The sequence below is a fragment of the Oncorhynchus mykiss genome, chromosome 28 (genome assembly GCF_013265735.2).
Source record: "Oncorhynchus mykiss isolate Arlee chromosome 28, USDA_OmykA_1.1, whole genome shotgun sequence".
NCBI classification, from domain to species: domain Eukaryota; kingdom Metazoa; phylum Chordata; class Actinopteri; order Salmoniformes; family Salmonidae; genus Oncorhynchus; species Oncorhynchus mykiss.
In genome coordinates, this window is record NC_048592.1 from 30,273,005 (window position 1) to 30,384,276 (window position 111,272).

Genomic DNA, 111,272 nt, shown 5'->3' on the forward strand with positions numbered 1-111,272 from the left:
TAATAATAATAATAATAATAATAATATTTTCAATGATGTTCTGATTTAATCTCTTCAGTTTTTGTTGGAAATGAAAGGGTTAACACTGAAGCTTCTGCTGGTCTCTGGGGAGATAAATCGAGTTAGCTAATTCAGCCATTGGCTAGGCCATCAGAAGCTAAATAAAGGCATCTGCCATTCAACTGTATAAGGGCAACATTTTGGCGTGACAGTGGAATCATCCAATCATATTTTGACTTAAATGGAAGGGACCATTTTTACAAAAACGTATGGGAACTTCTGCCTTCTTGATTTAACTAGCTGGCGGTTTGTAGGCTAGATTGCAGCGGCTGCAGCAGGTGTTATCAAAGAGGATATTGGTTCTAATTTGTTAGCTTCTCCCTTTTCAAGAATAACTTTCAACAAGAAGTTCAGTTTCAAGTTATCGTCATCTGGTGAATGGAACTGTTTTTTTTATTTCAGCACGCTAGCTGTTGTTAACCATCTCTTCGAAAATAACTTGTATGTGAAATATTGTTGCATTTAAAGTGGAACTGACAGCATTTTAGCAACATTAAATCTTATTAAAATCTGTTCATTTCCACCCCCAGGAGGAATATGGCACTTTAAAAAAAATATATTCTGACAAGCGACCACTTAGATACAGTGGTGGAAAAAATACCCAATTGTCATACTTGATTAAAAGTACAGATACCTTAATAGAAAAGGACTCAAGTAAAAGTGAAAGTCAACCAGTAGTACTTGTGTAAAAGTCTAAAAGTATTTGGTTTTAAAATATACTTACGTATGAAAATAACATTTTAATTGCTAAAATGTACTTAAGTATCAAAAGTAAAATTAAAAGTATAAATCATTTCAAATTCCTTATATTAAGCAAACCAGACGTCACAATTCTCTTGTTTTTTATTGACAGATAGCCAGGGGCACACTCCAACAGACATAATTTACAAACAAAGCATTTGTGTTTAGTGAATCCGCCAGATCAGGTAGTTGTGAAGACCAGGGATGTTCTCTTGATAAGTGCGTCAATTGGACAATTTCCCTGTCCTGCTAAGCATTCAAAATATAACAAGTACTTTTGGGTGTCAGGGAAACTGTATGGAGTAAAAAGTACAACCTTTTCTTTAGGAATGTAGTGAAGTAAAAGTTGTCAAAAATATAAATAGCAAAGTAAAGTAAAGAAACTACTTCAGTAGTACATTAAAGTATTTTTACTTTAGTACTTTACACCACTGCTTAGATATGGTCATTTCCACTTTTTACATTTTTTTTAGAACGTTTGGGAATTACGTATACTAAGCCATTTGTGAAAATTCTCTAGCAATATAGAGTGGGAAAACGTCCGTGCGAAAGTGGCCGTTACACTACAGTAAATAAAACAGAATAAAACATCTGTCTTGTCCAGGACCGGAGTCTTCACAGACCGGTGTGCTATAGCCGAACAGAGCTACAGTAGGCCTTTATACAAACAAGCCATTTGCCACATGGGCCTGCCATCATTCACTTTGAACTGGACTGTGTGTTTACAGGCAGTAGGGCCTGCCATCACTCACTTTGAACTGGACTGTGTGTTTACAGGCAGTTGCAACAGCGTGACTTTAGATCATTAGAATGCATTCCCCAAAAGCCACAAAATAGACCAGAATGGATTTCTGATAATATGTAAACACCACAGAAGTTCTCTTACAAATGGGAACTTTACAGTCTTATTGATGTAACAACCATGAAAAGGTAGACTCTCTCCCTCAGTTATGCACATCAACAAGATGGGGAATTGTAGGCTCCTCGTCCTTTCAGTTTTCCTATAGATTTTCCTATAGATTTAGATTTTCACTCTCAAAATATCACTTTTTTTTTTATAAAAAAAATACACATATTTGATGTGTCCACAACAATGCCACATCCACAAACCACATCAATCTGATTGGGTGGGCCTGTCAGGGCCCGGCTCCCCAGTGGGTGGGCCTCTGTCCACCCAGGCCCATCCATGTCTACGCCCCTGATGCAAACAGTACATGATGTTAATTGAGCATCAAAAACAGCCAACTGACCAACACTTTGGACTAAACTTTTTCAATACATGGTTTGCATATCCATTGTTGCCCTAGTTAGCATTTACTGGCTGATATCATAAGTTGAAACGTTTTTCCTACCCTACCGGCTACCGATGTCATTCTTCTGTGAGCTGCTCTATGCCAAAACCAGCTGAGAGCTGCACACTCTTGCTGCCTGCAGATGATATTCAGCTGAAACCTAGGTTGTTTGTGGCGAGCATTTTCACATGCTTTGCGATTGTGTAGCCTACTTTGTGCATGGTTTCCCTATTGTACTACATAATTGATAAGTCGTATACCTCCACTACACTACTTCGATACACATCAGTAGGGATTAAGAAGTGAGTATACTGTACGCCACTGAAAAAACACAATCAAATACCTTCATTGATACCACAAAACAAAAACAGACAAATAAAGCTTTATACTCCAATTTGGCGACCCTCATAAAATCCGACATAGCACAAGTATTCCAAAGTATTATGTGAAAACAAGCATAGAAAACAGCATTGGCATTAATTTAACAAATTTAAAAAACAAGGCTAGTATTATATTGCAATTATTTAGGTGACAACCTGGTTGATTAAAAAGATTGGGTTGTTAACACATTTGTTTTTTATATTAATAAATGTGGGACACAAAAAAAAGGCAGTGTAGAACAACACAATCATGCACCAACACCATCATGCACCAACACCATCATGCACCAACACCATCATGCACCAACACCATCATGCACCAACACCATCATGCACCAACACCATCATGCACCAACACCATCATGCATTGCTCTAATAAGTCACACAAAAATGTGTGTCTTTTCACACAAATTAAGCCACACAATAACACACAAAATCTGCTGAAATTCTATTTGTACATATTTGCATGAATTGAGTGTGAGATTGTGTTGGGTTTATACCTGCATATACCCTCCACTACACCACTGAATCACAAACCTGTCACACACTGAAGGCCTATAGGTTCACCAGTGTGCAAACATGTCTATAATAGATAAGGATGTTAAGATATTAATGTTCTGAGAAAGGAGTGTATATATTTGGCCAAGCGAAGTGGTTTTATGCCCTGACTGAATCAGGGTTGCCAGGTCTGGCTAAAATTTCTCGCCCAATGACCTCGGAAAACCTGGCCAAATAATTTTTTGCAGCAAAAGAGGACTTGCCACATTTATCCAATAAACACTTTTTCCATAATGTTATCGATTGAATTAAGAAGGAATATTGACTTTATTTTTTACGACGAAAAAGCTCAATTAGTTTTTCCATCAAAATAATAATTATTGCGAGTTTAAGAATATATCACAAGAGAAAAGATAAATCTCCCTTATTAAACTCTCCAGATAATTTTCCCTCAATAGATGTCGATTGTTTTGATTATGATTATGATTAAGCAAGAAAGCCCAAGGAGGTGTGGTACAATTTACCATGACTAATGACTGTTCTTAGGACATATCCCTTAGTCGATTGACTTGTTATTTCAATAGGCATAGGCTACTGACTAAAATCTGGGTTTATAACTGCAATTAAACTTTGCCATGGTTTACTGAGATAGATGCAGGTAGTCTATAGCCCATGATAGGCCAACATGCCAACATATCATTTCAGGGAAAAGTCCACAATGAAACTGACATTAAAGAATGCAGTTTACTTTAAACCACCTCTGAGCAAACTTATCTAAACAGCTCTAGTGCCCCTAAAGTCGTTTTCCAATGCTTTGTTGCGGTTCTAGCGTGTTAATATATGTTTTATGGAAAAGGTGTGCCTCCATAATGACCAACCTAAATAGCCTACCTACAACTGGTAAACAGTGGTCACAAAGTGCACTGGTGCTGCTCTGTCTCCGTGACTCAGCTTACTCTGCTGCAGCACTCTCTCAAAGCACACACGCACCCCTTTGGCCCTCTCCCTCTCCCCCATTCACATGCTCACTCACTGACTCACTCACTCAGTTACAGCCTGCTCACTGCCTGATAGTCAGAGGCAGCAGGTCACAGTGAAATATATGTATATATTTTTAAGAGAAATGCCATGGCGGTCGCGGTGCAATTTAGAAGTACCGCCAAAAATCTGGCACCCGCGACCAATACATTTTCACCCGCAACATCGTTTTTAAAGTTGACTAATTTTGGCAAAAAAAAAACACAATCGCAACACTGGACTGAATGGAAGCTGGTAATTAGGAGTTTTTTTTACTCCATTGGTCTAGGCAACTATTTATGAGTCCTCACTGTCCGAGACCGAGTCAAGACCGAGTCCAAATGTATTATACACCGAGACAACACCGAGACACTCAATATGTGGGCTCCAGACCGTTCTCGAGACCTGTCAACAAGACTGCTATACAGTGCCTTCAGAAAGTCTTCACACCCCTTGACTTTTCCACATTGTGTTGTGTTACAGCCTGAATTTAAAATGGAGAAGACTTTTTGTCATTGTCCTACACACAATACCCCATAATGGGCCCCATAATGGGGGGGAAGAATTCTTTGACTCGCCTCCTGAAGTGGCAGTGTACACAGCACAGCCAATCTTTTAGGCAACACGCCCCTCTGGGTAACAATTGGGTAAATTTCGACTTCTCCCTAACTACAGAGTGAAAAAGTTCACTGTAAAAATGTTTTACATTTTGGGCTAAACTGCTACTTATATTTAAATTTGCCCCAAAACGTTGTTGCACTGTGCTGAACCTAGCAGGCACTTACTAAAATATGTACAATAACATAATAACATACTTTTTAGTCTGTAAAACAAAGCAAAATATTCTAATTAAGACAACTGTTTTTGTCAATATGGCCAAGTTTCCTTCAGAGGTGGATAAAACATAAAACCACCAGAACATATTGGCTCCTTTGATTCCTCTTCCTGTCCTACAAAAATATGACTGTTTGGATTTGAATAGGGTCATCTTTATGGCTGTAACTATAGAACATCTGGCATTATATAAATATCTTCCTCCTCAGTGTCAGGAGGCAGTATGGCCAGGCTACAGGACATGTCGTTGCTGTAAATTGCATCATCGGATAAATCACACTGCAGATATACGTCCTCAGGTTGAACGGGTGACCTGGAGAGACAGGTAGACAGATGGGCCAACATCAGAACATGCTTTCCCGCACAGTTACGCCACAACAAACATGGCCTATGTGTGCTCACTGTTGTGTGGTCAACATTTGTCAACTCTGTTAAAAGTCCATTATTGAGTCATTGACACACAGTAGGATTAATACAATTCAAACGTGAAAATAAAAGAGGCATGAAATCTTGGAAATGAACAGTTTGCAAAAGGCAAAGACAAACTCTGATTTTCCTCAGTATAATGACCTAATCAACTTTCAACTTCCAGTGTACTTTGTTTGAACATTTCAACCCAAACTAATCATCATCATGTAACCTACCTGTTCATGTTGATGATTGTCTTGTTGGAGTCAGTGAAGTTCTCGTAGATAGGGCTATGATCAGCGGGTGGTGGTCTGACCATGGCCGTGTATTGGGAACCCTCAAGCTGACGTGTGTTGACCTCTGTGCTCTTGAGTTGATCTAACTGCCACATATTCCTAAATTTACTGCGCTTGGTATAGATCAGCGCAATCACTACTCCCAGAACTATGAAGAACAGAGGAAGACCCACAGCATATCTCACAGAAAAACCAAAAGAAGCTGGGTCTAGGCAGTCTGTGGTAGAGTTTGCATAGAGACAAGTTGTATTAGACATCATGACCTGTGAATGAAAAAATGCATTATTGGATGACAGCAGTTTGGGATGTTGAAATGAAGGGTAGCCTACTATGCATTAACAGTCTGGTATTTAAGGCATTCAATAAATGATGTCATTAACTAAACCTAACTAACCAAACCCAGGTCACCATTGCAAAATAATGCAATAACCTATGAGCTAAATAAACGATTCATTAAAATTGAAAATCAACAACATATTAATTCATAAGAAATATGTTAATACAATGCATATCCTAAGAACATTTTCCAGATTCCAGTATTGTTTGAATAGCCCCCAGATAGCACCCATGAAATACAGAAGATCAGTAGGTCAGAACCAATAAAAATGTGTTTTACCAGGCCTTGGTGAGACGAACAGAGTGGTCCAGTTGGTCTATGAGTGAGAGACGATGAAGTTGTTGACTGAACTTCCAAGTTCCCTTTTTTCTATGTTGAAAAAGTGGAACTAAGCAAAAATGAAAGTCACATCAAGATTTCCTGTAAAAGCCTCATTACCTCATAGAGAAAATAGAACACACTGCACGGAAGACACAAGTTTGGGACTTTCATTTCTTTACTGTACATGATTGCTGAATTGTTCACTGTTCAAACAGCAATTGTTTTATAGTATAGTTTAACTCACTCATATGAACTGATAAGCAGTGAGTCAGTGTGCAATTATGTTTTGAATCACTCCTATCCAGAACACATTTGGCATATCCTCTCTTTCCAGTTCTCTGCTGCCAATGACTGGAACGAACTACAAAAATCTCTGAAACTGGAAACACTTATCTCCCTCACTAGCTTTAAGCACCAACTGTCAGAGCAGCTCACAGATTACTGCACCTGTACATAGCCCACATATAATTTAGCCCTATCAACTACCTCTTTCCCAACTGTATTTAATTTATTTATTTATTTTGCTCCTTTGCACCCCATTATTTTTATTTCTACTTTGCACATTCTTCCATTGCAAAACTACCATTCCAGTGTTTTACTTGCTATATTGTATTTACCTTGCCACCAAGGCCTTTTTTTGCCTTTACCTCCCTTCTCACCTCATTTGCTCACATTGTATATAGACTTGTTTATACTTTATTATTGACTGTATGTTTGTTTTACTCCATGTGTAACTCTGTGTTGTTGTATCTGTCGAACTGCTTTGCTTTATCTTGGCCAGGTCGCAATTGTAAATGAGAACTTGTTCTCAACTTGCCTACCTGGTTAAATAAAGGTAAAATAAAATAAATAAATAAATATGTTTTTATGTCCATAGCCTACAAAATTTGATGTCATTTCCACCAGCAAATTATTTCTGTGAAATTATATTATAGCTGCTAGGTGTTTGTGATAAAATATTGTTTATCACGAAAACAAAGTTTTTTTTCCTGCTAAAAACCTATTTTTGCTTTGTCATTATGGGTTATTGTGTGTTGATTTATGAGTTTATCAATTTTAGAATAAGGCTGTAACATAACAAAATGTGGAAAAAGTCAAGGGGTCTGAATACTTTCCAAATGCACTGTATTTCCTGCTGACCATGACAAGGGGCATTGGAGAAGCCTTGCAAAGGAAGTATAGACCACAAACACAGCTTCATCAGTTTTCAGAACCATGTTTCCAGTAAGGCTGTGTGACATGCAAATTCAGTATCTTAGCAGGTGTCTGTCATACACAAAACAGAAATGACAGAAATATCAATCTGGAAGAACAAACTGGTCTCTCGCCAGATTCATAACAATAGAAGACACCAGGGTTTTCTACCACATGCTGTTATCTGTTCCCAATTTAACATGTTTACCACAGAAATCATTAAATAGCAACAATGTGAAATCAAATCTGGGCCCCACATTAGACGGACTGTCCATACAATTAAGACAACAGAATCAAATCAAAGTTTATTTGTCACGTGCGTCAAATACCACAGGTGTAGACCTTACAGTGAAATGCTTTACTTACAGGCTCTAACCAATGGTGCGAGAAAAAAAAGGTATGTGTGTGTGTGTGTGTGTGTGTGTGTGTGTAGGTAGGTAAGTAAAGAAATAAAACAACAGTAAAAAGAGTAGCAAGGCTATATACAGACACTGGTTAGTCAGGCTTATTGAGGTAGTATGTACATGTAGCTATATACAGACACCTGTTAGTCAGGCTTATTGAGGTAGTATGTACATGTAGCTATATACAGACACCTGTTAGTCAGGCTTATTGAGGTAGTATGTACATGTAGGTATCGTTAAAGTGACGATGCATATATATATGATGAACAGAGAGTAGCAGTAGCGTAAAAAGAGGGGTTGGCGGGTGGTGGGACACAATGCAGATAGCCCGGTTAGCCAATGTGCGGGAGCACTGGTTGGTAGGGCCAATTTAGGTAGTATGTACATTAATGTATAGTTAAAGTGACTATGCATATAAGATAAACAGAGAGTAGCAGCAGCGTAAAAGAGGGGTTGGGGAGGGGGGCACACAATGCAAATAGTCCGGATAACCATTTGGTTATCTGTTCAGGAGTCTTCTGGCTTGGGGGTAAAAACTGTTGAGAAGCCTTTTTGCACAACAGAGTAGTGAAAACAATTAGCTCTTTAGATATACCTCCCCCTGCTGTCAGTTACTGCCTTGAGCATGAGTTACCATGAATATCTCAATCCCACAAAACGTTAAATACCTTATCTATCCACCATCAATATATCCATCTACCTATCTAAAGATATTACACTTTTTATCACATATTTATACATCCATTTTACAGATGTTTCTCTTTTTTGGGGCATAGCATTGGCACAGGTTTGTGTTTTAGCTGGATATTCATTTTCACAGCAAATATTGGCTGCCATCACCAATGTTTTGGGGGAAGGGGCTGTGGATCTAAAGTGAAGTGGAGATGAAGTCGGGGTCAGGGACAAAGTTATCTCTATTTAAATCAAATTGAAAAGCTACAGAACCATTTGAGTTATTTTTGTGATTACATGTCTCTATGTACAGGGAAGCCTGTGATTACATGTCTCTATGTACAGGGAAGCCTGTGATTACATGTCTCTATGTACAGGGAAGCCTGTGATTACATGTCTCTATGTACAGGGAAGCCTGTGATTACATGTCTCTATGTACAGGGAAGCCTGTGATTACATGTCTCTATGTACAGGGAAGCCTGTGATTACATGTCTCTATGTACAGGGAAGCCTGTGATTACATGTCTCTATGTACAGGGAAGCCTGTGATTACATGTCTCTATGTACAGGGAAGCCTGTGATTACATGTCTCTATGTACAGGGAAGCCTGTGATTACATGTCTCTATGTACAGGGAAGCCTGTGATTACATGTCTCTATGTACAGGGAAGCCTGTGATTACATGTCTCTATGTACAGGGAAGCCTGTGATTACATGTCTCTATGTACAGGGAAGCCTGTGATTACATGTCTCTATGTACAGGGAAGCCTGTGATTACATGTATCTATGTACAGGGAAGCCTGTGATTACATGTCTCTATGTACAGGGAAGCCTGTGATTACATGTCTCTATGTACAGGGAAGCCTGTGATTACATGTCTCTATGTACAGGGAAGCCTGTGATTACATGTCTCTATGTACAGGGAAGCCTGTGATTACATGTCTCTATGTACAGGGAAGCCTGTGATTACATGTCTCTATGTACAGGGAAGCCTGTGATTACATGTCTCTATGTACAGGGAAGCCTGTGATTACATGTCTCTATGTACAGGGAAGCCTGTGATTACATGTCTCTATGTACAGGGAAGCCTGTGATTACATGTCTCTATGTACAGGGAAGCCTGTGATTACATGTCTCTATGTACAGGGAAGCCTGTGATTACATGTCTCTATGTACAGGGAAGCCTGTGATTACATGTCTCTATGTACAGGGAAGCCTGTGATTACATGTCTCTATGTACAGGGAAGCCTGTGATTACATGTCTCTATGTACAGGGAAGCCTGTGATTACATGTCTCTATGTACAGGGAAGCCTGTGATTACATGTCTCTATGTACAGGGAAGCCTGTGATTACATGTCTCTATGTACAGGGAAGCCTGTGATTACATGTCTCTATGTACAGGGAAGCCTGTGATTACATGTATCTATGTACAGGGAAGCCTGTGATTACATGTCTCTATGTACAGGGAAGCCTGTGATTACATGTCTCTATGTACAGGGAAGCCTGTGATTACATGTCTCTATGTACAGGGAAGCCTGTGATTACATGTCTCTATGTACAGGGAAGCCTGTGATTACATGTCTCTATGTACAGGGAAGCCTGTGATTACATGTATCTATGCACAGGGAAGCCTGTGATTACATGTCTCTATGTACAGGGAAGCCTGTTGTAGCTGATGTATTTATGTAACTCGATTAATGTAAACAATATCTGAGGAGCAGGACACAGAAATCTGCCACGATGTCATTTAATCCATGCTACCTATAGCCTTTTCACTGAGGCTCAACTTCAAGGTATTTTTTCAGGGTTTAGCTGGCAATAACAACATATTCCCACACACCCATAGCCCTGGTATACCCTCTTCAATGGTTTCCTTGGTTACTTTACAGCCAATTTATTTCCACTACTCTGAATAGTGGGTGAAACAGCATATTGTTTCATTGTGCATGGACTGCGCCTGTAGCTCTTTAGCCTTGTGTGTCTGTGGGAAAAATAAAAACCATTAGATTTTTTTTGCCAGTATTGGTACTTTTAGCATGTTAGTGACTGATGTGGTTGACAGTGGTTTATGCATTTAATTCCCAGTGAGAATTCTAAAAGCACACTCATTTGAGTAGGGACATCTGGCCAGTGGCTACTAAAGACTACAAAAACTGGAAAGTAACAGACACACAACTGCTTTTCTCTGTAGGCTATAGCTTTCATCAGAGGAAAATAATGGGAACAGGATAGAGTATTGTTATGCTATGTACAGTACAGTGGGTTTAGCGGCTAAACAAGGCATTCAAAATAAGAAGAACCGTACCAACATGTTCAATAGGGGATCATTTATTTAAAAATATATAATTGATTTTAGATTATCCGCAAGTGGACAGTGGATAAAACGTTTAAGCAACAATGAGGGGGGAAATTACATATCCCTTTTTGCATTTTACCCATCCCTGGTGAAAAATGTGGGAAACGCGGGCGTTCCAGATGTGCGCCTTAACTACGCCCACGCGCAAGGACGTGGGCACGCAACGTCTCTGGAGGGAGAGCGGAGCAGAAGAGCGAAACATGGCGACATCGAATAATCCGCGGAAATTTAGCGAGAAAATCGCTTTGCATAATCAGAAACAGGCAGAAGAGACAGCAGCATTCGAGGAAGTAATGAAAGATTTGAGTATTACTCGAGCAGCGAGGGTAAGCGTGTCTGTTTTTAGCTATTTGCTGTGAATGCTCGCGACCTGTCAAATGCAGTAATATGTGCGGCGGCACGTAGTTTGGCCAGGGAGGTAAACAATAACAAACAGCCCCATATGCCAGCAAATATGATTTGCATGAATGGAAACCAGTCTCCTTACTATCACATTCGTGTAGTTAGTTATTCTCAAATGGAGAGGAATCCCGAGGCCAATCGTCTTCAAAAGTTGCACAGTATTATAGCTGCTCCAGTGCAAATATGGGGCGTACATGCGTGTTTGACAGCGCGCATCAAAATAGAGCTTTCTTTTTTCTGCATGCACTCTAGGCTAGGAAGAAGCGTGAGATGAACAGCAATTTTTATGCATTGAAGCATTTGGGACAGCAGTATATAGATCAATCAACAAAGACATATAGCCTAATAATCAGGTGGAAAACCCAGTCGTGAGACTGAGCAGACAAGTAGAGTAAATTTGATTGACAGCGTCATATTAAAGACGAGTCAACCCCGCACAGATTATGTTGACCGTAAAGCGCATGCCGCAGCAAAATATTGGGATCTGCATCAATGTCATGTCAGTGGTCTCAACTGTAGTTAAATTTCCCGAAAAAATAGCATGGGTGTATTTTAAATAGTTTTAAATGGACTGGTATGGGAAAATAATGACAGAAGTTAGTATTTTGAATTTCGTGGTTGCACATTGAGATTCGTGGTTGCAAGTACGATTTTAAAATGTGTAATTTAATTAGGCAAGCTTGTATCATCATGATGTGTGATTTATTTATTTTTTAACAAATGGTTGCAAATTTGTAATTTGAATACATTCAATAAGATTTGCAAGAAATATTTATTTTCTGGGACAAGTATGAAGAATGATGATGCCAGTGATCTTCAGGTCATAGCTCTAGAAAGAGGCCAGAGTTCCCCACTTACAATTCTAAGTTGGATGACCGTTCAAAACGTATTTTACCAGTCTGAGCTCGTGTTTTCCCAAGTTCCCAATTGTCTTGAACTCACTGAAGTCAGATTTCTCAGTTCCGAGTTAATTTCTGGCACGCTCAAAACAATTTATGCTGGATTGACAGCATGGCCAATGTTGAATGTTTATCATTTGAAGCTTGGAAAAGAAATTAGCGATTTCCAACTTGTGTAATGTTTATGGCCGATGAGCACCGATACGTTTTATCTGTCATTTCTCTTCAATGAAATGCTGCTACAAAGAGTAGCAGCAGCTCTACCCTTAGATTTGGCTCTTCCGTTGCGACGTTCCCCTGAGGCCCATCTGCCAGCCTGCTGCTAGCCCCGGCCTGCTAGCTGTCTGAATTGCCGTGCCTCCAGCTCGCCTAGCTACTCACTGGACCCTATGATCACTCAGCTACACATGCCTCTCTCTAATTTCAATATGCCTTGTCTATTGCAGTTTTGGTTAGTAGTTTTTGTCTTAATTCACTGTAGAGCCTCCAGCCCTGCTCAATATTCCTTAGCTAGCCCTTATGTTCCACCCCCCACACATGCAGTGACCGCACCTGGCTTAAATGGTGCCTCTAGAGACAAAACCTCTCTCTTCGTCACTCAATGCCTAGGCTTACCTCCACTGTACTCACATCCAACCATACCCTTGTCTGTACATTGCCTTGAATCTATTATTCAGTCCAGAAACCTGCTCCTTTTACTCTCTGTTCCAAACGCATTAGACAACCAGTTCTTATAGCCTTTAGCTGTACCCTTATCCTACTCCTCCTCTGTTCCTCTGGTGATGTAGAGGTTAACCCAGGCCCTGCAGCCCCCAGCATCATTCCCATTCCCCAGGCGCTCTTATTTGTTGACTTCTGTAACTGTAAAAGCATTGGTTTCATGCATGTTAACATTAGAAGCCTCCTCCCTAAGTTTGTTTTATTCACTGCTTTAGCACACTCCGCCAACCCGGATGTCCTAGCCGTGTCTGAATCCTGGCTTAGGAAGGCCACCAAAAATCCAGAAATTTCCATCCCTAACTATAACATTTTCCGCCAGATAGAACTGCCAAAAGGAGCGGAGTTGCAAGCTACTGAAGAGAGGGCCTGCAGACTTCTGTCTTACTATCCAGGTCTGTGCCCAAACAATTCAAGCTTCTACTTTTAAAAATCCATCTTACCAGAAACAAGTCTCTCACCATTGCCGCTTGATATAGACCCCCCTCAGCCCCCAGTTATGCCCTGGACGCCATATGTTAATTGATCGCCCCCCATCTATCTTCATGCTTAACATCCCGGCCGTCCTACAATCTAAGCTTAATGCCCTCAATCTCACACAAATCATCAAGGAACCTACCAGATATAACCCTAAATCTGTAACCATGGTCACCCTCTTAGATATCCTGACCAACCTGCCCTCTAAATACACCTCTGCTGTCTTCAACCAGGATCTCAGTGTTCACTGCCTCATTGTCTGCGTGCATACTGGGTCCTCTGTCAAACGACTACCCCTCATCACTGTCAAACGCTCCCTAAAACGCTTCAGCGAGCAGGCCTTTCTTACCGACCTGGCCCGGGTATCTTGGAAGGATATTGACCTCATCTCGTCAGTAGAGGATGCCTGGTTGCTCTTCAAAAGTGCTTTCCTCTCCATCTTAAATAAGCATGCCCCATTCAAAAAATGTAGAACTAAGATCACCCCAGACTTGACTGCCCTTGACCAGCACAAAAACATCCTGTGGCGTTCTGCATTAGCATCGAATAGCCCCCACGATATGCAACTTTTCAGGGAAGTCAGGATGTTTACACAGGCAGTTAGAAAAGCTAAGGCTAGCTTTTTCAAACAGATATTTGCATCCTGTAGCATTAATTCCAAAAGGTTTTGGGACACTGTAAAGTCCATGTAGAATAAGAGCACCTCCTCCCAGCTGCCCAGTGCACTGAGGATAGGAAACACTGTCACCACCGATAAATCTACAATAATCGATCATTTCAATAAGCATTTTTCCATGGCTGGCCAAGCTTTCCACCTGGCTACCCCTACCCTGGCCAACATCTCAGCACCCCCTGCAGTAACTTGCCCAAACCCCTCCCCCCACTTCTCCTTCACCCAAATACAGACAGCTGATGTTCTGAAAGAGCTGCAAAATCTGGACCCCTACAAATCAGCTGGGCTAGACAATCTGGACCCTCCCTTTCTAAAATTATCCGCCGAAATTGTTGCAACCCCTATTGCTAGCCAATTCAACCTCTTTCGTATCGTCTGAGATCCTCAAAGATTGGAAGGCTGCTGTGGTCATCCCCCTCTTCAAAGGGGGAGACACTCTAGACCCAAACTGTTATAGACCTATATCCATTCTGCCCTGCCTTGTGGCAAGAAGAAAGCCATTTCTTAAAGATATCCATAAAAAGTGTCGTTTAAAGTTTGCCACAAGCCACCTGGAAAACACACCAAACATGTGGAAGAAGGTGCTCTGGTCAGATGAAACCAAAATTGAACTTTTTGGCAACAATGCAAAACGTTATGTTTGGCGTAAAAGCAACACAGCTGAACACACCATCCCCACTGTCAAACATGGTGGTGGCAGCATCATGGTTTGGGCCTGCTTTTCCAAATACAGGACCATTCTGGAAGAAAACCTGATGGAGTCTGCAAAAGACCTGAGACTGGGACGGAGATTTGTCTTCCAACAAGACAATGATCCAAAACATAAAGCAAAATCTACAATGGAATGGTTCAAAAATAAACATATCCAGGTGTTAGAATGGCCAAGTCAAAGTCCAGACCTGAATCCAATCGAGAATCTGTGGAAAGAACTGAAAACTGCTGTTCACAAATGCTCTCCATCCAACCTCACTGAGCTCGAGCTGTTTTGCAAGAAGAAATGGGAAAAAATGTCAGTCTCTTGATGTGCAAAACTGATAGAGACATACCCCAAGCGACTTACAGCTGTAATCGCAGCAAAAGGTGGCGCTACAAAGTATTAACTTAAGGGGGCTGAACAGGCCAACATACGCCCAATTTTTCAGTTTTTGATTTGTTAAAAAAGTTTGAAATATCCAATAAATGTCGTTCCACTTCATGATTGTGTCCCACTTGTTGTTGATTCTTCACAAAAAAATAGTTTTATATCTTTATGTTTGAAGCCTGAAATGTGGCAAAAGGTCGCAGAGTTCAAGGGGGCCGAATACTTTCGCAAGGCACTGTATATATTTGTATTTTTGGACCCCATTTTCTCTCCAATTTCGTCCTATTGTTAGTTACAGTCTTGTTCCATCGCTGCAACTCCCATACAGACTCGGGAGAGGCGAAGTTTGAGAGCCATGCGTCCTCCGAAACATGACCCCGCCAAGCCGCGCTGTTTCTTGACTCACTGCTCGCTTAACCCGGAAGCTAGACGCACCAACGTGTCAGAGGAAAAACTGTACCGCATGTCGACATGAGTCAGCGTGCATGTGCCCTGCCCACCACAAGGAGTTGCTAGAGCGCGATGGGAGAAGGATATCCCGGACGGCCAAACCCTCCCCTAACCTGGACGACGCTGGGCCAATTGTACGCTGCCTTATGGGTCTCCCAATCGCGGCCGGCTGCGACACATCCTGGGATCGAACCCGTGTCTGTAGTGGCGCCTTAGAGCGCTATACCACTAGGGAGGCCGGTCATAGCTGCTATTTGAAAAAAGAAATAGGAATCCTATATCCCACCTCTTGCAGAAACACTGCCTGGCATGGGAGCTGTGCGCAATGAGTGAAGTGCTGATCGATTCATTTTTGGAGGCACTGTACACAGGCATAAAAGCTGGTCTAATTTACTCGATGGTCAACAAAGTGAGACATTGTCCTGTGTTTTTTGGCTGTTTACATTGTTTTGTTCACAAGTTTGGTTGTTTTTCAACTTGAGTCTGCTGCTTCAACTAATAGCAAAGAGATGTCCTTGTCGTATCCCAAATATGACACGTGAAAGGACTCAAGTGGCCCAAATACTATGTTAACCTCCCACCCTTAAAGGGGCAGCTGAACATTTTCTCTGATATTTTGATTATTACAAAAAATGAAAAGAAATTTAGCGTTATACCACATTACTTCTTACTAATACATTTATTTTTTTAGAAACAGTACAAAGCATGTAATCCGTTTGTTTTTTGACTTAATTATGCAAAAATATTTTGTCTAGTACAAAATCTGAGTGGCGGGGCCTCCCGAGTGGCGCAGCGGTCTAAGGCGTTACTACAACAATCCCATAAGTATAGAAGGTAGTGTGATGTTACAGCTATCTTTAGACATACAGTGTCAGGATGGATGGGCAGGAGATCACCGGAGCTGAGTACCGGCACCTAACATGTTCTACTGCTTGAGCTCCTGTTCCTTTTTTTTTTTATAGAATATTAGCTCAAAAGTATAGTGGAGCTCCTGTACCTAAATATAAACAGTACCGGCACCTATTTCAGCTCAAGTCAAGCACTGCAGGTATTGTGGCAAAGATGTGTCCGTAGCAGATTGCTAAAACGTTAGCCAGCTTAATATTAATGCAGGTAGGCTACTCTGTTTTTGTCAGGCAAAACCAGAGAAAATTAAACAAGCGCTTTCTGGTCACTGATGTGGATATGTGCACCCGCCTTTGCGTGCTAATGCTGATGATTGGTCAACAGTCAAGACGGGAAACGTTCTGTTTCTGAAGCACCGATTAGATGTTTTTAAAATAAGAATTTTGTGCAATGCCCTAGACCTACGTTAGTATCCACATTTTATAACCAAATCTACAAATCTAAAATACAAATGGTAGCCTAGTGTATACTGTATGTAGCCTATTCAAATATGTATCAAAATAATTATAGGCCAACTCGCAACCACCCCAAAACCTTCACTGCTCTAGTTCTCAACCTGTGTTGATTGACAGTTTGCTGGTCCAATCAGAGGGTTGAGTGTGTGTTTCACTAGCCAGTCTGTTTTGTTTGCAAGTGCGATACTGTCTCTGGGTGCCAGTAGAGTAATCCACAGAGACTCCGTGCCACAAAATGATTGACAAAACGTTACAAAATCTGGCCAGATAATTTCAAGTCAGTGGAGTCTTGAGGCGTCAAGTCTCAAGTTATTTTATTTTCTATCAAGTCGAGTCTCAAATCATCAGATTTGTGACTTCAGTCAGACTCCAGTCCATGTCATGTGACTAGAGTCCACATCTGATTATTACAAGTCCATTTACCACTATGAATATTCTGATGTGAATCAAAAATATGCATTCTCAGAGTTCTGTCACATTACCAAGTGATTCGTACATTTGTAGATAGACATTCACAAGTCAAATGGTTTGAGCAGACCTGGAGGACCTTTTTTACTCCTGGCCAATCAGCTAAAACCACAGCCGCCTATTGCTCCAACCATTGGCTGGATTGTTCCATCAGTCAAATCTCAGGAATTAGCTTGAAGAGGAAAAGAGAAGTCATTTCTACAAAGTAACAACGTTACTTAATCCTCGGCCTGAAGTACTAGAATAAAATCTACTTGAAGGTAATAATCTATTTCATATGTGTACATCGATTGATTTTTTTTTTGTGAAAAGGTGTGTTTAACGTGAAATATAATGGTACATGTCAGACAATTGACAGCAGCTAACGTTAGCTAGCTAGCTAAATTTAAACTTGTTCTTGGAGGTTATTCACAAGGTTAGACAGAGAATAACATTTGTGGATATATTTATATCATGCAGAATTGTAAGCTTGTAACTTGAAGTTCATTCAATAATACAGACGTGGGTGATTTCTGTCCCAGCGGACTGAACTGCTTGCAAGTTTTTGTAAAATTTTGATCAGTTAGTTGAATGAGGTGTTGGTGAAGTGCTGGAACAAAAACCTATACACTCCAATGTAAATTTTTTAAATTTTATTTGGTTAATCTATGCAGGTTTCTCGTCTGATTTCCAGGAGCCTGGTGGAGATACAGTAGATACAACCATACTCCGAGTCCTGCAGGCCATTTCCCTGCATCCAGGTTGAGACCTACCAGCAGGAACATGGAGCACTCCATGTCAGTAAGTAATACATTTTTTTGAAAATATACAGTTCCTATGGAAAGTATTCAGACCTTGACTTTCCACATTTTGTTACATTACAGCCTCAGTAATACACACACACAGTACCCCATAATCACAAAGCGAAAACAGGTTTAGACATTTTAGCAAGCGCATTAATAAAAAAGATACCTTATTTCTCAATTCTGTATACTTCTGGCCCTTCTTTGGACACTGTGTTAACTAACCTCCAGGTGAGCTTCAATGCCATTACAACTCTCCTTCTGTGGCCTCCAACTGCTCTTAAATGCAAGTAAAACTAAACACATGCTCTTCAACCGATCACTACCAGCACCTATATTTCACTGGTCACCCCCAAAGCCAATTCCTCCTTTGGCCGCCTTTCCTTACAGTTCTCTGCTGCCAATGACTGGAACGAATTGCAAAAATCACTGAAGCTGGAGACTCATATCTCCCTCACAAACTTTAAGCACCAGCTGTCAGAGCAGCTCACAGATCAATGCACCTGTACATAGCCCATCTGTAAATAGCCCATCCAACTACCTCATCCCCATACTGTTTTTCTTTTGCTCCTTTGCATCCCAGTATCTCTACTTGCACATTCATCTTCTGCACATCCATCACTCCAGTGTTTTAATTGCTAAATTGTAATTATTTCGCCACTATGGCCTATTTATTGCCTTACCTCCCTTGTCCTACCTCATTTGCACACATTGTATATAGACTTTTTTCTATTGTGTTATTGACTGTGTTTTGTTTATTCCATGTGTAACTCCGTGTTGTGGTTTGTGTCGCACTGCTTTGCTTTATCTTGGCCAGGTCGCAGTTAAATAAAGGTGAAATGAAAAAATGTACATTAGTATTCAGACCCTTTGCTATGAGACATAAAATCGAGGTCAGGTGCATCCTGTTTCCATCTACAACTTGATTGCAGTCCACCTGTGGTAAATTCAATTCATTGGACATGATTTAGAAAGGCACACGCCTGTCTATATAAGGTCCCACTGTTGACATTGCATGTCAGAGCAAAAACAAGGCCATGAGGTTGAAATAATTTTCCGTAGAGCTCCGAGACAGAATTGTGTCGAGGCACAGATCTTGGGAAGGGTACCAAATAAATGTATGCTGGATTGAAGGTCCCCAAGAACACAGTGGCCTCCATCATTCTTAAATGGAAGAAGTTTGGAACCACCAAGACTCTTCCTAGAGTTGGCCTCCCGGCCAAACTGAGCGATCGGGGGAGAATGGCCTTGGTCAGGGAGGTGACCAAGAACCCGATGGTCACTTTGACAGAGCTCTAGAGATCCTCTGTGGAGATGGGAGAACCTTCCAGAAGGACAACCATCTCTGCAGCACTCCACCAATCAGGCCTTTATGGTGGAGTGGCTATACAGAAGCCACTCCTGAGTTTGCCAAAAGGCAAAATACTCTCAGACCATGAGAAACAAGATTCTCTGGTCTGATGAAACCAAGATTGAATCTTTGGCCTGAATGCAAAGTGTCACGTCTGGAAGAAACCTGGCACCATCCCTATGGTGAAGCATGGTGGTGGCAGCATCCATGCTGTGGGGATATTTTTCAGCGGCAGGGACTGGGAGAGTCAGACTAGTCAGGATAGAGGGAAAGATGAACGGAGCAAAGTACAGCGATATCCTTGATGAAAACCTGCTTCAGACTGATCAGGACCTCCGACTGGGGTGAAGGTTCACCTTCCAACAGGACAACGACCCTAAGCACACTGCCAAGACAACGCAGGAGTGGCTTCGGGACAAATCTCTGAATGTTCGAGTGTCCCAGCCAAAGCCCAGACTTGGACCCGATCTAACATCTCTGGAGAGACCTGAAAATAGCTGTACAGCAACGCTCCCCATCCATCCTGACAGAGCTTGAGAGGATGTGCAGAGAAGAAAGGGAGAAACTCCACAAATACAGGTGTGCCAGGCTTGTAGCGTCATATCCAAGAAACTCAAGTCTATAATTGCTGCCAAAGGTGCTTCAACAAACTACTGAGTAAAGGGTCTGAATACTTTGGTAAGTGTTACTTCAGTTTTTGTGTGTAAATAGCAAAAATGGGGTATTGTGTGTGTATATTGATGGTTTAAAAAAATAATAATTTAGAATAAGGTTGTAACCTAACAATGTGGAAAAAACTCAAAGGGTCTGAATATTTTCAGAAGGCATTGTATATAATACTCTACTCATGAGGAGTCTAGAAGCCCTATGCACCATAAACCTGTCTACTTCTGGAGTAACTCCATGTCAAAGAGACTCCGAGGGTTTGGCAGGAGGCCTTGGACTAATGGGGGAGTCAAGGGTGAGGGCTTAGGGGCAGGATTCGTACGGTCATGAAAATGCTGGAAAAGTTATGGAATTTTGAAATTGTGTTTTCCAGGCCTAGAAAAGCAATGGAAATTACCATAATAATATGTTAATATAATTTATTTAGAGGCGAAAGAAACGCACACCTATTTAGGCGAGGTGCTGGCTAGCGCAGTGGAACACTTAAAAAAATAATAAAGAGTGCCACACACTCGGAGCTCAGATGCAAAAATATTTGTCCCAAAAGTTTGAAAGACAAGCTTGTCTTCTTCACCCTGATGAAGACCGCTTGTCTGTCGAAACGTTGGACATAAATATTTTTTGCATCTGAGCTCCTAGTGTGTGGCACTCCTTTAATTTTTTTAAATATAATTTATTTAGGCACATTCTTTAAATATTTTATCAGTCCAATAAAAATAAACTTATCAGTATCACCTGCATTTGTGCGAGATGAGTGGGTTGTTGCTCAAGGAGAGAGAGACTGTCAGACACTGCAGCAGCAGGTAGGCCTAGCCCAGGCCTGGGCAATTATTTTCCATGGAGGGACACATTAGAATATATTTTTTCCATCGTGGGCCAGAATCATATTACAGGATTATACATTGTGTATGACTGTGTTGACATCTACTGTAACTCACATCCAGATATGCTACTTATTTAACTTTTTTTAACATGCACAGAAATAAACCACATCCATTTTCTCCTTTTGGTAGGTATTTTCATTATTAAACATGCAATGAACTACATGGAGGGAAAAGTACATTCAGCACCACGAACAGAACTCTTTTTAACGGGTATGCACAAAAACACAAGAGAGCTCAACATTACATTTAAACTACTCAATCAGTGTGAGGAGTTAAGTCTCTGATGAGTGTTGACTAGAGCAGTGAAGTCGATTTATAGTTTCTGATGTCGCTATGCACAGGATTGCTTACGAGGTGAGAGTCGGTAAGAGATGATCTGACTTGTTATATTTCATCACTGAAAATATCTGTTCACATACATAGGTTGACCCAAACAGTATAAACATCTTCTGAGCATGCATGCATCTTTGGAAAGTTTTGTTCAAGAGATGCATAGAACCTCATCAGTGACATTGTTTTGAATAGTTTTCCAATCACTGCACCAGACTGAAGATCGATAAGCTCAAGTTGCAGGTCAGTGGGAGCGTTATCCACATTGAAGGTGAAAGGAGAGGAAACCAACAGAATGTCATTTTCCAACACTTTGAAATCCTCAAAACGACGAGAGAACTCACTGTTCAAAGCACGCAGCAATCGATTGTATACTTATCCCGCTGGTCATCTAATAGGGAACATACTAGTAGTGTCAGAAGGTGGGTGAGATTGTTGGCTTCTAGCTGGCGGGTCAGGAGGAGTAATTTTCCCTGTATATCTGATGTGCAAAAAAGGCCCTTCCCTTCTAGTTTGGAATTCAGTTCATTCATGAGGGCCATGATGTCCACTGTGAAGGCAAAAACAGCCAACCACTATCTTGCAGTTGAGGGAAATACACATTTTCCTTTCATTTGCAAAAACTCTGCAATCTCCAACTTCAGGTCCCACACCCTTTTTAAGCACATTCCCCAATCTCAGCCATCTCACCTTTGTGTGGTAGGGGAGATCTGCATGACAAGACTCTCTTCCAACAGTTAGACAAACTGCCTGTGGTTTAAAGATTTTGCTCTTATGAAGTTTACCACTATCCACAACATGGCTAAGTGACTATCCACAACATGGCTAATTTTCAGAACACATTTACAGAGCACCTCCTGATGAATAATGCAATGCAGGAAAATACTTTTCTGATCTGGGTTCTCAGCTCAGCTACTTGATCTTGTATCCTTTACAAAAGGCCAATGTTTTTTCCTGTCAAGTTTGGGCACACATCAGTGGTCACACTGGATAACTTTTCAAAACTCAGTCCCAGCTTTGCCACACACTTATTAACAGACTCCAACACATCTTTCCCTGTGGTTGTGCTCTTCATTGAAGCAAACTCCTCTGTAATTTCAAAGTATGGGGTTATGCCTCGTAAGAATATCAACAACACGCCGTGTCACTGTTCGTTTTGACAGGTAAACATTTTTAAACAGCTCTTTCTTGTCGGGGAAAAGTTGCTGCAGAGTCAATATTTTTTTTTTAATGAATTCGCCCTCAGCGAATGACTTACTATGTTTAGCAATTTCGTGGGACAGTACATAGCTAGCTCTCGCAATTTCGTTGTTTGCTGAATGCAATTTTGTGAAAAGTCCTTGCTGCTTTTGTAACTGAGAAAGCAACTCTTTCGATGCAGTTCTGCTAAGAAAATATATTCCTATATTTCTCTGCATGCTTTGTCTGGAAGTGTCGGGACAAGTTGTAGTCTTTAAGACAGCGATGCTCTCTTTGCACACTAAGCACACAGCTTTCCCTGATTCTTCAATAAAGAAATATTTCGATGTCCTCTCTTGCTTTAACACCCCACATAGGTCTACTTTCCTTTTCTTTGAAAAACTCATTTTTGCGCAATTTCTAGCGAGTGACTCGAATCTTGTGAATTACATTTTATTTTTAAAAAATTTGATGTATCTGATTGTGGCTTCAACTTGTTTTGTAGATCCTTCCAGTTGATTTGGGCATCCAATGTATGGGACATTGCAACTCGCTAGTCAGCCTGCAAAGTAACCACTACATTAATAAACGCTAATAGCTAAACTAGAAAAGGTACATTTCCTGAATAAAACGTGTAGGCTTGTTCAGCTGAATAAAAATATTTGTATCCTACCAAAGCTATTTGATCTGATTATATTTACTGAGTGAATTATTTCAAAAGGCATAAAACATACTTGGTTAAATGTTGCAATGTTATACAGGACCAGTCAAAAGTTTGGACACCTACTCATTCCCAGGTTTTTCTTTATTTTGACAATTTTCTACATTGTAGAATAATAGTGAAGACAAACTATGAAATAATACATATGGAATCATGTAGTAACCAAAAGTGTTAAACAAATCAAAATATATTTGAGATTCTTTAAATTATCCACCCTTTGCCTTGGTGACAGCTTTGCACACTCTAGGCATGCTCTCAACCAGCTTCATGAGGTAGTGAGTGACCTGTAATGCATTTCAATTAACAGGTGTGCCTTGATAAAGTTAATTTGTGGAATTTCTTTCCTTAATGTGTTTGAGCCAGTCAGTTGTGTTGTGACAAGGTAGGGTTGGTATACAGAAGATAGCCCTATTTGGTAAAAAACAAGTCCATTCAAAGGCAAGAACAGCTCAAATAATCAAACAGAAATGACAGTCCATCATTACTTTAAGACATGACATTGTCAATGCTGAAATGTAAGAACTTTGACAATTTTTTGAAGTGCAGTCACAAAAACCATCAAGCGCTATGATGAAACTGGCTCTCATGAGGACCGCCACAGGAAAGGAAGACCCAGAGTTACCTCTGCTGGAGAGGATAAGTTCATTAGATTTACCAGCCTCAGAAATTGAAGCATAAATAAATGCTTCAGAGTTCAAGTCACAGACACATCTCAACATCAACTGTTCAGAGGAGACTGCGTGAATCAGGCCTTCATGGTCAAATTGTTGCAAAGAAACCACTACTAAAGGACACCAATAAAGACCTACTTCCAAGAAACCGGAGAAATGGACATTAGACCGGTGGAAATCTGTCCTTTTGTCTGATGAGTACGAATTAGATTTTTGGTTTCAACCGCCATGTCTTTGTGAGACAGAGTAGGTGAACTTCGTGAGCTCTGCATGTGTGGTTCCCAATGTGAAGCATGGAAGAAGTGTGATGGTGCTTTGCTGGTGAGACTGATTTATTTAGAATTCAAGGCACACTTAACCAGCATGGCTACCACAGCCTTCTGCAGCAATACGCCATCACGTCTGGTTTTCACTTAGGGAGACTATCATTTGTTTCTCAACAGGACAATGACTCAACACACCTCCAGGCTGTGTAAGGGCTAATTGACCAGGACGGAGAGTGATGGAGTGCTGCATCAGAGGACCTGGCCTCCACAATCACCTGACCTCAACCCAATTGAGATGATTTGGGATGAGTTGGACTGCAGAGTGAAGGAAAAGCAGACAAGTGCTCAGCATATGTGGGAACTCCTTCAAGACTGCTGGAAAAACATTCCAGGTGAAGCTGGTTGAGAGAACGCCAAGAGTGTGCAAAGCTGTCAAAGGCAGCTTCATTAAATAGTACCCACAAAACACCAATCTCAAAGTCAACAGTGAAGAGGCAACTCTGGGATGCTGGCCTTCTAAGCAGATTTGCAAAGAAAAAGCCATATCTCAGACTGGCCAATAAAAATAAAATATTAAGATGGGCAAAAGAACAGACACTGGACAGAGATGACCAGCATCCCGGAGTCACGTCTTCACTGTTGACGTTGAGACTGGTGGGTACTATTTAATGAAGCTGCCAGTTGAGAACTTGTGAGGCGTCTGTTTCTCAAACTAGACACTAATGTACTTGTCTTCTTGCTCAGTTGTGCACCGGGGCCTCCCACTCTTTCTATTCTGGTTAGAGACAGTTTGCACTGTTCTGTGAAGGGAGTAGTACACAGTGTTGTATGAGATCTTCAGTTTCTTGGCAATTTCTCACATGGTTTAGCCTTCATTTCTCAGATCAAGAATAGACTGACGAGTTTCAGAAGAAAGGTCTTTGTTCCTGGCCATTTTGAGCCTGTAATCGAACCCACAAATGCTGATGCTCCAGATACTCAACTAGTCTAAAGAAGGCTAGTTTTATTGCTTCTTCAATCAGGACAACAGTTTTCAGCTGTGCTAACATAATTGCAAAAGTGTTTTCTAATGATCAATTAGCCTGAAATTCATGAAATTCTACCTAAAATGTGTATTAACCCTGTAGGGGGAGTGAGAGTGGAGTTATAGACATGATACCACTTCAACCACAGAGTAAGGCTGCCTTCAAAACAAAATGCATTAAACGCATGTCCAACACAGCTGTTTGGTCAGGAAAAATGCTGTTATGTTTTTAATTAGTTGAAGGATAGTCTTTGCTACTTTTCTGACGGACAACACAAGCCTCTCCCCGAACACACTCCTTCATTGGAAAACCATTGAGTTGCTGTGTTTCATGCATCCATTTGTCTGATTGGAAGGCACCCTTTATATTCCTCAATATTTAACAATGTAAATGTTAACGCTCTTGCTCTCTCATTCAATTGCATTCTGTTCCTCTATCCATTTCTCTACAGGTGCTACAGAGAGAATATTCCAAGGACCACCAAAGCCTTCTGGCCAACAACCTGCAATCTCTCCAGAGTAGAGAAGTAAGCTCTGCTGGTGGTAATATACTATACGCACTATGTAAACCTCCTTCACTATGGCTGTCTGTGTGATGACATATAGCATATTATCCATGGTCACTGGTTGGAATGACTGTACTCACTCCAATTCATGCTCTCTCCTCCCTCTAAAAGTATCCCAGACAAACTAACGTGTCCTTCCCCCTATCCCTAGGTGAGTCTGCTGGGCCTTGGAACTCTAGAGCAGCACGTGTAAAAACCTGCCACCCTGTTGTCAGCCATCAGCAGACAGTTAGTTCCCTGAGGAAGGATGCAACTGTGAAGGCTTTTCAATTGCCAAATGTAGGGGGGAGGGGGTTGATCCCCAAACGCAATAAAGTTTTGTAGTTTTGTCTACTCATGTTCTTTAAAAAAACAAAAACTGTTTAATCCATATAATTGTATTTGTAAAATGTTGCGATATGCCTGGCTGGGCCTCTCTTGCTTGCAGCGCACGCTGCCCAAATTGCAGGCCCTTCCGACTGTAGGCTATTTTTAAAAAAATTTTTTTTTTTTTAAAGAAGCAATTGATCCTCTGTGGTTAAATCATCCTTTCTTGTGTAGAAGCCTATTTTTAATGATTATGTATTTCTGTATAGACAGGAGTAAACTAATTAGGCTATATAATTCAATTTACTTCAGGGAAAGCTTAGCTTCCCCTAGCAATATGGACATGCACCCTGTTCCTTTTTAATGTGGCATGAACACAACCAGTCATGATGTTTTCATCTGATTGTCAAACAAAGGTGCTCCTGTAGGCTATCCGTACACATTTGTCCACTCACAAAATCATTTCAGCATCCAAACCCCAACGGTGCACTATGCATCTGAAATCATTCTGCGATTGTCATTAGGCTTACACTTGTAACCTGAATTGATGCATCCACTGTTGTCCACACGTGCCTCTGTCTCAGCCACTCATCTCTACCTTGACAAAATGTAAGTGTTCTCCTCAAACCACAATGCAATTTGGCTCATAAACCACCCGGTTTCCAGTCAATTCGCAAATGTTAGGGCATGTTGTATTAATTGTGATAGGCTCATGTTTTACCGGTACGGCGTACCCACACAATCTTTGCGTACTGGACCATGCCACCTTACTTTCACCCCCTGTGTATATAAGACATCACAGGTGTGCCTACTACATACCTAGCCCAGACAAGCCTGAAGAATAGGACAAATAGACAAGTGAATGTCAGTTCTTTCAGTCGACTGGGTTTGACATTTCACTACTGGACACACCCTTTTTTGCGGTCATAGTTTGGCCAATAAGAGCTTTGTGGATGTATGCCCCACATGTCTATATAACACCCTGCACCGCTCTGGTTTCCTCATTCTTAGCCTCTTCACAAGTCTATTGGGTTACTTGCCTGTTAAGCAGCTTTCTTCAGAAAACTAGCTCTCAATTTAACTGTTTCTTTTAGTGGGGATTAACACCCCAGCACAAAGCATTCAGTGGCTAATTTTCAGGAATTCTGCAGCTTGTAAGAAGTGCTTTTTTTTGTCGGCTAGCTACAGTACACCTGTTGCCTGGCCTACACACAATTGGCATTGTTACCTAGCTAGATCCACTGCTTTCACATCCCGCTAATAGCAGTTTCTCACAAATTGTAGCTTCTTCTACCAGGGATCTCTAGCTCTCAGTCGGTTCCCACCGCTCGGAGTTAGCTAGCTAAACTTTAAGTGTCTTGGCTAGTTGGTGGGCTAACTGGTGTTTTAGCTAGCAACCTCTGGGCTAAACCGCCATTCGATTTGTTTGGCTAGCATGAGCGGTGTTGTTTCTTCAGTGTGTTACCCAGTATTGAAGCACCACCCCTTTCACATTCCCCTGTGAAAGATAACCCACCCATTTGTTCTACCTCGAGTTACTTAGTGCCAACACTTGGCGCTACAGAGGGTAGTGCGAACGGCCCAGTACATCACTGAGGCCAAGCATCCTGCCATCCAGGACCTATATAATAGTCAGAGGAAAACCCATAAAATTGTCAGACTCCAGTCACCCACCCAAGTTATAGACTTTTCTCTTCCACCGCACGGCAAGCAGTACCAGAGTGCCAAGTCTAGGACTAAAATGCTTCTACTCCAAGCCATAAGACTGCTGAACAGTTCATAAAATTGTCACTGGACAATCTACATCGATTTCCCCCCCCCCCTCCCCCTTTGTACATTGCTGCTACTCACTGTTTGTTTGTTACCTATGCATAGTCACTTCGCTCCCACCTACATGTACAGATTACCTCAACCTGTACCCCCACACACTGCCTCGGTAGCCCCTGTATATAGCCTTATGTTATTCTTATTGTGTTACTTTTTATTTTAGTCTACTTGGTAAATATTTTCTTATTGATCTGCACTGTTGGTTAAGGGCTTGTAAGTAAGCATTTCAAGGTAAAGTCCACACTTGTTGTATTCGGTGCATGTGACAAAGTTTGATTTGATCTCTCACGCAATGGCTCGGCTAGCTGGCTATCATCACTCAGGTGCAGTTCTTGTGTCTGTAGCAGTTTTCATGAATGAGTGGATACATAATACATGTTTAAATGACTATGAGACAGAGATAAGGAGACTCTTGCTGTGATGTAAGGTACAACTGAAGGCCCCAATATTCAGTCAGGCAGCTGGAAGCAGATGTTTCACCATCCAGGCCCATGTCACAGCATGCAGAGGTCTGATGGGGAGATGACAAATACATTATCTACCTTGCTAACACATCAAAGCCGTGTTAGCATTTACTGCACATGTTGCTAAACAATCCAACCATTTTGTAAGTGTCAATGATATGAATGGGCAATTCACATACAATATCCACTTCATAAGCATTGACTGTAATACCTCTAGGGTCCTTTGGTTGTCTTGCAGTTTTCTGCTTTCTAGGGATCTTACTCCCTCCACCTGAAATGCAATAACAAAAACATGAATAACAATAATCCTAGTCAGTCAGTTTGGCAAAATGTGCTAATTAAAAACACTCAAGTAAATGTGTACAAGCCTATACAGCCAAATTATACAAAAACAATAGCCGGTTTACAGAAGGGGCATATCTTTCAGTCCCCAATTAATCAACAGGCAGTGTAACATAGTAGTTTGACAGTGTTCAAAAGTCAGTAACAAGTCTAAAATATAGCTAGCAAATATCGTTTTTATTTTCTAGAAACCTAACATTTAGGTAGTGACGATTGTGGGAGTTTTTCCCCCAGCAGTTCTAATTTGGCTAACGTAGTTTATGGCAAACTTTATCAGATGGTTAACTAGCAAATATATTTGTTTTCCCCTCGCATCTAAAGCTGCCTGCTAAAGCTACCGTTAGCCAGTTGATAGTAAAACTAGGATGAACGTCAGAAGCCAGCTTGCTAAAGTTAATTTAGCTGCTGTCAATGGAGTTCGTCTGAAACATCAACTGCCTCCACGTAGAACATCAACTGCCTCCACATAGAACATCAACTGCCTCCACGTAGAACATCAACTGCCTCCACATAGAACATCAACTGCCTCCACGTAGAACATCAACTGCCTCCACATAGAACATCAACTGCCTCCACGTAGAACATCAACTGCCTCCACGTAGAACATCAACTGCCTCCACGTAGAACATCAACTGCCTCCACCTAGAACATCAACTGCCTCCACGTAGAACATCAACTGCCTCCACGTAGAACATCAACTGCCTCCACGTAGAACATCAACTGCCTCCACGTAGAACATCAACTGCCTCCACTTAGAACATCAACTGCCTCCACATAGAACATCAACTGCCTCCACGTAGAACATCAACTGCCTCCACGTAGAACATCAACTGCCTCCACGTAGAACATCAACTGCCTCCACGTAGAACATCAACTGCCTCCACATAGAACATCAACTGCCTCCACGTAGAACATCAACTGCCTCCACGTAGAACATCAACTGCCTCCACATAGAACATCAACTGCCTCCACATAGAACATCTTATCTCTCTGTAACTGTAACATGAATGGTTCCTTAAGGAGAATATGTTCCTCTTCATCCAGGCCATTATACAACTGTAGTTCTTTAAGGGTTGTAATGCGGTCTTCCCCGTCCATCCCAATTACACTAGGGAGGTAAACGGTGCCTTTAAATGTTTGGAGTTCACACCACCTTGCTGCCTCTAGGGTGTCCCTTTTTCTTGAAGAAAAGGGAAGAATAAATATTAAGAGTAGTGCCTCATTGGGTCATCAAGTCAAATTACACCCCACTTTCACAATATCACCATGCAAACAAAAGCCACAATTATTAAAGGGGTTTTCTGTGATATCTATAACTACTCAACAAGTCATCACAACTATTATATTTTGCCATGCATCAAGCCTTCAGCATTACACACAGAGTACATACCCAGTTCACAGCTCTCAGTTCGCTGTGCATTTTGTTTTCAGTATCGTCTAGAAAGAAGACATATTGTGGTCATTAAGTAATGTAGGGAACCTCTAAGGATGTGTGTACAAGAATGAGCTGGATGCTGATGTGCGGTCTTCTTCATCATCCTGAAATATATTGGAGAGGAGCGGGGTAAATACTATACCACTCGTCATATGAGAAAGGGGGGTTTAAAGACTATTTTCACCTCCTTTTTCAATCATTCAACCTCTCTTCTTCAGACCTTAGTAAGTGAATGACGCATTCAATATGAAAATATATTCAGGTCAGTCTGTCTACAGTGAAACAAGTGATTTTAAGGATGCAAATGAAAGGTTTTTATAATGTTCAATACTGACGGCATGGGAAAGTTCTGCAGGAGAACTAGGCACCACCATCGCTTCATTTGCTGCATGTTTTCCTTTGAAAAAGAAAATCGGCCAATCGGATGGGGGTCCCAACTACAACAATAATGATAATAGTTAATACTTTTTTTGAACACAGTTGGAACTGAATTAGTATTTTTCACAACATGTATGAATTTTGCTGGACCAGAAAATGTATTTTCGACTGCAAACACCGTTTCGCACATCAATGTACTCACATGCCAAAAATCTTTCATTGGACACTGTTTCAAAGCAATGTGTATGCTTTCTTCATAAATGTGTTTACGTTTTTCTTATTTAACTTCAGTTTGCAGTGTGGACAAGTTACAATGACTTTTCTTGACTTGCCGTGTATGTTGGAACCTGGTGATTTCATTATTGTATATACTATGGGTAGGCTGTGTAGGCTCGCTCGCACATTTAGAGCCAGCCAAACACATCAAGGCATACATTGAAGAAACACAGAAAATCAACAATCAAATTGATTACATAACTGTACATATAAACCTAGGCTTATTGCTCAAGTAGGCAAATTTGTCCAAATAACATTCCCTCATTGTGAGCAATTAGCTAGCTCACGTGCAAATTAACAGTATGCTAACATCGGTGCAGTAGTTGGTCATATAAACACATACCACTGCACTGGTATAACATTAATATTACAAAGTACATTATGCATAATGACAGTCTCACTCACTTCCATGGTTTATATTTTTATTCATGTAGGTTAGGTTCGATTAAGTTTCGCTTTAGTTGATGTTAATACCGTCCACGTTTACCTCAACTTGGATGACCTTGAAGGAGCCGGGAAGGGTTCGGTTAAACGCGTTTGACCCTGCCCACATTGATCCCTGCCCCGAACTGCACACTGCAGTCAGGGGCTTCTCTAATGGAATGGTGTAGTATTGGCTATGGGCTGGGTCGACTCAGGCTGGGCCTGCCCACCACACATTTTCATTGGTTGAGACCCATTTGCATTCCACCACGTAGCCTGGGTAGTGAAATGTCAGCACGTACATGCAACAGATAAGCTAGCTAGCCACTCTAGCTAGCTAGTTAGCTGGATAACATTCTAGCAAATATGGTCCAATATGTAATGGACAGAAACTGCTTCTCCAATAGAAATTCCAAATCACGCTTGTAAGCATTGTCATGGCAACTTTGGCAAGCTACGCTCATGCGCAGAGACACGTCATCGGGTCTAATGGTCGTCTCGCACTAAACTGCGCATGTACAGGCCGTCAAATCAAAGGCACTCTTTATATATAAAGTTGTTTTTGACACTTTAAAACGTGCCAGTTTGTCACATGGTTTGAGTAATAACAAGTTCAACTACTTAATATATTGTCTCGAATCTAGGTTGTGCCATTAGATTTCGAGAACATTTTGGAACTAAGTAAGAATTGTTCACTTCTCTCATTGACGTCTCAAGCTCCAAACCCCGGCCTGGTCTGCTTCGCAAGTGTTTCCAGAAGTCTTGCGATGTTGCGCCTCTGGGTTTAAAAACTCTGATTTTGACCAATGGGTAAAATGTTAATTCTATAGATAATCATATTAAGAAAACCAATGGTCCAAACCTCATGTCTCTATCATAATCCACTCAAAAGCATGGCCGGTACTACAGTACATATGAGACAGTACATATGAGGACACCAAGGTCCAGACCTATATAATTTTTTCTAATTTGAAATATATATTTTTGTACACAAAAAATCTACATATAAAGTATTTTGTACACAATAAAGAAAATAAATTATGGGTCAACATGTAAATATTGCTTCCAACGTTGATCAAAGATTTGGCTCCCGGAGTTGCGTTTTTAGCAGCACATTCACCACTCTCTCAAACGGCTAACTCCGCCCTCTCACCAGGGCCCGCCCTACCTTACCTCCTTGTCCCTCCAAATAAAATATTGAAATATGGATCATTTGTTTGACCGAGATGCGGCCCGACAGAAAGATACATCAATCTCAGTGAAAGCATCCGTGTGAGCAACACAGTACCCCTCTGTCTTAGTATGTGGAGACCAGAGGTCACCAAAGTATTCCTAGTCAATCACCAATTATTTATGTACAAAAGCCAACAAAAAAGGCTTTGATAAAGGCTTGCGCTTTTTTGTTTTTGTGTTCCGCTGTTGGCGGTATGTGCACTTGATTCAGAAGCCCTGCGCACCGGGTAAAGTGTTCCCATAATGAACCATTTCATTTGTCTGAAAAGACAAACTCTGTGTACTCTGCGGAAGGGAACTCTTAGGCTAAATTAGTGCAGCTACTGAGATGGTCAATCAGATAGCTCAAATCACAGTGCCTACTGTGCTTCCACATCCCCGGCCACAGCGAAGTTCGATACTAGCCTACATAAGATTTAATCACTTTTAAAACCATGACCACAGAGAGACTGTCAAAGAATACAGCAAAGAGCTTCTGTTCTTAGGAATGATTTCATGTTGAATTTGTCATTCATCACTGTCAACACTGTTTTTATTCAACACTACTAGAAAACATAAAATGCACTTCTCCCTACTTTCACTCACTCTGCAACTGCCATGAATGAGTAGCCTAGTGTATCGATAGCCCTGCGTTTTAATTATTATTAGCAGCTCGTACACCCACTATTTTAATATTGAAGAATATTTCACTTTCTCTGCTCATAGGAACAACATACATTTCTACATGAGGCAGATGTGGTGCGACTTGAGATTTGCAGTCAGGTGGAAGACTGTGTCACCTCTCTCTAGTCAGTTCCACCGGAGGAAAGGAAGGACCCTCTGCTGCTCTCTCCGGCTGCTGAGACTAATGCTGTGTTAAAAACAACTGGGAACTCAGGAAAAAAATGAGATCCGACTGGGAAAAATATTTTTAAACGGTCATCCAACTCGGAATTCCAAGTCAGAAACTATTTCACTGACTTCATGATTTGACCTAATTTTTTCCCCCAGAGTTCCCAGTTGTTTTGAAAGCACCATTTACCATCAGATGCAGGCAACATCAGTCCAGTAAAATAAAAAAAGTGAATAATTTGCAAATTATTTACATTTATGCTCAGCTGTGCCTTGCAAGTGCTACACCAACTGATGATCTATTTTGTAATCAAATCTAGAGTTTTGGAATATAATATGTCGGAGAATAACAATATCGGCAGGACAGGCATATAGCCAAACTGCTGTGATAATGTATTAGGTCTACTGCACAAACCTTATTCTTACAGAACTGTTTTTATTAGGTCAATGTTAAAACATTTTAAGTCATGTTTTGAAAAAATCTGAGCGGTAGATCTCAACTTGCTCTTTGACCGCGAAAGTGATCACTGGTGTACACCATGTATCTGATGCTGTCTGGACCAAAAGAGAATGGCATGTCATACTATTTCTGTCAAGACAGCATCAGATACAGTGGGGAGAACAAATATTTGATACACTGCCGATTTTGCAGGTTTTCCTACTTACAAAGCATGTAGAGGTCTGTAATTTTTATCATAAGTACACTTCTACTGTGAGAGATGGAATCTAAAACAAAAATCCCCAAAATCACATTGTATGATTTTTAAATAATTAATTTGCATTTTATTGCATGACATAAGTATTTGATCACCTACAAACCAGTAAGAATTCCTTCTCTCACAGACCTGTTAGTTTTTCTTTAAGAATCCCTCCTGTTCTCCACTCATTACCTGTATTAACTGCACCTGTTTGAACTCGTTACCTGTATAAAAGACACCTGTCCACACACATGTGGCTTTTCAAGAAGCTGATTAAACAGCATGATCATTACACAGGTGCCAATAGGCTACTCTAAAATGTGACATTTTGTCACACAACACAATGCCACAGATGTCTCAAGTTTTGAGGGAGTGTGCAATTGGCATGCTGACTGCAAGAATGTCCACCAGAGCTGTGGCCATAGAATTAAAAGTAATTTCTCTACCAGAAAAACTTAGTTTTAGAGAATTTGGCAGTACGTCCAACAAGCTTCAACCGCAGACCAAGTGTATGGCATCGTGTGGGAGAGCAGTTTGCCGATGTCAACATCTTGTGAACAGAATGCCCCATGGTGTTGCGGTTATGGTATGGGAAGGGTATGGGAAGGCATAAGCTACTGTCCTCGAACACAATTGCATTTTATCGATGGCAATTTGAATGCACACAGATACCGTGACAATGAGACAGCCTATAGGGAGGAGGTCAGAGACCTGGCCGTGTGGTGCCAGGACAACATCCTCTCCCTCAACGTGATCAAGACAAAGGAGATGATGTGGACTACAGGAAAAGAAGGACCGAGCACTCCCCCCTTCTCATCGACAGGGCTGTAGTGGAGCAGGTTGAGAGATTCAAGTTCCTTGGTGTCCACATCACCAACAATCTGTCATGGTCCAAACACACCAAGACAGTCGTGAAGAGGGCACGACAACTCCTATACCACGCGGTGTCAGAGGAAGGCCCAAAGAATTGCCAAAGACTCCTTGCCCATTTGGCAATGTCTGATTTCTGATTGTCTTAACACACCACGTGGTACACCACCAATAGGCTGAGCTTCTCAGTCACTTTTTCTTCACCTCACACAAGGCAACAAAGTATTTTTTTAAATTTTAATATTAAAATTTTACATCAAATGATAGTTCCTCTGGATTTGAAAAATCTTTCCAAAACTCCCAGCCTCGATGTGAAAGAGCAAAATATCATGATCTGATGATCCCATATATCCAGTGGAAGCATTATAAAAATCAGCTGTCTGTCCCGAGCTCACTGGCGCAGGAAACTCTGAGGGCTTGGAATAGGCTTGTTCAGTGGAGACCAACCCTTTCTGAGTGAAGATCACTTCCTGAGTCAAAATGCAAGCCAAAATCTACGGCTCAGATTTGTTTTATTTTTACATTACTTAAAAAATGTAAGCCTATGCAACATTAACCTTTTAAAAACAGTACTGTAGCAATGAGGTTTGTGCAGTAGGCTATATGCCAAATACATTATCACCGCATATTGGCTTTGCTTGAATTGTCGTGCCATTGCATTATGGTTCTGACCATTTAAAAAATATATATATTTCAAAATTTGAGGTAGGCTATATGACACATATATATCACACTCGTAATAGATCAGTTGTTGTATTACTCGTGAGGCACAGCTGAGCGAGCATACATTTAAATATTTTACTGGGCTGATGGGGCCTACATCTGATGATCAGTCTTAGTGCAACCTGGTCTCATAGCATAACCTTAACCCTTTTAGCTAACTCTTCCCCTAACCCAAACCTTAACCCTTTAACCTAACTCCTAAACTTAACTCGAACCTTAACCCTAACCCCTAGTAAACGTTACCGAGCGAGCGAACATTAGACATCTAGTTAGAATTTGTAATATATCATACATTTTGCAAATTTGTAATATATTGTCCATTTAGAAAATTCGTAACATTGTACATTTTGCAAATCGGAACATACCATAGGATACATACCACGGAACATACCATACGATACATTCTACGGAACATACCATACGATACATACCACGGAACATACCATACGATACATACCACGGAACATACCATACGATACATACCACGGAACATACCATACGATACATACCACGGAACATACCATACGATACATACCATGGAACATACCATACGATACATACCACGGAACATACCATACGATACATTCTACGGAACATACCATACGATACATACCACGGAACATACCATACGATACATACCACGGAACATACCATACGATACATACCATACGATACATACCACGGAACATACCATACGATACATACCACGGAACATACCATACGATACATACCACGGAACATACCATACGATACATACCACGGAACATACCATACGATACATACCATACGATACATACCACGGAACATACCATACGATACATACCACGGAACATACCATACGATACATACCATACGATACATACCACGGAACATACCATACGATACATACCACGGAACATACCATACGAAATTAATACATAACATATCATCTTAAATAATGTTGTAGATTTACATACAGAATTATACGAAATGCTCAGAGACCAGGTTGCTCAGCAGAGGGAGAGAGCAAGAGGAGACAGGGGTCCGCCTCTCAACGTCCCTCCGCTCTCCCTTTCCTCTGTTGACACTGACCAAAAAGGGACACCGTCTTCCAGCTGATGGTGAAACTCGAGTAGTACAGCATTATTCCTGCATAATGCACAAATTCATGTTGTTACTCCTATGAAAAGAGAAAGTGAAATATTTCTCGATATTAAAAAAGACCCAATCTGCTAATAATAATGCAAGCCTATCAATACACTTTCCTACTCATTACAGCTGCAGTGTTGGTTGTAGCGTGAGTGGAAGTTTGAAGACTGCACATTTTAATAGCCTCAAAGTGTTGAATAAAAAGTGTTGACAGTGCTGAGTAAGTACATCTCTTTGCTGTATTCTTTGACATTCTCTCTCTGGTCATGATTTGAAACATTTTGAGATATCACAGTATCAACAATGCTGTGGACTTTTTTTTAAGCCTGCTGCTTTACTGTAGACACGGTAATCTGACCCATCCGATTGGCCAGGGCTAGGCCTATAGTGCACTTAATTTGCTTTCCGGGAAGGCAGAGTTTGTTGCTTCAGACACATGAAATGGTTCAAAATGAGAACACTTCAAGGAATTTAGCTCTCTTCTTGGTGACACTCGAGCTGAGGTCAGGAAAGATGAACACCTTGCATCCGCAGAAATGTAGCTGGTCTCTCTCTGCCCTGCCTCTTGAGGATGCGCTCCGTGTCACAGTAATAATGAAAACGGATGATAAACACTCTAGGCTTGGAGTTGTCGTCTCCGCCCGCTGGGGAAGGGACAATGCGGTGGGCTCTGTCCAGCTTCGGGGTAGATGGAACGATGGCCGGACCTAGCACCTCCGCAAAGAAGTCTGACATGAACTTAACTGAGTTCCCTCCAAGTTTCTCTGGTATACCAACAACCTGAAGATTGCAACGATGAGAATGGGATTCCAGGTCATCGGTCTTGTTAATCAGTTTTTGGTTTTCGGAGCTCAGACTGGCAACCATTTTCTCATTCTCATTTTCTCACTATGCGGTTACTGCCATCACACAGGTCATGTTCAAAGCCGTTAAGTTGGTGGCCTTGTTCATCCACAGTGGCTCGGACACCATCCAGGGCGGCGGAGAAGGTGGCCAGAGCAGCATCGATGACAGTTTTGAGCTGAGTGGCAATGGTAGCTGTAAAATCCGATATCAGAACCATACAGAAGTTCTGGAGATCTGTGGGGAGTGTGACCGCATGACTGCGTAACGGTTGGACTGGAGTCTGCGCCAGTACCATTCACGTTTGCCATCGCGGTTGAAACGTTAGTTACAGGTCTTCTGCTCCTCAGATTGTGTGACATTTGAATCAAAAAGGTAATTAACAAACTCATCAATCAAATCTGCTATGTAAGAAAGTGGAATGCAAAGTGAAAATTTGCCAAAATGAACTAATGCGTAAGAGCCTCATCCACAAGCCTCTTCTCCATTCACATGCTCAATTGGAAGCCCCTCCATTTTGTTTTTGATTTATTTGTTCTATTGCCTTTTGAATATTTCATACCTAACATTATCTGACTCCATGTTTGCTTATTGTTTTGTTTCTTCACTCTCTTTATTCAGTTACAGAAGACCCAGTATTTACAGTTGGGACAAAACCGTGGGCAGTATTATGGCGGATCATTGCCAAATGTCAATCAGATTGGAAATGGCACCATTGACATGCCTTTTCAGGTAAGTGTGTTTGTAGGACTCTGATTTGAAATATTTGTGGTCTTACCCTAAATTGAACACGTTTACTCTTTTGTTGACATATATATTGGCTATCATTTACAGTTGAAGTTTACATACACCTTAGCCAAATACATTTAAACTCAGTTTTTCACAATTCCTGACATTTATTCCTAGTAAAAATCCCCTGTCTTAGGTCAGTTAGGATCACCACTTTATTTTAAGAATGTGAAATGTCAGAATAATAGTAGAGTGAATGATTTATTTCAGCTTTTATTTCTTTCATCACATTCCCAGTGGGTCAGAAGTTTACATACACTCAATTCGTATTTGGTAGCATTGCCTTTAAATTGTTCAACTTGGATCAAACGTTTCGGGTAGCCTTCCACAAGCTTCCCACAATAAGTTGGGTGAATTTCGGCCCATTTCTTCTGACAGAGCTGGAGTCAGGTTTGTAGGCCTCCTTGCTCGCACATGCTTTTTCAGTTCTGCCTACAAATTTTCTATAGGATTTAGGTCAGGGCTTTGTGATGGCCACTCCAATACCTTGACTTTGTTGTCCTTAAGCCATTTTGCCACAACTTTGGAAGTATGCTTGTGGTCATTGTCCATTTGGAAGACCCAGCCTAGTGGTTAGAGCGTTGGACTAGTAACCGAAAGGTTGCAAGTTTGAATCCCCGAACAAGGTACAAATCTGTCGTTCTGCCCCTGAACAAGGCAGTTAACCCACTGTTCCTAGGCTTACCTAGTTAAATAAAGGTAAAATAAAACAAATAAAAATGTGACCAAGCTTTAACTTCCTGACTGATGTCTTGAGATGTTGCTTCAATACAGTGCCTTGCGAAAGTATTCTTGAACTTTGCGACCTTTTGCCACATTTCAGGCTTCAAACATAAAGATATAAAACTGTATTTTTTTGTGAAGAATCAACAACAAGTGGGACACAATCATGAAGTGGAACGACATTTATTGGATATTTCAAACTTTTTTAACAAATCAAAAACTGAAAAATTGGGCGTGCAAAATTATTCAGCCCCTTTACTTTCAGTGCAGCAAACTCTCTCCAGAAGTTCAGTCAGGATCTCTGAATGATCCAATGTTGACCTAAATGACTAATGATGATAAATACAATCCACCTGTGTGTAATCAAGTCTCCGTATAAATGCACCTGCACTGTGATAGTCTCAGAGGTCCGTTAAAAGCGCAGAGAGCATCATGAAGAACAAGGAACACACCAGGCAGGTCCGAGATACTGTTGTGAAGACGTTTTAAGCCGGATTTGGATACAAAAAGATTTCCCAAGCTTTAAACATCCCAAGGAGCACTGTGCAAGCGATAATATTGAAATGGAAGGAGTATCAGACCACTGCAAATCTACCAAGACCTGGCCGTCCCTCTAAACTTTCAGCTCATACAAGGAGAAGACTAATCAGAGATGCAGCCAAGAGGCCCATGATCACTCTGGATGAACTGCAGAGATCTACAGCTGAGGTGGGAGACTCTGTCCATAGGACAACAATCAGTCGTATATTGCACAAAGCTGGCCTTTATGGAAGAGTGGCAAGAAGAAAGCCATTTCTTAAAGATATCCATAAGAAGTGTTGTTTAAAGTTTGCCACAAGCCACCTGGGAGACACACCAAACATGTGGAAGAAGGTGCTCTGGTCAGATGAAACCAAAATTTAACTTTTTGGCAACAATGCAAAACGTTATGTTTGGCATAAAAGCAACACAGCTCATCACCCTAAACACACCATCCCCACTGTCAAACATGGTGGTGGCAGCATCATGGTTTGGGCCTGCTTTTCTTCAGCAGGGACAGGGAAGATGGTTAAAATTGATGGGAAGATGGATGGAGCCAAATACAGGACCATTCTGGAAGAAAACCTGATGGAGTCTGCAAAAGACCTGAGACTGGGACGGAGATTTGTCTTCCAACAAGACAATGATGCAAAACATAAAGCAAAATCTACAATGGAATGGTTCAAAAATAAACATATCCAGGTGTTAGAATGGCCAAGTCAAAGTCCAGACCTGAATCCAATCGAGAATCTGTGGAAAGAACTGAAAACTGCTGTTCACAAATGCTCTCCATCCAACCTCACTGAGCTCAAGCTGTTTTGCAAGGAGGAATGGGAAAAAATGTCAGTCTCTCGATGTGCAAAACTGATAGAGACATACCCCAAGCGACTTACAGCTGTAATCGCAGCAAAAGGTGGCGCTACAAAGTATTAACTTAAGGGGGCTGAATAATTTTGCACGCCCTATTTTTCGGTTTTTGATTTGTTAAAAAAGTTTGAAATATCCAATGTCGTTCCACTTCATGATTGTGTCCCACTTGTTGTTGATTCTTCACAAAAAAATACAGTTTTATATCTTTATGTTTGAAGCCTGAAATGTGGCAAAGGGTCGCAAAGTTCAAGGGGGCCGAATACTTTCGCAAGGCACTGTATATCCACATAATTTTCCTCCCTCGTGGTGCCATATATTTTGTGACGTGCACCAGTCCCTCCTACAGCAAAGCACCCCCACAACATGTTGCTGCCACCCCCGTCTTTCACGGTTGGGATGGTGTTCTTCGGCTTGCAAGCCTCCCCCTTTTTTCTCCAAACATAACGATGGTCATTATGGCCAAACAGTTCTATTTTTGTTTCATCAGACCAGAGGACATTTCTCCAAAAAGTACAATCTTTGTCCCCATGCGCAATTGCAAACCGTAGTCTGACTTTTTTAAAGGCGGTTTTGGAGCAGTGGCTTCTTCCTTGCTGAACGGCCTTTCAGGTTATATTGATGTAGGACTTGTTTTACATTGGATACAGATACTTTTGTACCTGTTTCCTCCAGCATCTTCACAAGGTCCTTTGCTGTTGTTCTGGGATTGATTTTCACTTTTTGCACCAAAGTACATTCGTCTCTAGGAGACAGAATGTGTCTCCTTCCTCAGCGGTTTGACGGCTGCGTGGTCCCATGGTGTTTATGCTTGCATACTATTGTTTGTACAGATGAACATGGTACCTTCAGGCGTTTGGAAATTGCTGCCAAGGATGAACCAGACTTGTGGAGGTCTACAATTGTTTTTCTGAAGTCTTGACTGATTTCTTTTGATTTTCCAATGATGTCAAGCAAAGAGGTACTGAGTTTGAAGGTAGGCCTTGAAATACATCCACAGGTACACCTCCAATTGACTCAAATTATGTCAATTAGCCTATCAGAAGCTTCTAAAGCCATGACATCATTTTCTGGAATTTTTCAAGCTGTCTAAAGGCACAGTCAACTTAGTGTATGTAAACTTCTGACCCACTGGAATTGTGATACAGTGAATTAATTATAAGTGAAATATTCTGTCTGTAAATAATTGTTGGAAAAATGACTTGTGTAATCACAAAGTAGATGTCCTAACCGACTTGCCAAAACTCTAGTTTTTTAACAAGAAATTTGTGGAGTGGTTGAAAAACGAGTTTTAATGACTCCAACCTAAGTGTAGGTAAACTTCCGACTTCAACTGTATCTATGTAGCTTGTGACTGGTTTGTTTTGTTGGGGTCTGCAGACTCCCTTTCAAGGTTCAGGTGACACCAGCAGGACAACACGGCATCATGGATTGGTTGACAGAGTTTACCGGGACAGAAACCGCATCACATCCCCACACGGAAGGCCCCTCGACAAACATGGACGCCAAATATCCTTTACTGTCCATTTACGTGACTGTATTTTTATTACACTTAATTTTACAGTCTCTTATGCAACGGAAATTTGATTACGAATGGTAATGGTAATATGGTAATTACACTAATAATATAGTAATTATATGGTAATTACACTAATAATATAGTAATTATATGTAAGTACACTAATAATATAGTAATTATATGGTAATTACACTAATAATATAGTAATTATATGTAATTACACTAATAATATAGTAATTATATGGTAATTACACTAATAATATAGTAATTATATGTAATTACACTAATAATATAGTAATTATATGGTAATTACACTAATAATATATTAATTATATGGTAATTACACTAATAATATAGTAATTATATGTAATTACACTAATAATATAGTAATTATATGGTAATTACCTATTAATTTTATTTATTGAAGCAAGTTCCACTTTGTAACATCTTTAACCAATGTACTTCAATAGCATAGACTGTACTCTATGGCGCCATGGTGTTTTACATCGTTGACTTCAGTTATGCGATGCTACAGATTTGTATTGCCCTTAACCAGGGGTCTCACATTGATAGCTGTCCGTATGGCTCGGTGTATCTGTCACCCCCACCCGACACCAGCTGGAGGAGGTAAGATAATCCAACTATGTTGTGGCATGTGATACTGTTTTGATTTCTTTGTGAAATGTCCCTTGACTTTTCACAACTGAAACATTTAGTCACTCCTAACAACAAACTAGGTGGTGTATGTCTCTTTCTCTGTGCTATAGGACAGACTAGGTGGTGTAAGTCTCTTTCCCTGTGCTATAGGACAGACTAGGTGGTGTAAGTCTCTTTCCCTGTGCTATAGGACAGACTAGGTGGTGTAAGTCTCTTTCCCTGTGCTATAGGACAAACTAGGTGGTGTATGTCTCTTTCCCTGTGCTATAGGACAGACTATGTGGTGTAAGTCTCTTTCCCTGTGCTATAGGACAGACTAGGTGGTGTATGTCTCTTTCCCTGTGCTATAGGACAGACTAGGTGGTGTAAGTCTCTTTCCCTGTGCTATAGGACAAACTAGGTGGTGTATGTCTCTTTCCCTGTGCTATAGGACAGACTATGTGGTGTATGTATCTTTCCCTGTGCTATAGGACAGACTAGGTGGTGTAAGTCTCTTTCCCTGTGCTATAGGACAAACTAGGTGGTGTATGTCTCTTTCCCTGTGCTATAGGACAAACTAGGTGGTGTAAGTCTCTTTCCCTGTGCTATAGGACAGACTAGGTGGTGTAAGTCTCTTTCCCTGTGCTATAGGACAGACTATGTGGTGTATGTCTCTTTCCCTGTGCTATAGGACAGACTATGTGGTGTAAGTCTCTTTCCCTGTGCTATAGGACAGACTATGTGGTGTATGTATCTTTCCCTGTGCTATAGGACAAACTAGGTGGTGTAAGTCTCTTTCCCTGTGCTATAGGACAGACTATGTGGTGTATGTATCTTTCCCTGTGCTATAGGACAAACTAGGTGGTGTATGTCTCTTTCCCTGTGCTATAGGACAAACTCGGACTCTGCATTGCATCAGAGCACTTTGAACCCACAGGATATTTTTGCAGGAGGCTCACAGGACTTGCAGCTTAAACGAGGTGCGTCGGAATTGAACTTGATATACTTTATATGAGTTTTATAAACTGAACAAAAATATAAAACGCAACATGCAACAATTTCAAATATTTTACTGAGTTCGTGGAAGGAAATCAGTCGATTCAAATAAATTAAATCAAATCAAATCAAATTTTATTTGTCACATACCCATGGTTAGCAGATGTTAATGCGAGTGTAGCGAAATGCTTGTGCTTCTAGTTCCGACAATGCAGTAATAACCAACAAGTAATCTAGCTAACAATTCCAAAACTACTACCTTATAGACACAAGTGTAAGGGGATAAAGAATATGTACATAAAGATATATGAATGAGTGATGGTACAGAGCGGCATAGGCAAGATACAGTAGATGGTATTGAGTACAGTATATACATATGAGATGAGTATGTAAACAAAGTGGCATAGTTAAAGTGGCTAGTGATACATGTATTACATAAAGATGCAGTAGATGATATAGAGTACAGTATATACGTATACATACAGTGCCTTGCGAAAGTATTCGGCCCCCTTGAACTTTGCGACCTTTTGCCACATTTCAGGCTTCAAACATAAAGATATAAAACTGTATTTTTTTGTGAAGAATCAACAACAAGTGGGACACAATCATGAAGTGGAACGACATTTATTGGATATTTCAAACTTTTTTAACAAATCAAAAACTGAAGAATTGGGCGTGCAAAATTATTCAGCCCCCTTAAGTTAATACTTTGTAGCGCCACCTTTTGCTGCGACTACAGCTGTAAGTCGCTTGGGGTATGTCTCTATCAGTTTTGCACATCGAGAGACTGAAATATTTTCCCATTCCTCCTTGCAAAACAGCTCGAGCTCAGTGAGGATGGATGGAGAGCATTTGTGAACAGCAGTTTTCAGTTCTTTCCACAGATTCTCGATTGGATTCAGGTCTGGACTTTGACTTGGCCATTCTAACACCTGGATATGTTTATTTTTGAACCATTCCATTGTAGATTTTGCTTTATGTTTTGCATCATTGTCTTGTTGGAAGACAAATCTCCGTCCCAGTCTCAGGTCTTTTGCAGACTCCATCAGGTTTTCTTCCAGAATGGTCCTGTATTTGGCTCCATCCATCTTCCCATCAATTTTAACCATCTTCCCTGTCCCTGCTGAAGAAAAGCAGGCCCAAACCATGATGCTGCCACCACCATGTTTGACAGTGGGGATGGTGTACTCAGGGTGATGAGCTGTGTTGCTTTTGCGCCAAACATAACGTTTTGCATTGTTGCCAAAAAGTTCAATTTTGGTTTCATCTGACCAGAGCACCTTCTTCCACATGTTTGGTGTGTCTCCCCGGTGGCTTGTGGCAAACTTTAAACAACACTTTTATGGATATCTTTAAGATATGTCTTTCTTCTTGCCACTCTTCCATAAAGGCCAGATTTGTGCAATATACAACTGATTGTTGTCCTATGGACAGAGTCTCCCACCTCAGCTGTAAATCTCTGCAGTTCATCCAGAGTGATCATGGGCCTCTTGGCTGCATCTCTGATCAGTCTTCTCCTTGTATGAGCTGAAAGTTTAGAGGGACGGCCAGGTCTTGGTAGATTTGCAGTGGTCTGATACTCCTTCCATTTCAATATTATCGCTTGCACAGTGCTCCTTGGGATGTTTAAAGCTTGGGAAATCTTTTTGTATCCAAATCCGGCTTTAAACTTCTTCACAACAGTATCTCGGACCTGCCTGGTGTGTTCCTTGTTCTTCATGATGCTCTCTGCGCTTTTGACGGACCTCTGAGACCATCACAGTGCAGGTGCATTTATACGGAGACTTGATTACACACAGGTGGATTGTATTTATCATCATTAGTCATTTAGGTCAACATTGGATCATTCAGAGATCCTCACTGAACTTATGGAGAGAGTTTGCTGCACTGAAAGTAAAGGGGCTGAATAATTTTGTTAAAAAAGTTTGAAATATCCAATAAATGTTGTTCCACTTCATGATTGTGTCCCACTTGTTGTTGATTCTTCACAAAAAATACAGTTTTATATCTTTATGTTTGAAGCCTGAAATGTGGCAAAAGGTCGCAAAGTTCAAGGGGGCCGAAAACTTTCGCAAGGCACTGTATGAGATGAATAATGTAGGGTATGTAAACATTATATTAGGTAGCATTGTTTAAAGTGGCTGGTGATATATTTTACATCATTTCCCATCAATTCCCATTATTAAAGTGACTGGAGTTGAGTCAGTGTGTTGGCAGCAGCCACTCAATGTTAGTGGTGGCTGTTTAACAGTCTGATGGCCTTGAGATAGAAGCTGTTTTTCAGTCTCTCGGTCCCAGCTTTGATGCACCTGTACTGACCTCGCCTTCTGGATGATAGCGGGGTGAACAGGCAGTGGCTCGGGTGGTTGTTGTCCTTGATGATCTTTATGGCCTTCCTGTGACATCGGGTGGTGTAGGTGTCCTGGAGGGCAGGTAGTTTGCCCCCGGTGATGCGTTGTGCAGACCTCACTACCCTCTGGAGAGCCTTACGGTTGTGGGCGGAGCAGTTGCCGTACCAGGCGGTGATACAGCCCGACAGGATGCTCTCGATTGTGCATCTGTAGAAGTTTGTGAGTGCTTTTGGTGACAAGCCGAATTTCTTCAGCCTCCTGAGGTTGAAGAGGCGCTGCTGCGCCTTCTTCACAATGCTGTCTGTGTGGGTGGACCAATTCAATTTGTCTGTGATGTGTACGCCGAGGAACTTAAAACTTACTACCCTCTCCACTACTGTTCCATCGATGTGGATAGGGGGGTGTTCCCTCTGCTGTTTCCTGAAGTCCACAATCATCTCCTTAGTTTTGTTGACGTTGAGTGTGAGGTTATTTTCCTGACACCACACTCCGAGGGCCCTCACCTCCTCCCTGTAGGCCGTCTCGTCGTTGTTGGTAATCAAGCCTACCACTGTTGTGTCGTCCGCAAACTTGATGATTGAGTTGGAGGCGTGCGTGGCCACGCAGTCGTGGGTGAACAGGGAGTACAGGAGAGGGCTCAGAACGCACCCTTGTGGGGCCCCAGTGTTGAGGATCAACGGGGTGGAGATGTTGTTGCCTACCCTCACCACCTGGGGGCGGCCCGTCAGGAAGTTCAGTACCCAGTTGCACAGGGCGGGGTCGAGACCCAGGGTCTCGAGCTTGATGACGAGCTTGGAGGGCACTATTGTGTTAAATGCCGAGCTGTAGTCGATGAACAGCATTCTCACATAGGTATTCCTCTTGTCCAGATGGGTTAGGGCCGTGTGCAGTGTGGTTGAGATTGCATCGTCTGTGGACCTATTTGGGCGGTAAGCAAATTGGAGTGGGTCTAGGGTGTCAGGTAGGGTGGAGGTGATATGGTCCTTGACTAGTCTCTCAAAGCACTTCATGATGACGGAAGTGAGTGCTACGGGGCGGTAGTCGTTTAGCTCAGTTACCTTAGCTTTCTTGGGAACAGGAACAATGGTGGCCCTCTTGAAGCATGTGGGAACAACAGACTGGGATAGGGATTGATTGAATATGTCCGTAAACACACCAGCCAGCTGGTCTGCGCATGCTCTGAGGGCGTGGCTGGGGATGCCGTCTGGGCCTGCAGCCTTGCGAGGGTTGACACGTTTAAATGTTTTCCTCACGTCGGCTGCAGTGAAGGAGAGTCCACATGTTTTGGTTGCGGGCCGTGTCAGTGGCACTGTATTGTCCTCAAAGCGGGCAAAAAAGTTATTTAGTCTGCCTGGGAGCAAAACATCCTGGTCCGTGACGGGGCTGGTTTTCATTTTGTAATCCGAGATTGACTGTAGACCCTGACACATACCTCTTGTGTCTGAGCCGTTGAATTGATATTCTACTTTGTCTCTATACTGACGCTTAGCTTGTTTGATTGCCTTGCGGAGGGAATAGCTACACTGTTTGTATTTGGTCATGTTTCCGGTCACCTTGCCCTGATTAAAAGCAGTGGTTCGCGCTTTCAGTTTCATGCGAATGCTGCCATCAATCCACGGTTTCTGGTTTGGGAATGTTTTAATCGTTGCTATGGGAACGACATCTTCAACGCACGTTCTAATGAACTCGCTCACCGAATCAGCGTATTCGTCAATGTTGTTGTCTGACGCAATACAAAACATATCCCAGTCCACGTGATGGAAGCAGTCTTGGTTTTTCCAGCCCTGGTTGCACAATCGATATGCTGATACAATTTAGGGAGTCTTGTTTTCAGATTAGCCTTGTTAAAATCCCCAGCTACAATGAATGCAGCCTCCGGATATATGGATTCCAGTTTGCAAAGAGTCAAAGTTCGTTCAGAGCCATCAATGTGTCTGCTTGGGGGGGAATATATACGGCTGTGATTATAATCGAAGAGAATTCCCTTGGTAGATAATGCGGTCAACATTTGATTGTGAGGAATTCTAAATCAGGTGAACAGAAGGACTTGAGTTCCTGTATGTTGTTGTGGCCAGACCACGTCTCGTTAAGCATGAAGCATACGCCCCCGCCCCTGTTCTTACCAGAAAGATGTTTGTTTCTGTCGGCGCGATGCGTGGAGAAACCAGCTGGCTGCACCGGCTCCGATAGCGTCTCTCCAGTGAGCCATGTTTCTGTGAAGCAAAGAACGTTACAGTCTCTGATGTCCCTCTGGAATGCTACCCTTGCTCGGATTTCATCAACCTTGTTGTCAAGAGACTGGACATTGGCGAGAAGAATGCTAGGGAGTGGTGCACGATGTGCCCGTCTCCGGAGTCTGACCAGAAGACCGCTTCGTTTCCCCCTTTTACGAAGTCGTTTTTTTGGGTCGCCGGCTGGGATCCATTCCGTTGTCCTGGGTGAAAGGCAGAACACAGGATCCGCTTCGCGAAAGTCATATTCTTGGTCGTACTGATGGTGAGTTGACGCTGCTCTTATATTCAGTAGTTCTTCTCAACTGTATGTAATGAAACCTAAGATGACCTGGGGTACCAATGTAAGAAATAACACGTAAAAAAACAAAAAACTGCATAGTTTCCTAGGAACGCGAGGAACGGGAAGCGAGGCGGCCATCTCTGTCGGCGCCGGAAGCCCTAATCTATGGATTTCACATGACTGGGAATACAAATATGCATCCGTTGGTCACAGATACCTTTAAAAAATAAAGTAGGTGCTTGGATCAGAAAACCAGTTGGTATCTGGTGTGACCACCATTTGCCTTATGCAGTGTGACATCTCCTTCACATATAATTGATCAGGCTGTTGATTGTGGCCTGTGGAATGTTGTCACACTCCTCTTCAATGGCTGTGCGAAGTTGCTGGATATTAGCGGGAACCGGAACATGTCGATCAAGGGCATCCCAAACATACTCAATCAGTGACATGTCTAGTGAGTGTGCAGGCCATGGAAGATCTGGGACTTTTTTTAGCTTCCAGGAATTGTGTACAGATCCTTGCGACATGGGGCCGTGCATTATCATGCTGAAACATGAGGTGATGGCGGTGGATGATTGGCACGACAATGGGCCTCAGGATCTCATCACGGTATCTCTGTGCATTCAAATTGCCATCATTAAAATGCAATTGTGTTCGTTGTCTGTAGTTTATGCCAGCCCATACCATGACCCCACCGCCACCATGGGGCGCTCTGTTCACAATGTTGACATCAGCAAACCGCTTGCCCACACAACGCCATACATGAGGTCTGCAGATGTGAGGCCTGTTGGACGTACTGCCAAACTCTCTAAGAAATGAACATTCAATTCTCAGGCAACAGCTCTGGTGGACATTCCTGCAGTCAGCATGCCAATTGCACACTCCTTCAAAACTTGAGACACCTGTGGCATTGTGTGACAAAACTGCACATTTTTTAGTGGCCTTTTATTGTCCCCAGAACAAGATGCACCTGTGTAATTATCATGCTGTTTAATCAGCTCATTGATATGCCTAAAGACAGATCTGTCAGGAGGATGGATTATCTTAGCAAAGGAGAAATGCTCACTAACAGGGATGTAAACAAATTTGTGCACCACATTTTTGAGAAATAAGCTTTCTGTGCGTATGGAACATTTCTGGGATCTTTTATTTCAGCTCATGAAAGATTGGACCAACACTGTACATGTTGCCTTTGTAGTTTTGTTCAGTGTAACATTACCATTAGTTCATCATTAGATTTGGGTCTTCTTTCTGGTCAGGTGGTTAACAAAAACTCTTGGCCCTACAATGCCCCATTGCTCTGTTTCCAGTTTGTAGGTTTAATAATGATTTTTTAATCCAGCGCAAATTTAATTAACTCTGTCATTATGAGGAAGGTGATATACAATGTATTGATGTTGAAATATTTCTTCATGGCTTTGCCGGCTACCTTTTATTGTACTATTGAATACTTCAGCCTTTGTCTTTAAAGGCTGTAGACATTACTCATAGGATGAATATGAATATCCAAGTGATTCTCAATGTGACATACTAATGGCTGTCTGACGCGTATTCCTTTTATTGAGAAACTCGTTTGAAAAATAATATCAAATTCCTTCATGTATTGATTTAATTTTCCTTTCACTGTTATGGCAAGATGAAAAATAAGGGTATTTCAATATGTATTTTTTTTTTTTTTTTTAATTCTAGATAATTAGATGAATTAAACTCCCTCTCATTTTCTCTCTCTTTCTCCCTCTCGTCCTTTCTTTTCCTCTCCAGTGCTTCTGCTTCATGTACCAGGGCCAGAAGACACAGAATCAGATATGGACAAAGACGAACAAAAACAGAACTGGGATGGCAAAAAGGTAAAGTGCACTCAGATCTGGTGATATATCTTAACTCCATTGTTCTACAGCTCTGAGTTCTACTGTATTGTTCTACAGCTCTGAGTTCTATTGTATTGTTCTACATCTCTGAGTTATATTGTATTGTTCTACATCTCTGAGTTCTATTGTATTGTTCTACATCTCTGAGTTCTATTGTATTGTTCTACAGCTCTGAGTTCTATTGTATTGTTCTACAGCTCTGAGTTCTATTGTATTGTTCTACAGCTCTGAGTTCTATTGTATTGTTCTACAGCTCTGAGTTCTATTGTATTGTTCTACAGCTCTGAGTTCTATTGTATTGTTCTACATCTCTGAGTTCTATTGTTTTGTTATACAGCTCAGGGTTCTATTGTATTGTTATACAGCTCTGGGTTCTATTGTATTGTTATACAGCTCAGGGTTCTATTGTATTGTTATACAGCTCAGGGTTCTATTGTATTGTTATACAGTTCAGGGTTCTATTGTATTGTTATACAGCTCAGGGTTCTATTGTATTGTTATACAGTTCAGGGTTATATTGTATTGTTATACAGCTCAGGGTTCTATTGTATTGTTATACAGCTCAGGGTTCTATTGTATTGTTATACAGTTCAGGGTTCTATTGTATTGTTATACAGCTCAGGGTTCTATTGTATTGTTATACAGTTCAGGGTTCTATTGTATTGTTATACAGCTCAGGGTTCTATTGTATTGTTATACAGCTCAGGGTTCTATTGTATTGTTATACAGCTCAGGGTTCTATTGTATTGTTATACAGCTCAGGGTTCTATTGTATTGTTATACAGCTCAGGGTTCTATTGTATTGTTATACAGCTCAGGGTTCTATTGTATTGTTATACAGTTCAGGGTTCTATTGTATTGTTATACAGCACTGAGTTATATTGTATTGTTATACAGCACTGAGTTATATTGTATTGTTATACAGCCCTGGATTATATTGTATTGTTATACCGCACTGGATTCTATTGTATTGTTATACAGCACTGAGTTATATTGTATTGTTATACAGCCCTGGATTATATTGTATTGTTATACCGCACTGGATTCTATTGTATTGTTATACAGCACTGAGTTATATTGTATTGTTATACAGCCCTGGATTCTATTGTATTGTTATACAGCACTGGATTCTATTGTATTGTTATACAGCTCAGGGTTCTATTGTATTGTTATACAGCACTGGATTATATTGTATTGTTATACAGCACTGGATTATATTGTATTGTTATACAGCACTGGATTATATTGTATTGTTATACCGCACTGGATTCTATTGTATTGTTATACAGCACTGGATTATATTGTATTGTTATACAGTTTAGGGTTCTATTGTATTGTTATACAGCACTGGATTCTATTGTATTGTTATACAGCACTGGATTGTATTGTTATACAGCACTGGATTATATTGTATTGTTATACCGCACTGGATTATATTGTATTGTTATACAGCACTGGATTATATTGTATTGTTATACAGCACTTGATTCTATTGTATTGTTATACAGTTTAGGGTTATATTGTATTGTTATACCGCACTGGATTATATTGTATTGTTATACAGCCCTGGATTATATTGTATTGTTATACCGCACTGGATTATATTGTATTGTTATACAGCACTGGATTCTATTGTATTGTTATACAGTTTAGGGTTCTATTGTATTGTTATACAGCACTGGATTATATTGTATTGTTATACAGCACTGGATTATATTGTATTGTTATACCGCACTGGATTATATTGTATTGTTATACAGCACTGGATTCTATTGTATTGTTATACAGTTTAGGGTTCTATTGTATTGTTATACAGCACTGGATTCTATTGTATTGTTATACAGCACTGGATTATATTGTATTGTTATACAGCACTGGATTATATTGTATTGTTATACAGCTCAGGGTTCTATTGTATTGTTATACAGCTTAGGGTTCTATTGTATTGTTATACAGCACTGGATTATATTGTATTGTTATACAGCACTGGATTATATTGTATTGTTATACAGCACTGGATTATATTGTATTGTTATACAGTTTAGGGTTCTATTGTATTGTTATACAGCTCAGGGTTCTATTGTATTGTTATACAGCTCAGGGTTCTATTGTATTGTTATACAGCTCTGAGTTCTATTGTATTGTTACTGAGTTGTCATTTTTATTTTGCCCTCAGAATGTCTCATCAAGGTCCAAGGTCCCAGGAATCAAGTGAGTACTTCCACAGACTAAAATCGAACCATCCTGACTTCAGTATAGCTTTGTGAAAGGCTGATTACGACAGCCCACGACAGTTTGCAGTTTAGTGATGATTATATTTTTTTCCAACTGATGTTTTGGGACATCATTGACATACTTCAAGAAGTGTTGTGGAGCCAGTGAGTTCTGGCTGTCTAGGATGTTATTGTTACTGTTATTTTGAGAATGTGAACAGGGTCCCTTGCAGAAATGTTAGTACTGGGCTTATTAGAAAACAATTGGAGGCAATTTCCCTTCATTTCCTTTGGGGTCATGTTGAAAACATGAAGAGAAGTGTATATCTGGAAAACATTTGCTGGTAACGCTTTATGCACAACTTCCTGTCCAGCTCGAAGGACCATGTGAAAACCCACAGTGGAAATATTGCTGAAGTCGGGGAGGGGGGTATTCTCATTTATCTTCCTATGTTATTTTACATACACTGCAGCAGCCTGTGAAATCTGCTGACTGTGCATATAATACCGCTACTGTCATTATGGGGATACCAATCATATGTTTTTTATATTTTCAGCATATTCCCGTCTCCAGATCAGGAGCTGACTGTGTCACTGATGCCTTCAGCCCAAAACACGGGCGGCGGCTCCCTGCCTGATCTGACCAACATCCAGTTCCCCCCTCCGCTGCCCACCCCCCTGGACCCCGAGGACTCTACCCTCAGCGCCTACAATAGCACGGGAAACCTGGCCACCAGCCACTCATACAGCTTCAGTTCCACCAGCCAAGGTGACCTCTCAGTCCTCCACCTTGCAGAACCATAGATGTATAGAGTTTGGAAACACAGTTAGAAATTCTGAATTTTCATGTTGGCACCAGAAGTTGGGAGATGATGTCACCACATGGCAAACAGTTGGCTTATATCTTATATACGTCTCTTAGTCACTAGCTTTCTATGACAGTTGGGATTTTGAAAGATATGTTTGCTGTTTTGTGTCCCAGCAGGACAGACCACAGCCCAGCAGGGCAGGCAGGACAACAACATGGTCAACCAGGACTCCCAACAGCACCAGTCCCTACAGCTCTCCCCCACCCTGTCGCCACCCCTCACCCTCGCCCAGGTAGTCAGTACCGTACTCTTCCCTTCTAGCATTGCGATTGTTACATTTCTGAATTACTTTTCTAGTATATTTACAATGATTGTACTCTGTAGTGGTTTCCCCCCCTCTTTGAATGTATTTAAAGTAAGTTGCTATGGATAATTGGAGCACCAGTCAAATGATTAGAAGGTAATATACCAGGAGCCTTCAGAGATTCTGAACATCCAAGAGTGTTTCTAAAATTGGGGATTGTACTAAGTTTAGCCATCGCTCTACTTTCGATCACATTTCTGTGGACATCATTTTCAGGTTTTCCCCACTGACTCATTTAGAACTCCTATGTCCATCTGTCTCAGGCGGAGACCATAGACACCATGACACTGGAGGCACAGTTGTCCCAGTACACGTTCTTCAGCCAGCCCTCTTCTCAACAACAACAACAGCAGCAGCAGATCACTCAAGGACTGACCAGGCTGGTCCAGCTACCCTCCCCTCTGAACACCTCTTCCAGCCAGACACAGAACTCCATGGATATGAACTCGGTAAGCTTACCTTCTCAAACCCTTCCCTCTTCAAAACTTTCCTTATCCTACACTCCTGTCCATAGGAAAAGATAGTGCTGAAACCGACTTAGTGTTCCTACACTATTTAACAAAATGTAGTTTTTCCTGTTAAGCTATCTTTGGTTTGATCTTGAAGTCAATGGGACTAGTCTTCTATAAGCAAGATGGCTCTGTGCAGACCAGTCAAGTTCTTCCACACCGATCTCGACAAACCATTTCTGTATGGACCTCGCATTGTAATGCTGAAACAGGAAACTGTTGCAAAAAAATTGGAAGCACAGAATTATCTGGAATGTCATTAAACGCTGTAACGTTAAGATTTCCCTTCACTGGAACTAAGAGGCATGGACCATGGAAAAACAGCCCCAAATCATTATTCCTCCTCCAACAAACTTTAGTTGGCACTATACATTGGGGCAGGTAGCGTTCTCCTGGCATCCACCAAACCAAGAGTCGTCCGTCGGACTGCCAGATGTTGAAGCGTGATTCATCACAGAGAACGTTTCCACTGCTCCAGAGTCCAATGGTGTCAAGTTTTACAACACTCCAGCCGATGCTTGGCATTGCGAATGGTGATCGTAGGCTTGTGTGCGGCTGCTCGGCCATGGAAACCCATTTTATGAAGCTCCCGACGAACAGTTCTTGTGCCGACATTGCTTCCAGAGGCAGGTTGGAGCTCAGTAGTGAGTGTTGCAACCGAGGACAGACGATTTTTACGCGATTACACTCTTCATCACTCGGCGGTCCCGTTCTGTGTGCTTGTGTGGCCTACCACTTCGCGGCTGAGACATTGTTGCTCCAAGATGTTTCCACTTCACAATAACCACACTTACAGTTGACCGGGGCAGCTCTAGCAGGGCAGAAATTTTACGAACTGACTTGTTGGAAAGGTGGCATGCTATGACAGTGCCACTTTGAAAGCTCTTCAGCACTTCAGTACAGGCCATTCTGCTGCCAATGCTTGTGTATTGAGATTGCATGGCTGTGTGCTCGATTTTATACACCTGTCAGTGACGGGTGTGGCTGCAATAGCCGAATCAACTATAATCAACAATATAGTGGAGCATACATTTTCAGAAAGGAGCCAGTCAGTCAGCTAACCAGTAACCCAGCCAGAAACCCAGCCAGTAACCCAGCACATCAGCCAGCCAGTAACCCAGCAGGTCAGCCAGCCAGTAACCCAGCAGGTCAGTCAGCCAGTAACCCAGCAGGTCAGCCAGCCAGAAACCCAGCAGGTCAGTCAGCCAGTCAGCCAGTAACCCAGCAGGTCAGCCAGGCAGTAACCCAGCAGGTCAGCCAGCCAGTAACCCAGCAGGTCAGTCAGTCAGTAACCCAGCAGATCAGCCAGCCAGTAACCCAGCAGGTCAGCCAGGCAGTCAGTCAGCTAGTCAGTAACCCAGCCAGTAACCCAGCAGGTCAGCCAGCCAGTAGCCCAGCAGGTCAGTCAGCCAGTAACCCAGCAGGTCAGCCAGCCAGTCAGTCAGCTAGTCAGTAACCCAGCCAGTAACCCAGCAGGTCAGCCAGTCAGTCAGTTACTCAGCAGGTCAGCCAGCCAGTCAGTCAGCTAGTCAGTAACCCAGCCAGTAACCCAGCAGGTCAGCCAGTCAGTCAGTTACCCAGCAGGTCAGCCAGTCAGTCAGTTACTCAGCAGGTCAGCCAGCCAGTCAGTCAGCCAGCCAGTAACCTAGCCAGTAACCCAGCAGGTCAGCCAGCCAGTCAGACAATTTGCCAGTCAGTGAGTCTAACTAAAATATGATCCTGTATTAGGGCTCTTTCCCCCAACAGTACCGCAGTAGGGCTGGGTCTTCGGCCAATCAGTCTCCAACATCTCCAGTCTCCAATCAAGGCTTCTCACCTGGAGGCTCGCCTCAAGTAAGGGCGTGAGAGCAAAACCCACTGACTGTATACACTGTTTTTCCATCGTGGTTCTGTTTTCGTCGCCGGCTGGGCCCTTTGGCTGCCCCTTTCGGCTGCTCTTGTGCCACCAACCCCCTGCCACCCCCATCGTCGTGTCTCGCAGTGTCACTGATCCCGTTCTCCTTGCTGCTTCTCTGTGTCTGCATCCTAAGTGGCCTCGTAGCATAGGCACCAAAATGACACACGTTAGCCAGTTGGTTGAGTTAGGAAAATGTACTTGGTAGTTAACATTTAGCAACCAGAGATAGCCTTGAGTTTTAAATCCCTTTTAGCCTAGAGTTTTGAATCCCTTTTAGCCTAGAGTTTTGAATCCCTTTTAGCCTAGAGTTTTGAATCCCTTTTAGCCTAGAGTTTTGAATCCCTTGTGTATTGTGAAAAAACAAGAAGGAACAGGTTCCCTCCACAAGGCCCTATAGGCTAGATGTACGCTGTAAGTTCTATATAAGTTTATAATATAAACAAACGAATCGAACTGAACATAACATTGAACAACTAAGTCATCTCTTGTTAGAGGAATCATAAAAGCTTTCACTCAGTATCTAGGCTACTAGCTAAATGCTTCGGTTGGCTTTGCCCATCGCTTCTTTCTGTCACCTAGACGGCTCACCTACAGTGTTGTGGGTTACATGGGGTGCAACAGACAGTCCATGTGCCGTTATCATGCCCTTGCCCGCTGTTCTTTTGGCAGGGCACAGATAATGTGGTTCTGAACTGAAAGGGGCATGGCGAAGGCTGCCTTACTGAGTCTGCCTGTGAATATAATCCAATTATTTATACATTAAGGCAGATGATGAAAGCGGAAACATTTTCAGCTTTTATAAGAACATGAAATTATAACATCAAGAGGATTACTGGATGATTTGAATGTTTTTGAAATTCTAGCTTTACCCACAAAAGGGATTTCCATATGATTTCATTCTATTTCATGATTTTATTTGATCTAAGTTATTAAGAATTCTTAGTACAAGACATGCATGGTAACCAACTCCATACAACATTGTTGGTTGTGGGTTGATGACATTTATGAAGTTCTTTTGAGTAGTATTCAGTGCATGTTAACATTGGCTGGTTGGGCACATAACAGCAACATCTGTCGAATCATCTTTAAAGGTGAGATGGGCAGGCTACTATGATGACTTAATTAATCAACTAATGGATGAGATTGAGGTTGATTGCACAGCCAATGAATTGATGGGCTTGCGAAACATGATTCCTGCTGTGTTTGTACTGTGTCATGCTTTATCTATTGTCTAGGCAGCAGTATGTTATTGTTTGTTTTCAGGATTGCAGATGTGTGCGGTGATTTTGGTGTTGCCTGAACCCAATGGTTTGATGTGAATGTCTTGTGAATTGTGACAATTCAGTTACAGTTGTGGTGTGATTGTGCTCTCTATCTGCTCTTCCTTTCCTGTGTTTTGTCCCTGTACATTACTATCATGGGATTGTTTTTAACAAGGGGATATGCTTGTGTTCTAGCACCACTCCATATTGGGTAGTGTATTTGCTGACTTCTATGACCAGCAACTCACATCCAGACAGACCAGTGCTCTCTCCCAACAGGTAAGGCTTAACATCCTACCTCAGAACTAATTATGCAAGCTAATATTAGTTACTTTTGATATGGCATTATATGCCAATATCTTAGTATCAAAGCACAGTATATTAATACAGGGTTTCCCAAACTCAGTCCTCAGGACCCCAGGGGGGGCATGTTTTGGTTTTTGCCCTAACACTACACAGCTGATTTAAATAATAAACTAATCATCAAGCTTTGATCATTTGAACAAGCTGTGTAATGATAGGGCAAAAACCAAAAGGTGCACCCTTGGGGTCCCCAGGGCCAAGTTTAGGAAATGCTGGATTAATAGGTTTCCATTTTTACCCGTTGTACTGAATCTTTATATTGACCATTTGGCACCTGTTAATAGTAGAGAAATGAGCCCTTGTCATTGAGTGTTGGCTAACCTCATGTACTGTGTTGGCTAGCCTCGTACTGTGTTGGCTAGCCTCATGTACTGTGTTGGCTAGCCTCATGTACTGTGTTGGCTAGCCTCATGTACTGTGTTGGCTAACCTCATGTACTGTGTTGGCTAGCCTCGTACTGTGTTGGCTAGCCTCATGTACTGTGTTGGCTAGCCTCATGTACTGTGTTGGCTAGCATCATGTACTGTGTTGGCTAGCCTCATGTACTGTGTTGGCTAGCCTCATGTACTGTGTTGGCTAGCCTCATGTACTGTGTTGGCTAGCCTCATGTACTGTGTTGGCTAGCCTCATGTACTGTGTTGGCTAACCTCATGTACTGTGTTGGCTAACCTCATGTACTGTGTTGGCTAACCTCATGTACTGTGTTGGCTAGCCTCATGTACTGTGTTGGCTAGCCTCATGTTCTGTGTTGGCTAACCTCATGTACTGTGTTGGCTAACCTCATGTTCTGTGTTGGCTAGCCTCATGTACTGTGTTGGCTAACCTCATGTACTGTGTTGACTAACCTCATGTTCTGTGTTGGCTAGCCTCATGTACTGTGTTGACTAACCTCATGTACGGTTTTGACTAACCCCATGTTCTGTGTTGGCTAGCTTCATGTACTGTTTTCTTTGTTCCTCGAACAGCTGGAGCAGTTCAACATGACAGACAACAACAGTCTGTACGGCCAGGGCTCCACCCTCGACTACTCCCAAGCAGCCATGATAGGTTTGATGGGTAGCCACGGCAACCTGCAAGACTCCCAGCAGCTGGGCTACAGTAGCCATGGCAACATCCCCAACATCATTCTCACAGGTACTATTCTGCCACACCAGGTAGCTCACTCAAGCCTCTGCAAAGCTAGGCAGTAGAATAGAGCTCACTTAATGTAAACACTCTCTCAATACAAATATCTAACTTTTGTTATGTCTAGGGGTCCAATGCATGCCTTGCTCTACCATAAGCTGTCTGAATGTTTGCATTTAGCATGAAAGTGAGTGTAAGCAGACTGGCTCTAACCAGAATAGAAAGAGGAGTGTGGGGCCCCAGTGCACAACTGAGCAAGAGGACAAGTACATTAAGAGTGTCTAGTTTCCTCAAAGGGAAGCTTTATTAAATAGTCCTGGCAAAACGCCCGTCTCAACGTCAACAGTGAAGAGGCGACTCAGGGATGCTGGCCTTCTAGGCAGAGTTCCTCTCTCCAGTGTCTGCGTTCTTTTGCCAATCTTAATCTTTTCTTTTTATTGGTCAGTCTGAGATATGGCTTTATCTTTGCAAATCTGCCTAGAAGGCCAGGATCCCAGAGTCGCCTCTTCACTGTTGACGTTGAGACTGGTGTTTTGTGGCTACTATTTAATGAAGCTGCCAGTTGACGACTTGTCTGTTTCTCAAACTAGACACTCTAATGTACTTGTCCTCTTGCTCAGTTGTGCACTGGGGCCTCCCACTCCTCTTTCTATTCTGGTTGGAGACCAGCACTGTTCTGTGGAGGGAGTAGTACACAGCTTTGTACGAGATCTTCAGTTTCTTGGCAATTTCTCGCATGGAATAGCCTTCATTTTTCAGAACAAGAATAGACTGACGAGTTTCAGAAGAAAGTACTTTGTTTCTGGCCATTTTGAGCCTGTAATCTAACCCACAAATGCTAATGCTCCAGATCCTCAACTAGTCTAAATAAGGTCTGTTGTATTGCTTCTTTAATCAGAACAACAGTTTTCAGCTGTGCTAAAAATAATTGCAAAAGGATTTTCTAATGATCAATTAGCCTTTTAAAATGATAAACTTGGATTAGCTAACACCACGTGCCATTGGAAAACAGGAGTGGTGGTTGTGATAATGGGCCTCTCTACACCTTTGTATGTTATTTTAATGGACAAAAAAAAATGTGCTTTTCTTTTAAAAAACAAGAACATTAATAAGTGACCCCAAACTTTTGAACGGTAGTGTATGTATGTACAGTACCAGTCAAAGGTTTGGACACACCTACTCATCAGTCTTTTGGTGCTTTTTGGCAAACTCCAAGCGGGCTGTCGTGTGCCTTTTACTGAGGAGTGGCTTCTGCCTGGCCACTCTACCATAAAGGCCTGATTGGTGGGGAGATGGTTGTCCTTCTGGAAGGTTATCCCATCACTACAGAGGATCTCTGGAGCTCTATCAGAGTGACCATTGGGTTCTTGGTCAACTCCCTGTCTAAGGCTGTTCTCCCCTGATTGCTCAGTTTGGCCGGAAGGCCAGCTCTAGGAAGGGTCTTGGTGGTTCCAATGTTCCTCCATTTAAGAATGACCTTGGGGACCTTCAATGCTGCAGACATTTTTCGTTACCCTTTTCCAGATCTGTGCCTCGACACAATCCTGTCCCGGAGCGCTACAGACAATTCCTTCGACCTCGTTTTTGCTCTGACATACACTGTCAACTGTGGGACCTTATATAGACAGGTGTGTGCCTTTCCAAATCATGTCCAATCAATTGAATTTACCACAGTTTGTAGAAACAATTTGTAGAAACATCTCAAGGATGATCAATGGAAACAGGATGCACCTGAGCTCAATTTCGAGTCTCATAGCAAAGGGTCTGAATAAGGTATTTCTGTTTTTTATATTTTATACATTTGCAAACATTTCTTTAAACCTGTTTTCACTTTGGCATTATGGGGTATTGATGAGGGGCAACAATTTTATAACAAAATGTCAAAAAAGTCAAGGGGTTTGAATGCACTGTATGTGCGGTGTGTTCTTTGATATTATCGCGGTCCACAAACAAACGCTATATGTGCATACTGCCAACGCCCATCCCTACAGGCTCTGGAGCCTGAGAAGGAGGAGCATCTTCAGACAGTATTCTTTACAATGTCCTGGAAACCCAAAAACCTTTCAGCAGCAGATAAATTAAATAAAATTGATGTATTTATAAAGCCCTTCTTACATCAGCTGATGTCACAAAGTGCTGTACAGATATACTATAATGTCCAGTTTCTTTGACTTTTCATTCCTATGTGCATTACAATTAATCACATGTACAATAAACACCATAAAATTCACCTTCACAATTAGCATTTCAGTTTCCCTCAACTGTTTAGCAACACTCTGAATCTAAAGATTCAGTGGAGCATCCACCGCCATATCTTCAGCTCCCCTCTCTCCTTCAACTATTTCACTTGCCTCCGTGTAGGAGACCTGCTGCATAGCCCTGACCCTCCGTGTAGGAGACCTGCTGTATAGCCCTGACCCTCCGTGTAGGAGACCTGCTGTATAGCCCTGACCCTCCGTGTAGGAGACCTGCTGTATAGCCCTGACCCTCCGTGTAGGAGACCTGCTGTATAGCCCTGACCCGCCGTGTAGGAGACCTGCTGTATAGCCCTGACCCTCCGTGTAGGAGACCTGCTGTATAGCCCTGACCCTCCGTGTAGGAGACCTGCTGTATAGCCCTGACCCTCCGTGTAGGAGACCTGCTGTATAGCCCTGACCCTCCGTGTAGAAGACCTGCTGTATAGCCCTGACCCTCCTTGTAGGAGACGTGCTGTATATACTCCTTTACCCTAACTGGGCACTCCGGGGAATTGGGAACGTGGTTGCCGGGCTGACAGGCTATTCAATCCATGATACCTCTCTTCTCACTGATCACCTGCCTATCACTTGCACCTGTGAGCAATTACTTATCAATCCACCTGCTCTCTCAGCACCTGGCCTGGTTTCTGATGCCCCCTAGAGGTGGGAAGTGGAAGTGGAATGTTTACCTGTGCGCCTAAGCAGTTCATTCCTAACACTAGCTAAATTAATTAAGTTGAGGTTTTCTGTATTTATTTTCATTTTACTTTACTTGACACTCAATTGTAGTTTAATCTAGTACAGGCTTAACTGAATGAACAACAAAGACGGAATGCAATATGACATTTTATTAAATAGTTTGGGGAATGGCCCTGTCACCGAGGGAAGATCCTCGGAGCCAGATGATGTGATGGCAGGTAGCCCAATGCGGGACTGCTGGCATCGAAACCCCCCGCTGGGGGGAAAGGAGTTCCATGGACAGGGCTTCAGGTTATTATAGCTGGTGGTGTTGGGGAGGTGGATGATTGTCGAAAACTGTTGCTGAGAAACAGCAAGTGAGAGTGCATGGGTAAATTGACATACATCCCAAGATTTATGCCCATTGGTTGAGAGAGAGGAAGGTGATAATTGCAAGAATGAGCCCATAGATTGAACAGCAAATGTGAGGAATGTGCATTATTGTGTCATGCTGATGATAATGCGTTTGTATTCATTCCCACAATGCCCGTAGAATAGGAAACTAAGTGAATTATGTTATGCTTAATGGATAAAGTTAAACAAGCATTCAGACCAGCCTTCCTGATTTGAACATTCGTAAACTACATTTATTGGCTGTTCCTTGAAATATTTAATGAGATGCTATTCTTTGGGGTAAACACAACAGGAAGACCCTGACCTCTCCTCTCATCTCTCTTTACTCATGTATGTTTTAGCCACCGGAGAGTCACCACCCAGACTGTCGAAGGGGTTGTCTTACAGCTCTCTGTCTGCTGACATCAGCTTCGACGCGGACTCTCAGTTTCCCTTGGATGAGCTGAAGATCGACCCTCTGACCCTGGATGGGCTGTACATGCTCAACGATCCTGACATGGTCCTCACTGACCCCGCCACGGAAGACGCCTTTCGGATGGACCGGCTTTAGAACCGCTGCCAAGTTGACTGACTGTCTCGGAGGAACCCGGCCTGAGGGGAGAGGGATATTTTGGGAGTGTGGTAGCTCGTGGCTAGGCCCCAGCTGTGCAGTGTATTCATCCCACACTCCCACCTCCCTTCACCAGCCACCCCTTTCTAAGAGCCATGGTAAGATGAGCTAGTAGGGAAATGGTCGACAGAGTATGCTTTCTCCCTTCCTGATGGAAAAGATGGAAGGGCGACATTGTCATGTTTGGTGGATATTGCGCTTAAGGTTCTGCCTGTGACCAGTCTGTGCTAACCACATACATCCCTTAACTTGTTTATTTATTTATTTTATTGTATGCCTCCTGCCAGCCTTTCTGTTGGATGCTTTGGTTTTTGTAAAGGAAAACAAAATAGGATACAAACTACATTGGTCTTGACTTCCATTTGAAGACATTCAATTGATTTAAAATCATGTCTGCAGTGGAAACTGCTTATCGTTCTCTCACCTGCCATACTAGATTAGCATGTCTCATTATCACCCATCTGCTTTTTCACAACCGCCCCTCTATTGGCTAATCTTGCCAGTCTCACATTTTCATCAGTGCACTTAATTTAACCGCGCTGTCATTAATTCACACTATACGGTGCCTTCAGAAAGAATTCACACCTCTTTACTTTTTCCACATTTTGTTCTGTTGCGAGATGGGATTAAAATGTCATTTTTTGTCAATGATATACACCAAATGCTCTAATGTCAAAGTGGAAGAAAAATTCTAACATTTTTTTAAAAACTTTATGGAAAATGAAACACTATCTTGATTAGATTAATATTCAACCCCCTGAGTCAATACAGGTTAGAATCACCTTTGGCAGCGATTACAGCTGTGAGTTTTTCTGGGTAAGTCTATGCGATTTGCACACCTGGATTGTACAATATTTGCCCATTATTCTTGAAAAAAGTATTCATATTCTGTCAAGTTGGGTGTTGATCATTGCTATACAGCCATTTTCAAGTCTTGCCGTAGATTTTCAAGCCAATTTCAAGTAAAAACTATAACTAAGCCATTCTATGTCATCATTGTAAGCAACTCCAGTGTATATGGCCTTGTGTTTCAGGTTATTGTCCTGCTGAAAGCTGAATTTGTCTGCCAGTGTCTGTTGGAAAGCAGACTGAACCAAGTTTTCATCAAGGATTTTGCCTGTGCTTAGCTCTATTACATTTTATTTATTTATTTTTTTTAAAGCTCCCTAGTCCTTGCTTATGATGAACATACCCATAACATGATGCAACCACCACCATGCTTGAGTGGTACACAGTGATGTGTTGTGTTGGATTTGCCCCAAACATAACGCTTTGTATTTAGGACTAAAAGTTCATTGTTTACAGTATTACTTTAGTTTCTTATTGGAAACAGGATGCATGTTTTGGAATATTTTTATTCTGTACAGGCTTCCTTCTTTTCACTCTGTCATTTAGGTTAGTATTGTGGAGCAACTACAATGTTGTTGATCCATCTTCACTTTTCTCCTATCACAGCCATTAAACTCTGTAACTGTTTTAAAGTCACCATTGGCCTCATGGGGAAATCTGAGCGGTTTCCTTCCTCTCTGGCAACTGAGTTAGGAAGGACGCCTGTATCTTTTTAGTGACTGGGACTATTGACACACCATCCAAAGTGTAAATAATAACTACACCATACTCAAAGGGATATTCAATGGCTCCTTTTCTTTTTTTTAACCATCTATCAATAGGTGACCTTATTTGGGAACCATTGGAAAAAAAACCTGATCTTTGTGGTTGAATCTGTGCTTGAAATTCACTGCTTGACAGAGGGACCTTACAGATAAACTACAGCGGCTTGCGAAAGTATTCACCCCCACTCGGCATTTTTCCTATTTTGTTGCCTTAAAACCTGGAATTTAAATTGATTTTGGGGGTGCTTGTATATTATGATTTACACAACATACCTACCACTTTGAAGATGCAAAATATTTTTTATTGTGAAACAAACAAGAAATAACTTTGTAGAGCCACCTTTAGCAGCAATTACAGCTGCAAGTCTCTTGGGGTATGTCTCTATAAGCTTGGCACATCTAGCCACTGGGATTTTGCCCATTCTTCAAGGCAAAACTGCTCCAGCTCCAAGTTGGATAGGTTCCACTGGTGTACAGCAATCTTTAAGTCATACCACAGATTCTCAATTGGATTGAGGTCTGGGCTTTGAGTAGGCCATTCCAAGACATTTAAATGTTTCCACTTAAACCACTGAAATGTTGCTTTAGCAGTATGCGTATGGTCATTGTCCTGCTGGAAGGTTAATCTCTGTCCCAGTCTCAAATCTCTGGAAGACTGAAACAGGTTTCCCTCAAGAATTTCCCTAAATTTAGCACCAGCCATCATTCGTTCAATTCTGACCAGTTTCGCAGTTCCTGCCGATTAAAAACATCCCCACAGCATGATGCTGCCACCACCATGCTTCACTGTGGGGATGGTCATCTCGGGGTGATGAGGTGTTGGGTTTGTGCCAGACACAACGCTTTCCTTGATGGCCAAAAAGCTACATTTTAGTCTCATCTGACCAGATCTCTGCTGTGGAGCAGCTGCTTTGCAGCTCCTTCAGGGTTATCTTTGGTCTCTTGGTTGCCTCTCTGATTAATGCCCTCCTTGCCTGGTCTGTGAATTTTGGTGGGCGGCCCTCTCTTGGCAGATTTGTTGTGGTGCCATATTCTTTCCTATTTATTTATAATGGATTTAATGGTGTTCCGTGGGGTGTTCAAAGTTTCAGATATTTTTGTTATAACCCAACCCTGATCTAAACTTCTCCACAACTTTGTCATTGACCTGTTTGGAGAGCTCCTTGGTCTTTATGGTGCCCCTTGATTGGTGGTGCCCCTTGCTTGGGCGGTGTTGCAGACTCTGAGGCCTTTCAGAACAGGTGTGTATATATACTGAGATCATGTGACAGATCATGTGACACTTAAATAAAGTCCACCTGTGTGTGATTGAACTAATAAAATTACTTCTCAAGGTAATTGGTTGCACCAGATCTTATTTAGGGGCTTCATAGCAAAGGGGTGAATGCATATGTTGTTGTTTTTTAAACAAGTTATTTTTTTCATTTCACTTCACCAATTTGGACTATTTTGTCTATTTCCATTACATGAAATTCAAATAATAATCCATTTAAATTACAGGTTGTAATGCAACAAAATAGGAAAAACGCCAAGGGGGATGAATACTTTTGCAAGGCACTGTACATGACCAAAAGTATGTAGACACCTGCTCGTCGAACATCTCATTCCAAAATCATGGGCATTAATATGGAGTTGGTCCCCCCTTTGCTGCTATAATAGCCTCCACTCTTCTGGGAAGGCTTTCCACTAGATGTTGGAACATTGCTGCCGGGACTTGCTTCCATTCAGCCACAAGAGCATTAGTGATGTCGGGCATTGATGTTGGGCGATTAGGCCTGGCTCGCAGTCGGCGTTTCAATTCATGCACGGGGGAATTTTCATGCGGAAACAAGAAAGGGCCTTCCCCAAACTGTTGCCACAAAGTTGGAAGCACAGAATCGTCTTGCATGTCATTGTATGCTGTAGCATTAAGATCTCCCTTAACTGAAACTAAGGGGCCTAGCCCGAACCATGAAAAACAGACCCAGACCATTATTCCTCTTCTACCAAACTTTACAGTTGGTCCTATGCATTGGGGCAGGTAGCGTCTCCTGGCATCTGCCAAACCCAGATTCATCCATCGGCCTGCCAGATAGTGAAGCTTAATTCATCACTCCAGAGAACGTGTTTCCACGGCTCCAGAGGCCAATGGCGGTGAGCTTTACACCACTCCAGCTGACACTTGGTATTGCGCATGCTGATCTTAGGCTTGTGTGAGGCTGCTCAGCCATGGAAACCCATTTCATGAAGCTCCCAACAAACAGTTCATGTGCTGTCGTTGCTTCCAGAGGCAGTTTGAAACTCTGTAGTGAGTGTTGCAACCTAGGACAGACGATTTCTACACGCTGTGCGCTTCAACAGTCGGTGGTCCTGTCTGCGAGCTTGTGTGGCCTACCACTTCGCGGGGGAGCCGTTGCTGCTCCTAGACATTTTCACTTCACAATAACAGCATTTACAGTTGACCAGGGCAGCTCTAGCAAGGCAGAAATTTGACAAATGTACTTGTTGGAAAGGTGCCATCCTATGACGGTACCACATTGAAAGTTACTGAGCTCTTCAGTACAGGCCATTCTACTGCCAATGGTTGTCTATGGATTTTGCATGGCTGTGTGCTCGATTTTATACACCTGTCAGTGACGGGTGTGGCTGAAATACCTGAATCCACTCATTTGATGGTGTGTCCACATCCTTTTGTATATATAGTGCAATTGTATGTTTGGGGTACAGAGATGAGGTAGTCATTTAAAAATCGTGTTAAACACTACTATTGCTCACAGAGTGAGTCCATGCAGCTTATTATGTGACTTTTTATGTGACTGTTTACTCCTGAACTTATTTAGGCTTGTCCATAACAAAAGAGTTAAATACTTATTGACTCAAGACATTTCAGCTTTACCTTTTTAATTCATTTGTAAGCATTTCTAAAAACATAATTCCACTTTGACATTATGAGGTATTGTGTGTAGGTTAGTGACACAAAATCTAAATGTAATCCATTTTAAATTGAGGCTGTAACACAACAAAATGTGGAAAAAGTCAAGGGGTGTGAATACTTTCTGAAGGCACGGTAGTTGTATTTATTGGTGCAGTTTTTTTGACCAGTATTTTACTTTTGGTTTCTTTCCAAACTTGACGTTGCACTTTCAGTCCATAAATTCTGTCAGCGTTTTAGGGTTGCACAACATGTTTTAGTGCTGAAGGGTATACTACAAAGCGGGTTCAATGAGTTAGCCAGCTAACTTGCCTAAATATTCAGAAGTAACTTGTAATTTTTTGTGAAGATAAACTTGAAATGGGCAAGGTCTAATTGACTCAACGACCAAAAATGTATATCTAAGTATAACTTTCTTCATGACCCAGAAAATAAATAGTTATTTCTGGTTGTTTATCAAAGTTACCTGGCTAACTCATTTATGCTGCTTCGTAGTATACCCGTCAGGTAAACAGTTAAGCGGTTTCCTTTGTTGAACAACTAGGAGTGCTAACCCTCATCTTTAGCTTGTGATTGGCCACGGCAACCAAAGTAAGGCCTAAATTCAAGTTAAACAATCCTTGAAAAATCACTTACAACTCTGTTTGTAGAGTTTTCAAAAAAAGGGCTGTCATAGGGTCATTTTTGCACTTTATTCCTGAAATTACATTTAATATTTACTATGGTAGCTGGTTTGGAGATGCAAACAAGATAGACATGAAATCTGAATGAATCACTGTGATAACCAGATTCTGCCTTATAAGATTACATGATATGGAAAGCTAAGATCGCCAATCTCTCCATTATTTTTTTTTTGTAATTGTGCAACTTGTTGAGACAAGCAGTGAAGTGCAAACCTTTATCAAGCATCCCCCATTGTTTTCCAATGCCTAGGCCTGACTTAGATTGGCACTAGTATGAGAATATGAGGTAGGCCTCATTCAAAATGCCGCTAGTGTGAAAATATGACCAACACCGGCCTGAAATTTGCTCTAGGGAGAAAATGACCAAGTTGAACAGGGAGGTGTATCACTGCTTAAGTTGTTATCCACTGCTTTTCACTAGTTACCATTTTGCTTTTCATATTTATATTCACACATTTTGTGAAGTGGTACTGTATTTCCCATGTCAGCCTAATTGTCCAGATTTGTCCCATGTCAGCTTAATTGTCCAGATTTGTCCCATGTCAGCCTAATTGTCCAGATTTGTCCCATGTCAGCCTAAATGTCCACATTTGTCCCATGTCAGCCTAATTGTCCACATTTGTCCCATGTCGGCCTAATTGTCCAGATTTGTCCCATGTCAGCCTAATTGTCCAGATTTGTCCCATGTCAGCCTAATTGTCCAGATTTGTCCCATGTCAGCCTAATTGTCCAGATTTGTCCCATGTCAGCCTAATTGTCCAGATTTGTCCCATGTCAGCCTAATTGTCCAGATTTGGCCAATGTCAGCCTAATTGTCCAGATTTGGCCCATGTCAGCCTAATTTGCTTAATTGGCCCATGTCAGTCTAATTGGTCTAATTGGCCCATGTCAGCCTAATTGGTCTAATTGACCCATGTCAGCCTAATTGGTCTAATTGACCCATGTCAGCCTAATTGAGCCGAGGTATCACATTTCTGGTGCCCTTAAAGTTGTTACTTGTGAATTAGATGCTTTGCTTCCATTAGTTGTCATTTCTAAATTGGATCTTGCTTATGATATCTATGCAAAACAAATTAAATTGATTGATTGAGGACTGAGCGTTATTAGCGATCTAATAGACATAACAAAGTACCTAAACTAAATGACCTTGTTGAATTGTACAGTACCATTTTGATTGCTTTTTCTCAGCAAAGAAATTAGCATGTTGGCATGTTTCATTTGCTACATTTTAATTGACATTTTACTTTGTTTTTACACTTCACGGAGGAGAATTCAAATGATATATTCTGCACGTTGGCTTTGGAAGAAAAAGTAAAAAAGCATGACAAAAGACAAATGCTGCATATATTAGAAAATTGACCCCTTCGTGTGATTCTCATGGATGTGTCGGAGGTAGATTTTACTGCTAAAATGTGATTAATTTCTGACAAGAAGATTTAACTGCCTCTATATTAGAACAGCATTGCTGCAACCAGAATGTATTTAATCACATCTTCCTTCATACAGTATTATCATAATCTTGACACCTTAATTTGCCTCGTGTGTGTGTGTGTGTGTGTGTGTGTCTGTCACATGTTCTCCCCTCATTGTCATTAGCTCTTCAGGCTTTTGTGGATGCATAGTGTCAGAATTTCAGTATTGTTGCAGCTGTAGGCTTTACAGTTTACCTGTTAATAGTTCATGTCAAGTGAGCTTGCTTTTTGTGAGTAATTTCATTGGATGTACCCATGACATTATCCTGCATTTTACTTTGCACTTTCCTCACAACATTAAAGCATTGAGCCCTGGGAATTTTTCACCCCTCTCTCTGAGCGACTGTTATGTGCACTGGACCTGTTTCCCCATGTGTTTGGTCAAACTTGACTTCTTGTTAAAAAAAGAAAGTGTATTTTTTAAAAGCATATGTTTATAGTCTGTATAAACTTAATCAGCTAGTATTTTTTGTGAGGCATCTAATATTGTGACTTTGAAATGCTCCAATTTTGGAAGCCGATATTATAAACTTTGTATTTTTGGATAGATTTCTCACTGCAGAACAGATACGGCTGGTCATGCTCCTGTTGTGCTTCAAGCGTAGCTACAAGTACAATACAAGCAGGGTGAAGTAATCATGTAATTGGGACACAATTAGATGTAACAATTGATGCATCAAAGAGTGCTGTGAGAAACCACTTTAATGGTTAATATTAAAATATGTACTAAAATGTCATAGACAGGAGTGAGAACAGTCATCTTGTTGTGCATAAAGTCTATAAACAAAACCCACTACTATCATATAATATGCACTATTTAACTGTGTCATTCGCTATCTATACTTCAGTACTGTGTGAGTAAATTCACCTTGAAGAAATACCACTAGTTATGTGATTTATATCAGGTATGTGCTCAAATCAGAATTTTAGAATTGACTCCCAATCAATTCATGAGTTCAAATTTGAATTGAATTGGCCACACCCCACAGGATGTAGAATTTGAGTTTGATTGACAGAAAGTAGAATTAAATTCTGTGCAATTCAAAGAAATTCCACTCAGATATAGAACAGTTTTTCACTGAATCTGACAGGTCACACTTCCAGATACCAAAGACTTTTCTCTGGAATCAATGTTCATATTCTATTTTAGTGCATAGAATAGCCAATTATATTTCCACCAACTATTTAATTTGTTTGGCTTATTGGCTTTAGGGCCAACACTAATGCATTCTGGGAAATGTAGTATTTTCCCTATATTTACCTAAATTTAAGAGATTAATGAAATATAATATCTTAGAATATTCGCATTCAGGTTTTGTTGTTTTCCTCGATCATTGATTTTAAGAGTTTCTCCTGAAAACCAATATTTTATATGCATGTATATTATTGGTTACAGATCTGAATGTCAGAACCGTTTTGGCTGCCAGAGTGGTTCTGAATCAGAAGCAGTCCGGATTTCTAATCTTTAGCGCTTGATTTTTACTTTTTGTGGAAATGTTTTCTTTTCCTTTTTCTGATTACTTTGCATGAGTTTCAAGATGAGCTTTTTTCTTATTTTTAGCTTGGTTTTATTTTGTATGTTCTTTTTTTCTATCAAGCACAATGTCATGCAAAAGATTATATTGGAAGAAAGGTGGAATAGATTTTGTTTAAATGTCATTTAATGTTCTGTTACGTTTTTCTTGTATGGTCAATTGTCCATCTTCGATTCGAACAGTGGCAAGGCCTCACACAAACTGAACTGCTATGTCCAAAAGCAACAAAAATACATGTTTTATCAGCCTTTTATTCACATGGAGATGCAATTATCTGGTGTTTGTACTTATACATTTGATCTTCTATGTGTTTATGCGCTAGATGCCCACTGAAGTGTATTCTGTTTGCCGAGTGTATAGATTAACTGTGTATATTGCTTTTCGGTATAAATGTTTTTGTGCTTTATGTGATATGTCAATAGTGAAAATGTGTGTTACATGCACTGAGAATTAATGTGCTGCAGTTTGTCATTGTTCTTCTGTTCTGTTTTTCTGACTTAGTATCGGTTTACCAAATGTTTTTAGACTGATCCAAACTCCGTGTTGCTTAACTGTGTTTTTACAATCAGTTGTCTTTTCTTTAAAAAAGAAATCTGTATTTATGTAGTAAATCTGACTGATTTGAAAGATCTATTATTACTGCCACAATAAGGGGAAAGATGTTGTTTTAATATGAAATGGACCCTTGCCATCCACACAGGATACTGTAAACCAGGGGTCTTCAACCTTTTCATGCCCAGAGACTAGCTTCCAGACAAATCGGCGACCCAGGGACCCCCATCATATGTTAGCAAAAATAAATGTTTTCACGTATTGTCTTATCATTAGGTGACTGATAAGAGCAAGAAGTAATCAACAATTTAAAATAAATAGATTTGGTAGATGCTTTCCACCACCCCACATTCTAATTAGAAGAGGAAGTATAAACTCCTAATATAGCCTATTAGCTAGAAACCCATTTTCGCTAAGGGCAGCTGGTTAAACAAAGTTTAGTTGTGTTTTGGCAAAAATGTATGTCCAAGTCAAGAAAGCTAACCATTTTTATACTGTAGGTATGTCATTTAAAATCAGTTTATTCTGTTGCTTAGTGATATAAATAAATATTTTCGGTGACCCCCTGCAGTACCTTCACGGACCCCCGGTTGAATAACCTTGCTGTAAACCCATCAACTTCCCCGTGACACCAGACAGGTAATCTGGGCAATATTTAAGTATTACATAGCCAAACATGGCCATCTCAACGTTTTAACATACTAGCCTGGCTGCCTGGCTGAATCAGCAGTTGACAGCTTCCCTTAATGTCATGACTGTGACAATGGAGCTGTCCAATGCTGAAACCAACAGATCCAGGCTGTATAGCTGCTAAATAAATAACTGTATTTCCAAGTATTACGTTCATAAATTGTCCCTTTAACTCTTATTTATAGTTCCAGTAATGCACTTATTTGGGAGCACATTGTTATCTGTCCTTCACTAAAATGTGTTTCTGTCAATGTTGAAATAGTCTTCAAATACTCTAATTTCCCACTGCATCTCAAAAGTTACGTTTTCGTTTTGTCTGACTGAGAATTACATGAACTTAAAACTATACACTCGTCTATGAATTGTTTACATTTAGAAAAGGAAAATATTTGAGGAAAATATAAATCGGCTTTATCTTAAGTTTATTTCTCACTGCATAACCTACTGCATTAAGACTGACATGTGACTGACATTTTCAGCTTGATACCTTGAGGTAACTCTTTCTACATGGTACCAAATTTGTAAATATCTCCTTATGATGTAAAAAAAAAAAAAGTATTGATGTGATTTTTTTGCTTTTAGCAAGTATTTAGCTCTGACTAGGTTAGGTTAACCATGTGCAAACACTCTGTGTGACTTAAACCTGCTCACCCAAAGCATCTCCAGTAGGATAAAATGCAGATCTCAATATAATTCTGTAAATGTTTTTATTTATTATAGTGGCAATACATGTAAAAAGGGAAAATCAACCAGACAGATGAAATGGAGAAATCATTGTTTGATCATTCAGGATAGTTACCACAACAACAAAAAAACTAGAAATCCTCTGATATGTGCATTTAATGGGGAATGGCCCACTCTAGTGGTCCCTTTCTCATACAACGGCAGCTAAATTGTAATATAATGTATTTTCTTTTCAGTACTATTACTCAAATGTTGCAACTGTATTTAACTGCAATGTCTGGATACTACACCTACTGTACTCACAGCAACAGGACAGTTATGCTCATCGAATATGCAAATCCTAGCATTCAGCAGAACAGCTTGGCAATCCTGTACTTTTGTTGAGCTGACCCTTTAAAATGAATGGATCAAATCTTGTTCTTTTTAAATTGTGCTTTTATATAAAACGGGAAAAAACAGACCAAAAAATCCATGTGGGCTGTATTAAATGTGTGCTAAATAACTGAAAACGGATGTTAAGCTTCTATTCGAATCATACCTAATGTATTTTTCTTGTCTGAAGGCTTCAGTCTTTGTATCTTTGCATTACTATTTGTAAATGAAATTAGATTAAATAAAATCTAAATAAGCATATTAATGTGACTGACCCCACTGAATGTTGTTGACCCATGGTTTTATTGTTGTACAATGTCTCCATCTGGTGATCATGAGAGGTAGAATGGCTGTAGAGAGCACAAATATTATGTTCACACACTAAGATGATGATGATAATAATAGTAATAATAATATTTGTAGAGCCATTGTACCTGAAGCGGTCACATTCAAATCTTGTCAGCTAAAATAAAATAACTACTTATCAACTTTTCAGAAAGATAATGCATTTAGTTCCCATCAATTGGCATTTTTTTCCACATCTTTGGGAGTTTCCCAGGTGAGTCGCTGGAAAGAACCTTATTCACCTGGTTCCCATGGCCCCTCTAGTCACATCCTGTATAGACCCAGCAAGTGAACATTTCAGCAACAGTTTGGAGGAAAGCAATGCTAACAATAACTATTTTAACTGCTTGGGCCAGTAAATAGTCCACACTATTAGACTACAAAGAATCATTGACCTAATCAAGTCCAGTGAGGTTTCCATAGGACCATATGTTCACCTAATTTAGCTTTTTATTGCATAAGAACAATACAATGCAGGGTCATACACAAAAGGCACCATCAGTAGGAATAACTTCCTATTGAAAAAAATAACAGCTAGAACTGAACACTTACATTTGTAGTGTTTAATATAAGCTACAATTAATTTCACAGTAGGTTATTGTAAGCAAATGTTATTGAAAACACAGTAGTTGGGCCTTCCCACTAGGCCTGCACTTACCCTAGGTGTGTTTAGGTTTAGCTACGTGCGCGGGTCAAGTGTGCGTCCATTGCATCCCATAATGCAATAGGCCGTTGTGAATGATCCAGCAGTCAGCAGCTGGTGGTGAGTTTCCAGAGCGCCGAAGAGGCAGTAGCAGGCGATAAACGTCTCCGAATCAATGTGACATTATACGAACGTTTAAGCGTACATGCATTAGATAAATATGCGGCTCAAGTATCTAGCATATCTCCATAAAGGCCCGTGAGTGTCGACAAGTACCACAGTATTCGTTTTGGAGGATTCCTCCCCCGTCCGCCGGATCGCACCAAACAGGCAATGACAACGGCCTCAGCAACTCCGCAGCAGATGAGAGACCGGCTGCTGCAGGCCATCGATAGTCACAGCAATGTGAGTAGCAAGCAACACGATGTGGCTATCAGGACGAATACTTGCCGTCATATTTATTTAAAAATAATATTCCCAATATCCACAGATAAATTATAGCTAATAATACAAGCTTGTGAGTTGACACCTTGCTTGCTAGCTCAAGTTAGCTACTGACTTATCTACTGTAGGTAGTTAAAACTAGCCAGCTTGCTACGCTAACGTAGCTAACTTCGTTGCTAGCCTGGCCAACAGGGTAATGTTTAGCCAGCTATGTTGAAAACAAGTTAGCTTAACTCTTGATACACTAAATGGATATCAGACAAAATAGCGTCAGCCTAACGTTAGTTAGCTAACTATCTAGCCCACTTGATTTTTCTCCCATTCCTCGTCCGCGTCGAAATACACGTTGTTGCGTAGCTAATAGTACATAGCAAGCTAATAGCTACCAAGTACCTAACTAACGTTAGTTGGTTGGCTAGCTAACTTGTCAAAATGAGTGAGGTCGAACTTGTTTTGGTATTTATTGGCAAGCTTCGTTTCTAATTCCTTCACCGAACTAGTTAACTAACTTTGGGCTAGTTAGCCAATGAGCCAGCGAATGAAACCTCTGTTTCAAACAAGTGTTTATCTGTTAAATTCTAGCTAGTTAAAAGTAGTTGGCTAGCTAATCACATGACATGTGTTATCCAATACCTATCTAAACACCTGTAGTGATTTTGTTGGCCAAGGTTTAGGTAGCTTAGTTAACTTAACTCGTAGAAAGCTACCTGGCTACAATACTAGCTACCTTAGCAGCAATGGCTATACAGTTGACTCCTCATTGCAACCTGCAAACTAGTTACCTAGCTAAGATTATAAGTAGCATCAGGTTAACGTGGCTAGCCTCATGTCATGTAACGTTACCTAGTTGTCAGGCTATCTTATTCAGTGTTTCCTGCTATGGATAAGATAATTTAGGTATAATGTAGCTAGTTATATGCAACAAGCTACTGTATCATGCTTTAAATAATTGTAGGAAAAATAAACATATTTTCACGACTTCAGTTGTATCATCAAAATCAACACATCAAAGCACGTTTTGGGCTCATTCAGTAGTTTTTACGTGATTAAGTAGAATCCTGTTGATATTCCTTAAACATCAATTGAAAATGGTACTGTTGCTGCTTCCGGTTGTCATCGATTTTTGATTTGTAGTCCAGTGTCAAAATATCAATTTTAAATGTCCAAATTCATGACATGCAGAAATAGTTTGTGCTATTTTGAAGATAAAACAAAAAATTACTCTCTACACATACATGTCATACATGTGTTGAGAAGATATATTTTGCTAAATTACTACCGTATAAACTACTCACACCAACATTTACCAAGAGGCTTGTACTGTAATCAGTAGTGCACACAAATCGTTCACATTGATATTGTATATTAATCCACGGATCTTGGAAAATAACCACGGCAACATGTACTATTTGCGCTCTTCTAACGGACAACCCATAATGATCTTGGGTATACTACATATAGCCTACCTGTCGATAGATTAGAACCTGTAGTAGCCATTTATTAGCTCATCTCCTTGTGCCACAATGTTTTTGCAGTAGATAGCCAAAGGAAACCCAACCCTTTTTTTTGGACTGCATCATTTTATTGAATCACCTCCGGTAGTTCTACAAACCAAAAATATGACTCTGTTTAAAGCAATCGATTTAGTATCATTGAGAGAGAAATGTCCTTACGACAGTGATATGTGGTTGTCTCACTTTGCTGTCTGGTAAATGTAAAGACAGCTTTCTTTTAATCTAGATGACTAACTTTTATATTACCAATCACCAATCTGAGGTAAAAAATAAAAATAAAAAAGTGTAATTACACTCCATTTGTGGTGAAAATACAAGCTTGTGTAACACAAACTGTCCACATTAGGGAAGTTAGCACATAAAAAATAATTTTATGACAAAATAATTCAACATGTAAATTTAGGATGATAGTATATTCTGCCCACTCACCAAGCTATTGCACCTATTTCTCACTCATTATTATGCACTCAAACACAATTTAACCTGGCTCTCTAGACTAGAACTTCCATAGTGTCTGTGCAGCAGCCTGAACGTTCAACATCACTAGTAATTGGCCAGATTGCTTGTTAGCCAGTTGATAACCAGCATAGCGTTTAGCTCTAGCTAGGTAATAGGCCAGCTCGCAAGCCAACTGTTGTTTACTTAGAAGTATCAGCTAGCTAGTAACTACAGTTGCTTGACACCATCTTTTTAAATGACTTGTCAGAAATTCTGTGTTCTGATCACCACTTTTGCTCCTTCCAGCAGATTTGCAATATGGTGGCAGTATTAGAAGTTATCACATATTTGGAGAAGTTCCCTATCACCAAAGAAGCTCTTGAGGTAAGACCCAAAGCTTTTAAGTAAAAAAAAAAAAAAAAGTATTGTTCTCAGTGTCAATGATTCTGGTGTTCTTAACCACTTTTTATTATTTTTTATTACCAACTTAGGAAACTCGCTTAGGGAAACTGATCAATGATGTGAGGAAGCAGACCAAGGATGAAGACCTTGCGAAGCGTGCCAAGAAGCTTTTGCGGAGCTGGCAGAAATTGATCGAGCCAGGGCAAAATGAGACTCCATCGCGGGGGGCCATGTGTGTCCCGGGCTCTGCAAATGGCAGTGCCCACCCCCTTCGGACTGACATTCCACCCCCTGATGTCTCAATGGCAAGCAAGGGTGTCCCAGAGGTGAAAACCAGAAATGACGTCCACAACACCCACTCGCCAAAAGCGGAGAAGTCGAGCAGCAGAAAGCGTAGAGGGGAGCAAAGGGACAGTGTGCACTTAGTGGCCAAAATCTCCAACTTGTCCCCCTACGAGCAGATGTACAACACCCCACCACCACCCACAAATGGGATTGCAGGTAGCCCTGAGGCTCCCCCATCGCCGGACAGGGCCCGTACAGAGCCCCTAGAGAATGACAAACATAGTAGAATCCCTGTCAATGCTGTCAAGCCTCACCCAAGCTCCCCGGGCCTCACCAAACTACCTAGCACTTCTTCTTTACTCAAGACTGCTGTGTTGCAGCAGCAGGCAAGGCTGGACGAAGGAGGCGGTGGACAGTATCAGGCCAAAAGCCCCCACTGTCTCTCATCAAGTCTGCGGAGTCCGCGAGCTATGAAGCAAGAGATGATGTCCAAGCGCTCTTCAACATATGCACCAAAAGGGACTATCCCAAGCCCAGCCCGGAGCCCTCGCTTGCTGTCGTCCCAGTCTTTAAAGCCCCCAGCCGAAGTGTCTCATGTGGATGGGCTGCCACCCCCTGCCCATAGGGCCTCACTGCACTGGCCCGGCTCCTCAGAGGTCACCACCCATCCCCCACGCAACGCTGCAACACTGGAACCCCCATCGGTGTTCCCTCCCACCTCCCAGCCCGCCCCAACCAACTCTGAGTGCTCAGAACTACATAGACCCACCCCCTCCTCCTCTGTAGTGGTGGTCAAGGCTGAGGCAGAAGTCGCTGCCTCCAGCTCGGACCGCAAAAAGAGGAAGAAGTACAGGTCCAGGGACTACTCTGTCAACCTGCAGGGGCAGGACACAGAGGACCAAACGAGGCCTGTGCGGTTAAAAGAGCGCAGGCTAACGTTTGACCCTGTGACGGGGCAGATCAAGTCCATGGTACATAAAGAACCCTCTCAGGTGGAAGAACCTCCAAGGCCACCTCCCCCTGAGCCCCAGCAGAGGACTCACCTGCCCCTGCAGCAGCATCCCGCTCCCACCCCCAGCCCCTTCCAACAGACTAACTGGAAAGAGCTGTCCCGAAACGACATCATCCAGTCCTACCTAAACCTTCAGAGCAACGTGCTCACATCCTCGGGGGTCCAGGCCCCCGGCGCACACTTTTTCATGTCAGAATACCTGAAACGGGAGGAGAGCGATGTTAGGGAGGCAAGGCGAGGAGTCCACGTCTTGCAGCTGGACAGCTTGGTAACGGACACACCTGGGGTGAGCCGGGAGGTGACTGACGAGGACCTCCACAGAGTACATATGGAGCACTGGCAAGGGGTAAACGGTTGTTGCGACACCAAGGGCACTTGGTACGACTGGACGGAGTGCATATCTTTGGATCCGCATGGGGATGAGAGCAAACTAAACATCCTGCCATATGTCTGCCTAGACTGAGTAGTTGGAGTGTCTCTCTCTCTGTCACTTGACAGAGGAAGGAAAACTATTTTTTTAGCCACTGAGTTGTGGAAAGCCAGAACTGCAAAACTCCCTCCGTGCCTCCCTCAGAGATAATCGAATGAGGTTTTGGTAAAAAAAAAAAATTAAAAAAAGTTGGTTTGTCAAAGGGCTGCTGTTTCAGTTCTCTTTTCTTTCAAAGATTTAAAAAAAAGTTGCAGAAAAGATGTGCCCCTGTTTGCAGTGCTGCTACTAACAAGGAATTGCAAACTAAGGTTCTAGTTGAGGGTTGGCTGGGGTTTAGGTGTCCAGTCGAGGCACAGTTATGCTCAGAAGGGGTTGAAAGAGTTCATCTAGCACAGATAAAGCCGAATGTGTCCAGCAAGTGGAATACTGGCACCAATTTGGCAGTTACAAGAAGCTTTATGTGACATATATATAAAAAATAAATTATAAAATGTCTTATGTATACATCTATTTATTTGACCTTTTCTGTTTTTTTTGGGAGGTTTATCGAAACAGATGTACAAAACCTGTAGAGCTTTTCTGTTTGCATCACATAATGTTGACCTGTTCTGCAATGCAAACGAGGCATACCATTGTTTTGCACAGTCTTTTCTTTTTATTGGCCAATGCGCGTTAGCTATCCAACATTCCATACTCCTCACATCTCTCTCCTCACTCTGTTCTAATGTACCCATGCCATCATACACTTATTACCGGGAGGAAATACTTAAACAAATTTTGCCTGTTTTTGAATGTGTTCAATTCAAAAAGTATTGTTTACTTCTTCAATTAATTATTTGTTAAATGTACATTTAGTATTTCCTCCCATATCCCCTAGCAATCCTCACCCAGGCAGAACTGTGAGCAAAAAATGTCAAAACGGAGGGCGCTAATGCATTAAAACTGTAAACAATTGTGAGGACAAGAAAATACGGAAGTGTTTGTATGCGCGAACTATACTTGTCACCATTCCTTTAGCTATCATTTTGCCTTATGGAATTTCATCACAACATTTTTAAAGTTGAACAGCCTTAGTGAATGTACAGAAATGAGACCTTTTGTATTTAGTTATACAGTGGTAGATAACTTTTGTAATTCCATAATTGACACAAAGTTACGTGTAGATAAAAATACAACACACCTGCAAGTTCAAATTTTGTACATCCATGTCAAAATTCCCTCAGATCTTTTAAGCGTTTGTTTTGCAGGAATGTTCTACTCATTGAGAAGCATGCATGATGGTGAATGAACAAGCATAGTTTCTTTAGCTTTTTTTGTTAACTACATAAACCTAGAGTGCTGTGGTACCATCACACATTCTAAAAACTATTTCCATGTAACAAACATGGTAGTTCAAAGTAGTTTCTTTTCCCTTTTCTCATCTTGCATTGCCACTGTTCTCCACATATAACATGACTTTAGATAGGCGAAGATCAGACTGTGTGCCGATAAATCCATCCCTACCAATGTGCCTTTGAATCTGTATTTGTTCCGCAAAATACTCCTGTCCTTGGAGCTAGGTTTATGTCAGGGACAATTCCAAATTCTATGTCCGATAATGCTGGAATATGCACCATTTTTTTTCGAAGCAATGGTCCTTAGTGAACACTGGTCCAGTATGGGTAAATTGCAGACTGCGATATCACTCAAACACAGCTCGCAATAAAGAAATGTTAAAGATGATTGATGTGGATCTGGTCAGTTTTGACTGGGACATCTTTATTTGTTCAGTGTTTAACATCTCTCAATAGTTTGAAAAATAAAGTGACATTCTAAACCCTCTGCTCTGTTTTCTTAATTCTGACACAATATAAACCCAACCTGTAGTCAGGTTGGGGTTAACTGTTTAATGTTGGTATTAACATGGTACATTCAATGAAGTAAATGCGTGTGTTTATGGGTTCATAACTACTTTGTTTTTCATTGTGTATTCTCAGTGTCCTCATGGAACACTTCGGTTGGTTTTACGCATGGAGTAGAATGGGATATGAGAAGTTCTATGGTTAAACAGAAATGTATATCATAGCTTTATATCTTTTTTTTATTAGGTTCTGTAGCTGTCATCATTGTTATGATAAACCGCAACAACTCAACTCCCTTCCTCCTGATAGCATAACCGAGTCTCTACATGCATTTCAGAACACCTCTGTGCTGAATCACTCCAATCAACCGATGACTAAGCTGCTCAGTGCACTTTTACCTCACCCGAGTTGTAGTCAGTGAACTGCTGCTCCTTCTAGAAGACTCCTCTTTAGACTTGAATTATCATTACACATCCATGGTGTCACCTCTCTGACAACCAGCTGCATTCCTGTGACTGTCTGGAAACATGTCACTGAGGACCAGGTCAGAGCTCTGTTGCCTGTTGGGTCTTTGGGCCCTCTAAGTTCTCAATTGTGACCCCACTTCTCCTCGTCATTCTCTGGTGGTAGGTGGCTGTTCATATCGGATTCATGAACCTTGCTTCCCTACCCCTTGCCTTCAGGCAATGATCAAACGATATACAGTTGAAGTCAGAAGTTTACATACACTTAGGTAGGAGTCATTAAAACTTGTTTTTTCAACCACTCCACAAATCTCTTGTTAACAAACTATAGTTTTGGCAAGTCGGTGAGGACATTACTTTGTGCATGACACAAGTCATTTTTCCATCAATTGTTTACAGACAGATTATTTCACTTATAATTCACTGTATCACACTTCCAGTGGGTCAGAGGTGTACATACACTAAGTTGACTGCCTTTAAACAGCTTGGAAAATTCCAGAAAATTATGTCAAGGCTTTAAAAGCTTCTGATAGGCTAATAGACATTATTTGAGTCAATTGGAGGTGTACCTTCAAACTCAGTGCCTCTTTGCTTGACATCATGGGAAAATCAAAAGAAATCAGCCAAGACCTAAGAAAAAAATGTAGACCTCCACAAGTCTGGTTCATCCTTGGGAGCAATTTCCAAACGCCTGAAGGTACCACGTTCATCTGTACAAACAATAGTACGCAAGTATAAACACCATGGAATCACGCAGCTGTCATATTGCTCAGGAAGGAGACCCCAATCCCAGAACAACAGCAAAGGACCTTGTGAAAATGCTGGAGGAAACAGGTACAAAGGTATCTATATCCACAGTAAAACTAGTCCTAAATCGACAACCTGAAAGGCCGCTCAGCAAGGAAGAAGCTACCGCTCCAAAACCGCCATAAAAGACCAGACTACGGTTTGCAACTGCACATGGGGACAAAGATTGTATTATTTGGAGAAATGTCCTCTGGTCTGATGAAACAAAAATAGAACTGTTTGGCCATAATGGCCATCGTAATGTTTGGAGGAAAAAGGTGGAGGCTTGCAAGCCAAAGAACACCATCCCAACCGTGAAGCACGGGGGTGGCAGCATCATGTTGTGGGGGTGCTTTGCTGCAGGAGGGCTGGTGCACTTCACAAAATGGATGGCATCATGAGGTAAGAAAAGTATGTGGATATATTGAAGCAACATCTCAAGACATCAATCAGGAAGTTAAAGCTTGGTCGCAAATGGGTCTTCCAAATGGACAATGATCCCAAGCATACTTCCAAAGTTCTGGCAAAATGGACAACAAAGTCAAGGTATTGGAGTGGCCATCACAAAGCCCTGACCTCAATCCTATAGAGAATTTGTGGGAAGAACTGAAAAAACATGTGTGCGAGCAAGGAGGCCTACAAACCTGACTCAGTTACACCAGCTCTGTCAGAAGGAATGGGCCCAAATTCACCCAACTTATTGTGGGAAGCTTGTGGAAGGCTACCCAAAACGTTTGACCCAAGTTAGAGGCACAATTTAAAGGCAATCCAAAAAAAATACTAATTGAGTATATGTAAACTTCTGACCCACTGGGAATGTGATGAAATAAATAAAAGCTGAAATAAATCATCTCTCTACTATTATCCTGACATTCTTAAAATAAAGTGGTGATCCTAAATGACCTAAGGCAGGGAATTTTTACTAGGATTAAATGTCAGGAATTGTGAAAAACTGAGTTTAAATATATTTGGCTAATGTATGTAAAGTTCTGACTTCAACTGTACTTCTGCCAGACACCCACACCACCTGCAAGGATACAGCAGCAGCCAAACTCCCAGCCTGGTCTCATAGTCTAGACGTAACATAGTGAATGTAAATCCAACACACTCATATTAGTATGATACTGTATGTTAGGTTTGGCATGGTTACAGTGCCTTGCGAAAGTATTCGGCCCCCTTGAACTTCGCGACCTTTTGCCACATTTCAGGCTTCAAACATAAAGATATAAAACTGTATTTTTTTGTGAAGAATCAACAACAAGTGGGACACAATCATGAAGTGGAACGACATTTATTGGATATTTCAAACTTTTTTAACAAATCAAAAACTGAAAAATTGGGCGTGCAAAATTATTCAGCCCCCTTAAGTTAATACTTTGTAGCGCCACCTTTTGCTGCGATTACAGCTGTAAGTCGCTTGGGGTATGTCTCTATCAGTTTTGCACATCGAGAGACTGAAATTTTTTCCCATTCCTCATTGCAAAACAGCTCGAGCTCAGTGAGGTTGGATGGAGAGCATTTGTGAACAGCAGTTTTCAGTTCTTTCCACAGATTCTCGATTGGATTCAGGTCTGGACTTTGACTTGGCCATTCTAACACCTGGATATGTTTATTTTTGAACCATTCCATTGTAGATTTTGCTTTATGCTTTGGATCATTGTCTTGTTGGAAGACAAATCTCCGTCCCAGTCTCAGGTCTTTTGCAGACCATCAGGTTTTCTTCCAGAATGGTCCTGTATTTGGCTCCATCCATCTTCCCATCAATTTTAACCATCTTCCCTGTCCCTGCTGAAGAAAAGCAGGCCCAAACCATGATGCTGCCACCACCATGTTTGACAGTGGGGATGGTGTGTTCAGCTGTGTTGCTTTTACGACAAACATAACGTTTTGCATTGTTGCCAAAAAGTTCAATTTTGGTTTCATCTGACCAGAGCACCTTCTTCCACATGTTTGGTGTGTCTCCCATGTGGCTTGTGGCAAACTTTAAACGACACTTTTTATGGACATCTTTAAGAAATGGCTTTCTTCTTGCCACTCTTCCATAAAGGCCAGATTTGTGCAATATACAACTGATTGTTGTCCTATGGACAGAGTCTCCCACCTCCGCTGTAGATCTCTGCAGTTCATCCAGAGTGATCATGGGCCTCTTGGCTGCATCTCTGATCAGTCTTCTCCTTGTATGAGCTGAAAGTTTAGAGGGACGGACAGTGCAGGTGCATTTATACGGCGACTTGATTACACACAGGTGGATTGTATTTATCATCATTAGTCATTTAGGTCAACATTGGATCATTCAGAGATCCTCACTGAACTTCTGGAGAGAGTTTGCTGCACTGAAAGTAAAGGGGCTGAATAATTTTGCACGCCCAATTTTTCAGTTTTTGATTTGTTAAAAAAGTTTGAAATATCCAATAAATGTCGTTCCACTTCATGATTGTGTCCCACTTGTTGTTGATTCTTCACAAAAAAATACAGTTTTATATCTTTATGTTTGAAGCCTGAAATGTGGCAAAAGGTCGCAAAGTTCAAGGGGGCCGAATACTTTCGCAAGGCACTGCACATAAGACAGATGGTTACTTAAAGCAAAAACAAAGTATGGTGGTTTGTCGTGCATATAACCCTAATGTCTAGCAGGTTGCTAGTTTGAATCTCATCAGGGACTAATTTAACATTTGAGTTAATTAGCGACATTTCAACTACTTACTACTTATTAGCTACTTTGCAACCAAAGTTCCCTCTAATTTTTTTCGGCACTGAGCAAATTTCAGGTCTGCTGAGTGCAAACTTGAACTTTGTGAAATTCTGTGCAACTTCCAGCGCATCTTGACTGTGAACACTGAGGCCGTATCCGCTTTAAGTTACAGTTTTAATTGTGGCCATGTAGGATTCTGTTGCAATTTAATCATACTGTAGGCCTACCAGAGTGGCCTACCATCTAAAACGATGGAGAAAATGCATCCCATAACATTTTAACATTGAAATAGCTGTTTTATCATTCTGCCTAGAGTAGAAGCCAGTGTGTGGTGTTCAATGTAGGCCTACATTCCATGAGACTTTAAAAAAAACATGCAGGGCTTGACATTAACCTGTTTATCCACTTGTCCTTCAGACAAGGATATTGTTGTGTTGTTTAATGCAAGAAACAACTTTACAAAATAAAAAGCATTATTATTCCCATACCATTATTACAGAGAATGAGACAAATTATGCTTCTCTCTGCCTATTGGCTACTTAGCTTATTCAAGCCTGTCTCAAAATACAACACTGTCCTTTAAAGACAAAAAAGGTCTTTACCTGACTCGCCTTTCAAAGATGTCTAGAAATGTACATGTTTTGTGCTCTTGTAGGAAGCAATCACCCCTATTGCTGACTACGAATGATCTATAACTGGACTAATAACTCACTAACTAACAAAGAATATGAACACAATGTGCACACATGGCTACATGCAGCTCTCCGCTTTGATCTCAAAACAAGTGCATCTACTCACGAGCACTCATGCTGTAAACACAGTCCAGTTCAAAGTAAATGGCACAGATCCCATAGGGCGGCAAACAATTGGTCCAGCATCGTTAGGGTTAGGCCGTCATTGTAAATAAGAATTTGTTCTTAACTGACTTGCCTAGTAAAATAATGGTTAAATAAAAAAAATCCATATATGGCAATGGTCTATTTGCATATAGGCCTACTGCAGCTCTGATTGGTTATGCCGCACCGGTCTGTGTAGATTACGGGCTGAGTAGCGCTTGTCAATGCAATAGAATCCTACTCTGATGCATTCTGCCTAGAACAAAGTTTGCATAGTTTGTTTTGTTTCAGTATGTTGCATTGAAAGTGGCAATTTTGCGTTGATTCGATCCCAATTGGCACAGTAAAGGGAAATGTTGATAGTGTTAACAGGAGAAATAGTGGTCACCAACCTTTTCTGAGTCAAGATCACTTTGAGTCAAAATGCACTGTTGTAGTGATGAGTGAAATAGGAAAAACATGCATTTTATGGCTTGTGAAAGTGTTGAATACAAAGTGTCGACAGTTGTGAGTAAGAACTTACACATCAACTCACTAATAAAAACAGCATCTCTTTGCTGTATTCATTGACAGTTTCTCTCTAGTCATGGTTTTCAACGTTTTGAAATCTCACTGTATCAACTATAGGCCTATACTGCACTTAATTTGCTATATTGGCCTGCCGTGAAGGTAGAGTTTGTACCTTCAGACATATAAAATTGTTAAAAATGCCAACAGTTGGCCTTTTTAACAAACAACACCAGGCCACAGTGCAGCTGAATCGGTGTACCTACCGACAACAGGCCAAGACAAAAAAAAAAAAAGAAGTGTAACCTATAAATGTTTGTATTTTTTTACTCCCGTTTCTCCCCAATTTCGTGGTATCCAATTGGTAGTAACAGTCTTGTCTCGTCGTTGGAACTCACAGAATAATAGGAAATAGTTTATGATACTGAATTGGGCTAAGGATGTTGGATAACGTTGTTGGTAGGTATCCAAATGAGTTCAGTATTCCATTTTAATTTGAGACTAAGAAGTGTAATGTCATGGATTATCAAGATAATATTCCAAAGACGAATTGAATTGACAACGACACTAAGGCTGCGTTTAGACAGCCAGAACAATTATGATTTTTTTTCTCCCACTAGCGAGCTGATGTGAAAAGATCTGATGTGATTGGTCAAAAGACTAATTAGTGGGGGAAAAAAACAGAATTGATCTGCCTTTCTGTCACTGAAGTGATATAAATGGACACTGAATTGACTTTACTTTTTTTTATCAGTGTTTTATGATGTTATTGTAGACAAAAGTAACTGTGGTTTCTAACAATGTAATAACACATAAATCATGATAATGTGTCTAATGTAGGCTAAACTAAAATATTCGGATAAATGTTTTATGTCGTGTTCTCGTTTGGATGTAGCCTACTAGTGATATTAACATTCTCAGAATTCCAAACCCCTTGAACGAGCAAAGGGAGTCCTTTACACTAAAAAAATGTGTCTCAAGAGTAGTATCATTACGTCATTCAGTAGCTCGTTTTGGTAGTTCCTCTACTCAAACTTTTCCCGACGGTGATTCAAGACTCCATGACTGCTGGTTGGACCATAGGATACTCCCACCATTCAGGAATGTGGGACTTTCCTTCCATATAAGGACTTTTTGATATCAATCACGAGTAACTACCTAGACTCAGAAAGGGGAAGGTGGAGCCTAAAATCGATTAACGAAGCGTACAAGTTCGTGTAAGCATTTTTATTGGTTGCAAGAAAAAAGAAAGGAAGTGTTTAGTTCACTCCGGAGTTTAACTGGAAGAGAAACGAAAATAAAAGTATTTCCACAAAGAAACTAATACAAAGTATCTATACGAAAAACAAAGTAACTCGTTTATAATAATGTCTGGCTCATCATTTAACAGAGGTCCTGCTTATGGGTTTTCTGCAGAAGTCAAAAGCAAGGTAAGTGTTCACGGAAGGGAGTAAAGTGCGAATGAATCATTTGCCTTATGGTAGTAGCCTATAGCGTTAGTGAGGTTTATTACGGAAAACTTGATTTATTTATTGAAAAATGTGTATGCCTAGGTATTTTAGGTTACATAGGCTATGATGTAAACTGAGTGTAAAGATAATTACGTGGAACGGGCAAAGCTACTATACTTTTGGAATGACCTAAATAAAGCGGGAAACTTTTATCAAATTACAAGTTTTACCGGCTACGCACATATGTTTGATAACACTGTTCATTAATATGACAAAATGCTAATTTAAAAAAACTTTAGTTTGGTTTAAGTAGTTGGTTTACTTTTGGGAAGCGCTTAAAAAAGCATGGGCGTTGCCCGTGTTGGCAATGTATATTTTCTTGTGGCAAGTTAAAAATCCCTATACTGTCCCATTACATAGAGAAACTGGTCAGTACAACACTGTAGGTCTTTCATGCATCCATCCATCCATGTCCCTGAGTTTGTCACCCATCCAGAGGTCACACAGTCCTATCACGAGAACAACTGCTGCATCCTGCGCTGTGGTGGATTGGGGCCTTGGTGAATGGCTATTGTAGTGCGCAGTGCGTAATTTGACAATTGGCATCGCAAAACAATCCAAATAGAAATATGTTCTCTTTTTGAACATGTGCACTTTCAAAAGTAAACGTTGACAGGAGACAGTGCCAGTGTTTTCTGGTGGCAGGTAGTATAGCTGTTAGAGAGGGTTGCCAGTTCGAATCCCGGTCCGACTGGAAAGATTTGTCGGGAAGTGAGCAGGCAACCGGAGGTTTGCTTCTACCAAATCGGTTGGACCTTGTGTGTACTTGACCAATTAAGTGATCTTAGATTAAGTTTATCTGCAAATGCCCTTCATCCAAAACATCAATGACAGTGTGGATGGCACAACCAGGAGTTAACCTACTACTGTATCCCTCGGGCCAAATATAACTGTTTTATCCCAAATTTACAGTGAAGATTTAGAGCGTTTGTGTTCCTGTACTTATTGTTTTTTGTAATCGTGTGTTACACTTTTACAGTGTAATGGGAGAAATGACATTGAAATGCTTTGCAAAGTTCGCCAACATGGCTCTTCACTTATGTAAATAGAGAATTCCTTGGCTGAGCATTCCTTGGCTGAGTCCTTATATTGGCGAGGGTTTTCCATTGGTCCTCAGAACAGTGTACGGGTAGCCAAGTGGATGTAAAGCTGGTGGTTTCCTCTCATACCAATGAATGATGTCCATTGTCTCTGGTATTTCCTGCTGTTAATGATGTAGCAATGCAAGGTGAAGTCTTGAAGTGTTGTTATTCAAGGAGTTTTTCCTCCTTGACTAAGGCCCCTTAACAATTCTAGATGGTAGGTGAAATTATGGTTAACCCAGATGTTGGAACTGATCCACTAGACAAGACTATCAAATATGTTTTTTGAGAACGGAATAGTGGTCCATGTTCAATCCATTTGATTTAAACTCCTTCAACTCAGCGTCCTAACAGTCTCATTCCCCATGATCTAAATTGCGCCTCGGAATGAATTCCTTGAGTTCACCATGCCTCTCGAAATTACATATTTCAAATGTCCTGTGGGCAATTAAAGCAGTCAATGTTGTTTTAATTTGGGGATAATCAAATGAAGCAAATATATAATGACAGGACCGGTTTGCCCAGAAAGTCCTTCATTCGGTTGTACTTAAAGGTCCGCTTCACATTTTAGCCGTGGAGGGAAATTTGTGGAGAATATTTTGACCCTATTCCTCAGTCTTACTATTCTTTGGTACAGATTTGTAACTTCAACCTCAAAACGCATTGTTGAGAGATATAGAGGCCTTTTAAAAAAATATAACTTTCTGTACAAACATTGCAGTGTTTTTGCATTTCTATTTGTAGTAGCATTTTCATACTAAGATCGACACTACAGATATATGACGTTTTCTAAACGTTGCTTTTAGTGCCAGTTTCCATCTTCACACTTTCTTTTGATTATTTACTCAACCAAAGTATTTACAAATCAGGATAACACTTTAAACACCCTCTCATCAAGGAATGCAGCGTCAAATTGCATAGTTTAACTCTACCCTATACCATGCAGCTGCCTTCCTGTGCTTCAAGGAGATTTAAGTGGTTAACCGAACAGGATGCGTGCGCGTTTTGTGTTTGAGCTAATGTCAGTGTTGGCTCTGTAAGGGCTGTTAAACAGCAAGAATAACACACAAAGTTATCCCAATTGGTTGACACCGTGAATCATGGTTTTGGGGCCGCCCATAATAAACTCTTGAGAGAGAATTTGAACACGCACAAACCATAATAATCTTTATTTCTGCTGTGGTTCTGGAAATGAAAACGCCCACTACCAAGTCATCAATTGATGATGAGTACTTCCACACATACGTTAGTAGCACTTTTTTTAATACGGGAAGTACCTGGTAAAATAGTAATTACACTGTAATAATCTATGAATTACTTGTTTGTTTCTTTGGGATTCATTCAAACAAGCAGCAATGGCCACCATTAGGTACCAGATAATTCTACACAATTGGTAACTATTTGAAGTACCCATTGGAAAGTTTTCTCCTAAATACCAGTGGAAACATTACTGTAAAATAAAGTGTAACCTACATGTTGTGCAACTTTTTCCAAGATGTAAAGGTCTCCTATAATGAACTTTTGACCTTCCCCAGATTGCCGGAAAGTACGACCCTCAGAGAGAGGAGGAGCTAAAGGTCTGGATCGAGGATACGACCGGATGTGACATCGGGGAAGACTTCCAGAAAGGCCTGAAAAATGGTGTCATCTTGTGCAAGTACGTTTCTGAATAGGGCCAGGATCCGTCATCACATCCCTATGTACAATGTGGCTTTATTTATTGGCACCAGCCAATGCATTCAACCAAAGACATCACTCATAAACGTTCTGCTAGCTACAACATTATACATCAAATCATACAATCCATTGCATATGTCCTGTCTGTCCTCCTTGCTGTGGGTTTTACTGTAATATAGACCCTTTTCTCCTCTGATTCCTTCTGTTACCTATGAGGTGCTGCAGTCTAAGTAAGCAAACTCTCTTTCTCCCCTAGACTGATCAACAAACTTCAACCTGGCTCTGTGAAAAAGATCAACTCGTCCACCATGAACTGGCATCAGGTGAGCTGCTTGGATTGTTCTCTCTACGTGAACAGACTTGAACTGTACTTTACCAGCTGGTTTTACAGTTAGAGAATATATCTGAGCTGTTGTGCTGACCAAGCCTGTTTTTTTACTAGCTTAAAAGCAGAGGTAGATTGTTATTATTAGAGGTGCAACTCTCTGGACCAGTGAGTTTACTGAAATAGAATTTGGGTTAGAATATGAAATATAGTGAGACCTCGGTGTGCCAGAGATCCTTTTAGCTCAATGGCTTGTGATGGCCTCGTTATAGGTGTGACTTCCTAAAATCTACCTTCATGCAATTATTGAGAAGCTCTTTACTCATCTTTTCTTCTAATGCACTCGTCTGGTTCTAGCTGGAGAACATCACCAACTTCATCAAATCTATCCAAATGTACGGCCTGAAGCCCCATGATATCTTTGAGGCCAACGACCTGTTTGAGAGTGGGAACATGACCCAGGTCCAGAGCACACTGCTGTCTCTCGCTGGCACGGTAAAACTTGTCAAACTAATTTTTATGGTTGCATCCCTTATGAGAATCTTCTGTATTTGAACTGTGTAATTGCCACTTGCATAAATCGCTTGACCTTGTTGAACAGAGCATTACTGCATGTCAGGTTTTGTCTTCGTAAAGATGTTCCAGACGCTAAAATAATGGTGTCTCGTCCTCATCAACATATGGTGTCAGAAGCGGGATGTAAATACAGCCCCCTCCTGAATAAGCTCATAGAATTGTGTCCAGTAAAATCTTGGGGCATCCAACAGTGACTGGATTTCTGTACACTTTCCCCTGCAGGCCAAGACCAAGGGCTGCCAGTCCCGAGTGGACATTGGGGTGAAGTACGCAGACAAACAGGAGAGGCTATTCGACGAGGAGAAGATGAAGGCCGGACAGTGTGTCATTGGACTGCAGGCAAGAGGGAATGTGTTGACAGTGATACCACTGAAGAAGATGTTCTTTTTGCTGTTGCAAGCTCTGTTGCCGTCTTGCCAAACAAAAAAACATCAGTAGCTAAGCTAACCAATAGATATTGCTAACAGCCTTTATAACAGGCTAAGGGAGAGACAGACTGACATCCATGCTATTGTTCTTATAAAACTCATTTTATTTAATCTTTTCATAACTTCTATTTGTTTTGGATATTTCTTATTGAATGTAGGGTTACATCAATGATTCCTAACTTTTATATGCCCTTTGGCATGACTTCTATTTTAGCCAAGAACAATATTGTTAATTTGATGATATCTACTCAGGCATTCTCAGTCTGTCTGAAAGTCTCCATCTAAGGGGGGTTGTAATTTTCCATTCATCCTTTGCTGTTTTCCTTTTATAACTGATATCTGTCTCTCTCTGCAGATGGGGACGAATAAGTGTGCCAGCCAGGCGGGCATGAATGCATACGGCACCAGGAGGCACCTCTACGATCCCAAGGCTCACATCCTGCCCCCCATGGACAACTCCACCATCAGTCTGCAAATGGGTACCAACAAGGGGGCCAGTCAGGTAGAAGTCCATGTGTAGAAAAGCAAATGCAAGTTCTCATTAATTTCACCATGTCTTAACTCAATCAAGGTATCAATATTGTCAATGGGGGACATAACTGCACTAGTAAACTTAGGCTTTTACTAGTGGATTCTTGCTTATTTTAATTCACTGCTACATATTAATTAGTTATCTTCCTCTACTCAGGCTGGCATGACAGCTCCAGGAACCCGCCGTGCCATCTATGACCAGAAGCTGGGCACAGACAAATGTGACAACAGCACCATGTCACTGCAGATGGGCTCCAATGCAGGTGCCAATCAGAGCGGGCAGAACTTTGGCCTGGGTCGTCAGATCTACAACGCCAAGTACTGCCCCAAGAACGAGGAGGAGCAGAATGGGGCCGGAGCCGAATATGTCCCTGAATACCAAGACGAGGGTTACCAAGAATTCAAAGATGAATCGGTGCCGGTGTACCAGCAAGAGGGGACGGATTATTAAAAGGGGGGGTTGTGCTGGTTGAAAACAGAAGAAACATCAAGAAAGGCTTTTTCAAAGTTATTTGTTACATAGGATTTTCCGCCTTTTGGTTGATCTCCTTTTGGTATTGGACAATAGTGCCCTCTTGCCCTCATTTAAGCACCGGTTAGGACCAATGTTAGACATATCTCACATGTACTATGCATTAGTAGGTTTTTATATTCCTGTTGAAATGGCTATGCTTATGTGTTTTTAAAGTGTAACCACTAAAGCCAGTGCTGGTGTCTGGGCTGTGATTGGCTTTTATATCCCAATGATTAGCTTTTAGTAAAGTACCAAAGCCCTCTTGCCAGTTTCCCCCTCAACAACTGTTTGCCGTTGGTACATTTAAATGTTTATGCCAATTTTTTTTTTTATCTTAAGGCAAATATTGCCTGGAATCCATCTTTGAAAGAACCCAATAGAATTCAATTATTAAAAATCCCCAGTTCAAAAATGGACTGTTCCATAATTGTAATTTACCTATCCTTGTACCAAAGGTCATATTGTTAATGTAACCTATATACATTTATATTACCATAGTTGATATGAATTTGTGGTAATTATTTGTATCCATTCAGTATTTTTACTTGGTAATCTAAAAGACAACAAGATGTGTCTGTTTGGACCTTCAAAACAAACCACCGTCCACTTTTTTATGTATGCCAACTGTATACTTTCTTTGGAGGAAATATTTCCTTTGTTTGCATAACCAGAGCAACTGGAGCCAAGGTTGTTTTCTTTGGCTTAGAGTATCTTGGGGGAAAAAAAACATTCAGGCTTTCAACATTCCAAGCTGGATACTGGATTCATTTTATCAGTCTTCTTCATTGTATAATGTTTTAATGGATTTACCGATAAGAGGATCAAACATATTTTTGATTTTGAACTCTGTCATTCAATGTGATTATTTATATATAGTTTTGTTAAGTGTTTTTGTTTTGTACCGACTCTGAAGGGAAATTTGCTCTTACTACCTTTTTGGTTTTATATATATTCTTTGGGCTTTCCTTTCAATCCATATTTTCATTATGAATAGAAACATTTATGGAAGTTGGGAAATATGTGTGAATAAAGACATACATTGTATACAAACCAGGCTGATGTGCCAATTAGTTGCAATTATAGAGTGTCTCATTAGTTACATGGTTATCATAACTTAGGCTACGATCATTTAGATCATGTGGCTTTAATTAGGACATAAACAATGTCTGCATTCCATAGCCTAACATACTAATTGCATGGTATGTGAAAAAATGCAGTGTTGTCGGCATGGGATTTTGAGTCAATTGGGTCGCTGATGGAATAGAGAAGTACTTTTGGTAATTTAGTGTATGTGGACACCTGTTTGACGAACATCTCATTCGAAAATCATGGGCATTAATATGGAGTTTGTCCCACCTTTGCTGCTATAACAGCCTCCACTCTTCTGGGAAGGCTTTCCACTAGATGTTGGAACATTGCTGCAGGGACTTGCTTCCATTCAGTCACGAGCATGGTTCCAATTTGTTTCATGGGGTTGAGGTAAGGGCTCTGTGCAGGTCAGTCAAGTTCTTCCACACCGCTTTGTGCCCTAGGGGCATTGTCATGCTGAAACAGGTAAGGGCCTTCCCCAAACTGTTGCCACAAAGTTGGAAGCACAGAATCGTCTAGATTCCAGCCATTACAATGAACCCATCCTCCTATAGCTCCTCCCACCAGCCTCCTCTGGTACCAGGTAAGGTGGGTTGATATCACATAGAATTTCTTAGCAATTTTCATACAGACATACGGGTATTACATGTCTTGTTCTTGCACATGTTTGTTTCTAGGTTGTCCACCCACAGCAGAAGCTCTGTTGTATGGCACTTTGCAGTTTCAGAAGGAGATCACACGGGAGAAGAAAATTAAGATCTGGTACCGAAATCAGGACCTCTTTCTACATGGTTTATTTTTAGATGGTGATTGACTTTATACGGCACATAATCAGGATAACATTGTACTGTGTATGAACATTATCAGGTGTGGTGGGCTGGGTGTCTTTAAAATGTGTTTTCGGCTTCAGGCCGTACATTTGGATAGATTTGATGAAGTTGGTGATGTTCTCCAGCTAGAACCAGACGAGTGCATAAGAAGAAAAGATGAGTAAAGAGCTTCTCAATAATTGCATGAAGGTAGATTTTAGGAAGTCACACCTATAACGAGGCCATCACAAGCCATTGAGCTAAAAGGATCTCTCTGGCACACGAGGTCTCACTATATTTCATATTCTAACCCAAATTCTATTTCAGTAAACTCACTGGTCCAGAGAGTTGCACCTCTAATAATAACAATCTACCTCTGCTTTTAAGCTAGTAAAAAAACAGGCTTGGTCAGCACAACAGCTCAGATATATTCTCTAACTGTAAAACCAGCTGGTAAAGTACAGTTCAAGTCTGTTCACGTAGAGAGAACAATCCAAGCAGCTCACCTGATGCCAGTTCATGGTGGACGAGTTGATCTTTTTCACAGAGCCAGGTTGAAGTTTGTTGATCAGTTGTGTTTTTCCATGTTAGATATATTTTTGTGTGACAGCTGTAAAAAAAAGATGACACAAATTGTTTAGCTGTTTTCATTTGGATATCTCCTATAGAAGTATCCCGACTATGGTGAGTGGCTTCAACTTGAATGGAAGTTGCACTGTTTGATGAAGATAAGTTATTGTACAATACCTCCACCTACTGGTCCAGTGAAATATACAAATATTTTGCCTGGCCGGAAATAGATAGCCGGATGTCCCTACGAGTCGCGCGATATTAGCACAAACGAGACTTCGGAACATTCTTTTCACCGGAACATCAGGCAAAATGGTAGGGCCCCAATTTTACAAGAACCTGAATTTGACCATCTATGTCCATCTCAGCTAAGTTATAATACATTTGATTTATTAAACCATACAGTGCAATGCATCACTACGTATTAATTGATACATTGGTGAATTTTAGGATGAAACATTATTGACGCTACCACAAAGCTTGGGATGCATGTTAAGCTCATACGGTTGCCCGCAGTGCTAATGCTAGCTTTCTGTTTATTTACCGAGTCAGATTTAGTCATTTAGAGACATTTGTAATTATTTAACCAGGTAGGTTAGTTGAGAACAAGTTCTCATTTACAACCGCGACCTGGCCAAGATAAAGCACAGCAGTTCGACACATACAACACAGAGTTACCCTCGGATTAAACAAACATACAGTCAATAATAAAGAAAAAGTCTATATACAGTGTGTGCAAATGAGGTAAGATAAGGGAGGTAAGGCAAATAGGCCGTGGTGGCTAATTACAATATACCAATTAAACACTGGAGTGATAGATGTGCAGAAGATGAATGTGCAAGTAGAGATACTTGGGTGCAAAGGAGCAAGATACATAGATAATGGGCTATGTACAGGTACATTGATCTGTAAGAATCTCTGACAGCTGGTGCTTAAAGCTAGTGAGGGAGATATGAGTCCAGCTTCAGTAATTTTTGCAGTTCGTTCCAGTCATTGGCAGCAGAGAGCTGTAAGGAAAGGCGGCCAAAGGAGGAATTGGCTTTTGGGGGATGACCTGTGGGATATACCTGCTGGAGCGTGTGCTACGAGTGGGTGCTGCTATGGTGACCAGTGAGCTGAGATAAGGCGGAGCTTTACCTAGCAAAGACTTGTAGATGACCTGGGAGCCAAAAGGTTAGTCGACGAGTATGAAGCTAGGGCCAGCCAACGAGAGTACAGGTCGCAGTGGTGGGTAGTATATGGGGCTTTGGTGACAAAACGGATGGCACTGTGATAGCCCGCGTCCAATTTGTTGAGTAGCGTGTTGGAGGCTATTTTGTAAATGACATCGCCAAAGTCCAGGATCGGTAGGAAGGTCAGTTTTACGAGGGTATGTTTGGCAGCATGAGTGAAGGATGCTTTGTTGTGAAATAGGAAGCTGATTCTAGATTAAATTTTGGATAGGAGATGCTTAATGTGAGTCTGGAAGGAGAGTTTACAGTCTAGCCAGACACCTAGGTATTTGTAGTTGTCCACATATTCTAAGTCAGAACTGTCCAGAGTAGTGATGCTGGTCGGGCGGGCAGGTGCGGGCAGCGATCGGTTGAAGAGCGTGCATTTAGTTTGACTTGCATTTAAGAGCAGTTGGGGGCCACGGAAGGAGAGTTGTGTGGCATTGAAGCTCGTCTGAAGGTTAGTTAACAGTGTCCAAAGAAGGGCCAGAGGCATACAGAATGGTGTCGTCTGCGTAGAGGTGGATCAGATAATCACCAGCAGCAAGAGCAACATCACTGATGTATACCGAGAAGAGAGTCGGCCCGAGAATTTAACCCTGTGATACCCCCATAGAGGCTGCCAGAGGCCCGGGCAACTGGCCCTCTGATTTGACACTGAGCTCAATCAGAGAAGTAGTTGGTGTACCAGGCGAGGCAGTCATTTGAGAAACCAAGGCTGTTGAGTCTGTCTATAAGAATTTGGTGATTGACAGAGTCGAAAGCCTTGGCCAGGTCGATGAAGACGGCTGCACAGTAATGTATTTTATAGATGGCAGTTATGATATTGTTTGGGACCTTGAGCTTGGCTGAGGTGCACCCATGACCAGCTCTGAAACCAGATTACATAACGGAGAAGGTACAGGTTTCGAAATGTTCGGTGATCTGTTTAACTTGGCTTTCGAAGACCTTAGAGAGGCAGTGTAGAATAGATATAGGTCTGTAGCAGTTTGGGTCTAGAGTGTCTCCCCCTTTGAAGAGGGGGAGACAGCTTTCCGGCAGCTCGCGGCAGATTTCCAATCTTTGGGAACCTCAGACGATACGAAGAGAGGTTGAACAGGCTAGTAATAGGGTTTTCAACAATTTCGGCAGATAATTTTAGAGAGGGTCCAGATTATCTAGCCCGGCTGATTTGTAGGGGTCCTGATTTTGCAGCTCTTTCAGAACATCAGCTATCTGGATTTGGGTAAAGGAGAAATGGGGAGGCTTGGGCGAGTTGCTGTGGGTGGTGTAGGGCAGTTGACTGAGGTAGGGGTAGCCGTAGAAAAATGCTTATAAAAATTCTCAATTATAGTGGATTTATCGGTGGTGACAGCCTCAGTGCAGTGGGCAGCTGGGGGGAGGTGCTCTTATTCTCTATGGACTTTAGTGTCCCAGAACTTTTTTGAGTTAGTGCTACAGGATGCACATTTCTGTTTCAAAAAGCTAGCCTTAGCTTTCCTAACTGCCTGTGTATATTGGTTCCTAACTTCCCTGAAAAGTTGCATATCACAGGGGATTCCGAAGTAAGCACGACAGCACTCTACTAACACATAGTAGCTATAACTATTATTAATTATATTCCTAATGAACGTCTCGTTTTAACATTCATTTTCGTTGGCCGTCAATATCCACTGTGTTAAAGTAGTTTGCGTGATTTCTCTAGGCGGATGTCGAGATCAAGAAGAAGCGTACCTTCAGGAAGTTCACCTACAGAGGTGTGGACCTGGACCAGCTTCTGGACATGTCCTAGTGAGTAAATCAATTCATCTAGTAAATGCGCCACTACATTTGGCAATATTGCTGTTTGCATTGTGGTATTTCGGTGAAAGCTCAGCCCTTTCTGAGTGTAACCATCATAACAATGCTAGATGAACCCCATCTTGCAGAAGGGTGAGGTCTGACAGTGGTGTTCTCTCTTTCGAAAGTTGGGTACATTATTATTGCAACTGGTATGCTGTGTTCCATTTTCATTAGTTTTCTCAATTTTGCATGTAATAAAATACATATTGTTACATAATTACTTGGACTATGACTAAATATGTGAAATTCTAGAGGCTATTTTGGTACAGTCTGGATTTAAATGTTTAATTAACTTCCCTGTAGATGTCTGCAATTTGACCTGATGCTGAATGTTAATCTGAAAGTATGCCTGACTGCATCATGCCTCCTCTCCTCCAGTGAACAGCTGATGCAGCTGTACTGCGCCCGCCAGAGGAGGAGACTTAACCGTGGCCTTCGCCGCAAGCAGCAGTCCCTCCTGAAGCGCCTGCGTAAGGCCAAGAAGGAGGCTCCCCCCATGGAGAAGCCCGAGGTGGTGAAGACTCACCTTAGGGACATGGTCATCCTGCCTGAGATGGTTGGCTCCATGGTCGGAGTGTACAACGGAAAGACCTTCAACCAGGTTGAAATCAAGGTGCGGTTATGGGAAAGATCTATGGGTAGGCTTGGGCGGTTTCCAGATTGTCATACCTTCATACCAACCTTGTGCTGTCCTGGGAAATTTGGTAATACCGACACTGAACACAAGGGGTATTATTTTGGGGGCTCCAGGTGGGGCAGCGGTCTGGCGGCGCACAATTTGGCCCAGCGTCTTCCAGGTTTGGTCTGGCAATGTAAATAAGAATTGGTTCTTAACTGATTTGCCTAGTTAAATAAAAACTGTCTAACCTCACTGAGCCTCTAATCCAAAGGTTAGCAATGCTAATAGGTTAATGTAAAATTCCATATTGAATGCTAGCTAAAGAGTGCATTGTGAACATTTTATAGTCTCTGACATTAACTATTTACAGTACAGACATCCCAGCTCAGTTATACAAGGAACTAAAAAATACTACTCAGTTTGCTGCACTCACAAAACATTTTTAGACAGCGAGGCTTTTGATCCAAAAGGAGATTCTCTGCTGTTACCAAGAGAAGTTTGGTTTTGCGAGAGCTAATCAGGTAGAACGAAACCAAATGCACAACTGCATAGCAGTTAGCACATTTCAGACAGTTAATGTAATAGTAATAAGATACACTATGGCCAAAAGTATGTGGACACCCCTTCAAGTTATTGGATTCAACTGTTTCAGCCACACCTGTTTCAGACAGGTGTTTAAAATCAAGCACTGCCATGAAATCTCCATAGACAAACATTGGCAGGAGAATAGCCTGAACTGAAGAGCTCAGTGACTCAACGTGGCACCGTCATCCAACAAGTCAGTTAGTCTATTTTCTGCACTGCTAGAGCTGCCCCGGTCAACTGTAAGTGCTGTTATTATGAAGTGGAAACGTCTAGGAGCAACAACGGCTCAGCCGCAAAGTGGTAGGGCACCCAAGTTTATTTATTTAACTAGGCAAGTCGGTTATTAAGAACAAATTATTATTTTCAATGAAGGCCTAGGAACTGTGGGTTAACTGCCTTGTTCAGGGGCAGAAGAACAGATTTTTACCTTGTCAATTTGGGGATTCAATCTTGCAACCTTCCGGTTAATAGTCCAACGCTCTAACCACTAGGCTACCCACAAGCTCACAGAACAAGACCGCCAAGTGCTGAAACGTGTAGCGCATAAAAATTGTTTGTCCTCGGTTGCAACACTCCCTACCAAGTTCTAAACTGCCCCTGGAAGCAACTTCAGCACAATAACCATTTGTTAGGAGCTTCATGAAATGGGTTTCCATGGCCGAGCAGCCTCACACAAGGAAGGCCTTTTTTGGGGAAAGCCCTTTCCTGTTTCAGCATGACAATACCCCTGTGCAGAAAGCAAGGTCCAAAGAGAAATGGTTTGTTGAGATCGGTGTGGAACAACTTGACTGGCCTGCACAGAGCCCAATTTTGGGGTGAATTGGAACACAGACTGCAAGCCAGGCCTAATCGTCCAACATCGGTGCCCGGCCTCACTAATGCTCTTGTGGCTTAATGGAAGTCCCTGCAGCAGTCCCTTTCCAGAAGAGTGGAGGCTGTTATATCAGCAAAGGGGGGACCATCTCCATGAAACAAAAATGTATCTTTACATAAACAGGTTTTTCTCATTGAGATAACATCTCTTTTCCAGGAGAGACCTGGTCCATATCAATGCCCGTGATTTTGGAATGAGATTCTTTGACACATGTCCACATACTTTTGGCATGGTTGTGTATCTAGCTGGCAAATATTTAGTTGTGAATTCCATACTATCACTAGGTCACCCGGCGCGTGCTGCACAACAGTGAGTGACTGAAGGCTCCGGTCTCGTCACTGTGCTTGTAAACAAACACCATGTTACTGGGGACTACCAGTATGTTACCAGCATGCTTCATAATGAATATGTGACGGGTGAAATGACGAACTCAATCTGCTTTATCTCCTAGTTAAAAAGTAACGACAAATATTCAAATTCATTGAACTTCAAATATGGTTTTAATCGGTATGGAAAAGCCTTTCCATGGCTTATTTCCAAATTCCCCGTTATACCGTCCAAGCCTACTAGACACCACAATGGCACCTCCCGAGATTACGATTGTAAATAACTTTTTGTATTTTACTTTTTGCAAGGGATTTTGCATCCATTGACCTGCATGTCACTTGCCTATTACTTGATTTGCCTCACTGTATTTTTGAAGCCTTTGGTAACAATCACAGATTTTTGTGTTGTCCATAAATGTTTTGGTCCTGCATCAGTCTTGGCCTTAAAAGTTTTATGTCTGAAGCTGTCAGTGCACAATGTACTGTGGTAGTTGTGGTACAGGTGTATTCTAGTTGTCTAGTAACAGGATTGTCCTGCTCCGTACTAACAATTTTACATTTCTCTCTCCAGCCTGAGATGTGCGGCCACTACCTGGGGGAGTTCTCTATCACCTACAAGCCAGTCAAGCACGGTCGCCCCGGTATCGGAGCTACGCATTCTTCCCGTTTCATCCCACTGAAATAGAAGGGCTGCTGTCTTTGTATAAATAAAAATGAGGTCCCCACACTTTTCTGTTGGCTTTTAATTTAAATATGTTTTGTTCTGTTTGCCTGCATTTGTATCCATTGAAAGGGGTCTAATGACACTGAATTAATTTCGTTTTCAAGGTCTGGGTACATATGTGCCAATGTGTTAACATTTTGGGGGGGTATTTAAAATAAATAATCCGTTTACTGGCAGTATGGTATGTTTCACGTGTCTCAACACGTTGCGTAAATTTGCATATACATGACTACCACAAGGGTAAGCTCATATGTGAGCATCTATCACGTTTATTCAGAGAAAATTACTGCCAAACAGTCACGTGTAATAAACGTACAAACATCCTAGATTGCTTCGCCACCTGAATCGTGAATGTCTAGTAAACTGTGACATTTCATTAAAGCAATTAAGACTTGACAGTAATTGATATTGTTAATTGAACATTGCATCTACTGTTTTGGTTGAGGGGGGTTTATGGACTGACTGCATATTTTCCAATGCAATAATCTTGAATCATTTACAGTTTTGGCAACCTTTCCTGTCAGTACATGTTTACAGTATGTGTACAATTCTTTATATTCATAAATTGCCTCGTATCAAACACTAATTTCTGGTTAGGATTAATCCATGCGCAACCGCTAGCGCAGCATCATCCTTGCGAACACAGCCGAAGAGGAGCGGTGCGGCCCTGTAAAAGCGCCGAAGCATTATCCCCGGGTTAGAAGGTTCCTGGGTGTTCTCCTTCGTGATCTACGTTTATGTCTGCCTACATTCTGGGCCATGGACACAACCTTTAGCAGTAATAATATTAGTTTTTTAATACCTACCTAGTAAAGCAAATAATCGTTTGGAAAATAAGAAGTGGCTGGATTGGTAAGTATACGCTTCTGAACTCGATTCTGATAGTCGACTCCAGTGACAGGCTTGCAAAGGACCCAGCTAGCTCATAGTGGCCAAGCTGGTATACCCGACAACTGTCACGAGAGAGCTGTCATGTTAGTGTATCCTAGCTGGCAAACGTTGAGGTAATATGTAGTTAGATTGCCGCAATGTAACACTTACGCTATATTAGATATACAATTAAGCTAATCACGACACGGTTGCCAACTTGTACGGTTAGCTAGCTAAACTATATCCAGCTACAGTTGTGACCCCTTGATGAGAACAAAGATAGCTATGTCGTACCGGTACGGTCATTCAATTATTTCCCCTATCCCTGGTTTCCTTTCCCAATTATTTCTAGCTACCAACCTATCTGATATTTATAATGGTGGAATATCAGTTCATTTTATCATCAAAGGTTATGAATGGAATAGAACATGTCAGTGACTTAGATTAGTCTGTAGGCAACGTGTGGATGACAAAAACGAGTTTGTCAGCTATCACTTCCTGCTTTCCAGACGCAGAAGTGATACTTCTTCATACCTTTTCTGTATGTTGCAGTTTAGGCCTTCCAACCCCCCCACTACTGATCAAAAATAGAAATGTAACGTGTTGGTTTCATGAGCTGAAATAAAATGCGAAGTGTTTCATACACACAAAAAGCTTATTTCTCTCAAATTTGTTTACAGCCAAAGTGGACAGTTGTCAAGATAATCCATCCCCCTGACAGGTGTGGCATATGAAGAAGCTGATTAAACAGTGCGATCATTACACGGATGGATCTTGTGCTGGGGACAATAAAAGGCCATTCTAAAATGTGCAGTTTTATAACACAACGTCACAGATATCTCCAAGTTTTGAGGGAGGGTGCAATTGGCATGCTGACTGCAGGAATTTCCACCAGAGCTGTTGCCAGAGAATTTCATGTCAATTTCTCTACCAACGTCGTTTTAGAGAATTTGGCAGTACATCCAACCGGCCTCACAACCGCCGACCACGTGTATGGCATCGTTTGGGAGAGCAGTTTGCTGATGTCAACATTGGGAACAGAGTGTCCATGGTGGAGGTAGAGTTATGGTATAGGCAGGCATAAGCTACAGACAACAAACAATTGCATTTTATCGTTGGCAATTTCAATGCACAGAGATACCGTGACGAGTGGCCCATTTCTTTTAAAGTATCTGTGACCAACAGATGCATATAGATGAGGGCCAAATTCATTTTTTGTTTAAATTGACAGATTTTCTCATATAAATGGTAACTCAGTAAAATCTTTGAAATTGTTGCTTTTATATTTCTGTTCAGTATAGAGCTATGACCAATTTGCATCTTCACCCTAGTCTCCCAGAGGGCTGTTTTGGAGCTATTGTCATAATGTTTACACACCCATCCACTCCTTCTGGAGCTTCAGTGTGACATTGTAAAGGCCAGGTTGAAGGGTCACGGCCCATAGGTTTGTTTGGACAATGGGCACCGAGCAGGCTATTGGTGATCAGATTCCCTTTAAATCCAGTGCTTGAATGTTTTCTTCACATCATCTGAAAGCAAATGAGTTCTCTGAAATTCCACCAACACAAAGAACGTCAATGGGGTCCTTGGCAACCGCCTTTACGCCTGCCCACTCCATACAGAGGGCAAACTTTGTTTTTACTGTCACTATGTTGGCTAAGGTTTCATGCATTCCTGTAGCATCAAACTATACAAGCAATGGGATGTGAACCATTCCTTATGCCTTTGCTATCTTCTATCACAGCTTAGATACATTTTAGTCCTTTAGCAGACACTCTTATCCAGAGTGACTAGGGTTCCATGCCTTGCTCAAGGGCACATCAACAGCTTCTTCTAGTCGGCTCAGGAATTCAAACCAGCAAACTTCCGGTTACTGGACCAACGCCCTTAACCACTAGGCTACCTGCTGACCTAAATACCAAACCTTTACCGCATGCAGGATTGAATGAGAGAGATTTTATATGTAGGCGTTTTATTCAATGTATATATAAGATTGATTAACCCTTTTATTTGGACGTTTAACTTTAGATTGCAGACTCTGGTTGAGGCTTGTTGGCCAGTGAATGCATAGAGTGAAGAAGGTCAAACTTGGAGACAAAACAGAAGGTTACTGGAAAAGGTATGGTGTCCATGTGCGTTCCAATGACCTGTGTGTACCTTCTCTGCGGATAGGAGTGCTAGATAACCCATTGTATAGGCCAATACATGTGTGGCTGTCTGTCTGTGTGCGTTTCCATACTAGATACAAGTGCCATTGTTCGTGAGCATGTAGATGACCAGCGGGTTGTCTCTGTGTTTTTTTTTTCTGTTCTCCCTCTCAGTTGTTTAGGAGGGAATATGACGGCGGTGGACGGGCTAACAGACAGCACAGAGGTGGTGGAGATGGAGGACGGTCCATCTCAGTTCTATGTGGAGAAGCACTCGTGGGGCGGCCTGCGTGACATCATCCACAGCAGCAGGAAGTACTCAGGAATGATCGCCAACAAAGCTCCCCATGACTTCCACTTTGTGCAGAAAAACGATGAGTCAGGCCCCCACTCCCATCGACTGTACTACCTCGGTGAGCCAAGGCCATCTGCCACTGATGATCGTCACACTGGCTTACTCAGTGCTTCATTGAGTTACTCACGTTTCTCAAGTTGCAACACTGTTTTGCAAGTTGTACCTTGGCCTCTTAACTCATTTTCACTTCCGACTGTCTCTCTCTATCGATCAGGAATGCCTTACGGAAGTAGAGAGAACTCATTGCTCTACTCGGAAATCCCCAAGAAGATCCGGAAAGAGGCCCTCTTGGTGTTGTCGTGGAAACAGATGCTGGATCACTTCCAGGTGAATACCCCTAGAGTTCTCTGTGCGTCACTGAAACCTAATGACCTCTGAACCTGGTGCCAAGGAAATCCTAATAAAATATGTTATAGTTATTATCCTCATAAGATTAAGATCTCAAGCTCTAACATTTTTTTTTTACCGTGGTTTGTCAAAAATTCACTGGAAATGTTCATAACAAGACCTAAAGCCAGGAGATGCGTAATAGGAAAGTGGAACGATCATTTCTCACATATTCACAGACATTCATTCAGAGATACCCACAGTCTCCAGACAGCGACAATTAAATAACAGTTGAATAATCATTAAAGGTAGACTCCGTGAAATGACGCTGCCACGATCATCACCGCAGATATTGCGATGAGTGAGATGCAGACTTCGCTCGCACACAGTCACACACAGTATCTTCGCATGTGCATGGGTTCGCTTCACTCTCTCAGATAACAGGCACACACATGCATACTGACGCCACACATTTTAAATAATTTATACGAATTCACCAATCAAATTTACAAAAGAAGGATCCAAACATTTCAAAGGTCCCTGCATGGCCCTCCAGGGTACAGAAAGCACCTCCTTCTCCACACAGCTAGGCTGCCCACGACAGCTGAAACAGAGCAGTATCTCGTCAATTGCTTCGCCCTAGTTTTTGTCAGGCCCGCAATCTGGAGGCCACACCAAGTCTGTGTATGTGCCAAATATCAGCTCCACCAGCTTGCACCTCCACCCGAGGCTGTCCCAGCATGCCATGAGAGGCTGGTATTTAAAAAGCTTCTCAGCAAAGGTTTGCTCCATGTAGCCGCCCACTGAGCAGCCCACTTCCAAAATGAACGCCTCCCCCACAACAACAATATCTGGTGTATTTGGCCCACAGGAAATCACATCATCATCAACATCAAACCAGCTTCCTGTTACACAACAATGTTTATGCATGTGTGCTGTTGGTGAGACCACTTGTCTCACCTCTCTGGTTATCAGATCAACAACGCCATCATGACTAGCAATGTACAAATCCTTGTATGAACAGCAGCCATTCACATGGGCAATGGACTCCATTACATTTGACTCATGTAGAATACAAAATGGGTCATGGTTTGCAGGGTACCAGAGTGCTATATTATATTTTGTTGGTACAACTTGCAGCCTCACCTTAACAGTAAAGGTGGGAATGTCCTTGCCAATGGCAGGATGGAATGGGAGACAGAGTGGTCAGCACAGTCCAGAGCAGCGAGTTTCTCCTGCAGCCTCAGGCCAGTCCAGCGTTGCAGTAGCTCCATCCGTCTGATACCAAGTAGTGTGATCCTGGATGTAGGATGAGATGTTCCATCATGGGTGACAGAAGCCTCCACAAAGCTGCATCAGAGGCCGTCACTGGCTCAGTTTACATATCAGTCCGTCCGGTTGCTCAGGTCGTTGAGGTCCTGCCAGTCTCACCCGACTCCAAAGCCTGCAGCAGCACGAGTGTCCAATTTTCCATTGGCCTTCCTCCTGAAGCCCAAGAAGTTGTCCTCAGTGTCCCTGGCCAGTGGAACCTTCCTCCTCCACAGGTCCAGAAGGAGGGAGGCTCTGGCCAACTGTCACATCATCACTGTTGAACACGTTCAACAAGTCAGTCAGTCTGGTAGCAATGTAAATGGACCAGTAAGTAAGCATTTCACTGTTAGTCTACACCTGTTGCCTACGAAGCATGTGACAAATACAATTTCATTTAATTTGATTTCAGGTACGGGACCAAAACAGCTGTGAAGTTTTTAGCCTCGCGCTTCAACGTTCTTAGTTGTTGCTGAAATTGACCCACTATGCTGTTTACTTTGTGCACCAACGTCATATCGCTGAGTCTACCTTTAAATCATTATGATGACAGCAAAATGACTTTCCCCTCACTACCAGGCCACGCCGCACCAGGGGGCCTATTCTCGGGAAGAGGAGCTCCTTCGGGAGCGGAAGCGCCTGGGAGCGTTTGGGATCACTTCCTATGACTACCACGCCCAGACCGGCCTGTTCCTCTTCCAGGCCAGCAACAGCCTCTTCTATTGTCAGGACGGGGGAAACAATGGCTTCATCGTGAGTCTTACCCCCCTTTATTCATTAAATGAACTTAGAAAGCCTTTCCTACATCTGCAATTGCCACTAAGTGAGTTACAGTAACTTTGATTAGTAGCTGCGTTATTGAATGTCATTTTAACATCCTATAGTTGATATGAGCATTGGTGCATGAACTGCACAGCACCCAACGCCACAGCGATGAATGGCTGTTGCTGTGTGTATGGTTGTCTTCAGGGTTGCATTCATTAAGGCACACTGTAGCAAACATTTTTTTTATCAATGGAAAACAAAACAAGCAGTTATATTGGACAAGATGAGGTCGTCGTCCCTGTTTGTCTGTTTTGTTCAGTTTAGTGCCTAATGAATACGACCCTGTACACTAAGAGTGTGTTTCCTGGTTTAAAAGCAGTCTGCGCCCATTAAGCCGGTGGAGATTAAGACACAGTGCTCAGGGACCCGCATGGACCCCAAGATCTCCCCAGGACAGCCCAACTTCATTGCTTTCATCAACAACAACGACCTGTGGCTGGCTAACCTCAAGTCTGGGGAGGAGAGGAGACTCACCTTCTGTCACAAAGGTCAGAAGGGTCAGGGACTTTTGGAAGTTTGTGTACTGTAGTTGTATGGAATTGTTTACACTCTCTATGCCATGTTGCTGACACTGCATGGATTTAATGAAATAAATGAATCTCCTCTCCATGGGTCAGGTCTGGATAATGTGAAGGAGGACCCCAAGTCTGCGGGCGTGGCCACGTTTGTGATACAGGAGGAGTTTGACCGCTTCACTGGCTACTGGTGGAGTCCCTCTGCCGTAGAGGGTGAGTAGGCACCTTCTGTCACGCCTTCCTTATGACTAGAGAAGGAACCATTTTCATGTGAGAAATTGGGCTCTTCCTTAATCAAACCGTCAGTCAGTCATGCTTTGATGAATGTCGTACAGGCTTTAACTTGCCCCAGACACACTGTCATCATGAAGCTGTGTCTGTTATGGATGCTAGCTGTTTCTGTATGCATTTTCAAGAGCATGTTATCAGTTCCGTCCGTCTGTCTAACCTGCTCTTCTCCTCTGTTAGACTCAGATGGGGGCAAAACTCTGTACCTGCTGTATGAAGAGGTGGATGAGACGGAGGTAGAGATCATTCATGTTCCCTCTCCAGCCTTGGAGGAGCGGAAGGCCGACGCCTACAGATACCCCCGCACAGGTGAGTCCCCCTGCCGCTGGTTGGGTCCCCCTGGCGCTGGTTGGGTCCCCCTGGCGCTGGTTGGGTCCCCCTGGCGCTGGTTGGGTCCCCCTGGCGCAGGTTGAGGCCTACTCGGGTAGGGTTGTATGTGGTTGTAGTGACACGTGTTTTGCCTGACGACTCAAACTGAATTCTTCCGCTGCTCTATGACTGCCATCATTGAAGTTGTTTATGGTTGCGTCAAAATGAGGGGTGTTGTAGAAAACAAGGCGCCGCTTTACCCACGCGTGTTCTGGCCCAACCCATCCATTTCTGGGACCAATCAGAACGTCAGGAATGTGTTTGTGTTCTAGAAATCGTTGGGGAGGTACTCAGATCCAGACTCATTGCAGAGAAGAAACTAACATCCGTTGTCTTGGTGTAGAGTTTGGCCGGAGCAAGGAGTTTGGGAAGCTAGGCAAATATACAGTATTAACAATGACCTAATGAATTCATTTCAAGAGTAGACCACTAGAATTAACAAAAATATATATTTTTTTTGTAGGCAGTAAAAATCCTCAAACCACCCTGAAACTGGCTGAGATAAAGACTGACATACAAGGAAAAGTAAGCTGCTTTTGACTGTTCTCCATTTATTCTCTTATTTTGCTCTTGCTGCTCACTGTAGTGTTTACAAGGAGACGTGTGTGTGTGTGTGTGTGTGTGTGTGTGTGTGTGTGTGTGTGTGTGTGTCTCCAGATCGTGAGCATTCAAGACAAGGAACTAGTTCTCCCCTTCACCACCCTGTTCCCTGGGACGGAGTACATCTCCCGCGCAGGATGGACGACTGATGGCAAATAGTGAGTGTTACGACATAATGTTTCCCCAGGAAACACTGCTTTTGACCTGTCTCTGATGCTATTTGGCTTACATTGGTGATGGTTAGGGCCGGGGGACGGGAAAAGTCATCCCCCAATTCCGCAGAAATCTTTTGGTTGATTAGTTGTTAGTTGATTAATTGCATCAGCTGTGCTAGTGTTGAGCTCCAACACAGGCCTGCATACTCTGTAGCGTTCTAGGACCTGGGTTGGTGTCCTCTGAGCTTGCGGAAAGGACAAGGCATTAGGGATGTTGGACCTGTCATTATTGTACTGTGCGTGTGATCCAGTCAGTGAGGGAATGTGTGTTTCGGTCTCCCCTAAGTGGTTGGGCAGTGCTGCTGGACCGCAGTCAGAGGAGGCTCCAGCTGGTGCTGCTGCCCCCGGCCCTCTTCATCCCCGTCACAGATGACCTGGCCCAGAGGCAGAAGAACCTGGAGGCCGTGCCCCATGACGTCCAGCCCTACATCGTCTACGAGGAGACCACCGACATCTGGATCAATGTGAGATGGGCAGGGCAGGGTAGGGATAATATGGAAAATGACTATGGGTTAGGGAAAGGAGGGGCACTGACTTGTCATTCCTCATTTTAAACTCTGGAGCCTCGGTCTTTCATCCATCTGTACCTTATGAGAGAATTGTAGTTACCAGATATGTGCTTAGTATTATGTAGAATTAATCGTCAGACTGTAGATTTGGCTATCAGTGCCCTCTCAAAAATAGAAGATTTAATGCTTCTTGGGAATTACTCTAATATTTAGCTGCATGTACAGTTTGGTTGTTGAATTCCTACTCATCTCACAGTCACTCTAGTGTAATAGTGATTTGAAAGGCTATATATTGACAGTGTGTATGTATGTTGACATATGTATTTGCATGGAAGAATCAGGCCACAACAAACTAACAACAATGTTTTTCTGTTGTCCACAGGTTCATGATATTTTCTATCCATTCGTTCAAACGTCAGAGGACGAGTTCTCTTTCATATGGGTGAATGAATCCAAAACGGGCTTCAGCCATCTGTACAAAATCACATCAGCATTGCAACCAGACTGCTACCAATGGTCAGGAAGCTACAAATACACAGAGGGTAATTCCGTTGCTGTCATTAACCAGGTTTTGCATAATAAAACCCACGTCGGGCCTGATGGAAAAAGCAAATTTGCTAAATCTCGGTCCCCCCAAAAATACACTTCACAAGGCGGGATAAGTTTATTGGTTAAATAGATTGTGACAATTGCGGTTGAGACACAGTTATGAGCAACCTTTGATATAATAGCCAGTAAGAGTCACGTGATGATATGCCTACTACCACAGACAAGACAAGACAAAACCAGTTATGATGAACTTTATGCAAATGTAGAATAAATATAGAGCAGTGGTACTCAACTCTTAACCTACGAGGTCAGGAGCCTGATGGGTTTTCTGTTCAACCTGATTCTTTTTTTATTTTTTCACCAGGTAAGTTGACTGAGAACACGTTCTCATTTACAGCATCGACCTGGGGATTATTTACAGGGGAGTGGAGGGGGATGAATGAGCCAATTGTAAACTGGGGATTATTAGGTGACCATGATGGTTTGAGGGCCAGATTGAGAATTTAGCCAGGACATCCGGGTTAACACCCCTACTCCTACGATAAGTGTCATGGGATCTTTAATGACCTCGGAGAGTCAGGACACCCGTTTAACGTCCCAGCCGAAAGACGGCACCCTACACAGGGCAGTGTCCCCAATCACTGCCCTGGGGGATTAGAATATTTTTTAGACCAGAGGAACGAGTGCTTCCTACTGGCCCTCCAACACCACTTCCTGCAGCATCTGGGCTCCCATCCAGGGACTGACCAGGAACAACCCTGCTTAGCTTCATTAGCAAGCCAGCAGTGGTATGCTGCTGGCAATAATGAATTGCACATATCTGATGTCCCAGGTCTAAATCAGTCCCTGATTACAGGGGAACAATGAAACAAAGCAGTGAAACTAGCTTCCAGGTCCAGAGTTGAGTTTGAGGGATATAGAGGGTATTATTTGAATTCTGGTGACATGCCATTATCAAATAATAATGATCTTGCTGTTATTTATAATCTCATCATACAACCTACCCTGTCCACTTTATCAGTGAACTGTTGTCTAGAGCACATGCTCCAAAACCAGATGGAGAACGTTTGAGTGACAAAACCATTGTTAGACTTAAATTGGTTTCCATCGCATTTTCAACTTTGTTTTTTTTTGCCCCCGTTTTCTCACCAATT

The 111,272-nt window shown here is 41.7% G+C and overlaps 5 protein-coding genes, 2 long non-coding RNA genes and 2 other non-coding genes across 14 annotated transcripts in view; 7 read left to right on the forward strand and 2 right to left on the reverse strand.

The window, feature by feature from the left end:
• Positions 1 to 888: 888 nt before the first annotated feature.
• Positions 889 to 6,236, reverse strand: LOC110508910. The gene is made up of 3 exons (XR_002471372.2): positions 6,143 to 6,236; positions 5,467 to 5,789; positions 889 to 5,135 (listed from the first exon to the last, which is right to left on the reverse strand). It is a non-coding gene; the product is annotated as an uncharacterized LOC110508910 (long non-coding RNA).
• Positions 6,237 to 10,915: 4,679 nt separating this feature from the next.
• Positions 10,916 to 63,935, forward strand: LOC110508911 (CREB-regulated transcription coactivator 1). Its single transcript, XM_036966686.1, has 13 exons — positions 10,916 to 11,142; positions 38,177 to 38,287; positions 41,834 to 41,962; positions 42,538 to 42,599; positions 43,500 to 43,588; positions 50,231 to 50,316; positions 52,514 to 52,548; positions 53,108 to 53,319; positions 53,536 to 53,651; positions 53,987 to 54,172; positions 57,587 to 57,670; positions 58,720 to 58,888; positions 62,550 to 63,935. The coding sequence occupies exons 1-13, from the start codon at positions 10,930 to 10,932 to the stop codon at positions 62,756 to 62,758; spliced, it is 1,701 nt and encodes a 566-aa protein (XP_036822581.1). The 5' UTR covers positions 10,916 to 10,929; the 3' UTR covers positions 62,759 to 63,935.
• LOC110508216 lies at positions 15,250 to 26,219 on the forward strand. 2 transcript variants are annotated; one of them, XR_005040238.1, is made up of 4 exons: positions 15,250 to 17,598; positions 17,992 to 18,118; positions 25,665 to 25,739; positions 25,930 to 26,219. It is a non-coding gene; the product is annotated as an uncharacterized LOC110508216 (transcript). The 2 variants fall into 2 exon arrangements; XR_005040237.1 differs by having other exon boundaries at positions 15,253 to 17,598; positions 18,012 to 18,118.
• LOC110508912 lies at positions 28,083 to 31,408 on the reverse strand. The gene is made up of 5 exons (XR_002471374.2): positions 31,294 to 31,408; positions 30,108 to 30,154; positions 29,871 to 29,897; positions 28,587 to 28,646; positions 28,083 to 28,422 (listed from the first exon to the last, which is right to left on the reverse strand). It is a non-coding gene; the product is annotated as an uncharacterized LOC110508912 (long non-coding RNA).
• A 10,468-nt stretch (positions 63,936 to 74,403) lies between the features above and the next one.
• LOC110508913 (mediator of RNA polymerase II transcription subunit 26) lies at positions 74,404 to 80,664 on the forward strand. 2 transcript variants are annotated; one of them, XM_021589822.2, is made up of 3 exons: positions 74,404 to 74,723; positions 77,024 to 77,098; positions 77,206 to 80,664. In XM_021589822.2, exons 1-3 carry the CDS (start codon positions 74,652 to 74,654, stop codon positions 78,874 to 78,876), a joined length of 1,818 nt encoding a protein of 605 aa, XP_021445497.1. In that variant the 5' UTR covers positions 74,404 to 74,651; the 3' UTR covers positions 78,877 to 80,664. The 2 variants fall into 2 exon arrangements, with proteins under 2 accessions (XP_021445497.1, XP_021445496.1); XM_021589821.2 differs by having other exon boundaries at positions 74,420 to 74,723; positions 77,021 to 77,098.
• Positions 80,665 to 87,180: 6,516 nt separating this feature from the next.
• LOC110508914 (calponin-2) lies at positions 87,181 to 93,663 on the forward strand. The gene is made up of 7 exons (XM_021589823.2): positions 87,181 to 87,399; positions 90,098 to 90,219; positions 90,496 to 90,562; positions 90,922 to 91,059; positions 91,363 to 91,479; positions 91,924 to 92,070; positions 92,257 to 93,663. Exons 1-7 carry the CDS (start codon positions 87,337 to 87,339, stop codon positions 92,548 to 92,550), a joined length of 948 nt encoding a protein of 315 aa, XP_021445498.1. The 5' UTR covers positions 87,181 to 87,336; the 3' UTR covers positions 92,551 to 93,663.
• A 1,706-nt stretch (positions 93,664 to 95,369) lies between these two features.
• rs15 (40S ribosomal protein S15) lies at positions 95,370 to 101,243 on the forward strand. Its single transcript, NM_001165174.2, is given in 4 exon segments — positions 95,370 to 95,396; positions 97,977 to 98,062; positions 98,492 to 98,726; positions 101,089 to 101,243. Coding segments are annotated over 4 exon segments (438 nt in total). The 5' UTR covers positions 95,370 to 95,393; the 3' UTR covers positions 101,203 to 101,243.
• LOC118944906 lies at positions 98,118 to 98,250 on the forward strand. Its single transcript, XR_005040310.1, has one exon. It is a non-coding gene; the product is annotated as a small nucleolar RNA SNORA35 (small nucleolar RNA).
• Positions 101,244 to 101,866: 623 nt separating the features above from the next.
• The window catches only part of LOC110508915 (dipeptidyl peptidase 9), a 21,042-nt gene continuing 11,636 nt past the window's right edge, over positions 101,867 to 111,272 (forward strand). Inside the window, exons 1-12 of one of the 4 annotated variants that reach the window (XM_036967136.1) lie at positions 101,869 to 102,093; positions 104,140 to 104,230; positions 104,433 to 104,671; positions 104,828 to 104,940; positions 106,828 to 107,001; positions 107,390 to 107,561; positions 107,691 to 107,801; positions 108,057 to 108,185; positions 108,709 to 108,770; positions 108,903 to 109,003; positions 109,347 to 109,524; positions 109,952 to 110,111. In XM_036967136.1, the coding sequence (XP_036823031.1) occupies positions 104,175 to 104,230; positions 104,433 to 104,671; positions 104,828 to 104,940; positions 106,828 to 107,001; positions 107,390 to 107,561; positions 107,691 to 107,801; positions 108,057 to 108,185; positions 108,709 to 108,770; positions 108,903 to 109,003; positions 109,347 to 109,524; positions 109,952 to 110,111 (1,495 nt within the window). In that variant the 5' untranslated portion in view covers positions 101,869 to 102,093; positions 104,140 to 104,174. Of the gene's footprint in view, positions 102,094 to 102,120; positions 103,169 to 104,139; positions 104,231 to 104,432; positions 104,672 to 104,827; positions 104,941 to 106,827; positions 107,002 to 107,389; positions 107,562 to 107,690; positions 107,802 to 108,056; positions 108,186 to 108,708; positions 108,771 to 108,902; positions 109,004 to 109,346; positions 109,525 to 109,951; positions 110,112 to 111,272 lie in introns of those variants that run through there. The other 3 variants (XM_036967138.1, XM_036967137.1, XM_036967139.1) reach the window with 3 other exon arrangements.

Excerpts from the sequence above, each read along its gene's own strand:
- LOC110508911 (XM_036966686.1), top strand. The coding sequence starts at position 10,930 with ATGTGCGCCTTAACTACGCCCACGCGCAAGGACGTGGGCACGCAACGT. Across the intron at positions 42,600-43,499 it reads CCCGACACCAGCTGGAGGAG|GACAAACTCGGACTCTGCAT; the intron begins GTAAGATAATCC and ends CCTGTGCTATAG. Across the intron at positions 53,652-53,986 it reads CACCCCTCACCCTCGCCCAG|GCGGAGACCATAGACACCAT; the intron begins GTAGTCAGTACC and ends CATCTGTCTCAG.
- LOC110508913 (XM_021589821.2), top strand. The coding sequence starts at position 74,652 with ATGACAACGGCCTCAGCAACTCCGCAGCAGATGAGAGACCGGCTGCTG. Across the intron at positions 74,724-77,020 it reads CCATCGATAGTCACAGCAAT|CAGATTTGCAATATGGTGGC; the intron begins GTGAGTAGCAAG and ends TGCTCCTTCCAG. Across the intron at positions 77,099-77,205 it reads TCACCAAAGAAGCTCTTGAG|GAAACTCGCTTAGGGAAACT; the intron begins GTAAGACCCAAA and ends TTACCAACTTAG.
- LOC110508914 (XM_021589823.2), top strand. The coding sequence starts at position 87,337 with ATGTCTGGCTCATCATTTAACAGAGGTCCTGCTTATGGGTTTTCTGCA. Across the intron at positions 87,400-90,097 it reads CTGCAGAAGTCAAAAGCAAG|ATTGCCGGAAAGTACGACCC; the intron begins GTAAGTGTTCAC and ends GACCTTCCCCAG. Across the intron at positions 91,060-91,362 it reads TGCTGTCTCTCGCTGGCACG|GCCAAGACCAAGGGCTGCCA; the intron begins GTAAAACTTGTC and ends TTTCCCCTGCAG.